Genomic DNA, 108,249 nt, shown 5'->3' on the forward strand with positions numbered 1-108,249 from the left:
GAGGGGGTGGGGGCTGTTAGGGTGCAGAAGAGCCCCTGGCCCCAGCTCACTGCCCGGCCAGGCAGGGAGCAGAATTGGGGTGGGGGCATGAGCTGAGCAGCCCCCGCCAATCCCGTCCCTGGCCATGCCTGCCTCTTGGGGGTGGGGTGCGTGTTCTGGTTTGACCTGCTGTTTCCGCATCTGAGGGAAATAACATTTCCCAGATCAAGAAAAGAGATCTCCACCCTCGGGCACTGTTTTGAAAGCTGCCGCTTCTGCCCACAGCCCAGCTGATGAAACTGACCTGCAGCCCAGAGGGTGGCCTGGGGAAGTATATGGGGACAAGGGAGTCTGCGTGTCAGAGAGTTTGACACCAGCAGGCAGGCAGGCAGGAGTCTCACCCCAAGGTGTGCACACCACCTGCCAGGTGAGGCCCCCAGGTGTGGAGGAGGAGGGAAGCCACGTCAGCTGTCTCCACCTCCGCCTGGATCCCACCCAGGGAATGCCCCAGGGCCCACTGCCCAGCTCCCGTAAAGAGACACCCATCCTCTCTTTGCTGCCTCTGGTGGAGCACCGTCTGGGCTCTGGGGACCTGCCCTGGTGAGCTGATACTGCGATTCTCATGTGGACACTGGTCACAGATTTGCTCAGTACAACCAGGGTCTCCAGGCCTGTTTCCACCGGGCCAGCAGAGTGGCAGAAAGGAGGGGCACCTAGTCTGACTGACTTCCCTGCTGGCTGCAGCCCAAGGCGTCCTACAGCTGAAGAGAAAGGCTGTGGGGGTCTTTCATTCAGTGCAAAGGTGTGGCCAGAGGCTGGGGAGCAAAGGCAGGAGGGAGCAAAGGTCCCGCACCCTCACTATGGGTCCTGAAGTCCCCTTGGACAGTCCCGTCTGGGAAAAGGTCAGCAGCCCCAAAGTGTCAGGAGAGGAGAAACTGAGGCAGGGAGAGACAGGGAAAGGAGAGGAGATGGGAGGCGAAAGCAAAGACAGACCCCAGAGAAAGAGTGTGTGGGCATCGCAGGGTCCCGGGGGACCCTGGGGCTCAGGCTCGGCCCAGCCTAGTCTCCAGGAGTGGACAGAGCCCTGAGCTTTCCCCTGAGGAGAAGCCCTGTAACCCAAGATGAGGGTCTGATGAATAATCCATGGGTGTGGCCATCCCCGCCCACTGCTCGAAGCCGGTGGGATGATTTCCTAAGGCAGCAGCCCGAGATTAGAGGCGGTGATTAAAAGCTGCCTCCTGCACATGTTAATTTGCTTAAGATTCTGATCTCCTAAATCTCCTTTCAGGGCATTTAAGCAAAATTCTGTCTTTGAAAGCATTTGGCCTGGGGGACTGGCGGTGGGTGGAGATGCCTCTGGCCCCAGGAGTTCAATTCTTTTCTTGTTTGCAGGGGGGGCTGGAATAAACCTGTTGTCAGGTGACGGGAGCCAGACCCTGGAGAGTGGGGGGCCATGCCCTGGAGCCCCAATTCTGCCCTCCCAGACCCTGCACCTCCTGCCAGGCACACTAGCCACCTCTCTGCCTTGCTGCGGTCCCAAGTGCCTGCATCCCTGCACTGACCAGATGCATTTCCTGCGTTGGGCAGGTTGCCTGAGGCAGGCAGATGGCCTGGGGTTACCAGGGAGAGACGTCCCACTCCTGGGGACAGAAACCAGGCCTGGATACCCAGGGCGGTAGGGGGTGCCCAAGGAGGATGGAGCCCAGAGCTCTCCGCCCCACCACCCCCACTCCTAGGACAGGGTTCCCACCTCCAGGTCTATAACGCTATCTGGGCAGAGCCAGCCTGAGGCTGTACCAGGCCCTGAGCTCTGGCTGGGTCTGTCCTTGGCTTCCCAGGCATTGCCAGGAGGCCGAAGGAGACTGTGCCCTATGACATGGGACCAGCCTAGACCTCAGGCCCAGAGCCCTGAGGTCCTGGCCAGGCCTATAAGTGGGCAAAACTTGTCGCCCTCTGTGCCTCAGTTTCTTCGCCTATGCAATGGGAACACTGCACACACAGCAGCTCCACACGGCGGCAGACACTCGTTACCCGCTCCCACTAACCATGACCACTACAGGGCCTCCGAGCCCTCCCCGCTCACTGCGTTGAACCTCCCCAGCCAGAGCTGACTCAGGAGCCGGGTCCTCATCCCTCGTGCTGGTGCTGCACCAGGCACTGCGCCGAGTACCCCACACCCTAGAGCCCCTCCATCCAGCTCTGCCTCAGCTGCTCGACAGACTGGACGGAGGTCCCGAGAGGACAGGGGCTGCCAAGGGTCTCTGGGCAGAACGCGGGCCCCTGAGGCCCCCGCCCGCCGGTGCCGGCCAGGCCCTGAAGCCTGCTTTCCAAGCCCAGCTGAATGATTTATTTGAAAGGGCAGGACATGGGCTGTTCTCTGCAGCCCTGCAGGGAAAGCTCCGACTGCTGGCAGCTCACAGCCACCCCGGGGCAGGTGCTAGAGACAGGACCCGGGGACCAGGGCTGTCCTGTCTCATGGGGACCCCAAGGGCCTGCGTGCGTGCACGTGTGTTGTGTGTGCCCAGGGCCTGGTGGGAGGGCCACCATGCACAATATTTGAAATGGAAAAACACCCCCAAAGAGAGCCAGGGACAGAAGACCCCTGATGGAGACCCAGAAATGGGGCCCACCAGTACCGGGGGACCTGGGGACACAGTGGAAGGGCCCCTAGGATGTCCCGAATCCTGCTCCTCTGAGGCTGCCTCAGAATGCCAGTGTTAGGGGGGTCCCCACAGGCCACTGGGTCCAACCGCTTTGCTTTTCAGATAGGGAAACTGAGGCAGAGGGTTCTTGCCCAGGGTACATAGCCAGACAGAGCCAAGGCCAGGACCCAGACCCTGCCCCCAGGCCACGAACACGCAGCGCCCCCGCCAGGTGGGCCCCTCAGAGGTCACCCTGGCCCCTGCTGGCCCCCCCACCGTGTGGGCGTCAGGCCCGCCTCCGCCAGCTCATGGCATGTTTTGATTGCCTCTTGAAAGTGTTGAACGTGTTTCTAAGGGAAAGGCAGCCCGTTGGTAACATGACAGCTCTGACAGCCCTGCCACTGGCGCTCAGCAGAGGTGCCTGGGACTTTCATTAATTATTCATTGGTCAACATCGGACCCCATTTAGTGTTGCTTTCTTGCCTGGTGCTAGAGTTCTGTAACATCACGGTTTCTGGTCAGAAATTAAGCCGGCGGCCGGACCCATCCCCACACTCACTCAACACCTCCTGAAGTGGCTGGAGAGGGAGAGGCAAGTGGCGCCTGGGGGCTAGGCGGGCGGCACAACCCCGGGCCCAGAGCCCCATGTGCTGCCACCCTCGGTAGTGAGCCTCGCCCAGGGCTGAGGTCCCAGAAGAGCACACGGCCTGGCCAGGGAGGAGGACGGACCCAGGAGAGCCGACCTGGCCACAGGTGCCCACAGTGACCACAGCTGCTCTGGCCTGAACAAAGTTGCCCAGGGTGGCCACAGGCTGTGACGGAGAGCTGCAGCAGGGCTGGGCAGACTGGGGGAAGAAGTAAGGCCCCACCACAAACTGTGGCCAGCGCAGGCCAAGCTCCATAGAGGGGGCGTCTGGGAAGAAGGCGCCGAGAAAGTGGGAACTAAGCAGAAACTGGACAGAAGCAGAAGGTGTTGGGCGAACGGCCGAGGGAACCCAAATGCAGAGGCCCTGGGTGGGAGCCACGGCTGCCCCGGGCCTGGCCTTCCCACCTGCCCACACGGCCCCCAGCACCACCCTGCACCCCGTGCCTACCCCAAACAAGGGCAGGAACCTGCCTGCTGGCCCCCCAGGCCCGGCCTGGCAGAGCCAGCAGGCAGCTTCGAAAGGAGCACAGCTAAGTTCCCAGGCAGAAGAGCAGAATAAAGTCAGCACTACAAAGAATGGTGGGATTTGGGGTCTGTGGAGTCAGGGGGCAGGAGGGGAGGTGGAGACCCTCTGGCTGGGGGGTCACTGTCCCCACAACATCTCTGAGGGGAGCTGAGGCCCCACCAGTGGTGACCGGTTCCAACCCCACATCAAAGTGGGATCCACCAGAAACCTAGGGCTGAAGACAGACCACGGGGAGGAGGCTGGGAGAATGGGGCGATTTGGGGCGATGACCGGGTAGGCCGGAGGGAGTGGAGGCCACAGACAGCCAGAGGGATGGGGAGCTTCGGGAAGGCTCTGCCTGAACTATCGCAGCTACACCCACGTGTCCAAGCCCCCGGCGCGCGAGGGCCAGGTCCTCACAGGACAGTCCACACTCGCCCCTGCCAGAGCACTCGTCCACTCACTGGCCTGGATAAGCTCTGGGGGCTGCTGTGACCCCACCGCACGGAGCTCGCAGGAGCAGGCGCCGCCCTCACTGCTAGCCCTGCCGCCCTGTACCAGCCTGACCTAGATTTCACAGCCAGGCAGAGCCACAGCCGGCCTGGCACCAAGACAGGCGGGGGACTCCAGGGCAAATGCAGGAGCACAGCCACCAGCCTGACCCACCCAGGGACACCCTCCCCCCAGGGCCCCAGTAGGTCTGTCAGGAGCTGCCCCTTCCCACAGCCTGAGGCTCACAGCAGGCTGGCCCGCCTTCAGGACCTGGGTGTCCCCTGCCGCCTGGCTGGCCTGTGTGCTGACACCTGGCACAGGGATGGAAGCCACTGGACCACTCGCACTAATTAAAGATACAGAAATCCTTGAAATTAGAGGCCTGTACTTGCACACGTATGCAAATCAGCCCCTGCCTCTGTGGGCCTGGTCCTGAGCCACAGGGGCCCACTCAGGCCAGCCACACAGCCCCCACCCAGGGCCATGTCCGGCCACCTGTGTGTGTCCCGGGCCATCGTTCCTCACCCTTCTCCCTTCAGCCTGTTCGGCAGCCCCAGCTGCCAGTCAATGTCCATTAAGCACCTGCTATGTCAGGCCTGCGGACTCGGACCTGGGCTGCGGAGGGCATAACACACAACCAGAGCAGCCCCAGTCTTGGGAGCTTCCGGTCTGCAGGCGTCAGAGGGGTCGCCGTGGCCCCAGCCCCTTGGCGCAGCCCTGAGTGGAGGTGGGCAGAGGAGGCATCACAGCCTTTGCAAAGCCCAGGAAAGACCAGGCCACTACACTGGGAGCATGAGGGTCCCTGGCTGGGCGCGGAGCAGGAGGTGAAGGGTTGAGGGTGTGAAGGCAGGGGCCTGGGCAGGGCTGGGTGTGCCAGCTGGGGCCCGTTCAGCACACACTCGAAGCAGGAAGGAGCTGGAGGAGAGCGAGTGGGGGGCTGCCTGCTGGACTCCTCCCTGGCCACTAGCGCCTACCCCTCTCACTGTGCCTGTGACGACGGATGACCCTGTCACAGGGCGCGCGCCTGACACCACCCTCCAAGCCCTGCCTGCCCTGCTCTCCCATGACGATGCAATGGGGTACAGTTTACTCCATTACTATACTCAGACACCACTCACTTAATGCTCATTGAAAATGGAAACCATTTTAAAACCCTGGGTGGCAGCACATGTGTCTCCAACAACAAAACTGAATACACGGGTCAGACAGGGCTCATGATTAGTGTAGAATTAGTCACAATGTGTCCCACAGTGGGAAGGCCAGGCTGCTCTGGGAGGGTCAAGGAGGGTACAGCCATGGTTTAGCCCCACTGCGGTGTCTGGGGCGTCTGGAGTGTGGTGGAAGCTGCTCTAACTGGTTCGCGCCTGCAAGGTTCCAAAACTGCCCCCACCCCAGGCAGGGATGAGGTGCCCTGGAGGGGGCTTCAGGGGCTGGCTCTTATAAAGAGGGGCGGGGATTCAGCAAGCGGCCTAGTCCCCCTGGGTGCCGTGTAACCCTGACAAAAAACCCCGAATGCGGGCCCGGCCCTGGGAGAGGTGCCTCAGTGCAATGCTGGGAGACAGCCAGCGCACACCACCGCACACTGGGACGTCCCCAGAGTTAATCACCTTTTGTGCCAGAGAAAGGATGGTTGTGTAAGTGCAGATATTAAAAGCCAGCGAGAGTGGAGAACACAAGACGCTGACAAGAACAATTATACTCGGCCTCGAGACTGTCCACGTGGAGACGGGCCTGGAGGAGTGGGTCTGGGCTGGGGCCCCTGGGAGCAGGGAGGTGCTGCCCACTGCTGCCCCAGAGCTCCATGGGCGCACAGCTTGCTCTTGTTAAATGCTCACTTAGTGGCCCCCCTGGATGCGACCCACACGGCAGGGAGGGCCAGCTGGGGGCAGGGTACTGGCCTGGTGACACCCCCACCTAAGCCACCTTCCCTGAGAGATTTGGCTGTGGACCAGCCAAGAGCAGCCAGAGTGAGCCACCTTCCAAGCGCACAAAGTCTGGCCGCCAGGCCTCAGCAGCCCCCGACTCGGGGGGACTGTCCCTCCACCTCCCGGAGTGGAGTCAGACCCAGGTTCTGCTCCTTCTAAGACGGGCAATGCCCTGAGCAACTGGCAGGCAGGAGGCACTGTCTTGGGAGGTCGGGGCCGGGACACCTGGGAGACGCGTTCTCCTTCAAGAGCGTGCTCCTGGACCAGGGTGCCCACCCACCAGGCCGGGGGACTTCAGGCAGAGGCAGAGGGGTGGCCCTCCCGCCGCCCTGATTCAGCATAATGGGCAGTGAGTCCTGGGCATCTTTTGCCCAGAGGCCTCCACTCAGCTTCCCGAGGGCCTGCACCGGCCAGTCATCTTTCCTTTGCTTTCAGGGTTCCCATGGACAATGGACCTGGGGTGGTGACAGGTCATATTCCGTGCCACATGGTGACTGCCACACGTCCCGAGACACATCTTCACCCACAGCCCAGGGGAAGTCAAGCCCAGGACAGACAGTGTGGGGAGCCCTGGGCACCACGCTCTTGGCCACTGACCCCCGCCCCCCGCCAAGTCCCCACCTGTGGACTGCATGAGCCCCGGCAGCCATCAAGAGGTACACAGGCAAATGTTTATTTTTTCTTTAGGGCAAAAAAAGGAAGGAAAAAGTGGGGTCTATCTGGTCAGTGAGTCACTGGGGAGTCCAAGCAAAGGGCAGAGGCAGTGGCCCCACACCGCGGGCAGGACCACTGCTACCTGCCCAGCACTACCACATCCCACCTGTGGGGAAGGGGTCCTACCCAGCTGAAGGCTGGTCCTCTGCCGGCTTGGGGGTCCTGTCAGAACCTCTCACTCCTCCCACCAAGTGCCCTGAACAAGCCAAGGCAGGAAGAAGGCCCAGCTTCCCAGTTTCAGAAGGGAGAACTGAGGCCAGGATGGGGAAGGGCCACCTGAGGGGGTGAAGCGTCAAACCCAGTTTCCCACCGAGGACCAGCTCCCTTCCTTCCCACCTTCCCTCCCACCCTGCAAGGGCTGGGGCCGAGCAGAGGTCACTAAGCAGGCTGGGCACCGAAGGGGGCCATCTGCTGGGGGCCGCTTGGGTCCTCAACCTGGCCCGGGGGTTTGGAGGAGGCTGAGCCACCCTGTGACCTCATGTGTCTCCAGGAGCAGCACCCAATGGTGACAGCTGGGTCACAGCCCAGGGCTTTTAAAAGCATAGCTGAGTGCAAGGGGGCAATTTCAGTCTTTTTGATGAGACAAGACAGCATGTGGCAGAGAACACAAGGTCAGTCACCTGCAGAGCTGGGTGCCCTCCACTGTGACACCCTGGGAACTGCAGGGGTGGGGGCTCGGGTCGGGCAGGAGGGCTCCCCAGAGGTGGGACATGCAAGGGACCCCCATGCACTGGCCCGGCAGGGCTGGGGATGGGCCTTTCTGGGAGGGAGGGCCTGGCAGCCCCCACCCCCTCCGGTGCTGTCCTGGGGGCACAAAGCAGATACCAGCCAGGAGAAGGTACAGCGCCCGGGACGCTGCAGTTCAGGGTGAAGTGTGAGACATGAGACTTGCTGTGGAAGCTCAGCGGCCCCAGCTGCACTTGGACGCCCAAGAGGCGCCCTGTGCCCCATGTCCCCACATGGACGTGTGTCTGACTCTCCCTGGACCCCTCTCGGCCTCTGTCTGTCTGTCTGCCCGCTGTCCTGAGCGAGCCCCCCAAGTGCCCAGAGCCACCCCGCTGGGGCCTCAGCCACCCTGCTCAAGCCGGCAGGTCTCTGCAGAGCCCTCCCACGGGGGGGGGGGGCGCAGGACGGGGGCAGCACTGGGAGAGACAACCCCCAGGCTGCCCTGCTCTGGGCCCCGCTTCACAAGCCACATCATGGCGTGCCCCCAATTCTGTCCTTCCTCACAGATGCAGAATATGCCAAGCCCAAAATAACCCCACAATGCGCCTACCGGAGGATGTAACTGAGGCAGGCACAGCTGCAACGTCGCTTTAAAAATACACGAAACACACAAACACAGTTCCGCCCACGAGGAGGCCTGCCTCCCACCCACAGCTGCTCAATAGGTATGGGGTGAAGGTGGGGCCACGGGCAGGGCACCCCAAAGTGCTCTCTCACGCTGCAGGCCACTGCCCTTTGCAGCAAAGTGCCCCCACCCCCACCCTCAAGACCACAGGAGCAGCTCCTCCTGCAGCACCACCCCTCCCCTCCACCGGTAGACCTGGGCCAGTTTACCTCTGCAGGAAGGTGGGGCTGACCCGGCCCTCTCTTGGGGTCCTCAGCCCCCTGCATGCTGTGCTATGCTCCCTCCGCCAACCCTGGGAATAGCCCATGAACCTTGGAGGCGTGGAGACCCTCATGAGGGAGGCGGGGGCGGGGGTCTATGGTGGGGCAGCTGTCGCGGGCTCTGCTGAGAGTGCGGTGGAACCCCACGTCCTGAGAGAGGCCGGAGTGCACGTCAGGGCCAGGGCAGGTGGACAAGGCACCTGCTGCGCTGCTGGCAACTCCTACCCCAGAACAGCTGGCACCCAGGTCCAGGTGCCCACTGGCCTTGGCTCCCACGACGGAGATTCCGAGCACGGCGGCTGCCTGCATCCCACAGCACCTGAGAAACGCCGTCCAGCAGCTCTTCTTCAGATTTCAGTCTCCTGCCCACTGACAGCCCAGCAGGGTCCAGACACTGCAGAGGCCAAGCCAATCCCCTGAACGGGGGCTCCATCCATCTCTCCCCAAACTCAGTGGCCTCATCCGAGAGGGGCGCCCCAAGAGCCCTGCTGGCTCAACACCTCAGATCCCAGTCAGGAAGCATGGGGCGGGCCATCAGGCTACCCCTTCCTGGCAAAGGGCCCTCACAGCCGTGCTCAGCAGACCCTCCATTGCAGCCCAAGCCCAGGACAGCCACACCACACGCCACGCCACAGCACACCGGGCTGAATGGGGGGCCGGGGGAGGGCTGGACAGGTGAAGCCAGCCCTCAGGAAGCATCTCTGCCCACGGGAGGCACAGGCTGGCTTTAGTTCTTGGGGAGCAGCCCCCGCGTGTCCCCTCACACCCCCAAACCCACCCAGGCCAACAGAGGGCTGGTGTTCTGCCCCTGGCTCGGGTGAGTGGCCACTTGCTGCTCTGGAACTTTGTGGTGGCCTCAAGGCAGCCTGAGAAGTGGGCCACAGCCTGGCTGGAACCGGGGCTCAGGAACGTGGGCCAGTGGCCCCGATATCTGCCCTGCAGTGTGCAGCCCACAGAGTGGGGGTGGGGTAGGTGTGTGTGTGTGTGTGCCTCGTCCAGCACCCCTTCCTCAGGGCAAGCCCACCCGCCCAATAGCCCCGGGGAGCGGGCCTGGGCAACCCCGGCGAGGCTCAGGGTGGTGCTGAGAGACGAGGTCTCCATCCCTCAACCCCCAGGTTCTCAGGGCTCCCCCACCCCACTTAGAAATGCAGGAAGGGCTTTTCCAGCAGCCCCTGCCCCAATGTTGGCCACAATTCTGGGGCCCCCAAAAGCCACAGCAGCCCACCCTGGGTGGGGGGACATGGGGGACACACACCCAGGCAGGGCCCACTGCCAGCATCTGCTGGAGTGGGGAGAGGGCACCCCGGGGGCTGCCAAGGGGTCCTTGTACGCATAGGCACGAGGACGCAGGAAAGGAGCGGAGGGATGGGGACACGGGCCTGGCTTTCCTCTGCAGGAATACAGAGCTCAGGGCTGCCGGGCGTGGACAGAGCAGTGCAGAGGCCGCACACCACGGTCAGCGTGACCTCATCCATGAGGGAAAGAGGGACCAGTGCCCAGAGAGCACCTACTGTGTGCACAGACTCTCCTGTTTAAACAGGCAGCCTAGGACTCGCCTGCTCCATTCCCTGCCAGCCCCTGGGGCCTCACAGGTCACCACCCAGTCTTAAAATGGGGCAATAAAGGGACCTACGGTGCAAGGACTGGAAGTAACACGTGTGAGTGGGTCTCCCGGGACCCAGGCTTCTGAGTCAGGCCCCCAGGAAGGGAGACTGGCATCTGCCCCTGGTTGAGCACCACTGGTCCCCACTGTCCCCAGGCCTATCTGCTGCTTTCCTGAGTCGCAAGGGGCTGCGCTGACCTGCTCCGGGGGCAGTGGACCCTGTCCCAGCCCCAGCCCCACACCACCACAGTTCACGAGACCAACACTGGGGCTGGGGCAGGGACGAGGCAGGTGGGGAGGGTCGGGGTGGGCAGGTGGGCAGCAGGAAGGGCTGCGGGTCCCTGCCACCGTCACCCTGCCACCGTCACCCTGGCTCTCTCCAGCTGTGTTGAGCCAGATCAACACTTTTGCTGGGCTGCTATCCTGCAGGCAAGGCGGGGGAGGGGCACAGCTGGGGGATGGGACCCAGGTGGCCATCTCCTTGGGAACCTCGGGTTTGCTCCCTGAAGGTCCTCATCCGCGGTCCAGCACCCAGGCCCAGCTGTCCCCTCGCCTTGTCTCTCCTTCTGTAAACCTGGGTGGACACAGCACTCACGACGACTCCCAGGGTAGGGACAGAGGGACAGCAGCCCCCCAGCAGATCCTGGGGTGCCCCCCGCCCAGCGTGGGAGCCTTGAGGTTGGGAGGGAGGACGACCACCCTTCACCTTCACTGCTGGAGCGGCTGGTGCCCAGACGGAGCTCTGCTCAGTCTTGCTCCACACTCCAAGGCCCCAGCAGCACACAAACCCCACTTCACATGGTTGTCATTTCTACAGGATGACAAACATCCGGGGCTACGAACGTGTTCTGGATGAATAGACACTCTGCACCAGCGTGCTGGGGGATGGCACCTGCCCACAGCTCAGGCCTGAGTCGTCTAGTCCCTGAAGCCTCCGGGCGCCCGTGTAGGCAGGGGGTGGGGGGGCCGACAGAGCAGCCTCGGCCAGGACACAGAGGCCCCAAGGGCTGCCCTGCCCCTCCCCCACGAGGCCATCCAAGGCCCCAGGAGAAGTCCATCCACCATGACCAGGGGAACTTTCTGCTCCCAGATGCGGGGCAGGACAGTGTGAGGGTGGCCCCCTGCCCGCCTGTCATAGACCCACAGAGCTGCCCACCTCTCTCCTCAGTGAGGCTGGGAGAGGGCGAGGCTCTGGGCTAGCCATGGCCCTTGGAGCCAGTTTCTGGGGCTGAAGGAGACCAAGGGGGCGGGGGGAGGTCTGTGGAAGTGGCCCCTCGAGCTATGGGAGTTAACTGGGCTTTCCCGCGGCCACGATCGCCCCTGGGATCCACTTTCACTAACCATGTTCTGAACATGGACGGTGAGGCCCTCAGTAAACCCCAGAAATCATTGTGGGGGTGGGGAGGTGCCACTGTGCACAGCCTCTCTGGGCTGCAGACCCCTCTGTCAGACCTGGGCAAGCCCAGGATGCCGGGGGACCTGGGGCGTCGGGTGGTGCCTTGGCGAGGTGGAGGCCCCAAGAGGCCTGGAATGCCTAAATTGCGCCCTGGTCCTGCCTCCAGGGGATCAGCAGCTGTTTCAGGAACCTCCAGCCCAGGAAGTGTCAGGATAGGGATATGAACCCAGGCCGCGGCTCCAGCCCACACTAGGCCTCTAGGGTGCCCTGCCCTGGGGTCCTAGGGGAAGCTGAGCACATAGTAGGTGCAGGACTAGCAGGCAGTGGGCAGGACGAGGCTTGTGAATTAGTCCCTTTCACATTTCCTGAAGGCTGTGGGAGGCAGCCCAGGTCCCCCGGCTGCACGGTGTGGCTCAGGGAGGTGACCAGAGGCTCTTGGGAAAGTGGGATATCTCCTGATTAGTTAGCGAGGCATGCAGAGGGCCACCACCCCTCACTGAAGGGCCAGCTGTGACGGAAAGGAACCCTAAGACTTGAAAGGTCTCAAGAAGAATGAAGAAGGCGGCCTCTGATCTGCACTGGGCAAATGAAGACCCAAGTGCCTCGCAGGAGGGGCTCCCCCATACCCGCCGCCTTGAACCTGAGCCACAGGAGCGGGCAGCCGCCCAGCCCCCGCCGGCACACCCCTGACAAGCCTCGAGGTGCAGGACCTGGCCATGGCGCTGTGGGCTCTCCACCATGTCCCGGGAGACCCATGTGGAGGCCCAGAGCCTGGGTGCGGAGACATGGCCTCGCTTACCCACGTCCCGAGGATGTCGGGGTCCAGGAGCTGCGTGTGTGGAAACTGAGGCCTGCCCCACCAGCGCCAGCCTCCCATTTATACATCAAAGGCCCCTGCAGCTGCCACTCAGCTCTGAACAGTGGTTTCTCCAGGGGACAGCCGACCTCAGGGAGTGCCAGGGAGCAGGCCAGGAAGGTGGGCAGCTGTGGGCAGCAAGGGCCACTGAGCCAGAGCTCTCCACACAGCCTGTCATTTACTCATACTGTTAGCCCATTTCACAGAGGAACACATGGAAGCACAGTCCCCTGCCCAAGGCCACACAAGGGCTGGTGGCAGAAGTGGGAGCCAGCTGGAGTCTGCCCTGCTCTGGGGCAGCGCCCCCCACCCTGGTACACAGAGCAGAGGGCACTCCACATGAAGAGCAGAGCCACGAAAGGGCCTGACCTCCACTCTCCACCCACCTGGCACCTGAGTTGGCTCCAGTTGGCCCTCCGGTCCCTGCACAATCACCTGGGGGTATATTTCTACAGAATAGCCCCAGCCTCTAGACAATCTGCCTTTTTCCATGGTCCCAGGTAACGTGGGCTGCCCACAGCCACACTGGGAGGGCGACTGGTACCCTGGGGGCTGTGGGATGTGCTGGGCTCCAGAGAGGTACTCAAGTCCCCAAAATGGTGGGTGGCAGACTGCTGCTCCCTCTGTCCCAGCCAGCCCCCACCCCCACCCCCCAGCAAAGGGGCCGCTTTGATGAGAGGGGCATTTGGGAGATGTGGGCCTGCCTTCCTCGGGGTGGCTGGCTGTGACTAGTGGCCGTCAGGATGTGGGAGCAGCCACTCACTGATGGAGGGGTGAGGCCCCCATCCAGGACCGACCTGGCCTTTCCATCCTGCAGAGCTCCTCCCTCTGCCCCCCAGGAGCCTCTGGAATCAGTGCCTGGCCCAGAGAGAGGCTGGAGTGGCAGGAGCGGCCCAGGCCGGCCACGGCTCCCCCTCTGGGCAGTTCTGTTCGTGTGGTCAGCATGTCCTCAGCCCCTGGGGCCCAGAGGTGCAACTTGGGCCCCTGCCTCTGGCTCACAGATGTTCAGACAGGGGTGGAACGGGTGTGTCACGCAACTGCTGTCGGAGGTTGGATGGCGGCTCCCCCAAAGTGGCATCCCCACCCAGGTCTCGCAAATGCAACCTTATTTGCAAGGTCTTTGCAGATGTCATTGGTCATCCTGGATGACTGACATAGGCCCTAAATCTAATGGCAAGTGTCCTCACAGGAAGAGGAGTGGGAGGGGACACAGGGGACTGGGACTTGTGAAGATACAGGTTTAATGACGCAGCTGGGGGCCCAGGAAGCCCTGGGGTCGCCAGGAGCTTATGACCGGAAGGCTCCTCCCCTACAGGTCCCAGGGGGCACTCAGGCCTGCAGTTGTAAGTGACCCCACCTGTGAGTCTCGTTGTGTGTACTGGCAGCCCCGGGACACTAAGGCAGCCCTCTCTAGCGGGGCTCAGGGCAGTGGGGCCAGGGCGAAGGATGCCTTCCTGATAAGGTGTGTGCCTCTGCCCGGGACTGCCGCCAGGACAAGGACCACAGAGCCTCAGGCCCGGGAGCCTCCCCACACCGCTGCAATGACCTGGTCAGAATCCGCAGCTCCCTAGAGGAAAACAGGGAGGGCAGGTGATTAGGTGACCTGCCCAAGGTCCCACAGCCGCTAAGGAGACTGGGGAGGTGAGGCGGAGAGACAGGCGGCCAGCTCAGGTTGGAGGCCGCCCGGGGACATTTCAGAGACTTGCCCCCCAAGTCCTCTCTGCCTTCCTGTCTCCCAGGGTCATCAGGTCAGTCACTTGTGGGTCATAAACAAACCAGTCACAGCCCCTCCCTGGAGCCACAGGCCTGCCATCTCCCTGCTCCTCACACCATCCCATTGACACCTGTGAGCCCCTCAGAATCTCAGGATGGAAAGTGGGAGCCCCCATACGCCAACCAGCTCACCCCTTCCCCCAGGCTGCCTGAGTGTGTACGAGTGTGTGCGAGAGTGCATATGTGTGCATGAGTGCTGGGTCCAGAGGGGGCAGGAAGGAGGTGACAAAGTGGGTGCTGAGCCTGCAGACGCAGGGGAGCTGAAGAGCGGGGAGCTGAGCTCTTCGGGGCCCTTCCCTCCCTTCTCTGGGCTGTGAGTGGACAGCTGGACCGGCCTGCAGGCCATCTTGGTCCGTCAGCCCCGCCCACCGCCGCTGGGTCTGATCTCAGCGGGAGCTGAGAAAACAGGTGTGAAGAGCCTGTTCCGATCTGTGGGGGTGGAGACCCCGGAATCAGGCAGGAGGCTGCTGGGAGCACAGCACGGATGAAAAGAAGGCAGGAAGGAGAGCCGTGGGGGGCAGGACGGTGCCACTGTGCCTGAGGACACACACACACACACACACACACACACACACACACACACACACATACACATACACACACACTCACTCTCGAAAAGGAGCTCACAGCTGGATTCAGCCCCTGGGAGCGGGCTTCTGGAACCCCCTCTGGCCCTGGGCCCCCTATGCACAGGCTGGGCTGCCCAACTCTTCTCTGGGCTGGGGGGTCAGACAGCCTCCTTTGTCCTTTTGTGTTGGGCAGTGGAAGGGACAAAAGCTTCCGCTCCCTGCCGCTGGAGACGTCTCCCAGGAGCCCTTCCTCCCCATGCGTGGACGCAGGACTGTTACACAACAGCCCTAAGAATAATTTGAGGGCGGGCAGTGCAGGCATCCTGCCTCCTAGGACCCCTGAAGCTGCAGTGGGGGATGGGACCAACGGCATGTGGGTCCTGCTTCTGTCTGAGCCTAAGGCCAACTAGAGGCCCAAGGGGCACCCAGGGGCGCCCACACCCAGCACCTGGGAAACCAACCTACCGAGTCCTGATTCTCAACCCCCCACACACGCCCACGGGCCAGCCTGGCAGCTGGGAGTGGCCCGTGGAACTCCAGGAGGCCCAGAGCCATCTGTGCCCAGTGGCCCTGGGTGTCTAAAGTCCTACAGTGGCCCCAAAGCAGACAGCCACAGGGAAGCTGGATTTTCAGTGGGGGTGACTGCTCGTTCCCAGCAGCCAGCACACAGGATGGGGGCTGCAGTGGACAGGGTGCAGGATGGGGAAGGGAAACGTTGGCCTGGCAGTAAGAGGAGTGCCCGCTGGCAGCCCACCCCTTGCCCTGCCTCCTAGTGGAACAGGTGGCAGGCAGCCTCGGTCTCCCGGCCAGACGCCCTCCCTTCCGGGAAGCAGGCGGCAGGGCGGGTGCGATAGTTACTAATGAAGTACTCCTATTAGGCGCAGAGTAACAGAATATATACAAATTGGCCCATAGCTCTTTATCTATTACAGACATTAAAAATTAAAATCCAATTACAACTCGCATTGTCAAACCTGGCTGCTGCTGCTTACGAAGGCAGTCGTGTGTGGGGGGGTGGGGATTATGTAACCTGAACCCTCAGCTGCCAGGTGTGAAGGCCTCCTGCCCCAAAATCCCCCTGGAGGGTCTCTCCCACCTATGAGCCCCTCTAGCCCAGGCACCAGCTGAGGAGGTCCCTGCCTGGTCACTCACCCTCCTGGGGCCCCAGCTATTCCCCAACGGAGCCACGTCAGCTCTGCCGATGACAGGCAGGATCGCTTAAGACCCCACTGCAGTCTTGTGTTCGCTGCTCACCCTGGATGGGTGCGGGTCCAAGATGTCAAAGCCATCAGACGGACCCCCCCCCCGCCCCCGGGAAGACCCTGGTGCAGGCTCAGCTCTCACCTCCTGGGGGCAGGGCTCAGGCCAGGACAGGGCCACCGAGCAGTTGAGTCTCGGAGAAGGGGGATTTGGAGACCCTTCAGGCATGGCCAACCCCACACACTCCACCTACCGCATGCCTTCTTCCCCCATCCTTTCTGGAACCCACAGACCAAGTACAAAAGGAATGTGATGGGATGGAGGGCTTCTGGGGGTCTTTAGAGCCAATTTCTTGTTATCCCAGGCAAGAACTAGGGTCAAGAGTCCTAAGGGAGATACAGAGGCTGGCTCCTGTACTCACCAACCAGAAGAGGTGGCAATGACCTCTGACCTCTGACCTGTTTCCCCCCACCAGGTCCCATGATGCCTGAACTCCCCTCTGTGGCTGCAGCTCTCTGATTGAGCCTGTGGGCTCAGAGGATACTAGCAGGACACAAGTGGGCTCCCCACGACAGAAGCACTTGGGTACCATGGCCCTCTCGGAAATCAGGGCTTAAAGGGTCAGAGGAAACACAAACCAGGTACATGTTCATGGGTGAGGGATGGAGAAGGCCACAGGAGGAAGGCCAGCTCAGAGGGAAGTCAGTGGTCACTCTGTCTGCCTCAAGGGTCACTGAGCAGGGAAGGGGAGAGGTGGAGAGGGGAGGAGAGGCAGCTCCAGAAGTGTCCGTGTCCCCTAAAGGATGTCCCATTGCTCTGCCACAGGCCCAAAGCCCCAGGAAGTAATCACCCCCCTACCACCAGCACCCTACAGCCAGCCTGGGCAGGGCCGCCCGGAGCCTGGCTGGGTCCCACCTGCCCCAACAGTGCCCACTGCACCTCTGCCTGCTGGTACCTAGAGGGGCTGGCCCCGAGCCAGAATGGCACCTGCTGCCCAGGCAGATGTGCCCAGTTCCACCGCTGCCACCCATCCACTCAGCACCTCAGCCAGCACCTCACTGCGGCCAGTGCTGCACCGGCCACAACCAGCGAGGACACTGGGTGTTGGTCCTGGCCGAGCAGGGCTGGGTCTCAGGACAGGATCACAGCCCCACTCAGAGACGCACCCACCAGGGGCGGAAAGTTCACAGCAGGCGGTCCGGATCGCTCAGCCGGCACCTTCCACCTCCGCGGGCGCCCAGAGTCCCACCGGCCCCCACCCCACCCCCGCCCTGCTGCCCCCTCTGAGCTTCCCGCGGGCCTCCCCCTTGGGTCTGGACCTCCAAAGCAGCTCGGCCCACGGGGCAACACAGGCTGCGGTGCCACAGGGGAACAGCACACGCCCCCTCCCCGCGCGCCCCAAGCCGACCCGGTACCCAAGGTAGCGGCGCCCCCGCGCGTCCACGAGCCCCGGGCGCAGCAACAGGAGCGGCGCGGCACCTACTGTGCTTCTGCGGGGCGGCTCCCGCGTCCATTGTCTTCGCAGCGGTGGCGGCGGCGGCGCGGGGCGGAGGGCGGCCGGGGTGCGGGGCGCTGTCAGCCGACCGCCTCCGGCCCGGGCATCATCTCCCGCCGGCCCTGGCGGCCCGCGGCGGGCTGTGAGCACGGCGGGCTCGGGCGCGCTGACACTGCGCCCCGTGCAGGCGCTGCGCACGGAAAGCGCTGTCACTCATGCCGCCCGCACCACACCCCCTGCCTACCCTGCGCGGGGTGGGGGCCAGGGGTGCCAGAGCCGTGGCGGGAGCAGAGCGGGGCGCAGAGCCAGCAGTGTGGGGCGCACAGTGGGGCCAGCAGGGCCACCCCGTGCCCGCCTGGGCCAAAGTACTTTCTCTGCAAAGATGCAGCTGCGGCCACCCTGTTCCCACTTGTCCCTGCGCCCCGGCTCCGCGTGGCCCCAGGAGATGGCCCGGGAAGAAGGCGGGGCCGAGGCTGGGCGCTTGCGGAGCAGGTGGCTCAGAGCAGAGAGACAGGGGTGTTTGCTTGGCATTACCCCCCACACTCCCACCCACTGCCACCCTGGAGCCTGGGCCACCCCTCCTCCAGGGTGTAAGGTGGCACGTGCAGAAACCTGGTGGCTTCTGTCCACCCCCACGCCAGGGGCCTAATGCCGTCCACTCCTTTCTCTTCCCCACCCCCACCCTGACAGCATGAGCTGGCTCAGGACCCCGAGATGAGTGAGAAGGAGGACACACATCAAAAGGGTGGAGATGGAGATGCCCAGAAGCATGCAGGGTGGCCTAAGGAGGTACATGAAGGATGAAAAGAGTGAAGGAGCTTCTGGAAGGAGCTCAGGAGCCGGTAGGAGCCAAGCCCCGGCCCAGCCGGGAGCCCAGCTCGAAGGCCCCACAACATTCTGTGGCACACTGGTAGGTGCCAACACTGCTTGGCCTCTGAGCTGTCACTGTGGAGCCTGGCCAGGCAGGGGTGTGGCTTCCTCTGCACTTCACCTGTCCCCAGGCTCTCCAAGGCTTTCCCCAGTGACAGCTCTGAGCCCCTCCCATCAGTGCCTGCCTGAGACCCCAGGCTGGTGCAGACAGGTGAGACCTCCTGGGCACCTGAGTGAGCAGCACCCCAAACCTTGCCCACCTGCACACCTGTCTCAGGTGATGGGGCTGAGCTGGGTCGGGAGGATGGCTCTTCTCACGGGGACAGAGATGCCAGTCCTAGGAGCAGGGCTATCTGGACACAGTGACATTCCAGCAGGTGGAGATGTGGCCCCAGGAGAAATGGTGATCTCATCCTCTGTGCCAAGAGCCCAAGACCCAGAGACAGAGACAGACAGAGAGACGGGAACCAAGGGCAACCCTGAGATAGAGAAACCTGGGCTTCCCCCTACCTGAAGACAAAACCATGAAAGTAATCTCCGTTTTGAGCCAGAAGCTGTAAGAATCTGGGCGGGAACCTCTGGGCATGGGGCTGCCTCGGGCAGAGTCACCTGCACATGGCGCGTGCAGTGGATGTGTCCACCATGACTACCAGGTCCTCCGGGGCACCTTCAGCAGCCGGGGCAGAAAGCCTGCTGTAGCCCTCCATCGCCCCACTGAGAGCCATTCTTCGTCACCCATGTCTCCCAGAGGTGCCACTCCGGGCCTTACCCTCAGCCTCCACCTGGTTTCCAAGGCCTGGAGCAAGGCACCTCCTCCAGGAAGACTTCCCGGCCTCCCTCCTGTCTTGCACTCACCTCCTCAGAGACTGTGCGGTACCCACGGTCTGAACTACAGACGTCACTCAAGACGTTGCAAGGGCCTCGTCCTTGTTGCAGTCTGTGCCGCCCACAAGATTGTGAGGTCCCTGAAGGCAGGGCACTGTGCCCACTGTTCCTTCAAACACGCCGACCAGACCTGGCTTTGGGCGGCCTCAGGAGTGTGTCCTGTCCCTTCCTGGCCCCACCTCTTCCTCATCTCTAGGCTCAGGAGAGGCTGAGCCCAGAGGCAGCCCCGTGCTCCCACTGGAGCTGTTTCCAGGGGCAGAGCAACAGGGAGCCGGGAATAGCTGGCCTCTCAGACCACGCCCAACAGCCCAGCCCGCACAGCCACCCTTGTCACCTCGTCTGCCTCCTCACTTCTCAGGAGAGAGAGACTCACAGGAGCTGGCTCAGGGACCGCTGCCCAGAGATGGCGGGAGGGGCCTCCCCTTTTCCTGGAGGGAGACTCTGAGCCAAGTGCCAGCAGGGAGCTGAACCCCACACTGGGCAGAGCTAGAACCCTCAGGGTGGGGCAGCACCAGGTCAGCGCTGGGTGTCCTGCAGCCTGGACCCAAAGAAACCCCCAAACCACCACTGGGCCAGGTACAGTGGCGGCTCCCACTGCCGCCTTCCCCAGGCTCTGCACAGAGGGATGGGCTGCCACCCAAGGGGGGACCCTCGCGGAGGGGCCCCAACTTGGCCTGTGGCCCCTTCCCCAGTCCCTGCGGAGAGCCTCTCCCACCTGCTACCTCTACAATCCCCCACCTTACAAACAAATCCATCCATCCTCCAGCCTCAGAAAACTCAAAACAGCTGCTGTTAAGCTCAGTGCTGGTGGGGCTACTCCGTCTGGCCCGTCGGGGGTGGGGGAGCCTGCCCCAGCACTGGTCGGCCCGCAGGAGACCCAGGCCCCACGTCCCAGGCCCCATGCTCCCCTGGCCTCACTGAGGAAACGCCCCCACACCTGATTCCCCCTGGCAGGAAGCAGCACACAGGCCGCACCCCCAGCTCCCTGGGCCTGTCCACTGGTCCCACATATCCTGCAGGCCACCTCCCAGCTCCCTTCTCCCTGGGCTGTCTGCCTCCCTGCTGAGTGGACAGGATGGTCTGGGGTCCGTCTACCTCACCCTCTGCCAGCAAAGCCAGGTCTCCCTCCCGGAGCCCAGCACAGCTCTGATGCATGCAGGCTCACAGCCCAGGGGTGGGTGGGAGCTGGCAGCCCCACCCTGCCCAGAAGAAACCTCCTGGATGCAGCTCTGGGCCACGGCCGTTCCTGAGGGACCCCCATCCCTGTCACCCCAGGCATGGGGTAGACACCCGAAGACACAAACAACCGATGCTGTGTTCACATACATGCCCAGGATTCATGGTGACACGTAGCATCAGGGCCAGAGGGGACCCCACCAGGGACACCACCAGCAAAGCTCTGCCTTCCTGTCCCCCTACTGGAAAAGCCAGCAGCCTGGTGCCTCTCTGGGAGGGGCGTTTCTGGAGGAAAGACCCTACCACTCTCTCCCCAGACTGGGTTCCAACGGCAGCGCCCTTCGGGCCACCTGCTGGAACTGTGTCTAAGCTGAGTGCTCCGGCTGCGTGTGCCCAAAGGCCTCGGGCACTCACAGTGCTGGGACTGGCGACTTCCATTTTGTCTGCTCAGAGGCAGGGTTTGAGTCACTTTCCCAAGCCTGGCTCCTTTCTGGGTGAGTGAGCACGAGGGCCTTCTGCATGAGGAGAGCGTGTGCCCAGCCCGGCCTGGCCCGGCTCAGCGGTGCCCACGGGATGAAAAGCCGCAGTGTCCACGGAGCCAGGCGCTTTCCCCAGATCACCCTGACGGCGAGTCCGTGTGTCCGGCCTCCTCCGGAAAAGGCGCTGACCCTGCACCAGCTCGGCTGATTCTAGTAAGCCTGCAGCCCAGCAGCGCTCTGCACAGGCTCCAGCCGCCCGCCGCCTGCCACGCCGCCCGCTGCCCGCCGCTCTGCTTGCAGGAAGCGGAGGGCGGGAGCTTCAAAGAGCTTGGTGCACATCAGAAGCGCTGCGACACCCTCCAAGGAAACCAGCGGAAGGAGGTGCAGACTGAGATGCTGGGCAGTCCCCACCCCCACCCCCACCCCGCGGCACTGTCTGTAATAGAAGCTTAGTTTTCCGGACACGGATGGTTGCCTTGCCACTTCCTGGTGTGTGAGGCCACCCATAAAAACCAGGCTCCAGAAGGAGAGGCAGAGCTTAGAGGAACCTGGGCACATCCAGGCCCCAGGGCTGAGCTCGTGGCAGGAGCAGGACAGCGACAAGGTGGGAGCTGGGCACCTGGGGCACGATGGACACGGGCACGCAGGCTCTGGGGAGGGTGGTGGCGACCTCACATCTTCCCACTTGGCCTTCCCACAAAGCTCTCCTCTGAGCTGCTCTCATTTTCATAGTCAGGAAAAAAGAAACACAAGCCAGGCCGGCACAGAACTCGCAGGGAAGTGGGGGAGGTGAACACACTCGGATGTGGGCAAGCCCCCAGGGTCTGCAGGTCCTGCCCTGTGGACACACCCTTCCCACCCGCCCTCTACCCCCAGCCTCATGGCCCAGAGGCTGCAGCCACACAGCCCTTCCAGGCCCAGCTCAGTAAGGACACCGACACACTCCAGCCTCTTGGAGCCCAAGGGCCAGGCCCCGTTCTCCCAGGTACACGCAGGGACAGCAGGACACCTGAGCCGGCCAGTGCCTCGGCTTCATGTCCACCTGTGTGTCATAGCCCCCAGCCAAGCAGTGTCCCAGATGCTAGCCCGGTCCAGCCAGAGAGGTGACAGGGAGGACTTGCCGGTACCCCGAGACCAGCAGCCCCAGATACACATGCCGTCCCCGCAGAGACCCCCTTCTCAGGTGCTGCACGCTGCCGCCCACTGGCCTGCCTGGCAATCTCCTGGCCCCTCACGTCCCTGGGCTGGGCCTCCGCTGCCCCAGCACAGCAGAAGCCCTGCTGTGTGAGCTTGAGCTAGTGGCTGAGTGTCTGAGTGTCCCTTGCTGCTCTGTGGCCCATCAGCACAAGCAAAGTGGGGCATGGTAAAAAGTGGACCCCCTTAGTGTCACTGGCTCAGCAGCATGGATGGGTCCGTGGGGGGCCCCAAACCAGCCTCCCCCCGGGAGTTCACTGGGCCAGCCATGGGTCTCTGTGCTACAGCTGGGCATATACCCCCGAGGCCTCCCACCTCAGCCCCATCTGGATTCTGGGAGGAGAAAGGAGGCCATTGCTCAGAGCTCCAAAAGAGAAGGGAGCTGCCTGCCACTGCCCTTTCCCCACCTGACCTGTGGGAACTGCCACTCTCGTCAGGACAGCTCCTCCAAGATGAGGGGTGCCCCATAAGGGCAGGTTTGGACTGGGGGCGTCTGGTGGGGAGCCACTGCTCCCATGCACCCCTGAGGGGCCAGGGCCTCGCCTCCTGCAGGGTGCACCCTCCGTATCTGTCCAGCCCAGCCCTGCACGGCCCAGCCTGACCCTTCCTGCCTGGCACCCATGACCCCAGCAGCATTGCAAAGCCTACACTTGCAGAGCCTGGTGGGGGTGTTGTGAGGACCAGGGAGGGGACAAGCCTGGGGCAGATCAGGCCCTCCCCACGGCCAGTATGCCCCCGGGCCTCAGGGCTCTGGACATTGGAGGGCGGGTGCCACAGCCCAAGTGGCCCGCATGCCAGGCCACCTAGCACTTGGTAGAGCCCCAGACCCAGCCCTCGAGCCCCTCCCTCAAGCTCCTCCCACGTCACTCTCATCCCCAAACATCTGGGAGCAGCTCATTTGCATTCTTCCCCATCCTTGAGCCTGTGAACCGGGATTAAGCAGCTCTAAACAGCACCCCATTCATTCGTTACCACGGATACAGGAGAACTGGTGTAAGCAAGCGGCACTGTGGGGGTAGGGGCTGTTGGGGGGCCACGGAGCCTCCCTTGATGCTGTCCACATGGCGGGCCCCAGTCAGCAGCTGGTTTCTCTCCCGGCTGGGGAGGGGGGTTAGCAGCAGAGGCTGAGATGAGACCCGCAGCGCCATGGGACCAGGAGGCCACACTCACTGCCTTGCCTGGAAAATGGGGCCGTGTCCCATTGTGGACACAGTGGCTGCAAGTCCCAGCGTCCCAGTTGGTAGTGGTGGCACAGAGTGGGCACCAGGTAATGTCCTGGGGTTCCATCTGAGCCTCATGCCTGGGTCCCAGGGCCCACGTGGTGAGGGCCCCAAAACAGACCCCACGCCCACACCTCTCGCGCCCCACTCTGACCTTCACCCCCACACCCTACCTGGGTCTGCTGCTCAGGGACAGAGCTGGCATCAGCCAGGGCAGGCGCTGTGGCTTGCAGGACCCCATACGAGAAGGAGCCTCCTGACCATCAGGGAGACAGAGAGACCCAGGCCGTGTGCAGGACACGCTGACCTGCTTCGTGGGCTTTGAGCCCATCCCCCGTCCCTGCCCTCCTGGCTGGGAAACCTCCCATTGCTCAGTGGGACTGCCTCAGGGCCTTCCAAAAGGACCTTCAGGGCTAGACAGGGTGCTCCCCCCCCCCACCGCCGCCCTCAGTCCAGCACCCAGCACAGGACCCGGCCGAACAGCCAGACCAGGCAGCCAGGCATGGAAGGAGACGGGGACCACTGCAGTCTTCGGGGGAGCCCCCTCTCTTGGTGTCTCCACCTCCCTGGCACCCAGGACCCAGGCTCCCCCCGGGGCCTGCCTGGAGAGACTCTGGGCTAGCAGCCCCCTCTTTACTGTGCCAGCCACGTCTTTCTCTGAGTGTCCCTTCCTGACTAAGCTGAAAAGCAGGGCCCCAGAGCCCGAGCAGGGGGCTGTGCCTCTGAGCAGACATCTCCCCTCAGGCTGAGGAGACCTGTCTGGGCACATCTAGGGAACGTGGGAGGAACAAGCCTGGGCCGGCTGTGCGGGGCACAGGGGTGCAGGGAGTGTGAGCATACACACACAGCACGCTCACACGCACGCACATGCAGATTCTCACAGGTGTGCATGCAGATCCGTGCCACACACGTGCGCACAGGTGCAGACGCTCGCTGTCACCTGTGGAGCAGTTACCAAGTAAGCAGCGGGTGCCCCCAGGAAGAGCAGGTACTTGTGCACACACGTGCACACGCCCACTGAGATGCAGACCGGTCGTCACACCCACGGAGCCCGAGTGGGCTGGCCTCGCACACGCACACCGTCGCATGCACCCTTACCAGGACCCTGCCTTTTTGATCTCCTCCCGCACCTCCCAGGAGAGCTGAGTCAGGGTCCCTTGAGCTGCTGTGTCAGCCAAGGAGGAGCCAGAAGGCGCCCCTGCCCGCACACCTTCTCCATAGGCCCAGGGCCCAGCAGAGGGCCCAGCAAACCGGAAGCCTGCACTCCCTGGGCTCCCCCACATCAGGTGGGCTCCAGCAGACTCCCAGGCTAGACCCCAGAACCTGCTTCCAATCTAGGGACCCCTGCCCGTCTGATGGTGCCCAGGTATCAAGCCCAACAACCCGTCAGAGAAGAAATCACCACCAAGATGCCCATCAGCCCCAGATACCAGAGCCCATCCCCTCTCCCAGGAGCTGAGCTCCCCCCATCCTGGAAGGGGGTGCTCCTGAGTCAGAGGCTGGCAGGCCCACAGCACACACACGTCAGCCTCAGCTCAGCAACCCCGGTGGACACTCAGGACAGAGAGCAGCCAGCTGTTCTGGGCTAGCGGAGGACAGCCCTGCCGGGCATCAGACCCAAGTGGTATGTAATTCCTCTAGGCAGGTAGACTACCTGGCAGGACACGGAGCAAATTACATACGTGGCAGGAGAGAGGCTGGAGCGCCGTCCACGGGAGGGGCCAGTGCTGCCTGGGCACGCACCCTTCCCTCAGGCAAGGGGCTCTCACACCTGGCCAGGCCCCCCTGTACACCTGTCTGATTCCAAATGGTGGAAGTCAAAATGAAGCCAATGAATGCATGGTGGTAGAAGTCAGAACAGCGGTGACCCCTGGGGCAGGAGCGGGCAGTCCCAGGGAGGAGCCCATGCAGACCGTCCCACTTCCTGATCTGGGTGTGATTGCACCACGAGCTCTATTTGCACGACCACGTTACTCAGCTGTGTACCTGAGGCCACGGGCTTTGCACTGTGCGTCTTATAGTCCCACCTGTCGACGAGAGAGCGTGCACCTGAACCAGCATAGCCCACTTCAGAGGCTACAGGACGTAGAGAAAGGGCACGCAGAGACCAGGCCCAGAGACGCCAAGCACCACCCTAGGATACGCAGCCAAAGACAACGAGTCCTGCTGAGGACCCCCGAGTCGGCCCAGTGTCCCGGGGTTCTGACCAAGCTTGACGGCACTGGAGGGGAGCTGGCAGCCCCAAAGCTGTCTTCCCAATACGCCTGTCTGAGCCTCCTCCCCGTATACTGGGGAGAGGCGCACGCGACTGTTCTCGGCGCCCCAGCCCCAGCAGCCCACCTGTTCTGGCGGTCTCACGCTCGCTGGGAGCTGAACCCACCACCCCATCGCTGTCTGCCTGGAGGCTCACTCACCCACAGGCACGATGTTGATCCTCAGGAAACGCCGTCCGCTCCCCAGACTGGGCCCCGGGTCCTCAGGCAGGGGAGCCATCACGGAGGGGTCAAGGGCTCTCATGGCGGTGGGGGCAGCAGGTGGGCGGTGGGCCTGGTCTCGATTAGCAGCTGGGGTGGGCTGTGCGCCGGAGGCAGGAAGGGGCTGCTGTGAAGTCCTTCTGCCCCCAGGGCCCCCGGCATCCCCCACTGGGGAGGAGTCTGCCGCTCATGACACCTAGAGAGAGGGCAGCAAGGGCTGGTGGGTGAGGCCTGTCCCTATCGTGCCTTCTTCAGCAGTATGCGTTGTTTCTCTGTGCTGGGACGTTTTCCTTTTAGAAACCAGCCGGCCCTCGGCCACACAGGAGGGGCCCCCGCCTGGTGGCTGCCCCTCAGCCCTTCCCCAGCCCTGGGTCCCATGGCATTGTCACTCCCAGGTCCAGGGTCTCGGGTCCTTTTAGCCACCACTCAGTTTGTACAGTGAACTGAGGTCACTTTGGCCTCTGAAGCGGTCTGCCCCTTGGTCACTTGGCGGGGCTCCAAGCCCCCACCTCTCACCACCCCCATGTGGGCCCCAGGCCTCTTCATGGTCTTCCCAGCGGACCAGTCCCACCTGGTCTCTGCTCAGGCTCCTCTCCTGCTTAAGACCCTGCGTCCCACCTTCTCTCCATCCACCCAACTCCTGCTTCCCAGGACTAGCTGCTCCCAGAGACCTCCTCTGCGCCCTCCTTTGAGCTCCCTCCCAGGGCCCTCAGGGCAGCCCGCCCTCACGTCCCTCCTCAGGCCCATCCCTCCCGGGCTCCCTCCAGTCGTCCCCTTGGTGGTCTGTTCCTCCCTCCCCCTGGCCCGCTTCAGCCCCAGGCCTCCCCCTGGCCACCCCTCCACGGTCAGCAGCAGACCGGAAACGGGCTGGCCAGGGGTCCCCCAAGGTCCTGTGCCTTAGGAGAGCGTAGTGAGTGGACACCAGGCAGCCACAGGCCAGGGCTCCCAGACTCACGGCCCGTCCTCCAGCAGAGGGCTCGCCGCGCAAGCCTGGCTGGGCCTGCCATAGCCCTTCCCCGGCCCACCCTCCTCCCCTGGGTGCCCCTTGCTGGCTGCGCCACTCCAGGCTCACCCTCAGGTGTGGGTTCCCAGCCCAGGCTCCCCCAAGTCGGCTGGACTGCTGTACGTAGTCCCTTGGCCACTGAGCCCGGAAGGCCAGTGCTGGCTCCAGCCGCCGTCCCAGCCAGCTCCCGCCGGGTTCCTGAGCAGCACTGCTCTTCCTGCTACAGTGGGAGCCCAGGAGCCCTGTCCGGACACGTCTGCCGAGCGCGGGCCGGGCGTGGGGCTCGGGCTGGGCTGGCACAGTAGAACCTAATTAGGCAATAATAGCACCACGCCACAAGCTGAGGCGAGGCCGCTGAGCGCCATGAGGTCAGCCATTGGCGTGGCCTGGCTTCACGGTGCTGGCCCAACTGAGTCGTGTCACAGCACGGGCGACCGTGAGCCCCTCGCCACGTGTCCTTCCACCCCTGCCCCTCAAGCTACGCCAGGCCTCTCCCAGTGCCCCTTGCTTCCAGCCATGCCCAGCCCTCTACGGCTTCTGGGGCCAGCAACAGCAAACTAGGTGGGGGGAGCTGCAGCAGAGTGGCTGTAGGGAGGGGGCTGTAGGTCGGACGGGCCACCGCTGTCATGCTGTGGGGCTATCCCCAGCTAGGACTGCTCCTCCTCACACTGACTGACCCCCAGGAGTCCAGGCCCCATGCCAAGGAAGGAATAGATACCTTTTGTCTCAGGCCTCCGGCCTCTGCTCAGACCACGGCCCAGGTGCCAACATCAAGCCCTGGGAACTGGCCACTGCCAACGGGTGACCACTCACAGATGGCATCATTCAGTGGCAGGCTGAGCCACTTGATCCTTGCCCCCAGCAGCCAGGCTTGTTTGATCAGGACGTAGGGCCCAGGCCCAGATAGGCTGGAGGGTGGCCCAGCCCCGAAGCCAAGGGCCCAGCCTGCAATAATAGCCCAACCAGCAAATCCACCTCCATAAAACAGCCAGGCCTCCACCCTTGAAGCCCCAAGGGTGATGCGTCTGCCGTTTGGTGGGGCCCATGGGTCCATCCTGCCGTGGGGACGGCCCTCTTCCTACCCTGGAGGGCTCCCTAGCTGCTTCCATTTCTGACACCCTCAGTATGCCCTCCCCTGTCCGGTAGAGGGACTTGCTCGAGGCAGCAGTGCCAACAGCGCTTCCACAGGCCCCAGCCTGCTCTGGACACCCTCCCCTCCTTCTGCGTCGCGCCCAGGAAACGGAGCTGGCACACCTTCCACTGGCATCCCCAGGCCCTGGAAGACCCCAGGGACCCCAATCTCTGGAGGAGGCGATGTCAGGGTGGGGCATCCTCTCCCTCTCGGCCCCGCTCCGGCCACCCAGACCATGGAGATCGCCCTCTCTGGAGGGACAAAACAGGACCAGAGAGGGCAAGCCCCCACTACCAACCCAGCTGGTGTGGCTGTGCTGGGCCATGGCCAGCTCTCCCCAAAACTCCGCCCGACTCTTCCTAGACCCACTGCCCAGTGTTCCCCTGGGGTCCACCCCGGGCTGGACACCTGGTCCGAGGCTCCGAGGGCTGACGTGACAGCACGGTACCAAGGAATGCAGAGGAACACCGACCTGGCCCCCAGCCTCCTCTTCCTCCTGGAGCTCAGCAGCCAGGGGTCCCCACAGGCTCCCCAATCCCCCCCACCCACCCCACCCCCCCGCCCCGCCCAAGCTCCCTCAATGCTGCCTGAGGAGTCTCCTCTCCAGGTGGCCCTCCACTACCCAACCCCTCCCCTAGCAGTCTCCAGGCCAGGAGTGGGGTCCAAGGTGGAGGAAGCCTCCTGATGGGGAAGCAGGCCAGGGCACCCGTGGCCGGCAGGTGAATGGGGAGCTGTTCCCTCTACCAGGAGCCACCAGCTGCCCAGAGCCCCCTGCCTCTCCCACTAGCAGATGAGAAGGCAGAGAACGAAGGCTGGCCCTAGCGGCTGCCACTCCTGAGCTGGTCGAGCCTGCTGGAGCCCAGCTTCAGGGCTTGACTGCCAGAGCCTACCTTGCATATGGCCGCAGCAAACTCAGAAGCCCTAACCCCATGGTCATGGGGGGGAGTGTGGGGCCAGTGCTGGGTCCCTGGAACCACACAGTGGTGCTCTGGCCCATGCTCACCGAGGGCGGATCAGAGCCTGGGTGGCGTGGCCGCATGTCTGGGCCGAGGCAGGTCTCACGGAGCAGAGCCCTTGTGCTGGCATGAGAGGGAAAGGCTTTTGTCGAGGGACGAGTCCGGGAAAAGTGTCACTTAGCCAGGGTGCATGTGTGCAGCCTAGGACCCAGCCGCTCTGCCCTGGAGAGAAAGCCCCTCCAGGCGCCAGGGGCCGGGGAAGGTGTTCCCGGCAGCCCTGTCAGTGAGGGTGCTGGAGGCTCCTGGGTGGGGGGGGGGGAGACAACACACAGCATCAGGAGTGAGGAGAGAGGCTCCTGTGGGAAAGAGATGGACTCTGACAGCATTGTGCCCAGCGAAGGCCAGAATGAGGCATACACCCGACGCCATGCCAGAGAGCACTGCTCCCCCACATGTGGCCCCCGGAATCCTAGGGGACCCTCGAGCTTCAACCTGCTTTCCTAGTAACGCTCTTCCTCCCTGCTCTGAGATCTGCACGACCGCGTGTAACGTGCAGCACACACCAGGCAGTGCTTGCAAGGGCACTAGCTGGACATCTCAGAATTCAACAAAGAAACAGCATTTCTCTGAGAATGCAGAACCCCGTGTTTACTGCGAGGGACAACTGGCAGACAGAGCATGGCTGTGAGGGCGCAGGTGTGCGTGACAACTGGAGATGCTGTCTCCAAAAGGATAAGGTAAGAAACAAATTGACAACAAAGTGACAGAATCTGTCACCAACGGTAACATTCATGCTTAAGGGAAAATTAGCGTTTTGGAGAACTTGCATTTACCAGGGTGAGTTTGATAGCTTCCAAATGTTTAGAGGCTTTTTCTCCTGAGAACAGTGGGGAGGTCACGTGACACAGTGAAATGTGTCAACATTCAGAAATTCTGCCTAACTCAGCAAGCCTATATTTTTCCAGATGACCCAAACATGACATTCTAAAATCATGGGGTGCATTCAAAGCAGAAAACGGGCCAACGCGTGTCAACGGAACCCCAAACAACCGTTGATGTGGCTTCAGCTCTCATCTCGTGATTACCTTTCAGAAGCCATCGTTCGTTCAGTCGGGGTGTAGAGTCAAAGGAGAATACCTACCCGTCTCTGAAAGGCCAGGTTTCTTCGCATACTCCCCCATAACAGCACCTTGTGATGGGTGCCACGCTGACGCAGATAGAAAACACCAAACATTAAGAGATTTGCAACAATGTAAACCAATGTCTCGCTGTTCTCACTGAAACTCTCTGGAATAAAAAAGTCATCATTCATAAAACCTTATTAATTTTAATATGTACTTAGTTGATTGTTGTTTTTAATAAGACTACACCAATAAATGTTTTTAAAAGTTCAGTTTTAATTTTCAATGTGGTAAATATCAAGCGACAATAGTGTGCTGGTCATGGTTCACCAATCGACCCGATAGTGGCGGCGGGGGGAGCCCCGATGGGCGCTGTGTGCCGATTGCAAGCTGTGAACCCGGGGTCGTGAGCGTGGGGTTGGGACGATGCAGGCACAGCACACCAACCGTGAGGACATGGACACGGATAATCGCAGGACATAAATAATTAGGACGCGGAAGTCTGCAGTGTTTATTACCTTTGTCTTGTATATCATTTATATGTTTTATGTGACTTGATTAGTTTAATTTAATTTTAATCTTGGCTGTTTAATAACCAGCTCACAAAGTTACCAGCCATCTCAAGCCGGCTCTCGGACTGGGTGGGGCGGCCCTGTCACCACTGGACGTGACACTCCTGACAAAAGCTCTGGGGCCCCAACAACTGGTGAGAGTGTAAAGGAGTCCAGAAACCAAAACGTTTGTGTGCTAATACTGATTAAAAGTAGCTGCAACAAAATACTGTGCATTCTGAAAATTACCAAAAGTGAACAAGAGAGTGCGTCCCGAAGGGAGGGGTGGGTGGGGTGAGCGGCCCTCAGTCAATCGACACCCTAATCGGTCAGGAGGGAGCCAGGACACCAGGACCACCTATCCCCGCAGCCCTCTGTGCCCGAGGCCTGGAGACCATGGCGAGTGGGCGTCTCCAGGTCAGAACTCAGTTTGAAGCCTGCCTCTGCATAGCCCAGAAGCTTTCTCTCCTCATCTGGAAATCAAGGTGCAAAGAGTGACCTCCCCGACAGGAGATCGCAGGTGCAGTGTCCCCAGCCTGGTGTTTGGAGAGGCCCAGCCTGGCAGGCAGGCAGACCCTCCAGGTCTTCATGCTCTGGAACCCTGGCCCGTGGTGGTTCTTTCCCCACACATCTGCCAGGAACATGCCCCCCGGGGCCAGGCCACAATACCTGGGTCCCCCCCTGTAAGTGGAGATGGGCCAGGAAACCCCCTACCCCCCCCTACCACCGTCCTCTCCACTCTCCACCAGTGAGCACCACTTGGCCCAGCAGGTGGCCCCATGCTCCCTCACGATGTGGAAACTTAACTACATCTGCTGAGTGTGGTCTCCACACCCCAGTGCAGTTTGAAACGGAATCGGATAGCCTACCAGGGCCAAGAGGAAGGGCCGGGAAGGGACAGCAGAGCCATTAAACAGCAGCTGCCCACAGCCCCGAATGGAATCCTGGGTCTGTGTGGGGGAGGTGGGAGCTGCTAAAAGCAAGAGGAGGGTGCAGGCCTAGGGGCCTGGAGGGGGGGGGGCGTGTCCTGACCCTGCTCTCCATGAGCTCCCAGGGGCAGCTAGGTGGGGTCCCTGTACCCACCCCCCTCTAGCACTCCCCTGGCTGGGAGGGAGGCAGGTCCAGCTGCCACAAAGCTCCAGTGTGGGGAGGGTACGAAGGGGCTCAGAGGAGACTGCGGGCAGGGCAGACCTCAGGCTTCCGAGGTGAACAGGAGCCCTCTGCAGGAGGGGACACTTCAGACAGAAGAGGCAGCACACACAAAGGCCCTGAGGCAGGAAAGGCCTGTCTGGTCCCCAGCCCAGGTCTGGCTTGGAATCTGTCATGCTTCTACAGACAGAAGCCCCTGGCCACCCTCTAACAACTAACACAGAGGAGCTGAGGGAAAGCATTTCTCTGCTGTCACCCCCACAGCTGGGGGGCACCTGTCCCTGTTCCAACGGCTGCTGGGTGGGCACTCAGCCAACAAATGGGAAGTCCCCTCCCCCTCTGACAGCGGCTTAGGCTGTGAACAGCCTGCCAACCTGGAGTCCACGTCTGCTGCTCTCGTCCACAGAGCCTGGACTCGTACTGTCTTCATACTCGGGAAACAGGACACGCAGGACCAGCCAGGACCTAAGGCGGCTAGGCCTGTCCTCTGCAGACCCCCTCCCAGAGCAGGCTGCAGGTGGGGCTGAGGAGGGGACCCTCAGGCACAGATGGTCCCAGGGTGATGGCTGGGGGCCCTGGCTGTGGGGGTGCTGTGACCCCCAGCAAGAGCAGTTCCCGGGAGGCTGGAAAGAGTGGAAGAGAGGACCTGGAGAGGGCAGCTCACCCCTCTGAGAAGCTGCATCTGCTGCAGGCACAGTGGGGGAAGGGGAAGAGGAAGGACAGGTCTTTGGAGCCCCCGATGGGGGGGAGCACCACGGACGCAGGTGCACGCTCGGGGTGCCGTGGACAGTGAGGACGCCAGCCAGGGCGAGGGCCACTGGGCCCAGGGGGCTCCTCTGACAGTGAAGTGGGACAGTGGGGGCTGGGGGCCGATGTGGAGAGTCAGGGGCTATTCAGCTGGGCCCCCAGTGAGACGATGCAGGCCTGGGGTCGGCAGTGTTGGGATAAATGGGGCGGGAGGGGTTCTCCAGGGGACGAGGCTGTGTGCGGGGGAGGCTGTCATGCAGGAAAACAGCAGCGCCTCAGCTGCCTCTTCTGCAGGCGGGGAACAGGCTTCCGCAGGGAAATGCCCGTCGAGGCCACGGGGCAGGCTGGGCCAAGCACTGCCTGTCCTGCACTCTGCCCCCGCTCCCTTGTGCTCCCCTCAGGCGCCCGTTCCCAAGGCGCTGGGAGCAGCTCATGGCAGCCCCAGCAGCCTCCAGCACATCCCAGAATCCTGGGACCCGACAACACTACAGTACCCAGGGCTCCAAGCTGTGGTCCCCAGGGGACCCGGGAGCTGGTTTATTGACAGGGCAGGCCTGCCCGTTGGCCCCGCCCACCCTGACTTTCCTTTGAAACCCACCGTGGGTCACATCACTCCCCTTGGCCGTGTCTCCACCTTTACACTGAGGCCCAGCGAGTGGTCACTCCGCTGCTCTGCCTTGGGTTCTGATCCAGGTTCACACTCCGGGGTGAAACTCACTCCCTAACCCCCTAAAATTCTCCCCAGCAACTTGACAGAGCAGATGGGCTGACGCCGCCACCTGCTGGCCTTTCTGGAATCTGAGCCCCAAACTCGAATCATCTTTGCTCAGCGAACTGCACGGCACCAGTGAGAACACTGAGAAGATGTGAACCCCAGTGACCCCAGGGCCGTCCTCCTGGAGAACAAGGCACTCGGCACATTGATTCTGGCCATGCCCCACCCAGGCATGAGGCTGTGTGGGTGAGAACGGCTGGAAGATGCATTCCCTGTGGGACCCTGCTCGTGAGTGGGACCAGCTAGTGAGGATCAGCAGCCAGGGGGGTGCCCTGCCAGCCGTGACCCCGAGGAAGGGAAACAACCTCCTCCAAGGCCGACTCAGTGCCGGTGGACTCCGTCCATCGGTGCAAACCCACAGGCCTGGGCACCTTTGGGGCCAGGGAGGACCTGTGCGTTTCAGACCATCAGATGAGAGTTGGCCAGAAAGTTGTTAGAGACTCAGTGTCCCCTTGTGGGCCACGTCTCCCCCCCCCCCCCCCCCCGTCTGCCCCCAGGGGTCCACCCAGGCTGCAGCAGAAGCAGCAGGCAGCCTTTTTACATCCAGGAAACGGGGTACGCGGGCAGGGGCACGGCTCCCAAGGAGCACAGGGCAGATACTGTGAGAAGACCCAGGTCATGCCCCCGCCCTCTGAGCAGGCCCTGCCTGCAGCCACTGCCTGGCTCTGTCACTGGGCTGGGCCAGCCTGGGGTCCTTGCCACAGCTGAGCGCCCTGGAGACGAAGATCAGAGCAGCGGCGAGGCCAAGAGCTGCAGCCTGTCCCGCCCCAGGCCCTCCGGCCCAGGTCAGTGGGGCCTGCGGCTCCCCAGCCCCCGCGGCTGGTCCCACCCACTTTCCCTCCTGCCAGCGCCATGGATCCAGGTGGCCAGGCACCCCCTCAGTGCCAACAGGGCAGGGCCCTTCTCCTGTTGGCAGGCTGGCCTGGGGCCCCTCCAGGCCCTCCCTCTGCCAGGTGGCTGAGAGGCACGTCTGCAGACTTGGTGACCCGCGGCAGCCTCGAGCGCCCGACACAGGCTCCTTCTCCCATTTTCTCCCCCCCGGGTCCCTCCCAAGCAGCGGCTCAAGCAGCTGTCCCCTCTGGTGCGTGGCCCTGGCAAGTCCCCCTAGGTGTCCCTGGGTCCCTCCTCGGAGCCAGAGGATGGGAGGAGCGTGGGGCGTGCGCTCCCGGGCCGGCGCGGGGCAGCCTGGCGGGTGAGTGGACGTGCCTGCCTTGTCCCGCCCCCACCCTGGGTCCCGGTGAGGTCCCTGGTGGTTAGGACACACGGTGGGGCGACAAGCCCGGCCCTGGGCTCTGAGCTGATCCAAGCCCTCCTTACCTGCCCGACCTCGGAGGCGGGAGGGCGGACGATCAGCACCCACCTCGGGCTCTGACGCCCCTCGCAGGCCCGGCGGCTGGTCCCACGCTCCGCTGGCCACGAAGCAGGCGGATCAGCGTTCAGACCCGGAACCCCCATCGCGTCCTGAGCCCCCGGATCAGGCCCAGCCCTACCGCCCCGCCCCGCCTTTTCCGGCCCCGCCCCCGCCACGCCCGGCTCCGGCCCCGCCCCGCTCCGGCCCCGCCTCGCGCGCCGTGACGCACAAGGTGTGCGCCGCACGCCGGGCCTATCGTCATCAGGCAGCGCCCGGTGGGCGTGGCCATCCGGGTCCCCGCGGCCATGGCTCCCGCGGCCGCCAGTCCCCCAGAGGTGGTTCGCGCGGCGCAGAAGGACGACTACTACCGCGGCGGGCTGCGGAGCGCGGCGGGCAGCGCCCTGCACAGCCTGGCGGGTGAGGCCGCGCGGGGCCGAGCGGGCGGAGTGCGGGTGGCCCGGGTGGCGGGATGGCCCGTGGGGCAGCGTCCGAGGGCGCACCCCGCCCCGAGCGACCAGCGCGGCCAGAACGACGTGGCCCCGGGGTGTCCTGGCCACGCCGCGAGCAGGAGGGGCCGCGGGGCGCCCTCGGGCCCCGGGCGGATGTATTCCCGTCACAGACGGTGCGGCGGGGGGCCCGCGGCCGAGCACAGGCTCCCCGGGCCGGGGAGCGGGGGACGGCGCGTGTCCGCCCGCGGTGACGGTGGCGCCCCGCTCAGGTGCGGACAAGTGGCTGCGCTGGAGGAGGGAGGTGGAGCTGCTGTCGGACGTCGCCTACTTGGGCCTCACCACGCTGGCAGGTGGGGAGCGGGGCCTCGCCGCGGGCGGCGGGGACGAGCTCTCGGGGGGACGAGCTCCGGGGGGGGGACACGAGCTCCGGGCGGTGGGACGAGCTCCCGGGGGGGCGGCCTCAGGAGGAGGGACCCGAGACCGGCCCCGCAGGGCGCGCGGGCCGGGCTGAGCTGCAGCCGCGCCTCCGGGAGCGCTGACCTTCCGCTGTCACGTCCGTGGCCCTGGGTCCTTAGTCCTGGCCTTACCCAGGATGCCGTGGACACCGGCTCTCAGGGGCTGAACCCCGGGCCGAGCGGGGTCCCTGCACGGAGCCCTGCTGCCGGGCCTGGCATGCTTTAGAGGAAAGGCAGGGACCAGCGGAGCGCGGGACCCACTGCAGACAGGAGTGGGTCCTTCTGCTGGCGCCCCCCAGCCTCTCACGTGGTGTCCCTCACCTGCAGGCTACCAGACGCTCGGGGAGGAGTACGTTGGCATCGTGCAGGTGGACCCATCCCGGAGCCGCGTGCCGTCGAGGCTGCGCCGTGCTGTGCTGGTCGCGCTGCACAGCGTCCTGCCCTACGTGCTGGACAAGGCCCTGCTCCACCTGGAGCACGAGCTGCAGGTTGAGGGCGGCGCCCGGCCCTCGCAGGGCAGCTTGGCACCCAGCTCACGTGGCCGATCGGGGACGAGGCGCTGGCTGCACCGGCGGGTGGCCACGCTGACGGAGCAGCAGAGAAGGGTCATCCTGCAGGCCGTGCTGGCGTTCAGGTGGGGCCTGGGCTGCCTCCAGCGGCTCCACGTCGCCTGGTTCTACGTCCATGGTGCCTTCTACCACCTGGCCAAGCGGCTCACGGGTGTCACCTACGTAAGTGCAGATACCACCCACACTGCTCCATTCGGGTTCCACCGCAAAGAGGTGGCTCTTCATGGCCTCTGGACTCACAGCTGCCAGCTGGGGCCACAGTTCTCAACCAGGCTTCGTTAGGTCACCTTTTGCTGAAAGACCTAAGGAAGTCATTTCTACAAAGCCTGCAGATAGGGCGTGTGTCTTCCTGCAGCCACCCGTGCGGGCCACCCTGGGTGCCAGGCCTGGCGCCCTGCTCTTTACTCTGAGAACAGGTCTGTGGCCCAGGCTCCTGGGTGCCACGACTGCACCTTCCAGGACGCTTTGACGGAGGGTCAGATGTAGGGGTATCTTCCCGAGGGTGACCCCAGTGACCACATGGACCCCATCACTGCAGCATCCCCGCTAGTCCTTCCTGGTCTGCGCCTGCCCACTCTGCTGGACAGCCACTCACACCTCCTACCCTGGCTCTCAGCCGATACCCTTGCTTCCGGATTCACCCAGAAAGCCTCCCTCTTGGCCCCACCTGCCAGAGCGTCCCCAGGTTGGCTCTCCTGGGTCACTCTCAGCATCACGCTCCCTGTAAGAAAGGCCCACCCCACCCCTCCCTTGACCTCCCCAGGCAGCGTTGTCCTGGGCACCTGTACCTCCCTTCTCTTGGTCCTGTGTCGGTCCTTAGCGTGCTCACACAGCACTGACGGCTCGTCACTCTGTGTGTGTTAGCATTTGCTGAGCTGGAACCATGGGCTCAATCCAGTGGGCTGTTCCCCCTCCTAGGCCATCCAGGGCTGCCACGGGCTCTTCTGTACATGGGCACCCAAGGTCTGGCCATCTAGCTGCCCCCATTCCCAGCCAAGGGAAGGGAGACAGCAAGTAGAGAGCAACCAACTTCACTTCAAGGATGTGGCCAGCAGCTGCACCCATCACTAGCTGCAAGAGAGGCTGGAACACGGTGTCACCTCAGTAGCATAGGTGCCTTCTGAAAAGCGGGGAGCTTGTTTCTCCCACAGAGGAGCTGGTTGGCAGTGTCTGCCACGTGGGCTCCTGCCCTGCTGGGAGCTCCTCACGCCAGTTCCTTTCCTCTGAGAGGTGGGGCCCTGGATGTCTCCCCACCCTGTCCTCTCCTGCAGCCCCAGTGGACTCAGCATAAGCTCTGTGCACATCTTCTTGGCTCAGCACGTGGCTCCTCTCGGGAGTGAGGCCTGCACACCATCCCTCAACTGCCCACCCACGCCATGTCCAGACCCCCCTCACTCAGCTGGGCCATGGGGGCCCCATGGTCATTCTCTGTTCCCGTGGGCCAAGAGGACAGTTTGGTCTCATTGGATGGGGTGCCCAAGTGCTGGGGGAAGCCTGGCTATCTGCACAGTCTTTGTGCCAGCTGATCACGCGGCTGTCCCCTCCGCGTCCTTGACAGCTCCGCACCCGCCGCCCACCTGCGGAGGACCCGCAGGCTCGCGCGAGCTACCGGCTGCTGGGGTTCATCTCCCTGCTGCATCTGGCACTAACCGTGGGGCTGCAGCTCTACAGTCTGCGGCAGAGGCAGCGTGCCCGGCGGGAGTGGAAGCTGCACCGCGGCCTGTCTCAGCGCAGGTGTGCGGGGCTGGCACCAAGGGAGGGGTCTCAGCTCGGTCTTGCTGCCAGCCTGGGGACCAAGCACCCCTGTGCTCAGTGAGGCCTTTGCGGCTCAGCCTCCCATCCCCCACAGGCCTCACACAGAAGAGAGAGCGGCTTCCAGGAAGGCCCTGTGCACCCTGTGCCTGGAGGAGCGCCGGCACTCAACAGCCACACCCTGCGGCCACCTGTTCTGCTGGGAGTGCATCACCCAGTGGTGTGACACCAAGGTCAGCAGCCGTGCTTCTGGAGCGGGCCCCGGGCAGGTGTGCCAGCCAGCCCAGGCGGCTGCCACAGGCAGGAGCCTGCCTCAAACCTCTGGGGGGGGGCATGTTTTTAAATGCCTGGGTACGCCAGATACAGGGCTACATTGGGGCAAGGGCTGCCATGCGTGGCCATGTTGACACTTTGCCAAAAGCAAGCTGGAGCGGCCCCTGGTGCCTGTGAGCGTCCTGGCAGGAATCCTGTTCCCGGGAGGCCCTGCTGGGCACCTCGGGCCCCACGCCACGCCTGGGAAGCCCTAGCCTGCTCACACGCCAGACCCCCCTCCTCTCCAGCTGGACACGCGCTGGCCCTGACTGCCCACGTGGGAACCCCCTGGGCGCGAAGCCATCTGCCCTGGCCTTTTGAGACCTCAGGGTGTTGGGGTGTACTGAGCCAAGTGGCTACAGTGGGGCACGCCATGCCACCTCTCACCTCCATGCTGTCTCCAGGGAGAGGTCTGCTTCCTGGGCCCCATGCGCCGGTGCTGCCTCCGCTGGTGAGCTCAGCCCAGATCCAGCTTCTCTGGGGGCTGGGAGGGGGAAGGGCCACCCCGGCGAGGCTGGTGAACGGAACTGGTGTTCACCTGGTTTCCTGCAGCATTTCAGGGCTCGGTGCTGTTTCTTACCTGAGGATGTCTGTCTACATCAGGCAGTCCCCACCTGGCTGGACCACATCTAGAGCCTGTGCCTGGGTCCCCGTCCCTGCCTTTCGAGGCCCTCAGGAGGACAGGCACTGCCTCCCCTCTGCATGGGCTCCGGGGGGGTGCCTAGCAGGCGAGGGTTTCAGCCCAGGCGCTCCTTAGGGGTGGGCCCGCGGGGCCTAAGGAGATGGGACGCGGGATAGGCGTGTTCGTCCCAGAAGCTGCCGAGGGCCTCAGGCAGCCCCAGTGCAGCGGCTCCGAAACCCCTCTGAGTAGCTGCATCCCACTCTCAACACAGCTGTTAGGAATAGCAGAGCGCCCTCACCTGGCCCAAGTCAGCCCTGGACAGGCTGGCGTCTTCTCGGCCTCGTCACTGTTCCCTGCTCCCCTGCCTAACCGCCCAGGTTAAGGTCGTTTCAGGTTTGTGACTTCTGAAGAAATGCCGGGTTTTTTCCTGTCTTAGGTTGAATAGAGGACACCCCATGTTACGGAGCTGCTGGTGGGGGAGGGCCTGTGGTGGTCTTTCAAGGGACACAGCCTATGTGACCTCTTCCTGCCCCCACAGACGGAGTGTCCCCTGTGCAGGGAGAAGTTTCCTCCCCAGAAGCTCGTCTACCTGCGGCACTTCCGGTGACCGGAGAACAGAGAGACCCCGGCGTCACGTTAACGTCAGGAGAAAACTTGGTTCTCAAGGTTCACTTGACTTGTACAGAAACCATAAAAATTTCCAACTTCCTATTTTCCTCGCACCAGATGCTGTACCAGCAGCTCGGGAAGACCCAGCCCGGGCAGTGGGCTGAGGCCTCCAGGACCAGGTTTGGGCAGGGGCTCCACCCCGCTCGTCACCAGCCTGCGGACGGTGATGGCGAGACCCAGCCGGGGCCCAGCCCCACCCCCGGAACCCAGTCACTGCAGGAACCTCCCTCCTCGGGCCAGGGTTCTAGGTTCCCGTCCCCTTCCCCAAACCACACAGTTGAGAATTAATTTCAGGAACAGGCTGCACTTTATTTGTTTATACGATCAGAAAATGAACTGATAGGAGGCAGACGGTAAGGGTTTGCCCTGAAAGGGCGAGTGTTGACTGAGCAGAGAACGCAGCTGCTTTTGGTGGTGAGCTCAGTCGGCCAGCACCCATACCCCTGGACCTTGCCCGTCACCAGAGCTGGCTGCCAAGTGTCCAGGAGGAACCAAGGAGCTCTATTTCTAAGGTACTGGCATGTACCTCCTAACATGTTTCAAGTGTGTCCCATTTCAGAAAATGGAAATGGAAGTCTGTGCTGGGCCCAATGCCGGCCCTGAGGGTCTCCTCCCACTCGCCCGCCCAGGGCTCCTGGCGGGTGGAGCCAGCTGGAGGGACATGTTCCACCTTCCTAAGGCCCAACCCATAAACCATAGCAGAGGCTGGCGGGCGGGCGGGCTGGCTCCTCCATCAGGTCACCTGTGTGCAGCCTACTTCCCGCCACCTTTTTTGTTTTCAGGGTTTTAATACTAACTTGTACCAGAGACAGGACATGGCCATAGGCGTCCTTAAGTAACAAATCTCACAAGTGCTGGGACATTGAGGACACCGTGAGGCGGAAGTGAAACTCGGGTTCCATGAAGCTGGTGTCAAGTGCCCTCCCCAAGGGTGACCTCTGCTCCGGCTGTAGCGTCCCCTCCGGGAGGGGTGCAGCACAGACCTGTGACTTAGCAGGTATCCAGGAATAGACACAGCTTGGTAGTGCCCATTAACAAAGGTCAGGGGCCACTGCCAGCCATGCGCTGTGACCACGGGCGGACTGACAAGCACACCTCCAGACAAGGAGCCTCGGAGCCAGCCCCGCCGCTCCTGAAATGCTGCAGTCCTGCTCTGAGCGAGTGCACACGCTTCCCACCAGGCACCCTCGGCCTGGGCATGTACGAGGTAAGCCGTGTGACGGGCAGCTGTCAAGCGCGCGGCCGTGTCGAGTGCTACAGAGTAATGGAAGCAGCAATGTGGACGTTCCTTCAGGTGCAAAGTTCAAAATCCACAATCAAGTAGACAAAGGTCTTCACGTGGCCTCTTAAAAGCCAGAGGAGCTCAATTCCAGATATGCAGAAATTGGCAAAAGAAAAGGCACAAAGTTGTCTAATACCTCAAGACGACGGGAAACGGTGCTCAGGGTGACGCGCGAACCCCCTCCAGACCCAGGACAAAAGAATGACTTCAGCATCTGCCCCAGTGACAGCCAGCCAGGGCCACGTTCTGTCTGTCCTGTTGCTCTTGGCAGAAACGGTTCTGATGGGCAGCGGGCTGTAGTTTTAGATAAAGACTACACGAGAAAGGGGACACCATCTTTAATAAAGTTGGAATTAAAAAGTTACTTAGCAAAATGTTTACGAGTACTGGTTTTTCTCACATCAAAAAAGTTGACATGCGTGTCAGCTGTTTCCCTAGAAGGTGAAAAGCACGGTAGATGCACAGAACTGGCTGCTCTTACCAGGCAGCTGTTTCTGTGAAGGGGCTGCTGCATGAAAACATTTAAGTTAATCAAAACAGCTCTGTGTATGAAAGAAATATGTCAAAATAATCTCAAACAATTAAAATATAATATATATTTATAATTCCAGGCCCGAAGCGGTCATGTAGTTCTTAACACAGTTTGGAGTCACTATGATAGAGGCTGCCCTGACATCTCTGCTGAGACGAAACTGGGAAAACTGGCATGAGAACCCCGCACTTCTGGCAAGTCACCTTGGCAGCACTGTTCCTTCCAACACACGGGCCTCAGGTGAGCATCGCACTCTGGCTGGGTGACGTTCTCCGGGCATCCCTGGGAAGGTGGGGCTGGGTCTTTCCACGCCCCCCCAACCCCACCCAACTGTCCGCCCAGCCTGCGGCTCACTACAATTCTGTCCATTTCAACACCTGAATGTCACTGAAAAACAAATCAATGCAATGCAGTTTAAATGCCAGTTTCTTCAAGAACCTGATATTTCAGTTACAAATAAGTGAAGCTCCTTTTTTAGAAAGAAAATCCGACCCCTGGTCATCAACTACTTTATGTGAAGGAGGAAGGCGGCGTTACAATGGCTCCAAGCCGCCTCGGGTTCCGAGGGCCGGTCGGCCTGCGCGGCGTCTAACTCGCGAAGGTCTTGCCCGCGTCCTCCTTCCCTTTGTACGTCCTCTTGCCATGAGTGAACGGGATGTACCGGTACTTAATCATGTGCTGGGGACAGACAGACACACTGGTTTCAGAATGGCTTCCCGATGGACCGTGCTCTCTATGCGTCGGGCGATGAAACCAGGACTCCATCAATGAGCCTCCAGGCCCCACCGCAAAACTCTCTCCATTGTGCCGGCTGAGCCGGTGGGAGATTCCCAGGGTCCAGGAAAGGTCCCCTGCATGCAGGACGGGCCCCGGGATGAGGCACCCTGACAAGCTGCTCAGTTGTGTGTGCCCAGGCCCGTTTTAGAGCAACATGGGCACAAGCCACTGTCCTTGTGCAGCCGGTCCTGACTGAGTGACTCAGGATGCCGAGCCCGGGAGAAGGGCACAGCCCCCAGAGCTGTCTGCCAAGGGCCCGTTCCCTGACCCTGCACTGTGGCACAGCTGTGCTGGCTGGCACCATGTGCCCCTCCCGGGCCTGTCCGGAGCTTGCTGCCACTTCGCTCCTGGTGCAGGCGGCCGTGGCCGGGCCCACGTCACCCTCCCATAGCCCCAGCCGGCGCCCCCCGCGCTGTCCTGGCGCTCACCTTGATCTGCCTCTTCATGGTGATGCAGAAAAGCATGATGAAGTACATCACCAGGATGGGCCAGAACACAGGGACATTGAACGCCTCGAAGAACGTGCAGACCATGGCCACCAGGATGCCCTTGGTGGCCGCGTGCCTGGAAGGAAGGGTGAAGGTCAGGTCCGGCAGCTGCACAGCGTCTGCCCACAGGGAGCCTGGGAGGTGTGCGTGCTACGTGCAACCATAAACAGCATGCGGGGCCCCTTGAAAGCGCTAAGTTTTCTTCTAAAATGACAGTGTAAAACACCGGTGAAGAGGCGCTGAGGCCGGCGGCTGGGGACAATCCAGGTGTACGCTCCGCCCAAGTCTCATGTCTGCAGCCTGGCCTGCCGTCGGGAATACGCCCCCGTCCGGCCCCACACACCCCGGCCGCTCCCCTCGGAACCTGCGCACCAGGCTCACACGTGCTGTCCTCCCTGGCTCCCCCCTTCCTACAGATCACAGGCCGGCTTCCTGGGGGCTGCCAGGCTCCCCAGTCTCGCCTGCAGTTCTTGCCCATTCCCCAGACAAGCAGAGCGCCGGCCAGGTCCCGCACGCAGCGTCCCAAGTGCAAAGTAAGATGTGGCAGCTCGCTTCCTTCAGCTTTTGATCCAACAAATACAGGACCGACCAGGTCATAGAGCCGCATGCCACTGACAATAGGGGGGGTCACCTATGTCCACCTGTCACTCAGCCTTGTCACATCACACAGATGTTGCTACCTTAGGAGGCCCAGGGGACAAGGCAACTCTCATCCCAGGACGCAGCACTTCAATGTCGGCAGCTGTCTCCGAGGCTGCGCCTGTCAGACACACTGGCGGGCAGAGAGCGACCTGTGCCCAGGGCTGACAGTGCATGTGTGTGTGCGGCAGCGCTCCAGCTGGCTGTCTGCAGGGCAGGGCCCGAGACTGGCCGGGTGGCTGGCCCTCCCAAGACGAGGCTGCAACACATCCAGATGCCACATTCTCCTCCAGAGACCCCAGAACCCCCAGCACCGTCAGGCCCCGCGAGCGCGGTGCTCGCGTTCTGGGTGAACCAATGTCTGTAACTCCCACTTCTGCGAAGTCTAACTTGCTGGCCAATGAGAACAAAAACGGTCTCTTCGCAGTCTGATCTCCCACACCTGAGGACAAGTGCCTGAGGAATGAACTCACCAAAATTTAAACTCCGGAAGCCTCCGAATGAACGGCCGGAACTCTTCGTTCTGTTTCGTGGGTAGCGAGGGCCCGTCATCTGCAAGGCAGAGCATCCATCAGAGGAAGCAGGTGTCATCCTTTGTTTCCATGACTACAGTTACAAGTTTCTCCCTAGCACTTCAGCACTAATGCATGAAATACAGATTTCTGTCATTTAACCAAAGACCAAAAGGCTCTTTAGCTGATTCAGAAATCAAGTCTTTGCTTTAGAAAATTCGTATGAGAATTCCTTTTTTAAAAGAACTGCTATACATTTCATAGGATTGCACAAAGGTTCAACCACATGCCGACTTTCAGGAACACCCCAACTGCGCTACACAAAGGGCCGAAAGGAAACGAGCAAACATTTACACACACGAGTGGGGACGCACAGCCGGCTGGGTGTATCTGCTCGCTAACGCCTGGACTGCTGGGGACCGGTGCCCTCCACCAAGCTGAGAACCAGGCCTGTCGGCTGAGGCTCACCCCCACCTCACCTCTCACCTCACCCCACTGCCCCCAAGACAGGTGCCTCCCATTACCGACAGGGCCTCTGAGTTGTTTCCTAGTCCTCCCAAATGGCAACATTAAATGAAAGGGTTGTTTCCTTTAATATTTTCATTAAATATTCCATAAAGCAAAATCATAGGCTTCTGGTCACAATTTGAAGTCTCAAGAAAATCATGAGCACTCAGAGCGCCTCTCCCTAACGGGGGTCCCAGGGGCAGTGAGCAGCACCTCGGCTTTTCCAACAGCGGCAGCAGACATCTGGAACAAATGAGTCATCATCTGTTCGTGTGCCCCCCTCACCCCAGGCTGGCCAGTCAGGCGTGGACTCAGGCCCTCTACCTGGCCCAGGTACGGCCAGGTACGATGTGAAGTAACCCCACCATCCTGGGAAATCCGGGAGCACCACCCTGTACGGGGCTGACCATCAGCAAGCAGTCAGGGTCCCAGTGGCCGTCAGTCAGCAAGCAGCCCATGGAAGCCTCTGGTCACCCTGGTTCCATGAGCAGGGGCCCAAATGACGACTGTGGAGATGCCTGCAAGACAGGCCGGCTGTCTGGGAAGGAGATATCGGGGGCAGGCTCTGGAGTCAGCAGCCAGGTCCCAGCCCTGCTCCGCTCGCTCTGCCATCTAACCCTGGACAAGTCACATGACTCTGTGTGCCTCGGTTTCCTCATCTGCACCTCAGAGAGGACAGAAGGAACGCCCACCTCACGTGTAAGAGGGTGTAACAAGTCATTCTACAAACAAACTTCTCATAATCCCAAGTTCTAGGGACACTTTTGACACCAAGAGAACAGTATCAGAGTCTGGATTTCCAATGTTTCTAGCGACAATGGGGCAACCCTGTGACGTACACGAAATCACAACTCTCCCCAAACAAACAGCTACTCTACCTGAGTCTTCCATTAAGGAAGGGTCCACTTTTGGAGAAAGGAAAGCTATGAAAAGATTTAGGTGGTAGATTCCCAAGGCGTAGGTGACGATGTACCAGCCCTGGAAGAGAAGAGCATAGGTCAGTGACACGCCAGCCACCCCACACCCTGAACGACGCCCATTCACAGCCCAGGACCTTGGCCCAGTTCTAACTGAACTCAGAACTGCACATGTTCCCACAGCAGGGAACCTAAAGACAAGTGACAGCAAGTGCAGGGACGTCCATGGTGACAGTTTGTCTCGAATTGCTCTATGGATCTCGATAGTGGGCAAGCTGGGGGTGTCCCGTCAGGTGCGCCAAACATCTGAAGCCACCAGCTCCCCCAGGAATGCAGTAGAAAAGGAGGGATTCATAGCCCTGTGGCCGAGCTGCACCTTGGGGCTCCTTAGAGGCAGGGCGGCTGGGCCCTGAGTGACACTAGGGCACGTGCCAGGTCCAGACGCCCGCCCTCAGCCAACGGCCATCTGAACGGGGGACACCATCGCTTGAGAGGTACCAGCCGACACCCCCCTGGGCCTGGAGCCTGCGACCACACTTGTCGGGGGTGTTCCTCACCTCTCCCCAAGAAGATGTCCAGGGCCGGAATGGGAGGCAGTCCAAATGAGGCTAAACATGTTTTGCAGTCAACCCTGGAGGCGTAAAGAGGCCACCGCCAGGCAGGTTTGCCCACGCCAAAACAGGACTCATTGTGCTTTTGGTTTTACACGCCTAACAATTCCCACGCAAACAGTGAGATCTTTCTGTCTTAAAACTTCTCAAGTCAGAAAACTGAAACTGGACTGAAGAGTCCGTTTACTGTGCACACAGCTTCGGGGTGCAGGGCCAAGCCTGAGGGGCACCACATGAGGTGTGAGGTTGGTTTAGAACCAACTTCCCTGTGAGACGCACCCACCCCCGCTGGAACTACCCGAATCAAGATTTCTAGGTCATTCTTTCCATTAGAGAATAGACCAAGTTCCAATTAAAAAAAAAATAACTAAATTCAACATGAATTTTAGGTGGCCTGTGGACCAGTGCTGCCACAGTAACCGAGAGAATGGCCCCAGTGCCCCCACGGGACCGTGCTGGGGTTCTGCAAGGACAGAACCACCATGCGAACATCCAAGAACAAGTTTTTGCATTTCGTTTAAGAGACCGTCCCATGTACTGACACATAGTAGTGTCTGGTAACACAGGTGTCCATCTAGGGACCACGTCTTCCTCGATCTTAGAAAGACCTGGAAGGAAGATGTTTGCTGTAAATGAGGAAACATCATTCCCAGCTCCAGAGGAGGAAAAATCCTGAACAAGGCCTTCAAACCTGCCTTCCTCTGGACACAAGGAAACATTACGACCTCCTCTCAAGAGAACGTGCATCTAGAAACCAGGGGGTCCCAGAGAGTAAGTGCACACCAAGTGTTAAGTCAGAGAGGGTGTCCCCTGACCCAAAAAGAAGCCCCTCACAACCCGCCCAGGCCTGGCCTCTGGTCTCGCACTTGGCTGGACCACCTGCACGCCCCTCCCGGGCCTCATAACACATGTGCCTCAAACAGATCCATCCGCAGGAGCCAGCAGCACTCATGGCACCTGGGGAATTAGGTGACTGGTCCAGAAGGTTACTTTGTCCCCAGAGCAGGAGTCCCCAGCGGGGGGAAGGAGCACCAGAGGTTCCACTGTCCAGACCAGGAAAGTGGGGAGCAGGAGGGAGGGGCGTTGTCAGTTTCAGGGACCTCAGACTGCCACTGAGGCTCTCCTGGGAACAGTGTGACAAATGCAGAATGAACTGTAAATGATCCTGGTTGAAAAGACAGTCACAGAAATTTTTCTTATGTTTGGTGCTTAACTGAAAGTGATTAGAGACCAGTTCCTTCACCACAAACCCACCTAATCCTGACACGGAAGCGAAAACCAACATCCCAACCAACACCACATTCCGATAAGGTGGAGACGCTGAGTCTCATCGCAGCCACCTACCTGCAACAGGTAGACCCGAATCATGTAGACAAAACTCAGGCCCAGCGTCACCACCCATCGCACAGCTGTGTAAGGTGTGGACTTGTCTAGCCAGGACTGATAGATCTGGAACAACAAGAGTTCACGCACGTCACAGACCCCGCAGCTCCTACGGCAAAGTGCACTTCCTGCTTCAGAATGGAAGTCAGCAGCCCGAAGCCTGGACGATCGATGGCTCCCCAGCTGATGCGCAGTCATTCCTGAGGCAGGTCCCTCCCTCAACGATCTGTCACAGCGGATGGTCCTGGGCAGCAGCCCGAGGGCTCATCATGGGGAGAGGAGAGGACCTCCCACGGCAGAACGGAGCCACCTACACACAGGAGGACTCGGCCCCAGGCCTGTCCCAAAGCCCGGAGGTGGCCCGGCCCGACAGCACGAAGCCTGAGTTTCCTGAGGGCTCCTCAGTTTTACACACATCCACATGAGCTTGTGCATATGCCAATTGTGTACGTGTTGCCTAATGTTACTTCTGAAATTGTTTAAGTTTTAATTATGGAAACTTTCCACCAGTCATAAAAATAAAGAGAGAAACAAACTGGTAGTTACCAAACACTCCCTGGACCTTAAGTACAGCACAGGGATATTGTATGGGGCCAGGCAGGGACCAGACGTATCGCGCGCTCACTTCGCGATCACTTCGTCAATTTAAACTGCCTAACTCTACGCTGTACGCCTGAAAGTAACATAATACTGAAAGTCAACAGTAATTGACAAGTTTAAAAAAAAAGAAATGTTTTTACTTGAAATTAAAGAGAATACTGAGCCCACACAAACCCAGCCCCCACCCAGCTTCAATAATTCTCAAGTCTTCCTTTTTTTTTCCAATTTTAAAAACTGGTACGTTTTCGTTCTGAGCCTGAACACTAGCACCACGTGCAGCTTGTTCGCTACAGGCGGCTTCTTGCCCTACGACGGCAACAGTGTCTGCGTATCGTGGCCGGTACGGCTGGCAGCTGCGGGCCTTGCCACAGCCCACAAGCTAGGTCAACAACCGTGTGCAGACCCGGGCAAGGGTGTGAGGGTCCCGCTCCCCCGACCACATGAATGTGGACAGGGGTGGCCGGGAGAGGGGACAGCTATCGCTGAGAAGGGGCCACCTCCCTATCTGTACTGCCAGGGAGCTAAGAATGGTTTTCACACTTAAGGATGAAGAACCACCCAAGAAACAAGTACATGGCAGAGACCGTATGTGGCCCCAAGGTCTAACCCACTCATGTCTGGCCCTTTGCAGAAGACACGAGCATGTGTTCACGGCAGAGGGAAAGCTGTTTCTGAAAGTGTAAACGGCGCTCTGTGTACCAGGAACTCTGCACACTGATGCCCTACAGGGAAATGTCCCAGGGTCAACCATTTCTTGTGCAAATATTCACAGAGTGCACACACACCAACCAACCTGTCCAAGTCTGGTGAAGAATCTGTAGACCACAGAGGGCTTCCCATGGACGGAGTCTCCAATGCTGTCCCCTTCGGACATTCTGTACCTGAGGACATCACAAAACACTTCTAAATTAAATAAAATGCATTCAAGGACCTGATCGCTTTTCACCGATTTTCACCAGTACTACCAAGCAGGTTTATTCAGTATTCAACATTTTACCCACACCATTTCCTTCTTCTGTCTGCCTCTACCATGAGTCGTTCTGGAAAAAGAAACAAGCTGGCGACACGCTTTGGTGGAAAGCCAGGAAGGCACGTGACATGCAAAGCAGCCCAGAGTGACTTCCATTTCTGCTACCGCCACCTGGGTCACATCCCTCCCATGACTGTTGAGTCTGGGGGCCCGCCACAGCATGGGCTGCTGCCCCCATGCCTCCCCGGGCTCCCCAGTACTGCCTCCCGTGCATTCCTGGGGCTCCCTCAGCACCTCCCTTCTCTAGGCCCTGCCCTGGTCTCCGCCCAGGCTGCTCGCCCCGGCGCCAGCTGTGCAACTCCTGGTCCCATAAGGGCCAGGTCCTTCACTCCACCAAGAGGAGAATGTCACATCAATTCTTGGGTAGTCACCTGTCTGTGTCCCAGTTCCTTATCTGTAGTGGAGGTAACCCCATCTGCTTGTAACTATTTCAACATGCTGCTGTGACTCCCTGAGGAATTAACCTGTGCGAACCCAGACAACCAAGAGAAGCGGGCGTCATCACCCATTTTACTAAGGAAGACTGAGTCTTCAACAATTGAAGCCACTTGCCCAAGGTCAGGGGTGATCAGAGCCTAGACTGACCTCAGCTTCTGCAACCAAGCAGGCCGCTGCCCAAACCTCAGGATGAGAAAGACCCACAGGACCAGGACGCCTGCCGTCCCTAAGTTGGTGAAAGAAGGTGCCAGGGCAAAGCTCACTGCCGCTCCCAACCTGCGGATGGCATCTCCCCAGTCAGCTGCCACACGGGGCTGGGGACCAGAAGCTGACTCTGACCGAGCCTGTTTTCAAGGTCTCAGAGCTGTGTGGCCCCAGGGTCTCAGTTTCCTCATCTGGAAAATGGGCACGCTGACACAGCAGCCCCTGCCAGTCACAGACAGAAAACCTGGGCGCACAACAGCTCAAGTCACCACGTCAGTGTGCCTGTCTGCAGCCGGGCTCTTTTTGAGAATGTGGTCCTGGGTCTCAAAGGGAAATACTTTCCAATCACACACCTTAAGCAGGAAAATAACCTGAGCAGCCACACCACCAACTTGGCATCAACTGTGATCCCATGACACCATTTCCTGGAGCCATCGAGTGGATGTGGCAGAGTTCCAGGAAGTGTCCAGGAGACCAAGAAATGCCCTTTGCTCTCTTGGGACACGCGTCAACCAGAGACACACGACTGCACTGCACAGATGAATGATGCCCTCTCTACCCCCGTCTTTTCGGGAGGTGCAGCTTTATATTCAACTGGGGAGAATTCTGTATTTTAAAAGGAACTAAACTAGAACTCATTACCTAATGAGGCCCCCAGTTTAAGCCAAAGCCAGGGCAGCAGAAAGCTGTATCAGTAATTTTCTTTATCCTATGGTTCCTTACAAATTTTCTTATTTCACTTTTTTATAACAAACATGTTTACCATTCAAACACTTTTCCTTGAATCCAAGCAATAAGAGTAATTGCTACAGAGAAAATACCTGGCTATCCTTTAAAGTATGCACTCCTAAGTAGAAATCATTCTTTCAACTGCATGTGGGGAAAACCTTTCAAAAACACATTGGGCAACTTCAGATTATCTCACCAACAACGTACATATTAAAATACAGCCCTACATCCTGATTGCACTCACTGTCAACCAGTTAACAACATTATGTGAACTTTGGAGTCAAACAGCCTGCTTTTAGCGTCCAGTTCTTGTCCCTTCCTGGCAGTAAGACCCTGGTGACCGGTTCAGCACCCCTCCTTCCAATCTGTGAAATGCGGCGACAGCACCTTAGTGCCTTCCTCCAGGGGTTCTTGTGGGGGTTGCGTCGCCTGGCCCTCAGAGCCGGCCGCACTCCACACGGCAGGCTTGTTCCTAGACTAGACCTGGTCCTCACGACGCAGCATTGGCTGCACGCGTCTTCCCTCGGCTCAGTTTAAAGGCCTCCACGACCCCCCAGTCCTTTGGGTCACAACACCCTGTTTTTATTTTGTGTAACAATCACCTTCTTCTTTCTCCACTAGAGTTCAAGCTCCCTGAGGCGCTCCTTGAGGGGGGCCCTGCTGGGCCCTATCTAGGAAGGCCTGTTACATAGCAGGCCGTCGGTCTCAGCTGGACTTAGCTGCTTCATTCTCAGTCACAAAGAAAACCAAGTAAAAGCAAGACAAACCCCTGCCAGGCAGACAGAGAAGCCGCCTGACCCTGTGGGCGGCCTGCGTGCGCGCCTAGCCCCACGGCCACTACCGGCACCTGTTTCTGGAGCTGGTCCTGTCCCCTCCGGTGAGCCCCGCAGGACCGGGCTGGTCCTTCTGCGTGGCGGGCGGCGGCACGGCCGGCTGGGCTCCCGCCCCTCATTCCTCCCGGGTCCCGCGCACGGCGCACGGCGCTGTCCCCGCCGCGGAATGCCCGTCCCGGCAAGGCCGCATTCCCGCGGGCCCCTCCCCAGGGGCGTGAGCGCCTTCCGTGTGTCGGCCCGGCCCGGACCCACGGCACCTGCCGGCGGCACCGCCCACACGCGCAGGCTCCGAGCCCGTCACGGGGACCGTCTGCCCCCGGGATCCCGCCTCGCCCGTCACCGGGAAGTCAGCCTGCGCCCGGTCGGCAGGACGCGCGTCCGGAAAACTTGTCGGGCCACCGGCCGCCCCGCTCAAGCACGAGGAGGCCGAGCGCACGGGATCCGCCGGCGGGGGCGGCGCCGCGAGACGCGGGCGGGCGCCCCGCCGGCCCCGAGAACTCGCGCCGGCCCCGGGGCGTGCGCTGTTCCGCGGAGTCACCGAGGAACCGCTGCCCCGACGCCTTCGCGCCGAGTGCGACGGGCAGCCCGGGACCCCGCGGGGCGCACAGCGGGCCCGTCGCACTCTCGCCGGCGCCCGACGGGCCCCCCCCGCGCCGCCCCGGCCGTCCCGCCCGCCGACCCCGCCCGGCCCCCGCCGATCCCGGCCCCGCCCGCCCGGACCTCGCGGCTCCGCTGCGGCCGAGCGCGGTCTCCACGAGCCGCGGGGAGGAAGACGCGGGCGGGGTCCGCGCCGGCGCTTCGCTCGGTCCGGGAAGAGGCAGCCGAGCACTTCCGCTCCGTACTGCGCGGCGCCGCCTCCGGGCCTCCAATATGGCCGCCGGGGCGGAGCCAAGAGCCTCCAACCATTTCCGCTTCCGGCACCGGCGCCCAGTCCGTTGGCGGGGCGGTCCTCTCGGCGGAAGGGTCGTAAGCGGCGGAAACACGCCGTGCCGCGCAGGCGCAGGCGCGCTCTTTGGCTCCCGGCCCGGACTGCTCCGCTCCAGAGATTGTTATCGCCCAGGACTGAGCCCGGAGGCCACGCCCCTAGCGACCAACGAGCCAATGGAGGAGGGCTTTGCTGGTTGCTAAGGGAAACCTCTAGACGCAAGATGGCAGCCGCCAGCCAGAGAAGCCCAACCTCCCGCCCGCAGCGCCGGGGCCCGCAGGGGCGACCGCCGCAGGACGGTAATGGCTGCAGGCCCTGCAGGGCCACGGGGCGAGCGGCCGACTGCCCTGCACCCTACCGGGCCTCCGTTGGGGTAGGAGGGAGGCCGGCAGAGTCCCGGAGCCGGTCCGGAACCTGCGGCCCCGATCCCAGCGGGCTACCCACGCGCGTGTCCAGGAGCCCGAGCTGGCAGCCCCGGAGGCCTCGGCGCCGCGGATCCTGGAAGGGGCGCGCCTCCGTGTCGCTGGCGCTCCGCGGGGTGGGCGGGGTTCGTGGGGCTGGAGACCAGGCCCGGAGAAACCCGACCTGGACGCGCGGTTCAGAGGAGATTTGATAGGAGCCGTTCTTAGAATCAAAGAAAAGGGACCGGAGTGAACTCCGAGTCCACGCCACTGTCTTCGGGGAGAAGCTGATCCTCTTTACGGCGGGTGCAGAAGCCGGCGACGCCCACACTTCTTTATAACCGCTGCCCCCACGCTGTGCCTTGAACACGCGGGGCTGCTGGGGAGGGGCCCGTCCTCTCCAGGAACTGCCGAGCTGGGAGTTGGGGGAAGTGCGCTCAGCAGCTGAGTGGCAAGGGATGAAGCTGGGCAGGCCCTCCTTGGAAGCAAGGTGGGTTTTGACCCGAGGGGACAGGCGGCCGCGGGAAAGGGGCCCTGCAGAGAATTGGCAGGGCCAGCTGCTTCCCACACTGTGCCCTCACCCTCTTCTGGCTAATTAGGCTCAGCTCAAATGTCCCCTCTTCAGGAAGGGCGCCGACCCTCCCATCAACCCCTTCCCACGCCACCACACCTCTCAAGGACCCGGCACTCGCGTGTTCTAGGCCCCCTCCCACTGGGCCTGCTCTCTGCACTGAGTGAGCAGGTGATCCTGGTGTTTGGTGCGTAATGGAACGCAGGAGTGGATGCATGGACAGTAAACAGAAAACGTCCTGACCCCAAACTGAACCTCTGGGCAGCAGTCCTGGGGAGTCCCCAGGAGGCGAAGTACTCACACACCTTGAGAGCCCCCCAAGGGGCTGCACTCTGTCCCGTAGTGCCCCCAGACCCTGCCCCAGCGGGCTGTTTGTTGGACGTCAGTCAGGTCGCCTGTGTCACATGCTCACCTGTGTCTTCTTTTCAATACTCAGGTTACGGTGTCTACACGTACCCGAATTCTTTCTTTCGATATGAAGGGGAATGGAGAGGAGGAAAGGCACACGGTAAGAAACATCTGTGGCCTCTTTCTGCAGCCGCCACCTCACAGGTGGCATTTCCTCAGGGAGCTTGGGGTGGGCAGGTGGCAGCAGTGCCAGCCACACTGGGCCCTCATGCTCTCACTGTTGCCAAGGAAAGGCCATTTCCTGCGGCACTGGGGCTCGCAGAACAAGACGCCCTTATGCTGCCCTGGTGGCCGGTAGCATGGCTATGCAGGGGCACCGGGGTTGCAGAAGACCCCTCAGCCTGCCACCTTCTCACGGGCAGGGACAGCTACAAGTTGGAAACCCTCCGTGGAGTTAGTTCGTTTTTGCCAAAGTGGAAATAAAGGCAGTTGCCTTTATGGTTTATTTCTAATGATAAAGAGTTTGCCTGCTTTTGCAGAATGTCACAACCACAGAGGAAAGTCCCAGCGGCTGTCACCAGTAGGCCTGACTGGAGGGAGGGCCCAGACTCCCAGAGCTCTGCTCACACAGTTTTATGTCTGTTTGCGGTTCTCCCTCTTCACATCCTTGGCCCGTTTTTCTGCTAGAGAATCTGTCTTTTGGTAATTTCTCATATGAGCTCTTGTTGTGTCTGTTGGCCGCCTATATTTTCCATATTTTTAAACTTTTGACTTTCATTGTAGTGTTTTTACCACATAGACATTTCTCACTTTTGTGCTGAAATCTCTGACTCGTCCTCCAGGCCAGGCATGAGGCTCGTATCTGAGACTCTTGTCAAGAGCTTGGCCCGGACACACTGGGTCCGCTGTTTTTAAATGTATTCTTCAGTGTCACCCTGCGTCCATAGACTCTCTCCTTTTGCCCCTGCGTGGACAGAGGTGAGGTGGCCCTAGTGTTCTCTGCCCCTCTCCCCTCCACCCAGAAAGTTTGGGGGCTGGGTCTCTTCTGTACTTTTGGTGGCTCTGCAGTTATTTTCTGGCCAGGACAGCAAGATGCTTGCTCACATGCCAGGAATGTTTTTATTGATAAATGTGTATGCAGGTGAGTTTGCCGAGAGCGGTGTTGGTTAAGAGATGGAGCCACACACAGAACCTGAACCCTTTGAAGCCTGGCCACGTACGGGCACCAGCAGTCACTCCCCACCGCTGTCTGATTTCACGTTACAATTTCTTTTACCAGGTCATGGGAAGCTGCTGTTTAAAGATGGAAGTTATTATGAAGGTGAATTTGTGGATGGAGAGATCGTGGGAGAAGGCTGCCGGCTCTGGGCCTCGTCAGGTTAGCTGTGGAGTCGGCGGGGGGCATGCGGACTCCTTTCTTGTAAACCATCTCTGGTGTAAGGTGGTCCCTTCCTTCTGGATGCAGAAGGTGCCTCCATCTATAAAGTAGGGACCCCTGGTTTCCCTGAGTTATTTTCTAACAGCAGTGTGCCATCCTGTAGCAGGACGACTGCTTGTGCTGCCCACTGCTTGGCCAGGTGCCGTCTCCAGACCCTCAGACCTTTACAGGCAAGCGTGGTGGTCAGTTCTCAGTGGAAGAAGGCTCACCCATGGGCTTTGGGGCACGATGATGCCCACAGAGGGTCAGCGGAGGGTGGGGTCTACACTCACATGATCAAGGGGAGGGGATCGGCCGCTCCTGCAGGAGCAATGGCAGGTCCAGACCCACCTGCCGCATTTTCTCATGAGCCAGAATGAGAAATGAGATAAAGAGACTCATCTGTTCTGAAGTGGCACCTGCTGCCACCGTTGCTTAAGGGACGGGCAGGAACTAACTGTGGTCCTGCAGGGGATATGGCACAGCTCTGTCCCTGAATGTCCGTCTCTCCCCGCCTTGTGCACCCCAGGGAACACCTATTCTGGACAGTTTGTTTTTGGAGAGCCTCAAGGCCATGGCATCATGAAGTACAAAGCCGGCGGACATTACGAAGGGGAGCTCTCCCACGGCTTGAGAGAAGGTCTGACGTCCGCCACAGCCCAGTGTTTGTCAGCCACGCGCCAGGCGCTACATGGGGCAGGGCACCTGGGGGGTGCTGGAGGCCAGCACGCCTGCCTGGTACCAGATTTGTGGGCTTGGGTAGACTCGGGGACCTGTCCGTGAACAGGGAGGCTGGTGTCCACACAGGTCCAAGAACCCCTGCCCCGGCCTGCCTGACTGTGGCGGTGGGGCCGGAGGTGACAGATTGCTCCTCTCTCCGCCCTCAGAGCTGTCTGCTGCAGTGCAGTGTGTGGGGCTGTGCCTGCAGCCTGGGTTATGTATCTGTTAGCTGCCACTGTGTGACAAGCCACCCAAAACCTAGTGGCTCCAAACGACCGCCATTTTATTATTCGCTCGCAACCCCAGGGTCAGTGGAGGAGCCTGGGCTCAGCTGGGCGGGTCTTCCGACCACATGGCTGCAGTCACAGGGTCCTTGCTACAGTACTAGCCGCACACACCCTGTGGGGGCCTCAGCTCAGTCACGTCCCCTCCTCCTGCTGAGAGGGGTCCGGAGGCCACACGCGCGGCAGGCAGACTCTGCTCCAGGCGGGCGGGGCAGGCAGGCAGCTGGGCCCCGGCCAGCGTGCTCACGGTCCTGGAAGAGCAGCCACCAGAGGCAGCAGATCAGTCACAGGGCATCGAGCGGGGCTGTGGCTTCTCTCCTGTCCAGCGCCTGCCCACAGAAGAAGGCGGAAGCCCTCATACTCGCAGACTGTCCAGAACCAGAAGATCCCAAACACACGCTGCAGGCGTGTTGTCACGCGTGTCTCCTCGGCCCTCAGACCAAGGCCGGCCCCGCACAGCCGTAAACAAACTCCCGGCAAACAGATCTTGGCCGGTAGCCGCGCTGCCCCAGCCAGACTCAAAGCCCTTCAGCCTCAGTGGGGGGTTGAGGGGCCCCTCTGTGGCAGCCCCCCACCCTCAGGACCTTTGAGAGACAGACCCCAGAGCCACTTCCACTGGTATCGCGGCTGCTGGCGCCATCCAAAATCAAACGTCTGCCCCTTGGAAGGCTGGCCGGGGTGCTGAGTCCCGTGGCCTGGGTGGTGACTCGGCCTCCTCCAGGGAGGGTGTGCCCAGCAGGAGGCCTGAGCTGACACTGGCCTCTTGGCTCCTTCGCTAGGACATGGGTGTCTGGTGGACCAGGACGGGCAAGTGTACCGGGGGTCGTTTCACAACAACAGGCGACACGGCCGAGGGCAGATGGCCTTTCAGTGAGTGCGCAGCCCCTGCGTCCTGTCCCCCACCCCTAAAGTCCAGTCGGTAAAGTACTGTGTTTGGGAGAAAGTGATTCTGTACTTTCTCCCTCGGTGACTGGAATTGGTTATTTGTATGTTTAGAGACAAACGCTGACCCTGCCCCCAATAAAATACCTCACAGGAAGGATGGGAGGGTGGGGGTTGGGGTGCAGCCTACTGAGGCTTTCTTTCCTTCCGGCCGCAGGGCTGGACATCAGGCCTCAAACTCCTGGGCCAGTTTCTCGTGCAAAATCCTTCCATTTGAATTTGTGGGTTTGCCCTCCCTTTTTCTTCTCCCTTGTCCTCTCCAAATCCTGCGTACCTGGGGGCTGGTGGCCGTGTCCTCGTCACAGCCGGCGTTTGTCATCACGCCCTGCCGAGTGCCCAGGCCGCCTGCCCCCTGCGCTGGCCCTGGCACGGCAGCAGCTCGTGGCCATCTGCTCAGGGCCTATTTCTGCCGCAGCCCGGTGGTGCGTGCTGAGCCCAGTTGGAGGGGCCGGTCTGAGTCAGTGCCACCACCTGGCTCTCCCCCGCCTGAGAGCAGCCTCTGCGTTTGTCCCTCAGGAACGGTGACAAGTATGATGGCGACTGGGTTCGGGACCAGCGTCAGGGGCACGGGGTGCTGTGCTGCGCAGATGGCTCCACCTATGAGGTAACTCACTGCGCGTTTCCTGGGGCCCAGGCGGGGGCCTGGCATTCTTGCGGGTGCAGCTCGTGCCACTCTTCACCCTGCGAGGTAGGGATGGTGACAAACGGAGGCTTAAGGAGCGGGTTCCTGAACCGCCCCCACGATCCTACACCCTCCCCCATGGGGGTAAGGTGCCTGCCACCTGGGGAAGCATTTCTGATGAGAAGTGCCGTTGGGCCCAGGTGCCCCCTTGGTGCCATGGGGGGTGGTACAGGTGCCCCATGTCCTTGCGGGCTCTGCACCCATTCCCCTCTGCAGCAGGTGCTATCTCTAGTGTCTGGCAGTGGGTTTTAGGTGCTACATGTGGGTGAAGGGCACATCGAAACCCTTTCAAGCCCCCAGAATCCATCAATTTTTCTTTCGCTGGACGCTGGTCTGTGTGTCAGCCAGCGAAGTGCAGCTGGTGGCCAGAGAGTGGCTGGGCAGCCCTCGCTGGAAGTCACCATGTGTGCGGAGACCTGAGTGTGGACAAGGAGTTGTCACTTGCAGACAGCAGGGAGGGCAAGCACAGGACTCTGAGGCGGGAGCCTGCGTGGTGGGGGCTGGGCGGGAGGGCAGGACAAGGCGGCAGGTCCCCTGGGATGACGCGTGGGCCCTGAAGCCACTGTGGGTTGGAGTTTTATTTTGAGCAGCAGAGGAAGCTGCAAGGAATTGTTGGTCTGACCTGTTGTTTGAAAGGTCCCTCCGGCTGTCACGTGGAGGGCACTGTGGTCAGCAGGAGGCGCTCGCGGCCTGCGTGGGTGGCTTGCAGCTAAAGTCACTGGATGTGCTGACGGGGTGGGTATCGAGTCCAAGGCCCAGGAGAGGCAAGGGGGCTCCTGAGCCAGGTGGGGGGGATCCAAGCAGGAGCACGAGCAGAGCACCAGGAAGCCACGTGGAAACTGCTAACTAGTGAAAGGTGGCGACCCCTGAAATGGGTAAAAGCAGAAACACGGAGATAACAAATGTGGAGTTGGCCCAGGAGACCCCCGAGGATGGGGCCAGCTGCACCACCGGCCCACGGGCTGCTGCACGTGGTGACAGTGCAGAATCGGCAGCACCAGGACAGCCCCGTGCATCAGACCCTCCCGAGTGTCCACTTATGGGGAGAAAAGGACCTGCTGGGGTCTCCGAAGGCACAGCCAGTCAGAGAAGCCCATGGTGGCCCGAAGGTCCCCGTGTCTCAAAGCCTCAGGGCTGAAACACGAAACTTAATTGTGTGGGTTACAGAATTACGATGTCGGGTGAATTCACGTCCTTGCCCAGTTTCTCGGGTGAAAGCCAGAGCAAAGATTGAGAAGGAATGGGCCTGTGAGATAAGGGGGAAAAAGCACAGCCTCTCTGCGACTCGGACCCTGCGGAGCTGGGGGGATGGCTGCAGCGTGCTGGCCCGGTGCACAGGAAGCCACTGCGGGTGCAGAGAACCTCACTGAGGGCCACCCCTGCACCTGAGGAGCTCGGAGTGGACTCACTGGCCCTGGTCTGGCAGCAGCCTGTGTGGACAAAGCCCAACATGGCACCAGCTGGCAAACAGAAACCAGGATCTGGCACCACAGTGCAGAGCAGCAGAGGGTGGGCTTGGGGCTGACATGGTAAATGGGTGACGGGCGCAGGGCCCCTCGTTGGGGTGGGAGCGCGTAGTCAGCTGGGCCGCGAGTGCGCAGAGCTTCCCAGCATGCCCTCTGCCCTGCAGGTAGAACACAGTCCCGCTCAGTGAAACCACCACCAGGCCACTCCCGGGACGGCGAGCCTGTCCAGCCCTTTTCCTCACGGTGCTCACGGGATTCCGCATCCACATTGCCACCACTTTGCGGACCTGGCAGATGCAGTGGCAGCTCCTGAGCCCATTTGCAAATGCTGCCATGACCCGCTAAAATGCCCAAGGGGGACATCCGTCTGTCCTCATTTTGCACCAGCCTTTAGGACACACCGTGGGCACCACAAACTCCAGCAGCCACGTAAGGAACCCAGTCGGAGCCTTCCTCCTTCCGTCAGCCACTCCCACTATTCCCGGAGTCGCCCCCACAAGTGTCCAAGCCATAGCTTGCGGGGCTGGGCTGACTGTGGGACCAGCTTTCTAGTGGGCAGCACAGGCGCCGGCCGCTCGTCTCGTTAGGTTTCACGTCCTCGGCTCTTCACATCATCAAGTCTCCCCACGCCCAGAGGGAATTGAAGAAACCGAGGCACAGAGGAGTCCTCCCAACCGGGAGTGGCAGGGCAGGGCTGGCAGAGAGCTTCTGGTCCCTCCAGAGAATTACGAAAGGCTTTGCCCGCAGCACAGCCCCACCCCTGGAGGCCAGTCTGTGCCTCGGCCCCCTGGCCACCTCCAGGGCGGCCCACGGGGCATCAGAGTTCCCAACACTGTGGGGCCCTGCTCGGGCCTCCCCTGCTAATCGTGGCTCAGTGGAGGGGCTGGGGCGCCCACCGCCTGTCACCCGCCACCAGGGGGCAGCCCACCCCTGCCAGCGGCCGTGGCCTCGTGGCCTCGTGGCCTCGGTAATGACAGGCTGCACTTGGGCTGGGGGACGCCCTAGACCAGCTTGTGAGGAGGCGGCCTTTGCCCTGACAGTGGCCCCCTCGGTGTCACAGGCCACACTGTCCCTCCTGGCACAGAAGCCTAGCCTTCCGAGTCACGTTTCCGGGGATTCAAGCCCTGTCGGCCTGTGTTTCACAGCTTGCGATGCCCCCACCTTTCAGAGACTCACACTCAGATGACCTGGCGGTGACCCGAGGCCCTGAGTGCTGCCGGCCGGACACACCGTCCCTGGGTTGTGTTGGTGGCCCAGTGGGAGCACTGCCCCTCAGTGTCCCGTGTGGACAGCCCCAGGCCTCTGTCTCGGGCGCTTGAGTCCCTGTCAGCATGGGTGGGAAGGACTGAGGACGCCGCTGTCACCAGCAGGATGTGTGGTGACCAGAAGACCTGAGCCTGGCACACAGTCACAAAGGGAAGGGCAGTTCTGGGGTCAGCTCCTGAACTCCCGGGCCCTCCGTCCACCTTTTTAAAAAGGCTTCTAGACGGGTATGGACGCAGGGCAACAACCGACTTGTGCTCCGGTCTCAGCGCAGGCCTTTCAGTGCTGCGTCCTGTGGGGGCGCTTCCTGGGCCCCACCTCCAGCCTCAGGTGTGGGGGTCACCTGAGAGCCATGGAGTCCCCAGAGGGAGTTAGGCGCCACACCCCAGGATATGTGTCCCCAAGGGCAGCTGTCCCTTAGGCTTCCCTACGCAAATATCTGGCCCCATTTTTGAAAAAAATGTAAAATACACATAAAATTTACTATTTTAGTCATTAAGTGCACAGCTCAGACATTCAGCACACTCACCCCGTGCAGCCGTCACCACCACCATCTCCAGAACTTTCCATCCTCACAAGCTGAACCGCTGTTCCCGTTAGACACTCACTCCCCAGCCCTCCCCCAGGCCTGGCACCACCTCCCACCTTCTGTCTCTGGGGGTTGGACCCCTCCAGGGGCCTTCTATAAATGGAGTCAGGCGGTACTTGTCCTTCTGTGACTGGCTTGTCTCAGCACAGTGTCCTCAGGGTCCATCCTCGCTGTGGCCTGTGTCAGAATCTTCCTTCTTACGCCAGATACTCTCCCACTGTGTGGATGGACACGGTTGGCTTGTCCGTCCGTCCGTCCGTGCATCCATCCATGGACGCCCACCTCTCGGCGGCTGAATGACACCACTGAGGACGTGGGTGTACACGGACCTGTTCCAGACCCTGTGGTGACAACTTGGGGACACACAGTGGGGTTGCTGGGTCCCGTGGCCATTCTGTTTTAGTTTTGGGGACCTCCACACCGTTGTCCCCAGCAGTGGCACCACTTTACCCTCCTGTCCGCCGTGCACGGGTCCCCACTTCCCTCGTCCTCGCCAACACATGTTGTTTTCTGTCTTTCTGAAAACAGATGGGTGTGTGCCTTCCTGACAGTGACCATGTTAAGAGCAGAGCCTGCTCCTCCGCGGCCACTGCCACCGTTTCAGAGACACTCACCAGTCCCTGGCAGGACTCTGCTGCATGGGTCCCTTGTCCCCCCTTTTGGATGTCTCCCTTGGCTGGGCCACCAGCGTGTATAGCCACTGTCCTGGGGCACGTGCTTGCTAGCATGTCACCGCCAGGCATGTGAGGTGTTCTTGCACAGCTGGTCTCTCCCCTCAGAGGTCGCGCCCCAAGGCAGGGCCATGGCAGTCTCCACTGCACCCTCCTCCACACCAGGTCACCTCCCCGCACTGCACACCCACCAGCCACACTGCTCTTAATTTATTTCCAGGTAATTTTATTTTCTGAAAAGACTAGAATACAATGAGTGCGTGGGTGCTATATGTTGGAGCTCCCCCTCGGCCACCGGTGACATCAGCCTGACCCTGGGGACGAGCCATTCCGAAGGTGCTCAGGGTGACATGGAGTGGGGTGGCCAGCACCCCAGAGAAGGGACTGTGAGTCTGGGCGGCGGCTGGCCACCCTTCCTCCCAGGGGCAGGTGGGCCCTTTGCAAAGCCGTCTCTGCCACCCAGTTGGCAGTCCTCCCTGATGCACAGCTTTATAATGAAACTTCAAAAAATTAGTCCTGCAAAAAATTTATTCCTGAAAATGTTAACATCTTTCATCAGAAAATAAAACCAAAGGAAAGCCAAGTGTCTGCCCTGCTCCAGTGATGGCAACTGCACACTCAGGCTTGGTGGCCCGGGGACGTAAACCCTTCATGTTGGAGCCTGAGAGTGTCTCCTGCCTCTGCTGCCCCCACACCCCGTGTGCAGGTCGCCTCGTGTCCTGGTGTGTGTGTGCGTTATGCTGCACGTTCTCTGCCGCCTCGACCTCCATGGGACCTGGCGACGTGTGCCCGCTGGTGGCAGCGGCAGGGAGCTCACCAGCTCCTCCGGAGGCCGTGGCTGCAGCTTGGCGACCTCCATGGACACGGCTGCCCCTAAGGGGGCAGTGTCACTTGGGGAATCTGTGTGGAGCCCATAGCAACAAGCAGGCCACCTGGCGGGGTGGAAGCAGCCCGAGCTGGTCAGAGAACCGTGGCATTGGATTGCACGTCTGAGCAGAGCCCACGTGTGGGACTGCGGTGCGGTCCCCGGCTCCATGCGATTGGCTGCGTGTCTGTGTTGTCTTTCCCTGAGGGAGGCCTGCTGGGTGGCACATCTGCCAGGCACAGAGAGCAGGTGGCTGGCATGGTGCGCCTCTTCACCTGGCGCGGGCTCCCAGCCTCCCTGCTCCTCCCCTGCACGTCTGCATGAATGCCAGGGGCCTCCATGTCCCCAGGCCACCATCCTTGGGCCAGGTGGCCTCAGTCCAGCAATGTGTGGCTATGACCCCAGGGGTGCATTGAACACAGGACCGTGAAACGCGTATGTGGGAGGAGGGGTCTGGGCTCCCAGGTCATTGTGGGACCAGCGCCTGGTCCCATGTTCCCTGTGGGGTTCAGACATCAACAGTGTCAGACACGTGAAGGCAGCTCGTGTTTGCGTCAGAAACACTCGGCACAGTTCGCACTTTGGAATCCAAGCAACTGCGGATCAGGAGCATGGATACTCGACCTTGCTGATATTGAGAAGTGTCTGGAGATGGGTGTTAAGGGTGCCCAGCCCATGCCACCAACCGCTGCCACAAAACTGGAGAGACACAGGGCCCAGTAGGTGACGGGGGCCATATCCTCACATGCGGCCTGACCCCAGGCCCCCCTACCTGGTCTGTGAGCCCGTGACCTCAAAGAAAGTCCTCACCACTTCTGGTGCGAGGTCTGGCAATGTTGGGGAGGGTTCCTTGCGGAGGCAGACCCAGGAGAGGGGGCCCTGGCACCCCAGGGAGGGCTGGAGGGGAAGTGACTGACGTGAGGGGCAGGGTCTTCTGAGCCAGGTGGAGATTAGGCCCCCGTCGGGCGGGGAGAGTGGAGGGTGGGGGAGGGCACCCCAGGCTCAGAAGAGAGTTCAATACTAGCATAGTAACTTTTCCCTCGGGGAGAAAAACAGCATCGATAAACTGCAGAATGCCTCCTGAAACGGGAAGTGTCAAGTACTTCCTTCTCCCAATGTATTCAAGCCCGTCTGCAGTGGGGAAGCACTCAAGGACTCCCTTCCCCTCATCCCAATCCATCGCGACAAAGTGTCATCCTAGAAGTGGGGACGGTCCAGACTTGCAGCTCAGCCTCAGCCACTTGCGACAGGAGAGCCTAGTGGGAACCCGGCAGGGCGCAGAGGCCAAGCTGCGCCACCTGCCCCAGCGTCACCCTAGGGCCCTGGGGTCGCCCCAGCAACTGCGGGGTGACACGGTGACCTCACCGTCACCTGTGAGACCATCTCCTAACACTGGACCCGTCCCCCTCAGCCTTGCTTTATTTGCGTGTGGACACAGGCCCCAGGCAGTCCTCCCCACGTGGGCCCTGTCACAGGCATCTTCCCACGCCCGCCATTCCTGGGGCCTCCCCTGGGCAGGGAGGAGGAGGGAGAGCAGTGGTGCGCGCAGTGCCCCTGCCCGGCTGGCCCCAGCCTCTGGTGAGGAGCCCCCGCCGTGGTGCTGTCTCCTCATTAAGACGTATTCATCCATGTCTGTTCGTGCTTTGGGTGCGTGTCGGCTAGCTGAGAAAGGTCACAGTTTTCAAATGTATGATTTGTGACGATAACTAGAAGAGTGTGCGGTTGGTTGGTGACATTGGTCACGGCAATATATGCACCCGGTTAAGTTCCCCATTGAAGCCCTGGATATCCGCTTACCTACATCTGTGCCATGGGCGCAGATTCGGGGGCACGTGTCCTTGGTAACTGAACCACGACTGCACAGGGGCCCGACCAGGAGTCGGGCCCTGTGGGGGTATAGGTGGCTTCGAGGCCTGATGGGCACACTTACGGCTGGTTTGCACGCCTGCCTGCTCCACGGGCAGCTTTGCACCAGCTCAGCCGAATCCCTGAGCTTGCGGGCTGTCCTCCATGGCTGTGACCTTCTCACCTCTGCCCTCTTTCCTGGCCGGCCACCAGCCGCTCTGCCTTCCCTCTTTCTTGCCTGTCACAGAGGGCGGAGCGGACTGGAGGGCCAGCAGAGACGGGAAATGGCCATTCTTGTGAGACTGTGACACGGGCCCGTCGCGGTCGGTGGGCCCAGGGGTCATCGTGCTGTTGGAGAGGCTTTCAGCCTGTGCTCACTTGAGCCCCACGTTGTCCTGATGGAGACAGTAAATGCACGAGCCGGTCCGTGGAGGGGTGACTCCTGCCTCCAGGAAGGTCACGTCCCTCGGACCAGATCAGACACACATGTGCCACAACCAGGAGAAAGGCAGGGAAAGGAGCTGATGAAGGACTGCATGACTTGCTTCCCATCTGGCGGGAGCACTTGGAGTCCCAAGAGGAGGACCACGAGAGTGAGGCAGGGTGAGGCCCCATCTGTGGTACGCCGGAGTGGCAGGGCGCGGCGACCCCATGTGCGGGCGTGTGGTACCCCGGAGTGGCAGGGCGCGGCGACCCCATGTGCGGGCGTGTGGTACCCCGGAGTGGCAGGGCGCGGCGACCCCATGTGCGGGCGTGCGGCGCCCCAGTATAGCAGGGTGCAGCCATCTAAGGTTGGTGCAGAGTGAGCTCCAGAGCCAGTTTCCATCTGCACTCCCAGCCTCCCACCTTTCTTGGCTGCCTCGGCACCTGGCCCGGCCCCAGGGCCCCAGCACACTGCACGGGACCTGGCGGAGGACTGCCAGCCGCTGTGCAGGCAGGTAGCACTCTTGCCCAGCACAGAGTGGGCGCGCACATGGCAGCTCCACTCAGGGAGTGCGGACAGCGCAGGGCACTGGCCCTCTGCTGCGCGGCCGCCCTGCCCTGCAGCACCGGCCCTCTGCCCCGGCTTCCTCTGGGGCCCCACCACCCCCGTGTGCCTGGGTGGGGACTGAAGCACAGTGCTTTCTGTGCCCGACTCTAGCACAGAGCCAAAGCCTCCCAAAAGGGGTGTGTATTTCTAGGCAAAAGGGCGAGGGGGTGTTGGGGTGGTGAGTTCGGTTTGGCTCATATGGGTCTCACCTGGCTGTGAGTTGCATTTCCTGAGGCGGAGCTGGTAACTTCTCAGGTCAGGGTGGTGGTGGGAGGGCAAGGGTCCTCGAGTAAGGAAAGCGGTCCAGCAACTTCTGCACATTCCCCGCCGCTTCCCAGCGTACAGTATCTGGGGCGCCCTGCCCTCCCAGGGCTGTCCCCATCCCGACGTGAGGACAACAGCTCAGCTCAGCCCAGGATTTTCCACCACCGCCCAGCGCAGCCCCATCGTCACCCCTGAGCACTGCTGCCCCCCACCCCATGAATGCTCACGCACAGACAGGCACCCACAGCACAGGCACCACCCCCAGGCGCTACACGCAGGCACCGTCACCCGGGCCTGGGAGCCCTAAGCACCCACAGATGCTGCTTGGAGGCTGTGCTGGGCCCGGGGATGGTCAACTGGTAACTCGGGGGCAGTCGCCCTGCTGCTGCTGCTGCTGGGTGGGCCTCCCCCCATCGCCAGCCCAGGAGGGTAGCACAGGGCTGAGTCCTCGGGCTGCGGGACAGCAGCGCCCGCCTCCACGTGGGCTTGGCCGGTGCCCACACATATGAGCCACAGCTTAGGGGACATGGATAAACTGCCTGCAATGTCAGCGTGGGTGGCACTGAGTATTCCAGACACGGCCAGGGTTTGGGCTCAGGAGGCATGAACCGTCACAGGGCTGACCCAGCTCCCTGGGTCTTGGGGCTGGAGGGATGAGCATGCCCTGTGTCTCCAGGACAGCCGGGACCCATGGCCCCCTGTGGGACGCAGCCATGCCCCTGCCCAGCTGGCAGCCCGGCCCCTCCTGAAGCCGCGAGCTGTTGTGCCTCCACCGCTGACAGGCGCCCACAGGGGCTGCTAGTTGTCTGGTGCTCTGAGCTGTGCTGGGCCACACGAAGGCCGGCCTCAGCTGCACTTCCTCCCCCAAATCTCTTCCCCAAGCCTGTGGCTGGAGTTATGGAGACCCAGGGTCCCCCTGTGGGCAGCACCCCCAACCCAGCACCGCCTGCAGCCCAGCCCTAGCTGCTGAGCAGCCTGGGGCCCACTTGGAGGGCAGGGCAGGGACCCAGGGCCCAGTTAGCTTCTGCAGAAGAGCGAATAGAACCGAACGTGCCTTGGCTACATTTTCTTCTAATAGGAGTAATTCATACTCAAATAAAATACCATTACGATCTTGAAATTTTCCACAAAAATAATTTTCCTGCTATTTTACATTATTCTTCCACCCTGTTGTGTGTGTGTGGTTTAGAAAGAGAGGCTTGTTGTCGGGGGAGGCCGCCTTGGGGGTGCAACAAGCCAGCGTTCCCTGAGGGTGCCGCTGTGTGGGTTCAAACTGTGTCTTTAATTGGCCTTTCCATTGTCAAGGAAGGAGTACCCGCTCCTGACTGCCCTCCGGCCGCAGGTGGGGTCTCCTTTGTGGCACTCGGCACAGATGCAGTATCTGTGTGTGAAAGGGTTTTTGTGCTGAAAAGTGTGCCCTTTAGAGCCCGTTTTTGTTTGAATTTTGTATATGTGCCGTTGTTCCCAAACTTCCTGGCTTCTTAAAATTCAAAGGGGAGTGCATTTTTGCAAAGCAAATTGAATGCATTCAAATGCAGTGTAATTTCTCAGCCCTCGCCCCCCTCTACAGCATGGTTTTCCAGCAGCCTCCTGTCCCCAGGGGTCCCTAGGAGCCTGGGAGCCCAGAGGTGCTGTGCAGGGTGGAGGCCGCCCCTGACATTCACCCTCTGTGAGAACCACAGCCTGTCTGAGGCCTGTGCTCTGTCTATAGGGACAGTGGCACAGCGATGTCTTCAGTGGACTGGGCAGCATGGTCCACTGCTCCGGGGTCGGCTACCGTGGGATGTGGATCAACGGCCACCCAGTGGGTAGGTGTGCATGCCCCCCGCCCCCCGCCTTCCTGTAGCCCTTTCGAGGTCATGTCTGGTCTGCCTGCATTTTCTCTCAGGTGGCCCTGGGCAGTCACACGGGAGGGTTAGACAAGGAGTTCTTGGGGAGGCTAAGATGAAGTGGAATCTAAAATCTCATCCCTTCTTTGAAAACTTGTTCCTAAGTTTCAAAGGGACGTGGTTTCAAAGGGGCTTGTGACATGCAGGGACTCCCCGTCAGACCTTAGACCCAGCAGGTCCTGCTGTGGGCAGGGCTTCCCAGCATGCAGTTCTCCCAATCAAGGGCGTCCCCCACCCCTGGGGCCCTGGGCATCTGGGCCCCCTCAAGGACTCCATCCATGTGCCCCCCAGCTCTCTGCACTGTGACATGAGCACCAGTGGCCTGTGGCCTGCAGGAGCCTCTGCTGGGGGTGTGGGCAGCCTCCCCCTCCCTGTGCTGACCCCTTAGCCTCAGAACAGCCTCCCATTGGACGAGTCCAGAACGAGGGTGCCACCCCCATGCACCTCAGGGGGGCCCTGGAACCCATGGTGGGGGGATGCCCTGGGGCGCTAATAACAACTGCCCCAGCCCACAAGAGCGCCTGCTGAGCTGGTGGACTCTTCAGTGGGGATGAAAGTCCTGGGGGAGGGGTCCTGGCACCTGGGACTCATGTCTTGGGGTGCCTGGCCACCCTGCAGCCAGGGTTAAGGGCTGAGCCCAGACACCCCTCCCTCAGGCGGGGCTCTGGGTCCACCAGGAGCTTCTTACTAATATCAGCCTGGTTCCACCTACCCCTAAATTTGGGGTCCTATTGGAATACCTGGGTATAATAGACTGGGGCAGGATGTGGCCACACTTTCTCACAGCAGGGGTCTCAGGCTGACAGCTGCCCTGGGGCTCCCCCAGCCAATGTGGGCCCTGGTTCCCAGGCTGGGTACCTGGTGTCTCCACAGAGCAGCACAGGGCTGCCCCCCCAGCACCTGTGACCCTGGACACTCTCCCAGCTGGCGAGTCACTGACGGAGCTCCAGTTAGCCTCTCCGCCGAAGTTTGTCTCAGGTTTTGCCTTTAAAGAGCCCTGCTGTGCTGCACCAGACGTCATCACTATTGGGGGTCAGGGACTCAGGGCAGCAGACACTGTGAAAATGACATCGGCAACTGCTCAGACCCCAGGACGTCTCCGCAGGTTCTTGTGGAGCAGGGGACCTGCACTCAAAGGGCCAGCCTGGGGCAGGTGGTCACAGTGCCTCAACTGGCCCACACCAGGGAACGCAGGCCTAAGTCCCGACAGCAGGAGGAAAGCTGTCTGGACAGTCCACCGTGTGCGAACCTGACTGTGTGCTTCAACTCTTGGGTGGCCTCTGCAGTCCATCAAATACAGCCAAGTCAGTTCTGAAAAGAACCGTTTCATATAATTACAGCTCAGAAAACTTGGACGGAGGGGGCCGCAGACATGGCGGCCGTTAGGATGGGAAAACTGAAGCTGTGCCTGCAGGTCCTGTGTGCATTGTCGGTGTGAAATGCAGCCAAGGAGCGGATCCAGAAGCCACCGGTGAGACCAGAGCAGTCCCCACACGTGCTGCACGCACTGCCTCGCTGGTGGCTGACGATGGGCTTTGCCTCCACCCATACTACGCCCGGTGGTTACACTGGGGCTTGGAGCGGGTGCAAGGGCGTTTGTGTCTTTGTGGAAAATCGGATAATGAACATAGCACAATCTGGAAAAGGTGCATGTGTTTATGTGAAGAACCCACACCATGAGATTTTCTCCCAAAAATTGGAATGATGACAGTTTCAGGATTGGCAGGCTTGGTTTCAGCGAGAAAAGGTTCTAGATTTAAGAAAATTGCATATCCACTGGGACTGGCCACCGTAGGAGCAACTGTTTGTCACCCAGTTCAGCCGATAATAATTGCAAAGGTAATGGGGAAAAAGGCATATGCTACTACATGCAAGTCAGCAAATTCATGAAGCAGTTGCATCATTGTGGACAAAGCAACAACAAGAACAAAAAGACTCATCTCCTGAACCTAAAGGAGAAACGAAGCCAGGAAACTCTGCCAAAATAGAAATACCTGCAAAAACAACTATGACCTGAAACGGTCAGTGGCTTTGCCAACAGACCTCGCCTGTGACACAAAGACCAAATCGGAACCCACCTCAGGAGCCTGGCCCTGAGCTCCTGTCATGGCAGCCCCAGCCAGAAGGTGAGTATGTGTGCAGCACAAGAGGCTGAGACAGTCCACACAGAACTACAAGGTGTGTGAAAATGATGGGGAAATCCTGCGATGGGTACTGACGCACAGGGTATAATTTAAAGCAAGTTTTCCCCTCACATCTTGTGTTGTATAGTTTGACCAGTCTCATGAGTGATAAAAACACAAACAGCAAATACAACCCAAACAATATTAAGTGGTGACGACGCAGAGGTAGCAGTATTAGGGTACATCGGATGACTTTTAAGGGTGTTTATAGAAACACAGAAAACAGAATGTAGGAACACTTAACACTAAAATCTGAAAAACTATGTATGTGTATATATAGATACTCTACTTACACATATGAAAGTCTGACAAGTTCATAAACTTAAACTTGTTGCAATGATGTTGCTAACTTTTTTTGATATCAGAGGGATTATTCATTATGAGTTTGTACCAACTGGACAAACAGTTAACCAAGTTTACTATCTGGAAGTGCTGAAAAGGCTGCGTGAAAAAGTTAGACGACCTGAACTTTTCGCCAACAATTCATGGCTCTTGCATCACGACCATGCACCAGCTCACAGGGCACTGTCTGTGAGGGAGTTTTTAGCCAGTAAACAAATAACTGCATTGGAACACCCTCACGACTCACCTGATCTGGCCCCCAGTGACTTCTTTCTTCACCCGAAGATAAAGGAAATATTGAAAGGAAGACATTTTGATGACATTCAGGACATCAAGGGTAATACGATGACAGCTCTGATGACCATTCCAGAAAAAGAGTTCCAAAATTGCTTTGAAGGGTGGACTAGGCGCTGGTGTTGGTGCACAGCTTCCCAAGGGGAGGACTTCAAAGGTGACCACAGTGATATTCAGCAATGAGGTGTGGAGCACTTTTTCTAGGATGAGTTCCTGAACTTAATTGTCTGATCTCGTACACACATTTACTTGCTTTAGCTTCTTGTGATTAACGTCAGCTAAATTAGGATGGTGTGTGGAAAGATGTGTTCTGTACCCCCCCTTTTCTTTCACTTCCCAGTGCTGGAATAAAATATCCGTATTTTATGACAGAAGAAAATAATTACAGCTGACCCTGAGAATGGGGTCGCCATCCTAGTTCTTGGGTCACTTCTCCGTGAGGCAGCTGGTTAGGAGATTTCCAGCCTTTGCAGCCATGTGCGGTGTAATGGTTTGCGCAGCGCCCCTCCCAGGTGCAGGAAGCCCCCAGCTCAGGGGGCCCACCCCTGTTAGGGAAGTGGACGGGCGGCGGCCAGCTACGTACTGAGGCGACCCTCTGCTCTCTCCCAGCACAAGCCACGAGGATTGTGATTTTGGGTCCAGAGGTGATGGACGTGGCCCACAGCTCCTCCTTCACGTTGCGGGTGGAGCTGCAGCAGGACGATGGCGAAGTGGCTGAGAGTAAGTGTCTCCAGGATGACAGCAGAACTTTCCAGAAAGATAACCAGGTGTCAGGTTCTCAAGCAGCAGAACGCAGACTAGGTGCCACGTGTGGCTTTCTGGCAGCCCTGATGCTGGCGCCACTGACTGTTCAGGTCTCATGGCGGGAGCCTTGGCAGAAGGGACAGGAAGCATGCGAGCCCTCCAGCTGGCAGGACGCAGCTGTGTGTGGGCACATACATGTGCAAGCGTGTGCATGTGTGTGAGCATGTGGGCTCTATGCCCGTGTGTGCGTGTGTGCACCCCCGCGGTTGTCACGCACCTTACAGAACCTGAGGACAATGCCTGCAGTGCTGCGTGCTGCATGGACCAATCTCAGCCTGGTGCGGGGAGAGCCTCGTCCTCCAGGGGAACCAAGCGAGGGCAGGTTTCCATCTGTCTGGGCCGACTTTTTAAGTCACCTGATCAGCCCCGCAGTGATGCAGTGGGTGGACACTGACTCCTGGAGCAAAGCCCTTCCTGCCCAGTGAGCGAGTGCCCGCTGCAGAGAGGGCTGGAGGCCCGGTGAGCAGTGGCCCCACACAGTCACCTGTGCCACCACCTGGGGCGGGGCCAGCCATTGATGAACTTGCACCTGTAATTCCTAATGCGCACTCTCACCTTAGTTCAGCAAGCTTTAATGAGGAAGCCACAATGTGTATGTAGCATACGCCAGATTGATTTCGTCACAATTGGTTTATTTTAACAACTTTATTGCGGTATCATTCACATACCATAACATTCATCTGTATTAGTGATTCCACAATTTTTAGTGCATTTACAGAGTTGGGCAGCCATCACCGCACCACAGTGCGGTTTTAGAACATTTGCTTCACCCACCAAGACCCCTCGCGCCTGCTCACACCCCGTCCACATCCACAGCCCCATGCAGCCAGGACTCCACTGTCTGTGGACCTGCCTTTTCTGGAGTTTGCATGAGTGGAGTCGTGCACTGTGTGTCTTCTGCGCTGCTTCTTTCACTTGCGTGAAGTGTCCAGGGCCTGCCCACGTTGCAGCGTGTATCGGCCTTCTTCCCTCTGCGGCCCAGTCATCTCCTTTCGGGCACACACCACACCCTGTCACCCACCCACCCGCCAAGGGACACCTGGCTTGTTTGCACGGTTACCTGCTCTGAACGCTCATCTTCAAGCTTTTGTGTGAACATGTTTTCATTTTTCTCAGTTATATACCAATATACAGTTTGTTTATCTACCCATGTATATAAAAGTTCTTTAAACTTTTAGAGAAACTGCCAAACTGTTTTCCCAAGTGGCGGCACCACGTTACGATCCCAGCAGCAGCCCGAGGGCTCTGATTTCTCCACACTTGGTGTTCACAGTCGCAGTCCTGAGGCTGTCAAGGGGCACTGAGTCGCAGTCTTCACCAGACACAGGGCTATTCAGGTTACCGCTTTCTTCTTGAGTGAGCTTTGCTGTTTTGTCCAAGGATTTGTGTTCATTTCATCTAAGTTGCCAGATTTATCACATAAGCTTGTTCATGCTTCTTCTCCCTTTAATGCAGTGATACTACCTCTCTTGTTCCTGATGTATATTGTTGGTGTCTTCTTTCTTTTCTTCCTGACTAGTCTGGCTAGAGGTTATCAATTTCATTGATAAACAAGCAACTTTATGTTTTCTGTTATCTGTTTCATGCATTCCCATTTTTACCTTATTTCCTTGCTTCTGCTTACTTTGGGTTTAATTTACTGTCCTTTCTCTAGTTCTTAAAGATGGAAACTAAGGTTATTTATTTCAGACCTTTCTTTTCTAATATAGGAGTCTATTGCTATAAATTTCCCTCTGAGCACTGCTTTAACTGCATTTCACAAATTGTTATATATTGTGTTTTCATTTTCATTCAATTTAAAATACTTTTTGACTTCCCCTTTGATTTCTTATTGTACCCGTGAGTTAGTTAGAAGTGTGTTGTTTCATATCCAAATTTTTGGAGATTTTCCAGAGATCTTCCTGTTGCTGATTTCTGATTTAATTCCATGTGGTGAGAGTCATACTGTATATCTTGAGTCCTTTTAAATTAATTGAGACTTTTTTTAGTCCATTTTGGTACATATTTTGTGTTCACCTTGAGAAGAGTGTGGGTTCTGCTCTCATTGTTTGGAATGTTCTATAAATATCAACCAGGTATATTCTGTTGATGTTGTTCGAGTTTGCTATATGCTTGCTGATTTTTGGTCTGCCTGTTCTGTCAGTTATTGTGTGTTGAAATCTCTTATTATAATTGTGGATTTGTCCATTTCTGGTTTCATTTCTGTCAAGTTCTGCTTCATCGTTTTGATGCTCTGTTATTAGGGGCATAAACATTTAGGATTTTTATGCCATTTAATTAATTCACTCCTTATCATTGTGAAATCACCTTCTTTGTCCCTGGTAATAATCTCTACTCTGACATCTACTTCCTGTGATGTTAGTACAGCCACTCCAGCTTTCTTCTGACTAGCATTTGCACCCTTGTCCTGTTGGTGTGTTTATGTTTAAAGTGTGCTTTTTGTAGGCAGCTTGTTGTTGGGTCTTGCTTTTTTATCTAGTCTAACCATCCCTATCTTTTCATTGAAGTGTTTACACTATTCACATTTAATATAATTATTGATATAGCAGGTTCAAGCTTACCATTTTACTATTTGTTTTTTATTTGCCTCAGCTGTGTTTTCCCCTTTATACTCTATTGCTGTCTTCTTGGATTATTGAGTATTTTTATGATTCTGCTTTACCTCCTCTGTTGGCTTAGTATTTGTAACTCTTTTGCTGTTTAGCAGCTTAAGGTTTACAATCTACACCTTTAACATATCACAGGCTACACTTCTTCACATATGGGAACTACAATAGTACATTTCTTTTTCTGCGCTCCCAATCTTTATGCTATTTCTTTCATACATTTTACTTTCATGTAACTAATAAACTTCATGATACATAGTTATTATTTTTGTTTAAACAGTCATTTATTTTTTAAAGAGTATTTAACACAGAAAAAGGGAAGTCTCATCTCTTTAGCCTCTGAGTTGCCACGTCTGCTTCTTCTCATTCCTTCCAGATTCCCATTTGGTACGATTTTCCTCCTGCCTGAAGGACTTCACCTTTTAACATTTCTTCTCATACAGGTTTTCTGGTGATGAATTCTTTCAGCTTTTGTTCATCTGGACATGTCTTGATTTTACTTTCATTTTTTACTTTCATTTTTCCCCCTTTACCTGAGGGAGTTTTCTGGGCTCTGCTCGGATCCCCTCTCTGCACCCACCCTGCACGTTCTCTGAGGCAGTGACTGGGCAACATGGGGTCCACACCGTTTGTTCCCATCTGTCAGGGACCACTGTGCTTGCCTGATGTCCGGGACCTTGAGAACCTGTCACACTGTGTTTCATACAAGTTCTTTCCAGATATAGAGCCCTAGTTCATCTTCTAGGATGTCCACAATATCACCCCATTGTCACCTTGTCTATGATGTTTTCAGTGACAAATCTGCTGTTGTCCTTACCTTTGTTTCTCTGCACAAACGTGGCCCTTTTCTCCAGCTTCTTTTAAGGCTTTCTCTTTTTCATGGGTTTGAGGTTTCACTTGAATGTGACATGGTGTAGTTTTCGTCATGTTTCATACACGTGGGATCCGTTGAGCTCCTTGGATCTGTGGGTTTACAGTTTCAGTCAAAGGTGGGGATTTTCAGCACTTATGTCTTCAAATAATCTTTCTGTCGCAGTCTCTTCCCCCGCCTCTCTTTTAGGGACGCCAGTTATTCTTGTTTAGGCTGCTTGAAGGTGTCTCCCTGTTCAGGGGCTCTGTTTCCCTCTCTCCCCCCCTCCCTTTTTTCTTTTTCGTCCTGATGACTCACTTCGGATCGCTCCTGTGTGTTCAAGTTCATGAATCTTTCTGCAGTGCCTCATCTGTCTTGATCGCTCACATCCAGTGTATGTTTCATCTCATACTTTTCATTTCTAGAAATTGGACGTTGTTCTTTTTTTAATATCTTCTGTCTCTTCTTAATTTTGGGACAACAGAATACAGCTATAATAATAACTTTGAAAAACATCCTTTTCTGCTAATTCTAACATCTGTGTCAGTTCTGGATTGGTTTCGATTGAGAAGAGTGTCCCCCTCGTCATGGACCATTCTTCCCTGCATTCTTTGCGTGCCTGGTAATCTTTGATTGGGTGCCAAACATTGTGAATTTTACTTTGTTGGGGGCAGGATATTTCTGTGCTCCTATAAATATTCTTGAGCATTGTTCTGGGTGCAGTTAAGTTCCTTGGACACAGTTTCAGGTCTTGCTTTTATGACTTGTTAGGTCTGGAAGAGAGTTCATGCCAAAACCAATTAGTCCCCATTCCTGAAGCAAGACCCTTCTGAGAACACTTCCCAGGGTGCCATGACTCTGAGTTCTCCTAGCCTGGCTGACGGGACCAGCACCACTCGCCACCCCAGGTCAGCCCTGGGCCTGGTCCCTCTTTCTCTTGGGCTATTCCTCGCACTCTGCACTGATCTGTGCTCTGCTGTCCTCCTGAGGGCCCCACAGACCACCAGGGTCCTCTCCCTGCTCTGCTCCTCGAGCTTTGGGCTCGAAGACTCCTACTGTGTGCCTGTGCTCCACACATCCAGCTCTGTCTCCTCACCTGAGGGAGTTTTCTGGGCTCTGCTCAGATCCCCTCTCTGCACCCACCCCACATGTCCTCTGAGACAGTGAGCGGGCAACATGGGGTCCACACCGTTTGTTCCCGTCCGTCAGGGACTACTGTGCTTGCCTGATGCCCAGGACCTTGAAAATCACCGTGTCACTGTATTTCATCTGCTTTTTTGGCTGCTTCAAGTAAGAGGGTAACTGTTTCCATGTATTCCATCTTGACCAGAAATGGAAGCTGATCAAACCACAGTTGGGTTTTTATGCTATACTTGACTCCATTTCTTTTCAAGTCAAAGTTCTTCCCGTGTTTGCCCAGCCGTGTCTCCTTTTCCAGATCTCAGCAGCTTGAGAGGGGGGATGACAGGCTGCACTGGTACTGGCCAGCGGTTACTATTTCTCCATCGGACCCTGAACCCAGAGTCTGTGTGACCGGCTGAGTGCACCTCAGGGGTGTAGATGAGTGACATGGAGCCCATTCCACAATCAGGGTGGGAGATGGGTGATGAGCAGTGATGTGCCCCCTGGTGACCAACCCACCAGGGAGGCAAGCTTCCACGTGTCTGCTTGCAGCCGCACCATCGCCCATGGTCCTGTGAGGCCAACAAGGAGACGCCCTCCCAGAGGGACGGGCCAGGGCCAGAGGCGCAGCCAGTGCCCTGGGGCCCAGAACTGGGCTTGGGTCAGGGAGAGTGTGGACGGCTCAGCTGAGGGCTGAGGAGGAGACTGGGAGGTGGGCGGAGAGCTCAGGTTGGACATGCTGTGAACGCTCCTCCCGATGCTCATTGCTTTGAGCCCCTGCCCGACAGGACGAGGGTGGAGGGACACCCAGGTCCTTGGGGCCGTTCCGTCCTGCTCCTTGGCACAGTCTGCTGCTCTCTCCTGGAAGGTGAGGACGGCCGGGTTTTGAAGATTTCAGCAGGCGTCAGGTATGTGCAGCTCCCTGCCTACTCAGAGGTCAGCTTCTTCAAAGTGGACGAGGGCAGTCAAGAGGTGCCCATCCAGACCCCATTGTGAGTAAGGGTGACTGTGGGTGACACACATGGGGGGGTCGGGGAGGGATGGAGGACTGTCCCAAACTGCTCCACCTGGGGCCCTCCCCGCATCATTCCTACCCCGGCGCTGGGGACACAGCAGTGACCGCCAGACATGACGTGCTCACCCACAGTGGGTGGCAGGCAGAGTGATAGGAGACAGGGAGGGATGGGCTGCAGCACGGTTTCAGGCGGTCCCAGAACAAGACCCCTTCCTGTCCCTCCCTGCTTCCTTCCCACACCTTAGTCCCCCAGTGGCCACTTTGGGCCCTTGCTCCTCCCTGGAATGGCCCTGGCCACCGTGTCCCCAAGCGCGGTGTTGAGCTGAGCCCAGCCCTGTGTGCTCCCTTCACAGTGGGTTTGAGTGCATTGCCTATCCTCTGTCAAGCCCCACGTCTGGCGGCCTGGAGCTCAGCGCTGCCCCAGGAAGTGCCAGCACCGATTCACCTCTCCCCCAGGGAGATCTGGAGGTGACGATGGTATCAGATGCCCTGTGTGACCAGGAGGACACCCCTGGCAGCCTGTCCGGTGAGTGGAATTAACCAGTTGGCACCAGCTCTCAGGTACATGTGGTGACAGTGGGTGCCCCAGACCTCGGGCAGAGGAAAACAAAGTTGACACTTGAGAAGCCAGGCACAATGGACCTGGGGGAGAAAGGACGTCCCTGAAAAACGGTGCCCAGACCCCAGCAGGACTCGGCCGGAGAGCAAGCAGGACCCTCTTCCTTGGGGCCAGCGGCCATGGCAGTGAGTAGAAGGCAGGCTGTGGCCGCCCTACCCTAGGCATCCAGGAAACTGGGATGCATGTCCTTCCTGTGGGAACCCAATGCCCCCGGGCAGTGGGGAGAGCAGCCCCAGGGCTGCGGCGGCTGTGCTGTGGCTCCCACGTGCAGACCTGGTCGTCACCATGAGTGCAACGTGACTTCATTTCTTCATCTGCCCTAAGCCTAGCAGTGGAAACAGCCCCCTGGGCTTGTGGCCTCAGGGCTGTTTCTGGGTTTGTCAGGCTCAGGGCCAGGCGGGAGGGTGGCAAACCCACCAAGGCCACTGCCACCAGGAGGCCTGTGTCAGCCTGGACAGGTCACCTGATGACGGCTCCTGAAGGTGGGAGCCTGCCCTGCGCCCCTCCCACGTCTCCCAGCTCCATGGGGAGCCAGCGGCCCCGACGAGTCTCGCGTGTTCACTGGGTTTTCCAGCTCATTCCATTCCTGCCTGGTGGGCATGTCCTGATTCCCCATAGACATGTGGCTCCAGAGCCAGAGACCCCATGCCCACCAACCAGGCAAGCGGGAACCTGCTTCTGTACAGTGTACGGTCTGCTTTTGCCATGGATCATTCCAGAATTTTTCCCGAAGTGGGTGCTGGCACTCACTGCATTACTGCGCCCAGGATACTGAACCCTCCACTGCTCCGTGCGTCACAAACACACGCTCACCTCCTAGTGGGGGCGGCGTTTGAGTTGACGGCCTGGTCCCCCTGTAGCCTGGCTACAGGACGCGCATCTGGGGGCCCCTCTGGGCAGATGCACACGCAGTTTAGGTTTGGGGGCCCTGCCCAGCCCTGCCCCCGGGTTCCCCGTTAGGATTCCAGCCCTGGACATTGCTGGGGGCCGGTGTCCCAGGGCAAACTGGGGCAAATCTGAAGTGCTGTGACCACACAGATGCCCAGACCTGCCCTGACGGGGAAGGAGATGGATTTGGCCCTTTCCCTGGGTGCTTCAGTCCTGAGGGGGGCTGGCCTGCACCCATCATGCACTTTCACCTCAGTTTATCGAAGCAATTTCAGCTGCATTGAGTACAGGTCTCATTTCTGTGTAAAAACATTTCTGCGTAAAAACACTCTTGGGCACCGGCCTTCTGCCAGAGGGATTTCAGAGCTAATCAAGTCTAGATGGAAACCAGGGCCGAGGCAAGCTCGTGCCTCCGGGAGCATGTGACAGGAGATACGCCGCCAGGCATGGGCCTGGTGCAGACTCGCAGGCTGCACTCGGACTCCTGCGCCCCCTGGATGGCTCCCACCTCTGCTAGGAAGTGGTGGGGCCACAGGAAGGTGCCTCTGGGGAGACCCGCTCAGGCCTCAGCCCCGCAGGCATCTCAGCCGACCATCAAACGCTCTGTGGCTGCATCAGAAAGCCCTGGGACCGTCCCTAAGTGCATCTGGGGTGACAGCCTGGCTGCTGCTTCTCCTCCATCTTCTAGCTGAACCTCCCTGTGCCTCAGTTTCCTCTTCTGTAAAGTGAGAACATGACAGTGTCTACCTCGGGGACTGCTGACCAAGGGGCCCACTGCACGGCCCCCAAATTGTCTGTCATGGGGTCTGACCCCAGGAAGTGCACATTGAGAAGGGAGGAGGAGGAGGCAGGGAGGGGAACCCCTTCTGCTTTTATTTCCCCCAAAACTGGTATTTCCCTCATGGGAACAGGTTCACCCCTGAACAGTCTGCAGGACCACTCCCGCTAAAGACTCACTGCCACAACACAGGCTCCAGGGTGTCCCTCTCACCCCAGGAACCTCGGCACCTCACCCCAGGAACCTCAACCTCTCACCCCAGGAACCTCGGCCCCTCACACCAGGAACCTCGGCCCCTCACACCAGGAACCTCGGCCCCTCATCCCAGGAACCTCGGCCTCACACCACAGGAACCTCGGCCCCTCACCCCAGGAACCTCGGCCTCTCACCCAGGAACCTAGGCCCCTCTTCCCAGGAACCTTGGCCCCTCACCCAGGAACCTCAGCCCCTCACCCAGGAACCTCAGCCTCACACCACAGGAACCTCGGCCCCTCATCCAGGAACCTCAGCCCCTCACCCAGGAACCTCGGCCTCACACCACAGGAACCTCGGCCCCTCACCCAGGAACCTCAGCCCCTCACCCAGGAACCTCGGCCTCACACCACAGGAACCTCGGCCCCTCACCCCAGGAACCTCGGCCTCACACCACAGGAACCTCGGCCCCTCACCCCAGGAACCTCGGCCTCACACCACAGGAACCTCGGCCCCTCACCCAGGAACCTCGGCCCCTCACCCAGGAACCTCGGCCCCTCACCCAGGAACCTCACCCTCTCACCCCAGGAACCTCGGCCCCTCATCCAGGAACCTCGGCCTCTCACCCCAGGAACCTCAGCCTCACACCACAGGAACCTCGGCCCCTCACCCAGGTACCTCGGCCCCTCACCCAGGAACCTCGGCCCCTCATTCAGGAACCTCGGCCCCTCACCCAGGAACCTCACCCTCTCACCCCAGGAACCTCACCCTCTCACCCCAGGAACCTCGGCCCCTCATCCAGGAACCTCGGCCTCTCACCCCAGGAACCTCGGCTCTCACCCCAGGAACCTCGGCCCCTCACCCAGGAACCTCGGCCCCTCACCCAGGAACCTCGGACTCACACCACAGAAACCTCGGCCCCTCATCCAGGAACCTCGGCCTCTCACCCCAGGAACCTCGGCCCCTCATCCAGGAACCTCGGCCTCTCACCCCAGGAACCTCGGCTCCTCACCCCAGGAACCTCAGCCCCTCACCCAGGAACCTTGGCCCCTCACCCAGGAACCTCGGCCCCTCACCCAGGAACCTCGGACTCACACCACAGAAACCTCGGCCCCTCATCCAGGAACCTCGGCCTCTCACCCCAGGAACCTCGGCCTCACACCACAGGAACCTCGGCCCCTCACCCAGGAACCTCGGCCCCTCACCCAGGAACCTCGGCCTCTCACCCCAGGAACCTCGGCCCCTCACCCAGGAACCTCGGCCCCTCTTCCAGGAACCTCGGCCTCTCACCCCAGGAACCTCGGCCCCTCACCCAGGAACCTCGGCCTCTCACCCCAGGAACCTCGGCCTCTCACCCCAGGAACCTCGGCCCCTCATCCAGGAACCTCACCCTCTCACCCCAGGAACCTCACCCTCTCACCCCAGGAACCTCGGCCCCTCATCCAGGAACCTCGGCCCCTCACCCCAGGAACCTCGGCCCCTCACCCAGGAACCTCACCCTCTCACCCCAGGAACCTCACCCTCTCACCCCAGGAACCTCAGCCTCACACCACAGGAACCTCGGCCCCTCACCCAGGTACCTCGGCCCCTCACCCAGGAACCTCGGCCCCTCACCCAGGAACCTCGGCCCCTCACCCAGGAACCTCACCCTCTCACCCCAGGAACCTCACCCTCTCACCCCAGGAACCTCGGCCCCTCATCCAGGAACCTCGGCCTCTCACCCCAGGAACCTCGGCTCCTCACCCCAGGAACCTCAGCCCCTCACCCAGGAACCTTGGCCCCTCACCCAGGAACCTCGGCCCCTCATCCAGGAACCTCGGCCCCTCACCCCAGGAACCTCGGCCTCACACCACAGGAACCTCGGCCCCTCACCCAGGAACCTCGGCCCCTCACCCAGGAACCTCGGCCTCACACCACAGGAACCTCGGCCACTCATCCAGGAACCTCAGCCCCTCACCCCAGGAACCTCGGCTCCTCACCCCAGGAACCTTGGCCCCTCACCCAGGAACCTCGGCCCCTCACCCAGGAACCTCGGACTCACACCACAGAAACCTCGGCCCCTCATCCAGGAACCTCGGCCTCTCACCCCAGGAACCTCGGCCTCACACCACAGGAACCTCGGCCCCTCACCCAGGAACCTCGGCCCCTCACCCAGGAACCTCGGCCTCTCACCCCAGGAACCTCGGCCTCTCACCCCAGGAACCTCGGCCCCTCATCCAGGAACCTCAGCCTTTCACCCCAGGAACCTCGGCCCCTCACCCAGGAACCTCGGCCTCTCACCCCAGGAACCTCGGCTCTCACCCCAGGAACCTCGGCCCCTCACCCAGGAACCTCGGCCCCTCACCCCAGGAATTTCGGCTCCTTGCCCTGCTTGTGAGGGAGCCCCTCAGACTCTTTGGGGTGGGGGCTGCTTCTGCTCCAGGTCACGGACACTCTGGCCACTGGCTGTCCTGTGTATTCTGCAAAGGTAAAATGAAGTCACTGCACATTTCAGATTTCCCGCAGGTAGAACAGTGGTCACCTGTACATGAGACAGAACCCCAAATGATAATGGCTGCGACAAGGGAGCCGCTGAAGCCCAGGAGGCCCCAGGCCTGCATGTGGCCCAGCAGGCATCACTCGGTCACAGGAGGAGCTGGCCCAGCAATGCCCAGAGACCCCTGTGCGGAGCAGAGCCTGGACCTGGCGAGGGCAGGGAGCATGGGGGTGCATGGCTCATTCTGTGATGTGGGGCTAGATGCCTGTCCCTTAAGTGTTCTTCATCTGTTATCCTGAAAGAACGCAAAAACTGCGGCTTTTCCAGACAGCCGCCTGGTGTGGAGACTTAAACCAGATTGCTTCCTGGTGACAGTGAACTCGGTGTCCTCGGAACCCAACAAGCCCCGCCCCTTTCACACGGACCCTGGCACGGTCGTGGCACTTGCTCACCCGGTTCCAGTTCCAGTGTCTCTTTCCATGCCAAAGACCCTCGAGCCCTTGTTCCGGGAGGCAGGGGTCTGGTGGCCGTACTGGTTCCAGCCGGCAGTTGCCACTCTGTGCTCAGCTGGGTGCCAGCCTCAGGCGCAGGACACTGTACGGGGGACCTGGCACCTGCTGAGTGTCTCAGATGTCTACGGCCAGCAGCCAGGACTGTCACATGGACGGGTCTCAGAAGTGCAGGGTGGACGCCACTACCCAGCGAATTTCAGGTCAAAAGATAACACAGCACAAGGCCTGAAATAAGCCTTGGGCCAGAAAGTCTCTGTGGTGAGTGTTGCTGCTAAAGGTACTGACGTCCCCAAGCAGGCGAATGCAGCATAACAGGAATCCAGGGCAGAAACTCCACTGCAGGGCCCTTCAGCTGAGTCCCAGGCCCTACTGACCAGCCATGCGCCCACAGCCTGACCCCGGACACCCTCAGGAGGCCTCATGACGTGGACGCCCTGCTCTCACCGGGAGCAGCCACTACGTCTCTCCAGCTGACCTGCCTGCCACTGCGCTCACACCCGTGTCCGCTCTGTGCGGCTTCATCTGGGTGGCCGTGTATGAGGACCAGGGGCGGCTGCTTCTCTCCTGACAACATGCCAGTGGCTTCTCTCCATCCACGTTTTCCTCTCACCTTGAAGTTCAGAGGCCAGGCGATGCCTTCCTGATTACCAGGTGCCCTGTGGTCCTAGAGAGCCGTCGTACACCAGCCATCAGGCCCCTGTTCCCACAGGCAGGAGGGGCACATGAGGCACGGCCCCCGCAGAAGTTTCCTGGAGCCACGGCCACTGCTGCTTACGCCGCATTGGCCAGAACGTGGCTGTGGGATCTCACCAGGCCGCAGGGAGACCAGGAAGGCGGTTTGCCAGCTAATACCAGGCTCTCTTACCAAGAAAAAGGGAGGTTTCGTGTCAGGCAGCTATCTTTGCCAAATGGTCTGGAAGCTCAAATGAGAAACCCCGTCACCAGCCGACGCCCCTGGGCCCTGCTGCCTCCACTGCCGACGGGAGACCGCGTGGGCCGGGATCTGGGCCTCCTGCTGCCCTGTCCCTCTGCACCTCCTCACACCCACACCTGCCAAAGGAGGTGTGCCCTGCCATGCCCTGCCATCTCACCCTGCAGCCCCAGCACAGGACTGTCAGGTGGTCACTGCAAACCCGGCTGGTGGTGAGGACACAGAGCTGTCAGCCCAGCGGGGACTGTGGTCACGGGCCCTGCCCTCGGCTCTCCAGCATCAGCAGCTACTGAGGGTCCTGGGGAACCGGGCGCCCACCAGATGGGTGGGCTGGCAGGTGCTGAGTGCCCTGGCCACCTCCTGTCACAGGTTCCCTTACAGACGAGAGGGCCACCCTGTTCCTGGATGGGTGACGCCTCCCGGCTCTCACGCTCTGATCCTGAGCAGGGGCCCCAGTGGGCAGAGGCAGAGCCGGGAGGCCTGGCCACAGGGTCTTTCCCCAAGCAGCCGTCATGCGGCACCCCAGCTGGAGGCAGCATCGCAGGACATCTGGCAGGTCTCACCTGCAGCCTTTGCTCCTGGAGGCAGTGCCAGGAGTGATCTGGGCGGTCAGCGGGCAGGGGAAGGGCGGCATGGGCAGGGACCACCTGACACATGGGGACGTGCTGTTGGCGGCTGCCCGGTCCAGCCCGTCTGCTGGAAGTGGTGCCTCCAATCAGCCCAGTGTTCAGACCGTCCTTTGAGCAGGTAGGGGGTTTCCCTCCCAGCGGCCCCCAGAGGCCGGGTGGGAAGGAGGCGCCCAACCGCCCCAGAGAGAAGCAAGGCCACGTGAGGCGACCCAAAATAGAGCAGAGCGGGCGTCGTCTTGCATTTAAAGCAATTATCCATGTTTCTACATGTTCTTGAGCTTGTGTGCCTACAGCGGTGTACATGCAGCCGGTTCCCAGGAGGCGGGAACCGCCGCAGGGAGACCCACCTGGCCCCTGCTGCAGGCGCTCAGCACTCCTCCCCTGCCACCCCCAGATCTCTAGAAGGAAATATGGCCCCTCAAGTCTGTTTCAGAACCTTGGGTAGCAGAACTAGATACCTTCTGCCCTGCAGGCATCCGCCACCCCAGCTGGGTAAAGGCCACTAGGGTCCACCCTGACCCCACGGCCACCCCCACCATGCAGGGGCAGGCCCCTGGGCTCATCCAGCACCTTCCTTCCAGCTGCCAGGTGGCCTGGGGCTGCTCGGGCACCCGCCCAGCACCCACCGTGGAAGCTTGGCCCTCGTGCACCCACTGGGACCAGGTTCTCGGCTCAAACATCAACATGCTAACAGACGGTTAAGAAAGCAAACCCCTAAAACTTGGTTTCCAATTATACAAATAAGTAGAATGAGGCGAGAAACGCTTTCTCTTTCCAGAGGTCTAATGTCAGTAATATGTAATTGCAAAACTTCGTATTTTATTATTTTTTTGATATGAAATATTTCAGTTGTTTCATTGTTTCTAACTTCTGAGTAGACAATTTGCTTTGCGTTGAGAAGAAAAGACGATTTTTTAGATGTGGACTACTGCCAGGTGCTCTAAACCCCACTTTGGTTTTTACAACACCCAGATTTTAGTAACAAAGCACATTGATTTTATATTCAAAAAGATTTTTATATTTAGTCTCTTAACCTTTTGTAATTCCCACCCACAGCTTTAAACGGTAGAGCCCTTTTACGTTAATTGTTGTCTATGGGGTGGCTGCCTCGACCCTGGTAATTTAGGCCCATTGAATCCTAATACAGCTGCGAGTAGTTGCCAGGGGGACCTGGTCGGGCTGGCTGAGCCCCAGTGGTTCAGACAATCCCCGCAGACTGGATTTGGGAACCGTAACAGCAGAGAGAACCTCGATTGCTTTTCTTCTTTTTTCTAACGCACAAAACCCTCCCAGGAAATGTTTCCAGTGGATCTGAGTGATTCGTCTTTTCATTTGCTGAACATTCATCAGGTGGGATCTGCGAAGAATTACCCGTGATTGTGAGATGAATTTAAAAATCAAGGCGCCCGTTACCGCTGATGCGATCTTGCCAGTAAAAGTGACAGCATGTGTAGCAGACACCTTCTGGAAATTTCATTGCCTCTCCAGGGGCTAACACGTTATAATATTAACTCTCTCTGGTTAGTTATGTCAGCGTAGCATGGAAGATCCCTATTTTAAAACGAGAGTTTGTCCTGTAAGTTTCTTGTCTCAATCACACGGTGTAGTGGGAGTGGGAAAGATCTCATGTTGCTTCCAGGACCAACGCAGTGGAAACAATGGAAATAAACTCGAATGTTAGGGGTACGTCTGCCTGGAGCCCGGCCCCAAAGGGGTGGGAGCTGCATGGTCCCCAGGCCACCACAGCTGAAGTGTGTCCCTTTCACATCTCTCATCTCCAGGACACTGGGGCCAGGGGGCTGTTGGGAGGAGGAGAAGCTGGTCAGCTGGGTGGTGGGGGCCAGCCACAACCTGGGGTCAGGTGGGAGTGTAGCCCCCGGTCTCCTCGCCAGGAGAGACTGGGGGCACCTGCCTGTCCTCCGGCCGCAGGGCACCTGCCTGTCCTCCGGCCGCAGCCCACCATGCCGTCAGCCCTAAGGTTCAGGGTCCTAGAAAGAGACGGGAGGCTGGGGGGCTCTTGGGGTTCCATCTGGCTCTGCGGGCAGGAGGTTTCCAGTGGAGCGGGGGTCCCGTGTGGTGGGAAATCTGCACCCACGTGGTTGTGCCTTTCAGAAGGTCGGGCTGCGTGCTGGGTGCAAAGGGTCTTTAGACGAAAAAGGGATGACAGGCGAGGACCCACAGGTACCGCCTCGGTTCTCTCACCTACCTTGTTCTCTCCTGTCACCCACCTGGTCGAGGCCTCAGAGGCCTGACCCCTGGGGGGACACGGAGAAGCTGCCTGTGACCTTGGGGATCTGAGCCACCTGCTGGGCAGGCCACAGGCCACTTAGAACCATCAGACCAGCCAGGGACGGTGACCTCATTTGCATCCCAGCTTCCCTCAAGCTTTGATTCTGACGGGGCCATGAACCAAACTCGGCCAGTGGCTGCTGGCAGCTTCCGGAGTCAGACAGAGCGGCTCCTGCCTGGCCCTGACCAAGACCCCTGTGGGGACAGAGCCAGGAGAGCAGTTTCCAGGCTCTCGGCCTCATGTGGACAGGTGCTGGCTCGGGTAGTAAATGGCCATCAACTGTGGCTAGTTGGTCATCAGCTGTTACGGGTTAGCCATTAGCCACTGCTAGAACTGCATGGCTACGCTAGCGGGTTGGTTGGCAGAGAAGCGGACGGCGGATTGCGGCTAGCAAGTGTGGATTGTGGATTGCGGATCATGTTGATCCTACTTCGTGTGTCTGACCCGCCACCAGAGAGATGGGGGTGCAGGAAGATCCCTCGTTGGGGTACTAGCAGATGTTTGGTTTTGTGTCTCGACTAGCCGCCAGCGAGAATATAGTGGTGTGACTCCCCTATCCATGGCTCCGTGGGTGTTCCTTTTGGCCTCACCATGTCCTGCGTTCTTTTGCGGGAAGTGGGAGCTGAGACCCTGCATTACAACCGCCATGTCCACCCCCTTCTGCTGCCCCCTGGACACTGCTGCCGGGCTCCCCATCTCCTGTAGTCAGAGCCCCCACTTTCCCGAGGTCTTGCCCCAGGGGCTGTTTCTGCTCCCTGGTGTCCCCTCATGTCACAGCCTGTGGCCCTCCTCTGTCAGCCACATGCTGCCTGCGTGTGCCCACTGGGGAATGGACACAGTGCTGGGCAGGGCCTGACACTGCTGCTGGCAGGCGCTGGAGTGGGGGGGTTTACAGGGTGTGGCCCTGTAGTTCAGGAACAGCCTCGGGCAGGAGGCCAGGCAGGCGCCCTGACCCATCTGGGGCACCCAGCTAGGGGCCAGGACTCGGCCACTGTCAGGGAGGCCAGCAGCATCGTTCAAAGATGCAGGGAAGGGAGGGGTCTGTTTGGGTCACTGCTGTTCCGTGGGCATGGAGGTGCGGGCCCAGCCCAGGCCCCCATGGGCACAGTCGGACAGGGTGACGCAGGGGTGGGGGCTGGGCTGGCAGTGACCCTCGTGGCACGACGCCACCACGAGGAGAGGCCCAGGGCCAGCTGGACACGCAGGTCTGGGGCTCCGTTGAGGGCCATCTGCCCAGTGGGGAACGTGCGTGTGCAAACTAGTGGGGTGTATATTAGTGTGTGCTGTGTGCACCAGCGTGTGGGTCCCTACACAGGTGTTACCTGTTGAGTGTGAGAGAGTGGGGGTACGTGTGTGAGCTCGCACCCCATGGTCACATCAGGGCACAGAGGTGACTCACTGGGAGCAGTGAGGGGAAGAGGGTGGCGTGCAGGTCCAGCCCCGTGGCCTCTTCGAGACGAGATGTGCACCCATTCCCCCCCCCAGTGACACAGACATGTGCGCAGACCGGAAACCACAGTGTCCATAGCCACGACAGGCCCGTGCACCTGCAGAGCAGCATGGCACCTGGGCTGGAGGTGGCTGTCCTCAGTTTCCTCGTGTGTAAATGCGGGAGAGAGCAGCCCCTCCTCTAAGTTGAGGTGACGGTTAAGTGTGTACAAGCCACCTGGGAAGAGCAAAGCAAAAGATCTGGCCCCTGAAGGCTGCTGAGTGACGTACTGTGGAGGTGAGGTGGGTCACTGTGACGACATCAGTGACAGGGCCGTGGGGGTGACGGTGACGCTGGTGACAGTGATGATGAAGGTGATGGTGGCATGACAAGGACGGTGGTGGTGGTGAGGCTGGTGAGGGTGGTGCCCCCGGATGTAGTTCTGGGGACAGCAGACTTGAGCTCTGAAGCAAGGGCTCTTGGCTCCAGGGTCAGAAAGGCAGGACCAGGAGGGACGAGGGTCACCTGTGGGGCTCGAAGAGTCCTTGGCCCTCCAGCCATTCCACTTACGTCATCGGCCAACAGGACAGCCTGACCTGCCATTAGATGTGAATGGGCTCTGAGCTACACGTCATAGGCCGAGGTGTTTCTGTGTGACTCCTCTCTGTGCCCAGGATACATGTGTCCCAGGCTGCTGAGGAGACACCCTGCCTGCAGGGGCCCCTGAGACCGCTGTGAGGGACACAGACGCCAGGACAGGTGGAGACGCTTGTGCAAACGTCCAGAGCTCTCCTGGCTGGTTCCAAAATGCACTGAGAGGAGGCCCCTTGTTAGGATCCAGTGACCGTCACCGCCTGCCCATCCCCCAGGTCCTGAGGGCGGCCGTCCTGAACATTGTGGGGGAGCTCTGTAGGAAGGGTCCCTAGAGATGACAGATGTTAGGAGGCAGGCTCTTGGGGCCACTGAGAAGGGCCACCATGCTCAGCAGTCCTGTCTGTGTGGCTGGGGGTCTTTCTGGCAGGGGGTTGTGTGTGACGGGGTGGGGAGGCCACCTGGCTGTACTGCAGTGCAGACTCTGGATGGAGGAGACAGGCCCCGCCATGTGTGACCTGCTGGGGAGAGAGCCAGGGTACAGGTACCCCCACACCCGCTCCTGCCTGTACCCCATCCACTGATGGCACAGCCTACAGGCCAGACTTGGGCCACAGCAGGGCAGAGAGCCGGGCAGTGAGATGTGTGTGCCAACTGGGCAGCTCTCGAAGCAGCCTGAGGGCGCCCAGCTGGCCTTGCACGGCCCTCAGGACACCCCTTCTCCCTCTGGGTCATGGAGACCCCTGCTCCTTGTGTCCCCACCGTGTAGGCCGTTCTGCCCGCTGCCTTCCCCGGGGCTTGTGCCCGTCTCCTATGGTGGGAGCTCCTTGGCTGGTTGAGTCTGCCCTGAAGACTAATGCGGTGTGACTGGTCACCTCCAAATGAGACACCTCTCGTCCCCTCAGGGCCAATAACATTTTATTATTTTGATTCACTTAAATGAAGGAAACATTTTGGCCTGTCGCTGGCTCTCCGCCTGGCAAGGCCCTGGGCCCATGGCGGCCGTTTGGCGGTAACGGCCCTGCCCTCTCGAGCCTTGTTTATTCCAGTGGCCTCCCTGCCTGTTGCCGCTGTGTCCGACACAGGTGATTAGGGAGTCTAACTGAATAGGCTGTAAAAAGATAATTAATAGGCATTTCCCTCCTGCAGCGGTCAAGCTGCCCGATCTCCCTGGCTGGCTCAGCCTCCCCTTCTGGAGTCGCCCCCTCCCTGGAGGCAGACAGTGACCTTTATCTTGCTGATAAAGCCATAATTGCTATCATTAAAATCGACACAAAGGCTTCAGAAGTGAGAGCTACAGTTGGGCATCTACTCTCAGGGCCATCCCCGAGGGTGTCCTGACCAGGAGTGCCCCCCAGAAATGCGCCAGGAACCTGGAGGCTGAGGAGGGCCCCTGCCCTGAGTGCGAGCAGAGCAGACCGTGGGACACTCCTCTCAAGTGGTCCTTCACGGCTCGGGTCCCCTGGTCGGTTCATCATCGGGGAATCTGATGCCCCTCGTAGCACAGACCCTCAGCACCATGGAATCTCCAGCCAGCAGAATGGCAGGCCTGTCACACAGCCACCGGGGAACAGGAGGGGTCTGCACTGGCCGTGCCGTCACGTGTGCCCGCAGCTTTGTCTTTTATCAGAACACAGTGTTACTTCCTTTGGGTGGCACCTGCTGTGAGCCCTCAGCCTTTTCTTTTCCACGGTTTGGTCCAATGGCACCAGGGTTGCCAATAGGATGGGGTGAGGAAGGGGCTATAGGGCGGGTCAGGGGTGTGAGCAGAGGCCAGAGGGGCCCAGCGTGAGCATGGAGTGTGAGCAAGGAGGGGTGGGATTTGAGGGTGGCAATCCTGGGCCCTGACACCGTCTGCTCAGGGTGCAGGAGAAAGTCAGGAGTGGTTTGCAGCAAAGTCAGTGGGGTTGGAGCGGGGAGGGCATTTGGAGCAGGGCAGAGCAGCCCCCAGTGGCTCCTGTGTGAGGGAGGCAGTTGTCAGAGGCAGCGACCAAGAGGTCGGGTGGTGGCCTAGACCCCAAGATGGCGGTCGTGGAGAGACCAGGATGGGGGCAGAGTGCAGGATGTCACCTGTGTCCCTGGCTGAGTAACCAGGTGGTATGTGGGCCCCTCACTGAGAGGGAAGACTGAGCTTTCAAAGGGGCGTGAGCCCATCCAGGTCAGGAGTGTCTGCAGGAGCTGCAGCTGGGCATCTGGCCCCCGGAGGAGGCAAGAGTTGGTGGTCCACCTGGGTAGACGTGGTGCTTACTTCCCTGGGGAGTGAGGCGCCCCCAGCGAGGGGACATGGACAGAGGGGAGAAGGGGTCAGCGGCACCCAGAGACAGCGGCATCAGATGTCAGCAAAGGGGCCAGGGAGGGAGGCAAAGGGCGGTGGCGGAAGGGGTCACCGGGAGCACATGGGCGCTCAGGGTGCTGCCGTCAGGCAGGACCACTGGGCCCAGGGTCTAGGGAGCCTGGGCCTTCAAACAAATGTAGAGCCGTGTGCTGACCGTCCACCCACTGCTGGGCAGACCCTGCTCTGAGCACATGCAGCTTCGAATGGATTGAGAGAGGCCCTGCCCTCGGTGGGAGAGCTGCATCTGTAAGCCCCCCACACCCACCTGTCTCTGCCAGGCACCGACACCGCCTACCCCACAAACGCTCTGCACCACCGTCCACACTCGGGCCGCCTTAGGGCAGGCTTTGCCTGTCTGGGCATCTCATCTGCAGCGTGACCGACTAGAGGGACAAGCCAGGAAGCCACAGTCCAGCTGAGACAGAGAAGGCGAAGGGGGCAGCAGGGAGGGTGTTCAAGAAGAGCTGTCAGCATGCGTAGCCTGAGGTGGGACTGAGCTCCGCCCACTGGCCTGTGCTCTGGGGCAGCAAGGGGCCCGGCCAGGCTCCCGTGAAAGCCACAGAGTGAGGGAGGACCCAGGAATCCTGCCAAGGGCAGTGCGTTGACCAGCGAGGGTGTGATGGGCAAGGCAGAGCGGCACTGGACTCAGGTCCTAACGGCTCGTGAAGGCACCCCGATGCGTTTTCCAGCCCCCTGGCCTTGGAGACAGCCTGTGGCACCTGCAGTCTGAGGTTGCTGGGACCAGAGGAGCCAGCAGCCTTAACTCACTCCGGCTGGGGCCCACCCTCAGCGGTCGGCCACCTTGACAGAGGGCTTTAGGGTACAGAGCTGGGGTCTTTATGGTCTGGACGTGTCAATAAAAGATAGGCAATGTTAGCTCCTCTCGCCCTGGTGGAGCCGGCTGTGCGTGAAGCAGTGGGAATGAGGCCGTCAGCAGCTTAGTTCCCAATCATTGCCCAGGACGTAAACAGTGCGAGGACAGCAAAAGCTACTAGACAGAGGACATCAGTGACAGAATGTCCTTGCAGAGGGAAAGACCTTTTTATAGTGTACCATAATGATGAAATTAAGACACCTCCGAGAGAAGTAATTCCCTGCCTGTAATTTGGAAATACTTCTGGGGCCCGTCTCCATCTTTCCCTGCAGACACTGGGCTCAGGAAGGGGCATTAATACCTGCGGCCCCAGGGCCACATCTCATGCATGGATGAGAGATGCCCCTTACTCACCCAGAGCCCCCCAGCAGACTCCGTTAGCCAGGGCACCCAGCCCTCCCTGTCTGGCTCCAACTGTCCCCATAGCCCTGTCCAGCCACCTCCCCAGGCTTGGCCAGCTCCTGCTGGTGCCTCCTCCCCAATGGTGCGCAGTGTGTTTGAGTAGGGCAGGGACCCAAGGGACAGTCAGGAGAGCCTGGGAGCCCAGCCCCCATAGGATAGCAGTCTGAGTGTGTGTGAGTGTGTGTGTGTGCGCGCACGAGCGCATGTGTGATGGTCCTGGGGCCCCTGCACCAGCCTAACATAAAGTTATCACTGTCTAATCTCAACCACTGACCCTCTGTGCTGAAGAGCTGGGGGGAGAGGGGTGCTCCCTCTCCAGGTGGGCAGAGCCTGAGGACAGGGCCACAGGAGGGAAAGGCCCTGTCACCTCACACCCTAAGACCTGGGAGAGGAGGGATAAAGGAAGCCAGGATGGTCAGGGGTCCATGGTGGGGGTACCCACTGCGGGATAGACAGGCCGAGTCCAGCCCTCCACCATCTGAGGTGGGTCTCCTGGGGGACTTGTGGCCCCTGTGGCATCCGTGCTCCCCGCTGCCAAGGATGTGTGCTGACAGCCACAGTACTCAGCCATTATGATGCAGAAGTCTCCTCCTCCATCATGCTGTGTGCAGAAGAGGGCCCTGGGCTCTGCTGGGCCAGCGTAGGCTTTAGTGGTGGGGTGCTGTCGTACAAGACCTCCAGCCCCAAAGCATCGAGGGGCCCCCAAACTACACACACAGAGCCTCTGTCTATACGGGGGCCCCAGGGGAGCCCCAGCACCCACATGTGCCCTTGGCCTTCATGCCCTCACCTGGAGATGGCCTCGGGGTCCACTGCCCCGACCACGTCAGCCACAGAAGCCGCTCTTCCGAGCAGACCCGTGAAGGGGTTTTCTGACCTTTGCTTTCGTGATGCTTAAAGAACCTTTTTGATTATTTTTCTGGAAATGCCTCTTTCTCCTCAGCTGGGGGAGGCATGCCCCGCTGTCCTGAGGACTGTCGGAGAGTGCAGCGAGGCCGGGCCCAGTTCCTGGATGTCTGCCTCGGGCCCCCTCCACCGGGCTACCACCCCATCCCGTTCCTGGACAGCAAGCACGAGGTAGGGGCGGAAGGCCCCCACGCTGCCCAGCACTGTGGCCACTGCCACCAGGGTGCTCAGAGGGCAGCTACCTGGGGAGCCCCTCTGAGCCCCTCTCCCCTTCCTGCTCTTCGTAGAAGGCAAGCAGCAGGCCCAGAGGCAGCGTGGGCCCCGGCAGGACGACGCCCTTCGTGCGGGACCCACCAGCAGGCAGCAGGTAGGAGGGGTCGACTGGGGTCTCTGGGGTTGGTGTGGCCTCCCTAGCAGCGGGGCCACAGGTGGGGGGCTATCAGTGGGCCCCCCAGGGGTGCACATTCATGAGCGAGGGCAGGGGTGCCCTTCTTCACACACCTGCCTCAGTTTCCCCGTGGACACCATGGGCAAGGCCTCAGTCTGCCCAGCGGTCGCAAAGCCTTCTGTGGTGTGGAGAATGGGTTTGCTCCCTCAGTGGGAGCCCGGGGCTTGGTCTAGCCTGCACCAAGGGGACTTACCCTGGGGACAGGGGCAGTGGGAGTGTCACCCGGCTATGTCCCCTCCGCACCTCGCTCAGACACGCCGGAGGTAGGCAGGGCAAGCAGCCTGCTTTCTGCCAGTTGGTGGCTCCTTCTGGCAGGGTCTGCTGGCCACAGACGAGGGCCACTCGCCTAAGGGACGCTCTTCTAGTGGGCGGGGCAGGTAGAGCGCTGTGGCCTGGCACTTGGTGGGAGCACAGTTCTGTGTGCCGGGCATCAGGGGCCACTGCTGGCCCATCCCCATCCTGCACAGGAGACGGCTGAGGCTCACCCACATCCACTTAGGATTTTCATTTGACAAATTAGAGGTGCTGAAGGTTGTCCTGTGGGGAAGTAAGGAGACCTCCCTGTGGTTACTTCGCGGCGACACGCTCTTTCCAGCCCAAGGAAGGCTGGATTCCAGAGAACCCTTTCCAGGCCTCTGCCGTCATGGGCAGCCTGTCCCTCAACGACCCATGTGGGCCTGGAATGTTCAGGTGGGACCGGACCTGGCCTCCCCACCCCACCCCTAAGCCCCTGGGGGCCATGGGGAACTGGCTGCAGCCACTGAAGCATGGGACAGGTCCCCGCAGAGCGGCCAGCGCCTGCCACCTGCCACCTGCAGTCTCCTTTGTGGGTAGACCCTGTGAGACGCAGCCTGGAGTGCAGCAGGCCCGGAGCTGGCAGCAGGACCCCCTGCAAACACGGCACCTTGAGAAAGAAACGACCCCTGAAAGGCACGAGCCGCCCCTCCAAAGAGAGGGCCCTGGGCCATGGGTGGGTGGAGGTGGGAGAACGTGGCCTGTTGGGTGGCAGAGCTCAGGGGCCTGGGAAAGGTGCCAAGCCGCCTGAGACACCACCCGCTGCAAGGCCAGGCCTAACCTGGCGTGAGGCTTTGTGCACCCACCCCCAGGAGCCAAGGTCAGCGTGCTGGGGGTGCCTCACGCTGCCTGGGAACAGGCACCTTTCTTCACGCTGCCAGCTCAGGGGCACATGTTGAAACAGCCATGACAAAGAGCAAAGGCTTGTGAGCACAGACCCAGCAGGAACTTGAGGAAAACAAGGAGTTGGGCAGAAGTGGGAAGCAGGCCGCGCACGGGCTCCCTGGAGCTGCACAGCTGCCCACGCTCCCTGCAATTAGGTGGCGCATTGGTGATGCCAGTGGGTGTGGGACGAGCCGGGAACACTCGGAGGCTGGCACATGTCGGCATGCTGACAAGCCCCTGACCCCACAGGCATGGTAGAGCTGGGATAAGCGCTGCAGGGGCAGGGGCCGTCCTTCGGTGCTGTTCTGAGTCACCGTGTGTGAATTACTATGCAGCTCACTTCACACACGCACTGGAGGAGCAGAGGCTCTCAGTAAACAGCCACGATCCCACTCCACGAGGAGGCCCCCACGTGCTCAGTGTTTTGGGCTCAGGACACCAGCGCCAACAGCTGAAACGAATGAGTCACATGACTGAGCCCAGCCCAGAGCCTGGCTTCTGCTGGATGTTGTAACCATGGCAACGAAGCAGCTGAGGGTGATGTTGAACCGTCTCATGTCTCATTTCGGAAAAAAGAAGGCCCTCTGAAAGCAGAGGGAGCATAGCTTACCCTCCGGGCCCTGCAGGCGCAGTAAGAGCGGTGGGGTGCTGCCCTCCACATGTCCTCTCCCCCTGGCCCCTTGGCTCAGCAGGTGCACTGGGTTTCAGCATGTTCTGCATCTCCGAGAGCGAGCTTGTGGCCGGCGACTGGGTTCCTGGGGGCTCCGCCGCAGGTGCGGGGTGATCCATTCTCCTGGAGGACCAACCACAGGGCCGCTGAGCTTACATTTTCTGAACATAGAAACCCTGGGGAGAGCTTTTTTTGGGGGTGTAGGGTAGGGGAACAAGACATTTTCTTTTTCTTTTTTTTTTTTAATTGGGGACCAGTGTGTACTTCCAGGACTTTTCCAAGTCAAGTTGTTGTCCTTTCAGTCTTAGTTGTGGAGGGCGCAGCTCAGCTCCAGGTCCAGTTGCCGTTGCTAGTTGCAGGGGGCACAGCCCACCATCCCTTGCGGGAGTCGAATCGGCAGCCTTGTGGTTGAGAGGACGCGCTCCAACCAACTGAGCCATCCGGGAGCTCAGCGGCAGCTCATTGTCTTCATTCTAGTTGTGGAGGGTGCAGCTCGCTGGCCCATGCGGGAATCGAACCAGCAGCCCTGCTGCCCAGAGCTCGTGCTCTACCAACGGAGCCACCCGTTCGCCCCAGGGAGAGCTTTTTCACCATGAGCTTTCCCACAGCCCCTGCCCCTGGGAGGGTACTAGTGAGCTGTGGGGGTGAGGATCCCTGCAGAGCACGGACCCCCCGCAAAATCCGAGTGCTGACAGGCAAGCCCTGGCCCCACCCCATCGCGGTTCTTGCAGCCGTTGATCTTGGTCAATGGGTCCTTTTCTCCTTCAGACCCCACTGCCCCCACCATCCAAATGCCCTGCTGCTGATGGACGTTAGCCTCCAGACTTCCTCTAGGGCCCCCCAGCTTTGTGCCCCCAAAGCCCCCTGCACCATCTGGGTGTCTGTGGCCCCCACCAGAGAAGACTGGGGGTCCTGCATGTGCTCCCAACACCCCCCACCAGCTCTGCCATGGGACATCCCCACCAACTTCCTTTCTCTGCTTGGGGCACCAGCTCCCTGCACCAGCATCCAAACCTGGCTCTTGACCCAAAAACCCACCCCTTGGAATTCTAGGAAAACCATCCTTTCTAGCCGCCAGGCCTGGCTGTGGCAAATCAAAAGCACTTGGGCTTTCCGACAACCGACTGTGTCTGGTTTGCATTAGGAAATCCTTGCAAAGTCTCGGATGCATGGTTCCCGGCTGGGTCCCCATGGCGGGGGGGGGGGGGGGGGTGGGGGGGGGGTGGGGGGGTGGGGGGGTGGGGGGGGGGGGTGGGGGGTGGGGGGGTGGGGGGGGTGGGGGGTGGCGGGAATTTGCAAGGGCTCTGCCCAGTGAATGGGGCTGGGGGATGAGCTGCGCCTGACACCTTGCCTCCAGAGTACGTCCTGGCTGTCCAGTCTGGGTTTGTCAATGACAGACCCACGTGGCGGTAGAGAAGGGCTCGTGGGCACCTGCCATCTCCAAGCCCTTGGCAGTTTCTGCCCAAATGTTCAGGCCCACTCAGCAGGGGCCGCCTCCTCCTCTTCTAAGGACGGCTGAGGTGCCATCTCACAGATGCAGCAGCTTCCTGGGGTGGCCCCGCATGCTCTGAGCGCCATCGTTGCAGACCCCTTTCTGCCCTGGGAGGTGGGCCTGCCGGGCCTGCCCCACCTGCTGACACGGGGTGCAGGACCCTTTGGGTGTCCCGCTGGCTCCCCCCACAGGCTGGCTCAGGCCAAGGCAGAGACCGCAGGGCCGAGCCCAGTCCATTGACGCCTCGCCCCCATCACAACCGTAATTCTGCATCCGTCTGTTTCTTTACAGTCAGCCTGCACAGGCCTAGAGTGACCTCCCTGGAGGGAGGGGCATGGGGGGGCCAGAGGGAGGTGACCGACAAGCAGAGGCACGAGGGCACCAGGTCTCACTCCGTGGCAACAAAGGGGCCTCGCCCAAAACAGTCCCCAGGGACACAGGCCAGCGGTCACTGGTGCAGCCCGCGGCTGGTCTGGCCACTGCCACGGCCGCCGCAGACCGCAGGCTTTCCCCTTCCCTCTTGCCTCCTCGCCATCCCAGTGCCGCGGCGCTACTCCCATCCCAGGACGCGGTGTCTGCCTTGCCCAGGCCGCAGACCCTGACAGAAGCTAATTACAAACTGCTGCTACTTCCTGATCTCGGGCCAATGGGTGAACATGTACTGGACAGATGAGGTTCCGAAGGTGTTGTCAGAGAGGGACGGGCGGGTGTGGATGGCCTCCACGTCCGATCCCGCCGTGCTGTCGTCCCCCACCTCAGTGCGCGTGCGGTGTCGGCAACGTGCAGCCATTCGACATTCTTCCCCCAAACCCACCTCCCAGAGGCCTGAGTGCCCTGCAGGTGTCCAGGACAAAGAGCTCCCTCTGGCAAGGTGACAGGGAACCACGGGCTGACACACGTGTCCGGGACACGATGAGCCGCATCTGGCCTCTGGGTCAGACCCCACGGTCTGGGGAGGGTGGAAGCAGCAGCCAAGTTCAGATGGCTGCCATTCCTCCTGGGGAGACCTGAGTGGGGGCCAACTTCTGGACTCGAAGTGATGGAGACGGCAGGGCCGTGAGGCTGGGGCACGAGGCAGGCTGAGGCCCCAGGGCCCAAACCTCCCCCAGAACAGCCGGGGCTATGCCAGCACCCCTGTGCGGCCCCCCCAGGAGCCACACTCCTCCTGCCCTGGGTCACCTGTGTACCCTCCGCCTGGTGACTCCTCAAAGCCACACCCCACCCCACATTTGCTTGTTCGTTCGTTTGCCCCCAGTGGGCCTTGCCCATGCTAGCACCCCACACACAATAGAAATGACTAAAGAAGGAGCCTCTCCCTCTCCAAGAAGATGGAGAGTGACAGGCCCGGTAATTTCGGCTTTAATTTGCATAATTCCGCAGTATCGACTAAGAAAACTTACCTTGTGCTCCCTGAAATAAGCCTGTGTGTCGAGAAAAGGGTGGGGAGAGGTCTCAGGCCTGGGGTCCTCCCCAGAGCCCAGCCCCTGCCCTCTAGGGGACACGCTCTCACCATCTGCTGTCAGGGTTGCGTGCCACCCTAGAACGGGGAGACCAGGTATAGCACTAGGGCCCCTCACCACATGGACCCCCCTCCACACAGGGAGCAAGGTAGTGTTGGCAGCTACCCCGCAGAACCCCAGCCTGGATAGAGCCCTGTGTGTGGATGATGGATGATGGAGACGCCGGTGGGGTCACAGAGGGACGTGGCCCGTTTAACCCTGTCCCCCTGGGAACGTGCTTCACCGGGACTCTGTTTTTTCCCTATTGTCATACAAGTGGCTTCTGCATTCATTGTCTCAAAGTCCTGTCCCTGAGTTGCCGGGGAACAGAGCCCCAGAGAGCAGTTTCCAGGCTCTCGGCCTCACGTGGAGGGGTGCTGGCTCGGGAAGTAGATGGTCATCAGCTGTGACTAGTTGGCCATCAGCTGTAACCAGTTAGCCATTGGCCACTAACATAACTGCTGTGGCTACGCTAGCAAGCACGGATTGCAGGTCGCAGTGAGGTCGGTTGGCAGAGAAGTGGACGGTGGGTTGCGGATCGTGTGGCTCCTGCTTCCTGTGTCTCCAGCCCAGCTGCCAGCGAGACTATAGTGGTATGAGTCTCCTACCTATGGCTCCGTGGGTGTTCCTTTTTGGCCTCACCATGTCCTGCGTTCTTGTGCGGGACCGGGAGCTGAGACCCCGCATGACACCCTGAGTGACAGGGCCTCATCACAGTGAGGTGGGCCGGCTCTGGTCAGCCATCCCCCCAACACTGGAGCAGCTCGTGCACACGGCACTTCCCGGGGACAGCCTGGTTCCATGGCGGCCTTGCCACATTCCTGCAGACACATTCCTGGCATATGACGGAATTTCACAACATGACACAGACCCCGTCAGCTCCTGAGTGATGTGAGTTGTGTCAGCTGCAAAAGACGGACTCGATTTCACACACGTGGCCGGGAGCTGGCCAGCCCCACGTGAGAACGCCATTGGACGGGGAGGGGCAAGGCTCTGCTTGATTTCCCCCAGAAACCCTAAATGCGTGCTTTGTGCCCATGCACAGCCACTGACGCCGGTCAGCCCAGGCGTCCAGCTCCGGCTGGTGTGCGCTGGAGTCTGCGCCCGATCTTGCCCGTAACTGCTCAGCACAGACACCAGAGCCCCTCCCCCACTTGCTCGCAGAAAAATGGGTTTAATTAAGACTTCCGTGATTAGTCATTTAATCAGTCATCAGGCCGACGCAGATGGAGCCAATTGATTTTTTCACTTGAGAGGTAGTGGACGCTTGCAGGCCCCTCCTCTTAGGTCGCGGGTGACACCTGAGCATCTGACACAGGCCTTTGTGCCCTTTGAAAGGCTGGCCCTCCCAGCGGCTGAGCCAGCATCCTGGGCTCGTCACCTACCCCAACCCGGGGTTGCCCTCGTCCACCAAGCCCTGAGCCGCACTGGGGTCCGGGGTGCTGTCCTGTGAGCCCACCACTGCCTGGACCCACCAGGACCAGAGAAGCTCTGGGCAGGAGCGACCAGGTTCAGCGGGTCCCAAAGAGGACATGCTCTGAGGGACAGCCTGGCGGGCAGGGGAAGCCCAGTTGGCACAGGCTGGCCTGGGGGCTCCACAGCGGGAAGAGCCCATGATGGAGACTCACCCCTGCCCGGCGGGGGGGTGGGGCCAGGCTCCTCACTGGCCTCAGGCAGCAGCTGCCCCTCTGCCCCAGTGGTGGAGTAGATGGCAGCTCCGGTGCCCACAGCCCAGGGGCTGCCCGCCTCACCCAGGACCCCAGGCCTCCTACTTCAGCCATGGTCACCTGTGAGGGTCAATTGTGGGTGTGCTGTCACCTCTCCCTTCACTGTGTCCCCAGCCCAGTGGACATGGGCAAATGCTTCTGAATCTGACTTCGAACGACCCCAAGAAATCCTGCGTGAAGTCCAGGGGGAAGGCCAGGGGCCGCTCCTCCAGCTTACCTGTGCCCCTGCTGGGTCCTGCTCACACAGTGCTGCCCTCAGCTGGAAGGCCGTCCTCGGCTCGCCCGTGGCCTCTGTCACCAGGGCGTGTGCTCAGGGCACTCTTCCTGGCTGAGGGCGACCCTCCACCGGTCAGTGGGCCCAGAGGAGGGGTGGGCTTATCTCAGGCTGGGGCAAGAGTTCCCAGGACAGCAGGAGGCCACAGGGACGGCTGGAGGGCGCGACAGGCTGAAACTGCAGGGTGTGGGCTTCGGGTCCCAGGGCCACCTGGGCCTCCGCCCCCCCCCCCCCGGGCTCCCTCTCCCCGGCTGTGGACCCTCACGGGGGGCTCAGCCTCTGCCTCCCTGTCCCTCACTGGAAGCTGCTCCCAGTGGGCATCATGGACGAGAGGAGGGGAATGGACTGAGTTTTTTTACTTCTCTAGAAACTTCTAAAGGTTGAGAAATGAATCCCGTCCTGTCCAAGCAGCACTAACGCACTGGGGCAGGTGTCAGGGCCGTGAGGGGCAGCTGGGCCGGCTATGCAGGGTCCCTAACCCTTCACAGCACAGCCGGGTGCTGGGGTCACGGCCAGAAGCAGATGGACACAGACGGCGGGTGGGAGGGGGGTGTTAACCCGTCACGCGGCCACCACTGGCGACCGCTGGGACACCGCTCACAACCCCCGAGAACTCCCTTGGCAGGCACCCCCAAGCAGAACACACCCTGCAGGCTTTCCAGGGCCCGGAGCCCACTGCCCACTGGGAACACGGTCCCTAAATGGTGCTGGCTGGACCCCTCCCCCCAGGCTCCAGGCTAGGGCTGAGAATGCACTGAGCCTCTCGTGCCTGCATCTGACCATCAGCTGCTCTCCCGGCCCCATGTGTGCGGGGTGGGGGCCAGGGGGCCTCACCCAGAGGGGCCGCATAGCAGTGTGACCCCTGGCCCCCTGCGAGCCTGGGTAAGGGGAGGCCTCCCAGGTGCCTCGGGGGAGAGAACCCGCTGCACACGGGAGCTGAGCCAACTCGGAGATGGCCAGGGGCTGGGCCATGGCTGCCACTTGCTGAGCCCAGGGGTCCTAGGGAGGCTCCAGCAACTAACTGCTCTAATTATGGAACTTTCTTATGGGCTCTCCGTGGGGGCTGCAGAAAGCTCTGGACTCATGTCTCATGTGGGCAGGTCTGGAGAGCCTGGGTGGCTTCTCAGCAGCTGGCCCATCCTCAGGTGACAGTTTTCCCCAATCTGTGACTTGGTTGGTGCTTGATTCTGGGCTCCCGGCTCCCTAGGCCAGTGTACCCGTTAGTGCCAGAGGCTTCGTGTGACACCCCCACGGCCACAGTCACATGCTCCTGACCTGAGATCCGAGGCCTTGACCAGGCTGCCCTGGATGGGCGCTCCCCCGACCAGGCTGCGGGAACAGGGCCCCACACCCAGGTCAGGTCTCAGGCCAGCCACACCCCATAGCATGCCAGTGTGCCCACCTCACAGGTCAGGAAACCAATGACAAGGGCACGGCCAGGAGACCAAGCCCCGAGCCGGCAACCCCATCCCCCAGCCTGGCCGGGGCCGTGGGCTTCTAAGTCTGGTATGCAGCCCCTGGGCCCCCTGGGCCTGATCACAGGGCTGCCAAGCCCACACCCCCAGGGCCTTCAGGTGGACAGGCTTGGGGGACACGGGTTACAAGAGACTCTGGGGGAATGGTCACTCCGAAACGCACCCCTTTCTCTCGCCACCTGCTGTGCACTTGGCCAAGGGGTCCAAACGCCCCTTCTTGGGTGCCTCGCTCAGCTGCCCAGCCAAACAACGGGTGTTTGCAGGTTGCTGGCTTCCAGCCCCACTCGGCCGAGGTCTGGCCAGCCGGCCTCGAGCTTTTTCTCCAATGATGGCCATTTTCTCAGCTCTGCCCATTTGTTCTCCTGACCCTGGCCACGCGGAGATCTGAGAAACCACACGCCATGGAGCTTGGCTGAGGCCCTGCGTCCTGCCCAGGCTGCGTGGCCATCACCTGGCGATGGGTCTCCTTAGGGTCAGGCGTGCTTGCGGTGACTTCAGCAGAACAGAGTCACTGGGGCCCATTCTTGAGGGGTGCAGTCCTGTGATTTACCTGCCCCCGCAGAGGAGGGGTCCAGAGAGCCTGTTGGGTCACGCAGCCCTGATGGGGTGCTTTCAGGACCTCAGAGAAGGGAAAGGCATGGCCACCCATGCTGAGGGGCAGCCGACTGGACTGGTGGGCCACTCAGACCGCCGAGCTCCTGGTGGGAAGCAGCAGGGTTGTCTCGTTGATCCTTACAGGAGGCTGTCAAGCTCCTCCATGCCCGAGGGTCAACCACGTGCTGTTGGGGCAAGCAGAAGGCATGACCCACCAGGCCTCGTGGGGAACTGGGCAGACCCGGCATGGGAGCCTCACTGCAGAGTGAATCACGCTGGCTGAGGCCTGTCTCACAGGAACACGTCCAGTTAGGACAAGCAGCCACTTGGGAGCCTTGAAAGCACAACCCAGAGCTCGGGCTACAGGCTCAGAGGTGGAGAAGTCAGGAGCAGGAGGCCTCCCTCCACCGGGGAGCAGACAACCGACGTTGAGCTGGTGCTGTCTGAGCACCACGTCTTGGTTTGGTCTATCAGATGGAGTGCCAGGGGCTGGATTTGCACCCCCACAAGTACTCAGTGAAAAATTGCACAGCAGCCCGGAACACACTAGACATCAGGTGACGAAGGACGGGAGTCGCGAGAGGCGGGAACAATCCCGTGAGCCTGTGACCACCCAGCTCACTGTCTCGCGACGTCCCAGCTGTGGCACAGGTAGGGGATCCAGGTGGTTCAGGGGTCCCTGGAGAGAGAGACGGAGCTGGGAGTCCCGGGCAGCCAAGGTGACGAGATGGAGCAGGACGGAGACGAGAAGAGAGAGCCCCGGAGTGTGCAGAGAGTGGAGGAGCGCATGTGCACGAGCAAAGACCCAGCAGGCAGATCGAAGGGAGTGCGTCCAGATCCCCCAGGGCCCCGCCCAGTGCCCTTCCAGCGGCCAGGCTGGACGGCCTCCGAGTTCACAAGGCACTAGGGTGGAGTGCTCTCCCCCCACCTAACAAAATGGCAAGACCCAAAGAGATCAAACTGTCTCTACATAACAGCACCGAGAATATAAGAATATGAAACTGTCCAGCCCCAATAAGGTGAAATGCGCAGTGTCTGGCACCTGACCCAAGATTACCAGGCACGGAAAGAATGCCGGATGGCACCAACCGTGACGAGGGGAAATACCCATCAGTCAAAACTGGCCTAGAAACGACACAGCTGGAGGAAAAGGACATCGACCGGTTACAACTGGATTCCACGTGCTCACAAGGAAAGACTGACCATGGTGAGTGGAGACCTGAGAGAGGTGGGCACGTTGAGGGGAGCTTGTGCAGACGAGAACCACGGAGTCCGAGTCAGAGTAGGCGGGAGGATCAATGGAGCAGACAGCAGAGCACGAGTGACCTTAAAGACAGCTGTGGAAAACAGACGGAACATCACGCAGGAGCGGTGTCTTCAGCCGAGATGACCCCCGTGACTCGGGAGGCTCCAAGGTGGGAGGGAAGCAGGAGATAAAAAATATTCAAGGGAATAACCAAAATATTTTCAAATTTGATGAAAACTAGAAACCTGCAGATACAAGATACTCGGCAAAGCGCAAATACAAGAAACATGAAGACAAGGAACCAGGCGCCGGTAAAGAGGAAATATTGACCGTGGAAATGCAGCACCAAGGGGGGAGCCCTGACCCTGGGGCTCCCAGGCCCCGCCCCGCTCACGCCATGTCCACCCCGACCCCAGCCCGTGGGTCCTTTCCCACTGACGCAGAGTCAGCGTGGTTCCAAGAGAAAGCCTGCTCCTGGAGGCCCAGCCCAGTGCTGTGTACACAGTCGGTGCCCAATCAGTGTTTCACGCCGCCACCCACTGCTGCAGCAATGCCCTGGGTGCTCTGTCTCCTGGGACGCAGCCCAGGTCTCCACGGGCGCCAGGCCCAAGCTGCGGGTCTGCGGGCCCGTCAGCCAGCTGGTGCCCCGGGGAATGTCCTTGCCAGGACTGCCCAGCTCCCGCCTGGCTCTGCCTGCTTGCTTGCAGCCCTAGGGGTTCTATAAAAATGCTCCGATTCTTGTAACCCCGATTATTTCCCTAAAAGCTGGCAGCTTGACAGGCCCTGGTTATTCTTGGTGCTAAGCTATCTGCCTCCCTCCCCCCACACTTCAGAGCCCTTGACGTGCTCCGGGGTCCACGCCAAGGCCCATTTTCCCCACTCGAAGTGAAGTAATTTAAAAATCTTGTCTTTATTTTTTTATTGCCCAAACCATGCCTGTGGTATTTAAGCTTGGCAAGGGGTCAGAACCTGGCAGGTCGCCGAGCCTTAGCCAGAGACCCCGTGCTCCCCACCACCACCCTGGTGACAGGAAATCGCACCCACGAGGGCAGGGTGGGGGAGCCCTCCTGGCTTCACGGAAATCCCTTCGAATGGATACTGCAGGGCAAAGCCCATCGGCCACACCTGGGTCCTCGATGCCACCCAGAAAACACATCAGAGGCCACAGGATCCAGGCGCGGTGTCCACACGACGCCAGCTCCTTTGTCCCCAGAGGATGTGTGAAGGAGGCTGAGGACCTGACCCAGGGACAGAAACCCAGACACGTGCCAGGGCTCAGTAAGAGCGTCCAGCATCTGTCCTCGTGGGGGACACAGCTAGGTCCTCAGGGCAGGTGCTCCTCCTGTGGGCAGCTGGGTGGGCCCATCACTCCCTGCGGAGTGGAAACCCACGTGGCTGGTGGGCTCACCAAACCCTCTGGTGGAGACAGAAACGCTGAGACTGGCGTCTGAAGCCTGCCCCAACTCGGAGAGCCTGGGCAGCTGTGGCCAGAGGTGAGGGTCGCTCCATCCCTCAGACATGGCGCCTGGCCCCAGGGACCCTGCCCCAGCCTGTCTTCACCTGCTGCTTTTTCTTTCCCACTTCAGGAGGTGACAATGACCTTTAGTTCCCAGGAGGGGGACTGAGTGCCCCCAGGCCCCGTCCCCCACTGAGCTCCGCACACCCAGCTGTTGCTTGTCACTTCTTGCTGAAAAGTAAACGTCTGGCTTCCAGAGGGACCCCACACATCAGCTGTTTTCTGAATGAGCCCTCCTCTGCACCAAGGGGCCTCCGGACAGATCGGACTCTAAGTTTTCAAAAGCTGCACATTGATTCTGTTCGGGGCAGCACCAGCTGTGGAAACGGGGGAGGGGGGTTGTCACACTGCAGCTCCAGCTCCATCTCTGGCGTGTTTGGGTTAAGACGACAAGACGGCAGGGCCAAGGGGCAGAGAGCAGGTCACAGGTGTCAAGGGACCCTCCTCCAGGTGCCGGCAGAGTGGCCAGAGGCGGTGGCACACTGCCTCTTGAAGACATAAGACAGGACAGTCACCTGTGCCCTCTGCTGTCCACAGGGTCCCCAGAGCTGCGGCCTGGTATGAGGGGGCACGCTGCATGCAGTGGGGCCCTGCAAGGTGCACCCAGGGGCTTCTTTCTCTTCTTCCCGCAGGCCGGACGGGGCAGCCAAGCCAGAGCCCGTGACAGCAGCCTTCCCAGGTAGGCGGGCAGCGGGAGGACACCGACCAGCAGGCTGTCTCCAGCTGTCACTTGACGATCCAAATGGATCATTTATGGCGATCTCTGGCAGACAGGCTGCCTGCTCCCTTCCTCTGAATGTGTCCCTGTGTGACACTCAGCTCCGTGGGGTTGGCCCAGGAATGGTGAGGGGCAGCTTCCAGGGCTCCAGGTGGGTCTCCAGTGGGAGGACCCTGTCTGGGCCCAGCCTGGTTGCCCCCAGCACAAGCTCTCTGGGCACCCCCAGAGGCAGGGCCATGGGTCACTGGGCAGGTGGAAGGGGCCATCAACCGGACCAGGGTCCTCACCAAGGTTTCTTCCCTCAGAATGGCTGTGGGCACCAGGCAGGGTGTCCAACGGAGGGGTGCTCAGCAGCCTTGGGTGCCTTTCTGTCCCCTCAGCCAGGGTCTCTTGGAAGGTGGGCAGCTTCCAGGCCCAGGCCCCCTGTCACCCTGGTGCAGCTGTTAGCAAAGCCCAGAAAGGTCCTTGGGGGGGGGGGTTGGAGGGGGGGTCTGGACCAACAGGGCTGGTGCGGTGGTCAGACCGCCTCAGGACCCCGGCACCTCCCTGCGTGCCTGAAGAGGAAGTGGGGCCGTGGGTGGAGGGGATGTTACCCCCCACCCCCACCCCCGTGCTAGTTGGAAGAGGTCGGTAGGTGTGGACTGGACTCCGAGGGCCCGAGGAGAAGCGATGTCCAGGTCGTGGGGGGCAGGCCAGTGGATGCCGAGGTCCAGCGGCGGGGGCTGGGTCAGTGGGGACACCGGGCCCCCGGCCCAGGACTGGCCCACAGACGGGATCACGTGGCGCTCGGGGCAGGCCTCGGGAGGTTTGTGAGCCAGCAAGATGGCCAGCAGCCAGGCCTTCCCATCCGCCAGCAGAAGGCCCGAGGACGAGGTCAGACGAGGCTGGGGCTGGTTGTGTGCGCGGCCCGCGCGGCGCCCCGGCGGCTGCGTTCCCGGGAACACCCCGAGCCGGGCGCTGGGAGACCCGCTGCCGTGCGCCGCTTCCCCTCCAGGCCGACCGGGGAGGCGGGTGCCCAGGCGGCGGAATGGGGCCCCTCCCGGCGCCGGCCCCAGACCGCGCTTTTCTGAACGAACTGACTCAAGGCCAAGCCAATTGCTGCCGGCCCCGGGCCCCTCCGGTGCTGCCCCGGGAATGCGTGGTGTCGCAGCCCCGGGCGACAGGAGGGTCACCACGGGCCTGTTTTCCAGACCGGGCGCTGGAATGTTCTCTCGCGGCGCAGCCGACACCCGCGCCCCCGTTCAGCTGCGGCCGCATTCCTGGTGTGAGCCGAGCCAGCCCGCGAGCTTTTTCCACGCTCCCGTGCCAGCCGCAGCGGGCTCGGGGGAGGGGAAGAGGGCGGTTTCTATGGCAACCTCACTTTCTGTTATTTCTTATTTTCTTTTTTATGGTTTCTCCAACTTTGAAGCTCTCCAGACAGTTTACAGACTGCAAAGAGGAAAAGTGCTTTTCCTTCCCGCCCGACTCCCCAGCAGAGAGGCCCCCCACGGTCCCGCCCCCTCTCCCGACCCCCCTACCCCCCCACAGCCCCGCCCAAGGCTCCCCAACACCCCTCCCCCCGCCCCCACGTGCAGGCCCCGCCCAAGAGCCCCTTCCACCCCCCTCACATCCCCCTCCCTTGGCTCCGCCCACGGCCCCACGCTCCCTCCCACGGCCCCTCGCGGCCCCGATGTCCCCTCCCACGACCCTTCTTCCCACTGCCCCGCGATCCCCATGACCCTTCCCACGGCCCTGCGGGCGGGGGCTTCAGAAACAAACCAGGTCTTCAGAGCCTTATTTTAAAACACATTTTACAGGAAATGAATTATTTTTTCCTAAAAAGATGGGAAAATATTTCCAAAAGGATCCCGAAAACCAGCCACAAGGCCCCATGGGGGGGGGGGGGACGGGGTCTCTGGGTCCGCCCACCCTCCTGAGGCTTTGACCAGCCCATGTCACAGAGCTGACCTTATGTGTCCACAAGCTCTGTCCCAGGATGTCCAAGGCCGTGCCTGGGCCTGTGCGCTGAGGTTGGAGGTGATTCATTTACCCAAAATACATTTCCTCACCTGCACGGTGCGCCCAGCAGTCCGGGCTGGCGGCAGCCAGTGTCCTGGGGTCACAGGGAGAAAGCGGCGCCTGGAGCCCTGGGGCAGGGCTCGCAGGGAAGGGCAAGAGCCTGGCAGGCAGTGGCCACGGGGGAGGGCAGTTCCAACGCAGTCTTGTTTCTTGCAGGGGAGTATGTCATCATGATCCGCGACGTGACCAACCCTCCGTTCCTGGGCCGCGTGCTGCCCACCGCCTTCAAACACCTTCGGGTCTCTTTAAAGGGGATGGGACAGCAGCCCCACATCCCCAGTGAAGACCCTCAAGCCCCAAACTAGGAGGGCCGCCTCCAAACACCAGAGAGCAGCCAGTGTTTTCTCAGGAGAACACCTTATTTTTAGAGGAACATACACTGCGTTGGCTTTTCAGGCAGCCATACTCCATCTCCCCAGTCGGCCTTAGTGAGGGTGCCAAGGAAGCCCCCCATGTACCCCATAGCTGCTGGCTTTAATAAAATATCCAGTACTGAATGACTACAGAGTGACGCTGTATGCAGATGGCATGGCCCCGCCCCACACACCCAGGACATACATGGTGGCTCCTCTGGGTGTCCCCAGACTGGGCCTGTGGTGTCACTGGGCACCCTTCTCGGCTGGCACATCTGCCCCACCGTCTCCCCAGGGTGAATCCCCAGCCACTGGGTCCTGCAGCAAAGCTGGCCCAGCTGACCCCCCAGCCTCCTCCACAGCCCAGTGCCTTGGTGGGGCTCAGGGGCTCTGCGAGAGGGTGGGAAGTCGACCAAGACGCAGTGAGTAGGTGACTGGTTTTCGGGAAACATGTTGCATGTTTGCACGGAGACTTTTCAGATTTTACAGCCACCTCTGAAACAGCCACAGGGAGCGAGGCTGGCGGGATGCGGGTTGGGAGCTGCCAGGGAGGCCTGTGGGCAGCCAGACATGTGGCCAGTACAGACCGGGGGTGGGGGGCGGGGCTGGTGGTGGGACCGTTGTTTGTCACTCCCTCTACCCATGGGCTCCACAGCAACAATGGGGCAGCTACCCTTCGGCGTCCAGGGCACTTCAAACTAAACACACCCCAAACTGAGTTCCTGCTTGTCCCCGCCCGGCTCCTCCTGCTCAGCTGGTGACACCAAAATGTCCTTCAGGCTGAGATCTTTGTCACCTGCCTGCTTTCTCTTGCCTGCTGGGGTCCAATCAGCAAGTCTCCTAAGCTCATCCCCGGCTGGAGCCCCTCTCGCCACACACCTCGCGGAACCTGACCCCTGACAATCTCTTCTTCGCACAGCAAGTGTCCTGTCACACCCAAGTCATGACCAGGACCTCAAGG

The 108,249-nt window shown here is 60.3% G+C and overlaps 3 protein-coding genes and 1 pseudogene across 5 annotated transcripts; 3 read left to right on the forward strand and 1 right to left on the reverse strand.

Annotated features, from left to right (window-relative positions):
• Positions 1–34,717: 34,717 nt before the first annotated feature.
• On the forward strand, positions 34,718–40,969 carry PEX10 (peroxisomal biogenesis factor 10). 2 transcript variants are annotated; one of them, XR_013993902.1, is made up of 7 exons: positions 34,773–34,906; positions 35,208–35,288; positions 35,721–36,124; positions 37,521–37,696; positions 37,812–37,947; positions 39,187–39,829; positions 40,100–40,969. XR_013993902.1 is itself a non-coding variant. In XM_081057911.1 (6 exons), exons 1-6 carry the CDS (start codon positions 34,795–34,797, stop codon positions 39,253–39,255), a joined length of 978 nt encoding a protein of 325 aa, XP_080914037.1. In that variant the 5' UTR covers positions 34,718–34,794; the 3' UTR covers positions 39,256–40,969. The 2 variants fall into 2 exon arrangements, 1 of the variants encoding a protein (XP_080914037.1); XM_081057911.1 differs by having other exon boundaries at positions 34,718–34,906; positions 39,187–40,969.
• Positions 40,923–51,667, reverse strand: RER1 (retention in endoplasmic reticulum sorting receptor 1). Its single transcript, XM_081057914.1, has 7 exons — positions 51,520–51,667; positions 48,359–48,446; positions 46,927–47,031; positions 44,933–45,032; positions 43,509–43,587; positions 42,337–42,472; positions 40,923–41,809 (listed from the first exon to the last, which is right to left on the reverse strand). Exons 2-7 carry the CDS (start codon positions 48,437–48,439, stop codon positions 41,720–41,722), a joined length of 591 nt encoding a protein of 196 aa, XP_080914040.1. The 5' UTR covers positions 48,440–48,446; positions 51,520–51,667; the 3' UTR covers positions 40,923–41,719.
• A 192-nt stretch (positions 51,668–51,859) lies between these two features.
• On the forward strand, positions 51,860–107,434 carry MORN1 (MORN repeat containing 1). The gene is made up of 14 exons (XM_081057910.1): positions 51,860–52,023; positions 53,133–53,204; positions 54,324–54,422; positions 54,991–55,101; positions 56,245–56,335; positions 56,924–57,011; positions 66,794–66,890; positions 70,400–70,510; positions 76,041–76,164; positions 76,541–76,713; positions 92,077–92,210; positions 92,327–92,406; positions 104,792–104,838; positions 107,092–107,434. Exons 1-14 carry the CDS (start codon positions 51,948–51,950, stop codon positions 107,238–107,240), a joined length of 1,452 nt encoding a protein of 483 aa, XP_080914036.1. The 5' UTR covers positions 51,860–51,947; the 3' UTR covers positions 107,241–107,434.
• LOC308501447 (MICOS complex subunit MIC27-like) lies at positions 68,368–69,127 on the forward strand (annotated as a pseudogene). The gene has a single exon. The product of its transcript is annotated as an MICOS complex subunit MIC27-like (transcript).
• Positions 107,435–108,249: the final 815 nt, after the last annotated feature.

The sequence above is a fragment of the Rhinolophus hipposideros genome (genome assembly GCF_964194185.1).
Source record: "Rhinolophus hipposideros genome assembly, chromosome: 8".
Taxonomy (NCBI): Eukaryota; Metazoa; Chordata; class Mammalia; order Chiroptera; family Rhinolophidae; genus Rhinolophus; species Rhinolophus hipposideros.

Bases quoted from the DNA above. Each gene is read 5' to 3' on its own strand.
- RER1 (XM_081057914.1), bottom strand. From the start codon at position 48,439: ATGTCCGAAGGGGACAGCATTGGAGACTCCGTCCATGGGAAGCCCTCT. The intron at 47,032-48,358 runs GTTGGTTGGTGT...TTGTTGTTCCAG, and splicing joins TCTTCACCAGACTTGGACAG to ATCTATCAGTCCTGGCTAGA. The intron at 45,033-46,926 runs GTAGGTGGCTGC...CTTCTCTTCCAG, and splicing joins TTCGGGTCTACCTGTTGCAG to GGCTGGTACATCGTCACCTA.
- MORN1 (XM_081057910.1), top strand. From the start codon at position 51,948: ATGGCAGCCGCCAGCCAGAGAAGCCCAACCTCCCGCCCGCAGCGCCGG. The intron at 70,511-76,040 runs GTAAGTGTCTCC...CTCTCCTGGAAG, and splicing joins CGATGGCGAAGTGGCTGAGA to GTGAGGACGGCCGGGTTTTG. The intron at 76,165-76,540 runs GTGAGTAAGGGT...CTCCCTTCACAG, and splicing joins GTGCCCATCCAGACCCCATT to TGGGTTTGAGTGCATTGCCT.
- PEX10 (XM_081057911.1), top strand. From the start codon at position 34,795: ATGGCTCCCGCGGCCGCCAGTCCCCCAGAGGTGGTTCGCGCGGCGCAG. The intron at 34,907-35,207 runs GTGAGGCCGCGC...CGCCCCGCTCAG, and splicing joins CGCCCTGCACAGCCTGGCGG to GTGCGGACAAGTGGCTGCGC. The intron at 37,697-37,811 runs GTGTGCGGGGCT...CATCCCCCACAG, and splicing joins CGCGGCCTGTCTCAGCGCAG to GCCTCACACAGAAGAGAGAG.